Here is a 140,282-nt window from a genome sequence, read left to right on the forward strand (position 1 = left end):
TCTGAGAAAAGTAATTCACCCTTTAAAATCCTTTCCATCTCCGAAGTATGTAATGGCTTGATGTCCTTACCAAAACTCACGTTGAAATTTAATTTCCATTTGAAGTATTAAAAAGTGTGACCATGTTGGACATTTAAAATGTTATTAGGTGAGGGCAGCACTCTGGTGGCATCCCATTTGAGTGCCTGTTCGAGTCCCGGCAGCTCCACTTCTGATCCAGCTCTCTATTATGGCCTGGGAAAGTAGTGGAAAATGACCCAAGTTCTTGGGCCCTTGCACCTGCATGGGAGACCTGAAAGAAGCTCCAGGCTCCTGGCTTCGGATCAGCACAGTTGTGGCCATCTGGGGAGTGAACCAGTGGTTGGAAGACCTCTCTCTCTCTACCTCTGCCTCTCTGTACCTCTGCCTTGCAAATAAATAAATAAATATTTTAAAAACAGCCTTTTTCCTATAATAAGATATTTAAAAAATAAAACATGTTTTCTTTTATGAAATCCTCTGTCCAAGTATCCAATTTATCCTCAAAACAAAAACAAATAAAACTCACAAGGTACAGTGTTCTGACAAGTATTTTATACTACTTTGTTTTTTCACAATAAGCTCAAGTTAAAAAGATTATCAAAAAGTGCAACATTTTGTATAATGCAATCCTTATTTCCATATTGTCCCTAGTAGATATGTCATGGTTCTAAATAACTTTTATTTATTTTTTAAAGAATTTTATTTAAGGTATATAAATTTCTTATATTTCATATATACAGATTTAGGAACATAGTGATACTTTCCACACTACCCTCTCTCCCACCCACACTCCCACCCTTCTTTCTTCTCCCTACTCTAATCCATTCTTACTTTTTACAAAGATCTATTTTTAGTTTACTTTATACTTATAAGATTAAGCCTACAGTAAGTAAAGAGTTCAGCAACTAGTATAAAAAAAGGAAAAAAAAAAACACTGTTCCTCAACAATAGAGATAAGGGCTGTTCAAAATCACAGCATCATAAAGTGTCAATTTCACTCTTATACATTACCTTTTAGGTACTCTTTTAATTACCACAGATCAGGTAAAACATACAGTATTTGTCTTCTGGGGACTGGCTTATTTCACTAAGTATATAAAAAAGAAATCCTGTCATTTGAAACAAAATGGATGCAATTGAAATAATTTTTATTTCTAAACCTTCAACCTAACAAGGAATCACTCTGAAATTCAACTCTAACAAATTGTCCATAATTTCAAGATTTCCAGTGACAACTGTTGTGGTTTACCCTGAATAATTTCTCTGACTTCAGTTAGTATCTTTGCTGCTGTCAATAGCTTCTACTCTCACTTCTAAAACTGTCAAAATGGCATATACTCAAAAGGCACAGTAGCCTTTTAAAGCTCCCCAGGGCTAGGTTTTAGGATTGCAACTTTTTTTTTTTTAATTTATTTATCCATTTGAAATGGTGGAGTTACAGAGAGGCAGAGGCAGAGACAGACAGAGAGAGATCTTCCATCTGCTGGCCCACTTCCAAAATGGCTAGGAGCTTCTTCCAGGTCCCCAACATGGGTGCAGGGGCCAAGCAGTTGAACCATCTTCTACTGCTTTCCCAGGCCACCAGCAGGGAGCTGGATCAGAAGTGGAGCAGCCGGATTGCGAAGCAGCGCCTACATGGGATGCCAGCGCTGCAGACAGCGTCTTTACCTGCTATGCTGCAGCACCAGCCCCAAGATTGCGACGTTTTTATAAGGCCTACTCCACTGGACCCTGGAGAGTATTTAGGAAGCAAACCAGTGTATATTTCTCACCACACAATACCATAGTACATCACTTTTTTTTTTTCCTGCAATTTGCAACATTTAGAACTCCTGTTCCTGTGGTGGCATAAGGTAAGTATGCACCTTCCCCACACCATATAGGGATCTCCTAGTTTAGCCAGGGCTCTTTAGTATAGATACAGCCCTTTCAGTCTCTAACAGTAGTGCCCAAATTTCAGGATCCCTGAGATTTTGGCACAGCTGCGACATTGCTCCTGATTGAGAACCATTGCATTAAACAACTGCAAGCAAGAGAATGATTGTTTTAGTTGAACAAATTAACACTTACTTGTGGAAAAAGCAGGACTGCTGCCTTCTTGTCTGCATTGTAAGGATCACAGAAATCCTCACGTCTCCTAACAAGTATCTAACGGAATAAACTGAAAGAAAGCAATACCACTTCTTAGAACTCTAGGAGAAAGAAGTCACTGCCCTTGCAATTAGAAAGAGACAAGATAACACAAAACAGTACAATTTCCATGAGCTGAAATCTACAAGCAGTTACAAAAGTCCACGGAAACCCAATCAATGAAAGTCCTCCACACCGCCACACTTTTGTGAGTTTTATCTTGTGTCACTGTACCGGATTGCCACAATAATTAAAGGAGAAAAAAAAAAAAGCCCTCGGAGGGAGGGAATTCCCTTAAAGAGAGATGTAATCGAAACACTTTGAAGTACACCAGAGCTTTCTATCCTTCTCAACAAGGCGTGTCCTGAGAAGGACAATTCAAGTTGAACCCAATCTGCTGGGAACGTATCTGAACCTATCTGATGTGGAGGAAGGGATATCCAACTGTAACTCAATTCTCTCGTGAACTCATGAGAGAAGGTGAAAATCCTTCTCCCAGGCCTACAGTCACCCGGTCCCATCTTGTTAGACCCTCGGAGTGAGGATGCTAACACGTCGAGAGGCACACCCCAAAGACTCAGAGTCCAGACCAGCTGATGCAAAAGCAAGAGGATTTATTCGGCGTCTGTGCAGACGGGCCTCCTGAACTCGGGAGTCCAGAGAGCGCCCCCAGCACAAAGCCACACGGTTTATATACCCACAGCGACCAATCAAAAGCACTATAGTGTACATGCACACAGCAGTCCAATCCGTGAGCTGATCATGTGAAAGGCATGCATCCTCTATCCAATCAGCTACGGGATCACATGGGAGGCATGCATACAGCAGTCCAATCCGTGAGCTGATCATGTGAAAGGCATGCGTCTTCTATCCAATCAGCTACGGGATCACATGGCAGGCATGCACCTCGTCGCCATTTTGTTGTTTACTTCTTTAGCAGTTCCTTTCCCTGTCAGCGTCATCTCCTTCACCCTGAGGGGGACGACGTCTCGCTCCCTTCGTTCCCCTGGAGGGAGAGCGGCGTCCCGCTTCCCACACCGTTATTTGAGTATTAGGAGGCATACAAACTGGGTTAGGTCTTAGCACAGCCAGGCGCAAGTGTCGCAGCTAGCTAAGCATAGGGTCCCTTATTTTTATAGCTGCACCTAATTTTAGCTTTGGGGGAAAAAGTTTAGGGCTATAATTTTTAAACTTTAATTTTATTTGGGGCAAGGTGACTTCTTGTTTTTAATATGTTAGCTTAAGTCACTCCATCTTGGTTTGATTTTTAAGGTTCTTCAATCTAAGGTGGCAAAATACAAAGGAGCATTTGTGAAGTCCACAACGAGAGGTATAGGCTTACTTAAAGACTGAAAAGACAGATCTAACCTTGGGCTTCTAGAATGCTCCTGGTGCCTCACACCTTGTCAACATTCTACTAAAGCTTGTATGTATGAGATCCTTTCACCCAGTATATCTTGAACAGATATCAAGAAAATTATAAGACATACTAACATATAGAAAACACAGTTCGAAAAGGCAGCAAAAACAACCAAACAAGGCAGATATGGCAGGAATATTGGAATTATCAGAACAGGAATTTAAAACAACTCTGATTATTATCTTAACAGCTACAATGGCCCAGTTCCTGCTGTTTGCAGGCATCGAGGAGTGAACCAGCAGATGGAAGATCTCTTTCTGTCTCTCTCTCTCTGTCATTCTGCCTTTCAAATAAATAAATATTTTTAAAAGAGGAAAAATAATAATATCCAAGAACTTCCATACAACTAAAAAATGTAGTTGTATACCTAATGGGAATACAAAAAGGAAAAATAATTTGAAAAAAATGATGGCACAGAATTTGCTAAATTAATATTTGACACCAACTCACAGATCAGAAACCTCAAAGAATATCAGGCAGGATAAACAAAGGGCAAACATGTCTACACCTAGAGTCATAGCAAATACAGGCTGTAGTTAATCAGAAATAAAGAAAAATGCTAAAAGAAGACAAAGGTAAAAAACATCTCTTCCGTAGAAAAGCAAAAATTAAATTCATCTAGTTTATTTTCAGAAACTGTGCCAACAAGAAGAGGATGAAGTGAAATATTTAGCAGGTTGAGAAAGAAAGAGGGAAAAAAATCCAGCCAAATATAATTTTATACCCTGTGAATTTATCCTTCAAAAATGAAGGAAAAATAGTCTTTCACAAACAAAAACAGAGGTAATTTGTTGCCAATACATCTGCCTTGCAAGAATTGTTAAAAAGCGTTCCTTTAATCAAAGTAAGATGTTATAGGTCAGAATATTTGGATGTGGGAGTCCTAAGCAGCTTCTTAATTACTTGTGTATTTAAACACTCTTATAAGAGAGAGGCATGGTGGTTAGCTCTTCATCACCACATAGAATGCAACTCAAACTAAGTTTATGGAGAAACTACATTGTGCTAAAGGCTCTGCATAGACTTTCAAATCGCCTTCTTATTTCTCCAAAGTGAGAATGATCCCGATGCAGAGTTTGCCACCAGGTGTAAAGTGGCTTACTATCCTCATTGTCTCCTAGAGGATAGAAAAAGGCATAAGGATTTGGGGTAGAAGTTTCTAAAACAGAGGAGAATACTATCCGAGCTGTGTTTCAGTTGTTAGGCACACTCTAAAAGGGAAGCAAAAGGATACATTGCTCATCTCATTTCATTGGAATTTCATGTTTCTATTCCAGAGCTTGGATATTTATGGCTAATAGTACAAACTGAGCAGACAATTGTGCTATTTTTAGCCCACCCTGTTTTGCTTTTTAATTTCATTATGGCTACCATCTAAATATTAGATTTCACATGCAAATGTAGATTTCAGAAGTCTCCTGAAAAAAAAATTTCAGAAGGCATGATCATTGTGTCTGCCACATTCCTTCCTGGTAGCAATCAGGCGGAACTGAAAGGCCTGAGTGCTCATTAGAAAAGCATTGTTCTCTTCAGTTTCCTGCAGAGCACATAGCTCCCACTTGCTTTCCTAATTTTTTCTGCAGACTTTGTTACTTATTTACTTTTCCTGCTTAACCTTTAGGGACTTCAGTTAGCAACCTGTACTTTCAGTTTTTCCAGTAACTCAAGCTGTTGATTTTTAGCTAGAGGTGTGAGTTTTCTTTCCTTGCCTTACCCTCCTTCTTATGCTTGTCTCTTGGATATCTATTTAAATTTCTTTCACTTTAGAATTCAAAAATGGCATGGGGCCAGCATCCCATATGGGTGCCAGTTTCTGTCCAGGCTACTCTTCTTCCGATCCAGCTCTCTGCTATGGCCTGGGAAAGCAGTGGAAGATGGCCCAAGTCCTTGTGCCCCTGCACCCACGTGGGAGACCTGGAAGAAGCTCCTGGCTCCTGGCTTCAGCCTGGCCCAGTACTGGCTGTTGCAGCGTTTTGTTGAGTGAACCAGATAATGGAAGATCTCTCTCTCTCTCTCTCTCTCTCTCTCTCTCTCTGTGTGTGTGTATGTGTTTATGTCTCCCTCTGTCTTTAACTCTGCCTCTCAAATAAATTAATCTTTTAAAAAAAGAATTCAAAATGGCAGCTATTCAGTGCATTTCACATATATAAACTAGGAAAAAACACAGGTGAAATAATAACATGCATGGTAAACTGGCATTTCTGACAGAAATATAGGCTAATCTGTTTTGCACTAATGCATGGTATTATTGAGGTACACATGCAGAATTGTAAGAAAGCCTTGTAGTTAGTGTAACATTTTGTTCTTCAATTAGATGTCCCATGTAATTGCTAAGACTTACAGAAAAAGTCCTAGTTTTTGGTAAAAAAAAATCTTTTAGGGGTTTTCTGAAAGAACAAAAGCAATTACATTTTTTCCCCATTGCAATCTGAAATGAGGACAATTAAGAGTATGTCCCAAAATGTCAAAATGAACAAAGAAAATGGTTCTGCTCATTCTCTATAAGGATCAGATATTCAATCTGGAAAATTCAACATTTTTCAAAGATTCAGTAAAAATTTCTTAGCTGGCACAGGCCCCAGTGTCCCAGGCCTTACGTTACAGATATTTTAGTAATACCAAATAGGTTGCACTAAACAAATTGACCCCTCCCCATTTTTCTTTTACAATATTTACCTAACTGTAAATATAATCCAGCTAAGTACTTTGTGTGTGTGCCTGTGCACTCAGTACAGGTTTTCCTTTTGTTGTGTCGAAAATGAGTTGAAAAAAATTTTGAATTTACGTGGCACTGAATTGAGTGCACATGCCCACACACACATACACATACACTATATATATATATATGTGTGTGTGTGTGTATATATATATACATATATATATAGTATACAAATCATGGCTGCCATATATTTCATATGGAGATATTTAGAATACTCACTGACTTATACCCCTTAAGTAATACTATATCATATATTTCCTCACTTTGTGATATTCATCACAAATGCCACATTTTGTAAATATTATTAATGTGCATACTTTTTTTCAAGCAGAATAGTGTAGGGGCCGACATTGTGACTCAGCAGATTATGCCACCCCTTGTAACACCAGCATCCCATGTTGGAGCACCATTTCAAGTCTTGGCTGCTCTACTTCCAATCCAGCTCCCTGTTAATGTACCTGGGAAGGTAGCAGATGATGGCTCACACGTGTAGGAGACCAGGAAGGAGTCAATTTTGTTTATCAAGTCAATTACAAGTTGTAGCTATCTTATAAAATAGGGTTTGTGCCAATGAACTTGAGCTTGTCACTGTTGGTCTACACCAGGGAGAATACTTTGGAAGGGTTATTATAATACATTATTATATTTATTATTATTTGGAAGGGTTATTATAATACATCCATATATATTAGTTACCTGTGTGAATTTGTTGAAGGCAAACATTTATACCTTCATTATAAAATTATTAATTCAAAATATTTGCCAAGGTATATAACAAGATATTTCTACAGTTAAATTTCCAGGCATGCGAATGTGTTATTTGGGTGTACTACAATTACCCTGAGTTTTCTTGTCTTGATAGCATCCTGTGCTCCCAAAGTGTAAATATTTGTATATGCCTTTCATATCTTATTTCTGTTTTCAGTGTACTTTCTACATGAACATGTGATAAAGTTATGGAAAAATACAAAACTTGTTTGGATTAATTGCAGCTAGATTATAGTCCATTGCTGAAAACAAGTAGTATCTCACTTAGGTTAAATATTAGAAATACATTGTCATTTGCATTTCATAACTAGTATTTTATTTTGTAAACTTAATGACAATAAAAGAACATTTAAATAGGCCAACTTCAAAAATGGTACAATAGGTCACTTTCATCTGAAGAATGTATATTTTTTAAAAAAAGATTAATTTATTTTAGTTGAAAGAGTTACAAAGAGAAAGAGAGGAAGAAATGGAGAGAGAGATCTTCCATCTGCTGATTCACCCCTCAAATGGCTGTAAAGTCTAGAGCTGGGCCAGACCAAAGCCAGGAACCAGGAGCTTCATCCAAGTATGCCACTTGGGTGCAGGGGCTCAAACACATCAACCATCCTTTGCTGCTCTCCCAGGCCATGAACAGGGCTCTGGATCAGAACTGGAGCTGCCAGGACTCCACCAGGTGCCCATATTGGAAGCTGGCACTGCAGGAGGCAGCTTGACCCACTACGCCATGGCGCCAGCCCCTGAAGAATGTATTTTACACCATTGTTGGAGTTTCCAAAGAGAGCTCTAAATATCATACCAGAATATATTATGATTGTTAACATGTTGAAACATTTCTGAATTATTATAACTGAGAATGGTCCCGCCTTGTAGAGCTTTAAAAGGTCAAAGTATAAAATGCTTTATCCTCACCAAAATAACTTCAAATACAAGAGGTTAAAAGGGCTTACAGATAGTGTATTAATGACACTTCTTATTGAACATGTAGGTATAGTGCCAAGTTATGATGAAAATGTATGCTGATTGGATAGGAACACTACTATGTTAATACACTTGGTTCTTGGATTTTTGTGAGTATAAGAAAAATATAGTTTAATTTCAAATTTTAAATTGCAGCTTTGGAAAATTGCCTTCAGTTTCATGTTTCTTCTCACTAAAACAAACAAAAAGGAGATTTATCAGTGAATGGTACAGGCAATGATTCTTGCTCTCATGGATTGTATATTTCAGCAAGGGAAACTATAAAACACAATACAAATAAGAATAATGCGGGGTGTTACCAAACAAATACCTGGGGAAAGACCATTTCATGCAGAGTAAAGAGCTGGTAGATTTGTATTAAGGTGGGAATATGATTGACATATTACAGTAGTGTGGCTGGAACAGAGTGAGTGAAGGGGAAAGTTGTAATAATGTCAAGAAGAAGTGATTAGATCATGAGAGACCTCATGGATCACTGAGGAACGTAGAATTTTCCTTTGAGTAAAATTGACTTGATTAGAATGACATCATCTGACTCATTATTAGCATTCCTTATGTATTGTGTGGAACAAAAAGAGAAGTTAGGAGGCTTTTGCAGGTATTAAGATGAAAGAGGATGGTGGTTAGGGCCAGGGAGGAAAGTGAGAAGCGATTTGATTCAAGACGTATTTTGAAGGAACAGCTAACATAATTTTTTTACTGGATTCTATATTAAAGAGAACAGAGACAAAGGCTTCACGAGTACTTGGTCTGAACAAGAAGAATAGAGTCACCATAAAATGAGATGTGAATGGTTGCGGAAGCATTGGGTTATGAGATAACATAGATTAGGAGTTTGGTTTTGGATATGTTCAATTTGAGCTATTTCTTTCATATAAAATCATTATTGCTATCCAGATCTAAGAAATCATTAGTCTATGTGTTTAATCTAACTTGTTTATAGTAATTTATATATGATATTAATTCAAATGTTATTATGAATATAATTTGAAAAGTAAAATATTGCTTTAGTCAACTTTTTTTCAGGACTCACCTAGGACAATAAGCAAGGTCAGACATATGTAATTTTAAATCTTAGACCACTTCATTACATTTTCTCCAATTTAGTAATTATAAAAATAGTGTATAGATATTTTTTGTTGTTATAAAGCATACCGAAACATTTCATATTGAAAATATAAATCCACTGAAAAACTTTGTAAAAAATACTTTTATTTTTCTGGCCATTTTGTATTAGATAAGGCATGCTGTTGAGTTTTTACTGTTATTGCTCTATGTTCAGAATAAGTCATCTTGGATTTTGTAACAACTGAAAAATATAATTTGACATTTTTAATATGAAGACCATAATGGTATTTAAAGATGAACTTGAGCTCTGCTAATTCTATTAAAGTAAAGCCTGCCAATGAGCTATAAAGTCTAATTAATCATTTTGTCAGATTTGCTTTCTGAAGCTAGTCAATATAAATTTGAATAAATAGGAAGCAGCTGACCCAGGAACCTTTGAATATTCTGAATAGAGATGCAGCAGCTATACAATATTGTACCTGTAATCTCATTGTACAGCAACACATGTATGGCCCTGTGGGCCACCCATCTTCATTCATGGAATATATATATGCTGAGCCATTTTCAATGCTTTAGTTAGTGAAGACTAACCAAAGTATTTTAAATATTTTAAAGATTTGATGCTATGTTATGCAAAAATCATTTTAAAATGAATAGCTTTTACTTAGAATTTTTGTAGATGACATTGTTCGGTGACTTGTCACATCAAAATGCATCAAAACGCCGTGTTATATCAAAATAATGCAAAGTGACAGATGATATTCAAGCAGTAGCAATGCCCCATAATGAGACGTGTCAGCATTTTTATTGGTCACTTTCAAGAAGTGCTTATTTGGTAAGGATACTTAGAGGAAAAAATTAAAAAAAAAAAAGCTGTGTGCAGATTAAAGTGAATTTGCCTAAGGAATACCACTACCTGTGCTAGTTCATTATTACCACTTGTGAATTAGCTATCTCACTCCACTTATGCACATTGTTTATCAAAATTCTGCAGGCCTGAGCTTCTCTTCCTGTGGTGCTATCCTTGTGCATACTTCATGTACATTCAGAGCAAGAACTGAAATAATCCTGCACTGTTTGTCAGCCAATGCTTAAAGGAAGCAATAGGCTTCAATATCAGCCACTTGAAGAGTGCAGGAATTTGGTCTTAGAATATAACAATTATCCTAACAATTCCATGGAGACTTACATTTGGACCTATTTTAGGAATCAGGGTTTTTTTTTATTTATTTGAAAGACAGAGTGACGGAGAGAGGGAGGGAAAAAAGAGGGAGGTAGGGAGAGAGACAGAGAGAGAGAGAGTGCTTCCATCCACTGATTCACTCCTCCAAATGAGCACAACAACTAGAGCTGGACCAGGCCAAGGCCAGGAGCTTGAAACTCCTTCAGGTCTCCCACATGGGTGACAGGGGCCCCAGTACCTGAGCCATCCTCCACTGCTTTCCCATGCACAGTAACAGGGAGCTGGATCAGAAAGGAAGCAGCCAGGACTTGAACCAGTGCTCTCATAAGGGATGCCGGTGTCTCAGGAAGCAGCTTAATCAGCTGTGCAAAATAGCAGCCTTGGCAATTAGCTATTGAACTCCAGTGTCGTGAATTAAAAGCTGATGATTTTTCTGTAAGACCACAACCAAATTAAACAATCAGGAGTTCCCCTTAATTTTTATCACCATAGGCCGGCGCCACGGCTCACTAGGCTAATCCTCCGCCTTGCGGCGCCGGCACACCGGGTTCTTGTCCCGGTCTGGGCGCCGGATTCTGTCCCGGTTGCCCCTCTTCCAGGCCAGCTCTCTGCTGTGGCCAGGGAGTGCAGTGCAGGATGGCCCGAGTACTTGGGCCCTGCACCCCATGGGAGACCAGGAGAAGTACCTGGCTCCTGCCATCGGATCAGCGCGGTGCTTCGGCCACAGCGGCCATTGGAGGGTGAACCAATGGCAAAGGAAGACCTTTCTCTGTCTCTCTCTCTCTCACTGTCCACTCTGCCTGTCAAAAAAAAAAAAAAAGTAAAAAAAAAAATTTTATCCCCATAGTCCAGCCATCTACACTGCTTATGTATGAAGACCTCAAAAAAAAAAAAAAAAAAAAATACTGTGCTTTCTTCTCAGTCAAGAAAGACTTTGTTCTGGGTATTGAGCCAAGTAAATTTTAAGATCTAAAGACCAAGACACTCTGGCAAAAACAAAAACAAAAAAAAACAAAAAAAAACACAAAAAACAAAAACAAAAACAAAAAAAAACACCTAAATGAAAGATCTCTGCGAGTGAGATCCCAGTGGAAAGAACGGGCCATCAAAGAAGGAGGTACTTTTCTCTGAAGGGAGGAGAGAACTTCCACTTTGACTACAACCTTGTCTAAATATGATCTGAGTTGGTGAACTCAAAAGGCTTCCACAGCCTTGGCAACTCATGACAAGAACCTTGGGAGATTACTGATGCCGTAAACAAGAGTGTCAAATTGTTAAGTCAACAACAGGAGTCATTGTGCACTTACTCCTCATGTAGGATTTCTGTCCTTAATGTGTTGTACTATGTGAACTAATGCTATAACTAGTACTCAAACAGTATTTTACACTTTATGCTCTGTGTGGGTGCAAACTGATGAAATCTTTACTTAATATATACTAATTGATCTTCTCTATATAAAGAGAATTGAAAATGAATCTTGATGTGAATGGAATGGGAGAGGGAGCGGGAGATGGGAGGGTTGCGGGTTGGAGGGAAGTTACGGGGGGGAAAAAGTCATTGTAATCCATAAGCTGTACTTTGGAAATTTATATTTATTAAATAAAAGTTAAAAAAAAGATCTAAAGACAAGATATACTGAATAAAATAAATACAATTCAGATATTGTTGCAGTAACTTGCTTATGAAGTTGTAGTACTGATTTTCGTAGTTCCCCCCCTTGATGTAAGCAGGCAGATAGGATAAAATCAGTTAGATTGTGAGCTGGAAGATCACACCCCTGTGCGATCTTATGCCCCTACCTGATCCCATCTGTACACCCACCTGTCAATCAGACCATGTAACCACTCCCCCTTTAGGAGTAAATAAAAGGCCTGGAGCACAGTGGGTCCTTCCCTTGTTGCCCTGCAGGCACATGGCCTTTGGGCCATTGGCTCTCTGCTTTCCTGCCTGCATGCTTGCTCCACATGACCTACTGGCCTGCTCTCTGCCTTTGCTTTGCTGCCACGCTAAGCTACCTATGGCTGCTCATATCCCTACGCTTGCTCCACATAGCTCGCTCCTGGCCTGCTCTCTGCCTGGTATGGATCCGATGTAGCTTCTAGACCTCTTTCTTCCCTAATTAAAGCCCTCACTTTCTTGTGCATTCCTCTCACTGAATAAAAGGTTTAAAAATTTACAATGTTGTCTGGTCTATTTGAGCCAGTGTTCAGAATTCTTCTCTGAATAATTGGCCAGAACCCACAGGATGATTAATATTGAAAATTATTAATAAGCAGGACGCTATTACCCTTACCTGTAGGTGATGTGCTCCAAGACCCCAAGTGGATGCCTGAAATCACAGATGGTCCCAAATCCTGTGTATGAGGGGTTTTCAAGAAGTTTATGAAACGTGCAATTACTTTGGTTCCAAACCATCTTGAAATCCACGCATAGTTTTATTGTAATATACATTTCCAGCAACTTTTTGAAGACCTGTTGTACTCATGACTTTCTGGGTTTTTTGTTTGTTGAAATTTGAGAGGCAGAGGGAGACAGCAGAGAAGACTCCTATCCGCTTGTTCACTGTTCAGATGACAACAATCCAGGTTTCCCATGTGGGTGAATACAGTGGACAAAGGGATATTCACATTTTAAGCAGCATGGAGCAGGATGGCACAAAATTTTAATCATGCTATTTTAGCATGCCACACGATTTAAAACTTAGGAAGTGTTTGTTGCAGGAATGCTTCATGGGATTTCTAAGTATTAGCACTTAGTGAGATGCGAGAACACTACTTTCATCTCAGTATTTCCATTATAGTAAAATCATCATTTTGGATTTAAAATAAAAGTATTTCTGTTAGCTGCTCTATCCTGCCTGCCTTTTCAATGTCTATTAAAATTTAGTTAAGCTGAAATTCAGATAAAATGATGCTGGAGTTATTTTAAATCATTAATAAATGCTGCAATGTGCGCACACGTGCATGTGTGTGTGTGTATGTGTGTGTGTGGCATAGGAAATAGATTAGAATTCCAATTACTGAAATGTCCTGATCAGACAAAAACATCTTCCTTTTGATTTGTTGGTTTTCCCTTCTTTGATTACACACTTGACTTTTTGTAATATGCACGTCCTTATTCAATCATGGAGTGTTTTTAATATTAAACATCATACATCACATTCATTGGAGAATGGTCAGAAAAGTACATTGCACACTATTTCTTGATACCCCACTAAATTTTGAGTAATGTAATGATATAGCTGAAAAATGTGACATATAAAGCATCATTGCCACTGACATGCTCCCTCTGAAGATGAAGGACAGTAAATTGTTCATCTTCAAGAGATTAACAGGGAGGTTGTTTTCTGTTTGTCTGACTGGTCAAGGACAATTTACAGTTGAGTTACTCTGAAGCAAAGACTTGTTGATTTGAGCACACTCTTATTATAACTTTAGGTACAGGATGATAGATTTTGCTGTCATTTTGATAAACTGCGATCTATGTACTTACAATAAAATGAAACACTGTATTTGTTTGGTCCTGCTTCTTAACAACTAGCAATGAAAGCTTCCTTTGAGGAAGGTTTAAAGATTTCAGTCCCAGAGGCTAACCAAATGTCTTCACTTTTCCGCAAGTAGTCAATTTTGGTTCAGATTAAAGTTAACTATGCCAATACTAGTTTACTTGTGAATATACAACACATAGGATTCTCTACACTGCATGCGAATGCCATGCTAATTAAAGACGTTTGTATAATCCTTCTCTGAAGCTGTAATTATATTACAATGACTCTGAGAAAGTAGACAATACAAATCATTGCTTTTTCAGTTATTTTACATAACAAAAGCAGAGATGGATCTCTTTATATCCAAATTTCATTCATAATGAAAACTAACCATTCAGTAATAGTAAAAAATTAAAGGTTAAAGACCTGGAAGAGTTTCTACAGATTAAAATCATTTGATCAATGCACATGGATTTTAAGGAGAAAAAAATTTGCATAGTTTTTTTAACTTCGTAAATACAAGTTAAGAGCAATTTTGAGAATCTCACTTTTACTAAGCTTCTTTTCAATAATTTTAAAACAACTCCGTCATACCTACCTTATTACCTAAGCTGTAAAGTAAGAAAGTAAGATTGGGCTCTATAATTCATTTCTCCACGGATCTACATAATTTAACATGCTGTTTGCAGCTTTTCCAATGAAAGGTAGCATGCGATTTTGTTTACTTTGAATTATGATGCATTACTTACTATAGAGAATGGAATCTAAGTAGAAACAGGGCAGTGGGCTAAACCTGAATGTGTTTTATACCTTCAGCTGTCTTGCACCTTTTCTCTTGCCATGAGAAGAATTTCCTTCAGGGAACTGAGTAACCCTTGCTCTACCTCCCTAGGCCTCAGGATGAAATGAATGGAATAGAACAAGATTGAACATATACTGAGGGCCACCTGCTGAACCATACAATTTAAAGCAGGGCTATCAAGGCAAGCCAATCTTAGGGCAGCGAATTTCCAACCAATAGCAGATATGTGAGGAAGAAATACTTGCTTTTGTATGCCACTTAGATTTTGAAGCATTTTTTTAATGCAGCAGTAGATGGCTGAGGCATAGATAATCCTATGTGACAAGTTTTACAAGATGCTTGTTGTTACTTTTGATATGTGTTAAATAAACTTTTCTTTTGATTTTATTTTTTATATTCCATAAAGGTCCTGCATGTTTTTTATCAACATGTGATAATTGTACATATTTATGGTGTTCAGTGTAATGTTTCAATACATTTATACAGCACGAAGTATACAAATCATGAGTAGAATTTATATTTTTAATTTATGTTTGGAGCCCTCAAGTTCATTCCTAGCTCTTCATAAAATATATAATGGATTATTGTGAACTATAGTCATCTCACTGTTCTATGGAACACTAGAATTTATTCCTTCTGTATAAGTGTGATTTGGTGCCTATTATCCAATCTCTCTCTCTCCTCCATCCTTTCCCAACCTATTTTAATTATAATTCTACTTCCATATCTTTTTTTCAGCTTTTACATGTGAGAGAGCATATGCAGTATTTTTCTTTCTGTGTCTGGCTATTTCACACAACATAATGATTTCTAGCTTCATCCACTGCAAATGACAGGGTTTCCTTCTCCTTTAGAGCTAAATAATATTCCAATGTGTGTGTGTGTGTTTGTGTGTATCACATTTCTTTTTTTTTTTTTTTTAAGATTTATTTGAAAGGCAGAGTTACATACAGAGAGGGAAAGACAGAAAGAGAGAGGTCTTCTATTGGCTGGTTCCCTCCCTAAATGGACACATCAGCCAGGGCTGTGTCAGGACTAACCCAGAAGCCTGGAACTCCATAGTAGCAGGGGCCCATGCATTTGCACCAACTTTGATTGCTTTCCCAGGCACTTTATCACAGAGCTGGATTGGAAGCAGCACATCTGAGACTCAAATTGGCATTCTGATATAGGATGCTGGTATCACAGGCAATGTCTTAACCCACTGTTCCACAATGCTAGCTAGCTCTTATATATCACATTTTCTTCATTCATTCATCCATTGGTGAGCATCTAGGCTGACACCATGATTTAGCTATTGTTAATAGTACAGCAATAAAAACTCAAGTGCTGGTGTATATTTGTCATACTGATCTCATTTCTTCTCCATGTTCACCCACAAATGTAGTAAATAGATCATAGGGTCAATCTGCTTTTACTTTTTTTAAAAGATTTATTTATTTATTTGAAAGAGTTGCAGAGAGGCTTAAGCAGAGAGAGAGAGAGAGAGAGAGGGGTCTTCTATCCACTGGCTCACTCCCCAGTTGGCCCCAATGGCCGGAGCTGGGCTGATCTGAATCCAGGAGCCAGGAGCTTCTTCTGGGTCTCCCATGTGGAGTGCAGGGGCCCAAGGACTTGGGCCATCTTCTGTTTTCCCAGGCCATAGCAGAGAGCTGGATTGGAAGTGGAGCAGCTGGATTTGAACTGGTGCACATATGGGATCCTGGCACTGCAGGAGGTGGCTTTACCCGCTACTCCATAGCGTCAGCCCCTCTACTTTTACTTTTTTAAGGAACATCGATACAGTTCTCTATAACAGCTTTACTAACTCACATTCTCACTAACAGTGTACAAGAGTTCCTTTTTTCTTCAAATTCTTGCCAGCATTTGTTTTTTTATATATTAATAGCTATTCTCATTGAGGTAAGATAATATCGCATTGTGGTTTTGATAAGTATTGCCCTAATGGCTAACAGAAATGTTTATTCACATCATTTGCTCATTTTTAATTAAATTATTTTGATTTTTGTTGCTAAATTTTTCAATTTCAATTAATTTCCAGACAAATAGTTTGAAAATATTTTCTCTAGTTCTTTCAGTTTTCTCCTCACTTTGTTGATTATTTCCTTTACTGTATGGTAGCTTCATATGTTTATATAATTCCATTTTTCTAGTTTTTGTTTTTTTTTTAACCTGTGCTTTTGAGGTTTCATTCAAAGCATAATTGCCTATATCAATGTCTCAAATTGTTTTCCCTATGTTTTGTTCTAGTCATTCATAGTTTTACATCTTTCATTCAGACCTTAGATCCATTTTGAGTTTATTTTTGTACAGAGTGAGAGATAGGGGTCAAGTGTCAATCTTTTGCACGTGAATATCCAAGTTTTGTTTTGTTTTGTTTTGTTTTGCTTTTTAGCACAATATGTTAAAGTGGCTGTCCTTTCCCCATGGTATGATTTTGGCTCCTTTCTCAAGAAACAGTTGGCTGAAGATGCATGGATTTATTTCTGAGATCTGTTTTCTCCTCCACAGGCCTATGCATTTGTTTTTCTTCCATTACCATGCTCTTTTGGTTACTATAGCTTTGTAATATGTCATGAAACCAAGTATTGTGATAATTCCATATTTGCTCTTTTTTTTGCTGAAAATTTCTTTAGCTATTATTGGTCTTTTGAATTTGCAAATAAGTTTTAAAATTGCTTTTTCTAGTTCTGTGGAAATCAGTACTGTTATTTTAATAAGGAACACATTGAATATATAAATTTATTCAAGTAAGATGGATATTTTAACAATATTATTTCTTCCAACCCATGAAAATAAAAGGTTTTCTATTTTTATTCTTTCATTTCTTTTTTTAGTGTTTTGTAAATTTCATTGTAGTAGTCTTTCATTTCCTTTATTAAATTTATACCTAGATAATTATTGTTTTACTCTTACGAATGGAATTGTTTTCATGAATTCTTTCTGAGGAAGTTTATTATTGATGCTTAAATAAATGCTACTGACTGGAACTGGCACTGTGGCTTTGTAGGCCAAGTTTCCACCCATGGTACTGTCATCTCATATGGGTGCTGGTTTGTGTCCCAGCTGCTCCTCTTTCAATCCAGCTCTCTGCTGTGGCCTGGGAAAGCAGTAGAAGATGGCCCAAGTCCTTGGGCCCCTGCACCCACGTGGGACACCCAGAAGCAGCTCCTGACTCCCGGCTTCAGATCAGTTCAGCTCCAGCTATGGTGGTCATTTCAGGAGTGAACCAGCAGATGGAAGATCTTTTTCTCTGTCTCTCCCTCTTTCTGTAAATCTACCTCTCAAATACGTAAAATCTTTTTAAAAATGTTATTGATTTTTGTATATTGATTTTGTATACTGAAACTTGACTGAACTTGTCAATTCTAATAATCTTTTTGTAGTGTCTTTAGGTTTTTCTATATATAGAATCATAACATCTACAAACAAGAATAATTTTAATTCCTTCCTATTTTTATACTTTTAGTTTATTTCATTGTATAATGACTCTAGCTGAGATTTTCAATAACATTAAATGAATGTGGTGAGAGTGCATATCCTCACTTTATTCCATATATTGCAGGAAACATTAAACCTGGTAGAAGCTCCTGGCTTTTGATTGGCCCATCTCTAGCAGTTGCAACCATTTGGAGAGTGAACCAGCAGATGGAAGATCTCTCTCTCTATGTGTCTCCTTCCTTCTCTCTCTCTCTGTAACTCTACCTTTCAAATAAATACAAATTAAAAATTAAAAAAAAGAAGATTTTAAAAAATTTCCTTTAGATTTTTTCAATGACCCATTGTTTCTTTTTTTTAAGATTTATTCATTTATTTCAAAGGCAGAGTTACAAAGAGGCAGAGGCAGAGAGAGAGAGAGAGAGGTAAAGAGAGAGAGAGAGAGAGAGGTATTCCGTCCACCGACTCACTCCCCAGATGGTCACACTGGCCTGGCCGGAGCTGGGTCGATCCGATGCCAGGGGCCAGGAGCTTCTTCTGGGTTTTCCATGTAGATACAGGGGCCCAAGGACTCGAGCCATCTTCTACTGTTTTCCCAGGCCATAGCAGAGGGCTGGATCCGAAGTGGAGCGGCCAGGACTCAAACCCACATGGTATGCAGGCACTGTGAACAGAACTGCACCCCACCCACCCCCTGCCACTCCACAGCAGACCCCCCCCCCCCCCGGGAAGGCATTGTTTCTTTAACAGCATGGTGTTCAGTTTCCATGTTTTTGTATGGTTTCTGAAATTTCTTTAATTATTCATTTCTTGCTTTATTCCATTGTGGTATGAAAAAATGATATATCCATTTTTTAAAAAAAATTTATTAAGACTTCTTTTTTTTTTTAACATTTGTTTTTTTTTTATTTTTTTTTATTTTTTTTTTTTATTTTTTGACAGGCAGAGTGGACAGTGAGAGAGACAGAGAGAGAAAGGTCTTCCCTTGCCGTTGGTTCACCCTCCAATGGCCGCCGCTGCAGCCGGCGCACCGCGCTGATCCGATGGCAGGAGCCAGGATCCAGGTGCTTCTCCTGGTCTCCCATGGGGTGCAGGGCCCAAGCACCTGGGCCATCCTCCACTGCACTCCCTGGCCATAGCAGAGAGCTGGCCTGGAAGAGGGGCAACCGGGACAGAATCCGGCGCCCCGACCGGGACTAGAACCCGGTGTGCCGGCGCCGCAAGGTGGAGGATTAGCCTATTGAGCCACGGCGCCGGCCTATTAAGACTTCTTTTGTGAACAAATATTTGATCTATTCCAAATAATGTTCCATGCTCTGATGAGAAGAAAGTGTGTTCTATAGCTGCTGGATGAACTATTCTGCCAATAGTTATTCATTCCATTTTATCGGTAGTATAGTTTTAACTCTGATGTTCTTCGTTGAGTCATTTTGTTTGGATGGTCTTTCCATTGATCAAAGTGGGGTATTGAATTCCACCACTATTATTATACTGGAGCCCATATCTTCCTTTAGAGCTAATAATGTTTATTTTTTAAAAATCCACTATGAGCATATATAATTATAATTGCTGTTTCTTCTTGTGGAAGTTATTCTTGATCATTATATATGATCTATTTTGTGCCTTTGTAAAGCTTCTGTCTTAAAATTTGTCTTATGTAAGTATAGCTACTTCTGCTTACTTTTGGGTTCCATCTGCATGAACTATCTTTTTCCTTTCTTTCACTGCTAGTCGATAGATGTTTTACTGGTGAAGTGAGTTTCTTATAGGTAGTAAGTGTATCATTGAGTTCTTTTTAATCCATCAGTCCGTTTGCCTCTACTAATCAGAGAATTTAGTTCATATGCATTCAAAGTTATTATTGATAAGTACAAACTTACTCTTATCATATTGTTGAATTTCTTGTTTGTGGTGAATACACTGTTCTGTTCTTCCTCTTGTGTTGTTCATATTTGTGGTTTTGCTGTCTCTTTGTTTTTCTAATTCTCTTTTGTATATATAATCTTCCCTTCCAGTGACTTTAATATATTCAAGTATTTTCCTGATGATAACCATCTTTCTTTTGCTTCTGGATGTAGTATTCTCTTAATCATCTTTTGCAAGGTCAGTCTGATGGTGATGAATTATGTCCGTTTTTGCTTATTTTTTTTTAATCTTATAAAGCCTTTACTTCTTCATTTATGAAGGCTAGCTTTACTGGGTATAGTGTACATGGTTGGCAGTTTCTTTTCTTTTAGGATTTGGAATGTCATTCCATTTCCTCCTGCTTATAAGGTTTCTGCTGAGAAATCTGCTATTAATGTTACCAGAGAAATGCAGGGTTCTTGTCTTTGTGCAAGAAAGAATTCAGGCATGAGACAGAGTAGTGGAAAGTAAAAAGTCGCAATGTTTATTAGAATAGGGACATCCGTAAGAACAGATGGGCACCTCTCCAGACAGGACCTGAGAGAGAGTGCCCAGTCGCTCGGACTGGGGAGAGGGGAGCGAGGTTACATGGTTGAGTAGAGAGATTACACCTGGGCAGGCCAGGCGGGCAGCTCAGCAGAGAGGCAGAGGGCTGATCGCGCAGTCCGGTTGAGGCCGGGGTGGGTTTTTAAGGAGATGGGTCTTTGTCTTCACACATCTCCTCCTGAAACAAAGGATTTTATAGATGTAAATATTAAGAAGCTCCTATCTGAGTTTTCCCTTGAAGGCATCAGACAGGAGGAAGCCTAGCTGGTGCCATCCTGGGTTCAGAGGAAGGGTGAACAGGACCCCCTGGAGAATGGGGATCCTGAGCAGGGTGTTTGAAATGCAGATACTGGGCTGCACCTGGGAGATTGTGGAAGATTTGTAAGGCAAAAGGGGCGGGGACCTCCACCTGGCAGGTTATCAGGTAGAAGGGGGCAGGGTAGGATGTGAATACCGGGCTGCCCCTGAAAACATTATCAGGATGACTTTGAGATGCAGCATATGCTGGACATAGAAGTCTTCTATTTAAGCCTGTTACACACACATAAGCTCATATCTAACTTCCTACCTAACATTAAGTTAATGGCTTTTCCTTTAAATGTGCTTGGCACCTTGTTCTTGCAGCTTATAGAATTCTCTTTTTGTGCTGTACTTTTTACAGTTGGACTATAATATTTTATTGTAAGGATCTTTTCTGGTCATATCTATTTGGGATCCTTTGGACCTTCTGTAACTGAATGGCTGAGGGGAAGGCATATAGCACATCATTCACTTTACAGAAGGGTGGTGGTTCAGGTTGATGTAGGCAGGCATACAGGTTAAACAGCCTCCTACAAGGTTTGCATCTCAGTCCCCAGCTAATGCACCTGGAAGGTAGTGGATGATGGCCTGAGTGCTTGGGCCCCTGCTACACATGTGAGAGACATGAATGGAGTTCCAGGCTTCTAGATTTGACCTGACCCAGCCCTGGCCCTTGGGACCATTTAGGAGTGAATCAAAAGATCCACAAGTGGAAGATCTGTTTCTCTCTCCCCTATTCCCTCATCAACCCCATGTCACTCTTCCTTTTAAATAAATAAATAAATGTTTTTCAAAATGACAAAATATAGAGATGGGAGCCAAATTAAATGTAGCAAGGATTTGGGGGTAGCAAGAAGGTGGTTGTAATTATAAACAACATCACAATATCTTTGGGGTGATGAGACAGTTCTGTATCTTGACTATTGTGATGGTTATACAAATTTACAAATGATAAGTTGAAATAAAACTGTACACATTTATTGAACCAATAATCATTTTCATTTCCGTTTTTTAAAGTTGCATTTATTTATTTGAAAGACACAGTTAGAGACAGAGAGAGGAATGGACAGAGAGAGAAAGAAAAAGAGATCTTCCAGCTGGTGATTCATTCCCCAAATAGCTGCAATGGCCAGGGCTGGGTCAGATTGAGGCCAGGAGCCTGGAACTCCTTCTGGGTCTCACGTATGGATGGCAGGGGAACAAACACGTGGGCCATCTTCCACTGCTTTCTCAGGTGCATTAGCAGGGAGCAGGATTGGAAGTGAGCGGTTAAGATTCAAACCAGTGCTCATGTGGAAGCCAGCATCTCAGACAGCATCTGAATCCATCATACTGCTGTGGTCTAACCCATTTTCATTTTTGATATTACATTGTAATCATGCAAACTGTAACCATTGAAAGAAATTTGGTGAAGAGCACATGGGGCTTCTCTATATTGTCTTTTTAACTTTCTTGAATTTATAGTAATTTCATAATTGAAATGTAAAAAAACAATTTTATTGAAAGAGAACATAATTAATTAAAATAGCAACAGCAAAAGTACAGGTAAATACAGATTAAATCAGTGGAAGCAATGTCAAAATGCATTGCAGGAAAATTTAAATTAGTTTTGTGCAAAATTCAGACAGAAAAATCAGGGCCTAAGCTCTATCCTAATAGAAATGGGATGATCTGCAAGAGGCAGCACTAGCAATTTTCTTACAAATACTGAGAATATTCTGAATGTTCTTATAAAACATGTCAGTGCTCTTACATGCCATGGCTCTTAGCTGAATATTAACCTGAGCTCTTCATATACCCTTGTCCTTTTCAAAGCTCAGCTTGCTGGGTTCCATGTGCTTATATCCTATACAGATAAATAAAAAAAATAATAATAAGCAATAAGCTAAGTAAAATTCACTATTCCCTGTGGTCAGCACCTCTTAATTCATAAAATGCTAGCTGCATATTTTTTTCTAGTACATTACGTTTCTCAGTTCACATGAGTTGATGGAAAGGACTTAGGTCCATGTGAATTAATTTATAACTTTGGTGTATCTTTCAGTATACTAATTGCAGGCTAATAGGGAGATACTCTTGAAGTATGTTTGACCCCACTGTGACATATTTCTGCAATTTTCCTTTTTTTTGTTAAGGCAAATTTCTCCAATTTTATATTCTACTGTGGAATATAAGAATCATGACCACCATACTCTTTGAGGATACTTCTGTTTTTACTGTTGGAATCTTATTTTATTTTTTAATCTGCTCTCATAGTTGTCACTTTTTTTTTTATTTTCTTTGGCTATCATCTGTAATGAAATTTCTATACCTGAATATTTTCATTTGAGTGTTATTATCAGCCTGTGGAGAGTGATATATATATATATATATACACATACATATATATATATACATACATATATATACATATATATACACACATATATATATATATACACAAAATTTCAAATCAGAAGAATTCTAGCTATCTTTAAAGCAATATGAATTTCTTGGTTTTTTAAGCATGATTCAGTCAGTAACTATTTTAATATAAACTGAAAAGGAAACTAACTCTTCAACTGAATTTCTTACTAACATCTTGAATTCTTGTCTTAGTATCAGAGTGTTTCCAGAGATTTGTGGAGTTCTAGGTTACAATACCAGTAATCTAATAAGAGAATAGGACATTTTGATGCAACTATTTAACTCTTAATACACTTTAAAAACTCATATGTATTTGTTATATTCTTTCAAAGCAAAATGATTTAGGTACTACATTCCCACTCACAAGCCTTGGTGACTTATTTTGAACAGCTTTCTAACACATCTAGGTAGGTTTATAAGTTTGTTCCCCTCAAAAATACTTTTCTTTGGAAAACAAATCTTGTGGAGAATTCTTCTCATCTTGTTGTTTCAGGTTAATATATTTCTAGAAGATGAGTACATGCAGGATCTGGTAATTACAGGAAAAAGCTTACAAAGTAGATCCTATTGTTATGGGGAAAGGGCGGCCTAAGAGATGGCCTCAGGGCTTTGTCTCTTGCAAAAGAAGAATTATCAGGCAGACAAGGTGGTGAAAGTAAAGTAGGATTTATTTAGGTTGGAAACCTCCTGCCAGAGCAGCAAAGAGGGGGGGTTCCAAGAAAGGAAGACCCACAGGGCAAGTGATAATGAAGTTTTGAAGTACAATCTTGGGGACCAAACTGTCAATCAACGAGGAGGTGGTAGCAAACTCAGCAAAAGACCTGATTTAAAATTCTCCATCCTTTCTGGCTTATTTATGATAAAAAACCATAGGGAAGGATGGGGGAGGAATCACCACTTCCTTGCTATTTTCATGGTAAATTTGTAAATTTGGAGATTACTTGATCTGTTAAAGATAATGGAGAGATTCATAATGAAGCAGGATACTTTGTTCTGCTAAAGATAAACTTTTGAGTGGGGGAGCAGACACCTTGAAATTCCAAATTTATACCAGGGGAGCACCCTGACTGCCTATTACCCATTTAACTCCTTATACTATGAGATGAAACTCAAGGCATTTTAACAAGTTGTCCTGAGCTTGCTTTGCCTTAAGATTGGCAAGGGAACATTGGGTGTGGTTAATATATAATATGATTCATAAAGTCCATATCACTTAGAGATACTGAATTACTATACTTGTGAATCACAGAAAGACTTATCAAACATTCTAAGAGTCTCTTGTTATCCTAAAATTCATTTGTATCTTAAATGATTTCCCTAATTTTCCTTCAATCTAACTATAAAGAAAGAATTGACTAGAATATTTTAAAAGGGACATTCATGACATTAAGTTATGTAAGGGAGATGGATAAAATAAGTTGCATGAGGGGGCCAGTATTATGGCACATCAGGTTAAGGCACTGCTTGTGATGATGACATTCCATATCCTAGTGCCAGCTTGAATCCCAGATGCCTCACTTCCAATTTAGCTCCCAGCTAATGTACCAAGGAATGCAGCATAAGATGACATGGGCCACCTGAGCCCCTGCCACCCATGTGGAAGACCTGGATAGAGTTCCTGGCTCTTGGCTTCGGCCTGGCCAGCCCTGTCAATTGTGGTCATTTAAAGAATGAATGGGGGCCGGTGCTGTGGCATTGCATGTAAAGCCACTGTCTGCAGTGCTAGTATCTTGGTATCCCATATAGGTGCAGGTTTGAGTCCCAGCTGTTCCACTTCTGATCCAGCTCTCTGCTATTGCCTGGAAAGGCAGTGAAAGATGGCCCAAGTCCTTGGGCCCCTGCACCTGCCTGGGAGACCCTGAAGATGTTCCTGGTTCCTGGCTTTGGAACTGCCCAGCTACTGCCATTGCAGCTATCTGGGGGGTGAACCAGCAGATGGAAGATGTCTCTCTCTCTCTCTCTCTCTTTCTCTCTCTCTCTCTCTCTGCCTCTCTGTAGCTCTGCTTTTCAAATAAATAAATAAATCTTTTAAAAAATGAGCAAATGGAAGATCTCTTTGCTTTGTTTCTTCCTGTGTAATTGTAATGCTGCCTTTCAATTAAATAGATCTTTAAAATATTAAATCTCATAAGTAGATATATTTCTATAAAATTTAATTTGAAAGATAAATTTAGGGGCTAGATCTGTTGTGTATTGGGTAAAGCCACCACTTGTGATGCCAGCATCCCATGTGGGTGCCAGTTTGAGTCCTTGCTGCTCCACTTCTGATCCAGCTTCCCGCAAATGGCCTGGGAAAGCAGCAGAAGATGGCCCAAGTGTTTGGGTCCTTGCCACCCACATAGGACATTTGGATGGAACTCCTGACTCCTTGTTTCACCCTGTCCTATTGCTAGCTTTTGTAGCCATCTGGAGAGTGAGCTAGCAAATGGAAGAGCTCTCTCTCTCTCTCTGTCTCTCCCTCTTTCTCTGTAATTCTAACTTTCTAAATAAATAAATCTTTAAAAAAAAGACAATTTAAAAATTCTAAAAGCAAGCATGCAATAAAGAAAACTAAACATTTACTTCCAAAATAAGCAATGTAAAATGTGTCCAGATTTTCTTCAGCAATAAACATTTCGTCTAGAAATGAATGGAATGTCACTCTCATATGGGCAAAGGTTCTGTGAACATAATACTTGACCTTTATAAAAATAAGTACTCAAGGATACATTCCAAGATAATGAGGACTTGATTAAATATTAACATGTCAAAAAATAATATAAAGTGACAGGTGATGAATCTTAAAACCAACGAATCATAAGATTTAATATAAATTATATTGTCAATATGTCAAAAACAAGTGAATAACATGAAAAAATATTGAAAAGGAATAGTTACATTATAAAACAAATAATTGTGGCCAGCGCCGCTGCTCAATAGGCTAATCCTCCACCTAGCGGCGCTGGCACACCGGGTTCTAGTCCTGGTCGGGGCGCCGGATTCTGTCCCGGTTGCCCCTCTTCCAGGCCAGCTCTCTGCTATGGCCCAGGAGTGCAGTGGAGGATGGCCCAAGTGCTTGGGCCCTGCACCCCATGGGAGACCAGGAGAAGCACCTGGCTCCTGCTTTCGGATCAGTGCGGTGCAGCGCACCGGCCACGGCGGCCATTGGAGGGTGAACCAACAGCAAAGGAAGACCTTTCTCTCAGTCTCTCTCTCACTGTCCACTCTGCCTGTTAAAAAAAATAAATAATTGCTCCAAAATTGGTTTATACTTCTTAATTGCAAGAATGGATGAGAAAGTATATATAAAGGTGTTCTAATAATTCAAAATAATTGGTACGGTGATGACATTTTCAATGCTTCCCTTCCAAATGAGTTGTTATTCAGTTCTTTCTCCTATGAGATATTTAACTTTCCTCTCTTGCTATTACTTTACCTTAATAAAATATACCCATGTCAGAATACTCAACGTGGTGCAAGTGCACAAAATTTTTGCAATTGTAATAAAGAAATCACAGTTAAAACACTATTACCTTCATGGGGCAAGTCCTTAAATTGATACTATACAAATACAAAGTGTTTTCAAAAGTTCACACAAAATACATATTTTGGGAAAAAAAAGAGCTGTGGGTGAATTTTTAAAAAAAATCTATACCAAAATAAACTTATTTTTAATTCCACTTTCTATGCATTTTTGATGTATTAAATACATCAAAAATACATTAAGTACTACTCATGTAGTGAGGCTGCCATCTTGAGGCTAAATCATGTTCTCTCAGAATCAAATATTATGCATGTCTGAAGAGTTCAAGAAAATTCTCACTACTTCCATGACAATCAGTAGTTTCTACATTACCTGGAGTAGAGCTGCTGAAACACATTTGGTAAAGGACCGCATTAGATAGCTAATCCCAAACTAAGACTTTGTTCTACTGTTACTTAAGGTCTTCAATTGCACCAGCTGCCAAAATCGTGTCCTTCTGCAGCATCTTACCATGTGACTTCTTGCAGAAAGGAATTATAGCAGTCTTTTCGTTTCCTTTATTTAATTCATTCAATTATCTAGTTTATTTGATTATTGCTTTATTTAATTAATATGGCAGGAATCCAACTAGTTTGCTGTCAAAACCCTAATTCAAAGGGCCTCACTGTGTAGGCTCCTCAATACTCTTATGAATGATTCTTATTTTTTTATATTTTTAAAAATTTGAACTTACATAAGCTTGTACATATTTATAGTGTATCAGATGGTATTTATATACAAGAGTACATATGTACTAGCTAGTAAGAGTAAGTGTACTTTTCTCATCAACCACTTAACATTTCTTTATGGTGAAAAATATTCAAAATTCTTTTCTACTAGCTTATTTTTTATTAAAAACATACTGCACATTATCATTATCTATCACCTTACTGTGCAATAGGGAATCAGTGCTTCTTATTCCTAACTACAATTTAGTATCCATTAAATAACCTGTCCCCATCCCTTGGTCCTCTATATTCTTCTCAATTTTAACCACCGTTAGACTAATTTCTGTGAGATCAACTTTTTTAATATTCCAGGTGAGTGATTGATATCACATAATACTTGTTTTTGTGTTTTGACTTATCTGATACAATATAATGACCTCTAATTCTGTCAATATCATTGGTGATGACAAGATTTTATCCTTTGTATGACTGAACACTATTCCATTGTGCTTATGTAATATGTTTTCTTTTTCCATTCATCATTGGGTGGGAGTTTTCAATTGTTTTGGTTTTGTGACTATTGTGAATGGTGCAGCAGTAACATGGAAATTCATGTATCTTGTCAACATACTGATTTAATTTTTTTTTTGCTAAATACCCAAGAATGGATTTACTGGTTCATGTGGTAATTCTATTTCTATTTTTTGAGGAACTTTCAAGCTGTTTTGCACAATGGCTACACTATATTACATTTCCATGAACAGTGTACAGGGGTTTCCTTTTCTCCACATCCTCGACAACTGATTTTGTGCTAGCCAAACTTATTAGATTGAGGTGATATCTTATTGTGATTTTGATTTGTTTTTCCATGTTGATTAGTGATACAGAACATTTTTACATGTACCTTTTGATCATTTGCCTTTCTTCCTTTTACCAATGTCCGTATAGATGTACAGACCATTTTATACTGGGCTCTTATCATTATTTTCTATTGAATTGTTTAAGTTCCCTATGTATTTGTGTCATTAACCCCTTGTCAGATGTATACTTTGAAAATATTTTCTCCCACTCTAGGGTTGTCTCTCTAATCTCTGAGTATTTCCTTTGATGTACAAAGGCTCTTAAATTTTATGAAATCCCATTTGCCTATTTTTTTTTGTTTGTTTCTTCTGCTTTAGGGATCTGATTCAGGTAAATCCTTACCTTTCTTTTTTTTTTTTTTAAACTTTTATTTAATGCATATAAATTTCCAAAGTACGACTTATGGATTACAATGGCTTCCCCCCCATACCGTCCCTCCCACCCACAACCCTCCCCTTTCCCACTCCCTCTCCCCTTCCTTTCACATCAAGATTCATTTTCGATTATCTTAATATACAGAAGATCAGCTTAGTATACATTAAGTATGGATTTCAACAGTTTGCTCCCACACAGAAACATAAAGTGAAAAATAATAGATGATTTTTTTAAATGATGATGAAATCAGAGCAGACCTATTGTCATGTTTAATCCCAGTGAGAGTCAAGTTGGGAATTGATAATTTCTTTTTTTTTTTTTTTTTTACAGAGGATCAGTTTAGTATGCATTAAGTAAGGATTTCAACAGTTTGCACCCCCATAGAAACACAAAGTGAAATATATTGTTTGAGTACTCGTTATAGCATTAAATCTCAATGTACAGCACATTAAGGATAGAGATCCTACATGAGGAGTAAGTGCACAGTGACTCCTGTTGTTGACTTTACCAATTGACACTCCTGTCTATGGCATCAGTAATCTCCCTATGCTCCAGTCATGAGTTTCCAAGGCTATGGAAGCCCTCTGAGTTCTCCGACTCTTATCTTGTTTAGACAAGGTCATAGTCAAAGTGGAGGTTCTCTCCTCCCTTCAGAGAAAGGTACCTCCTTCTTTGATGACCTGTTCTTTCCACTGGGATCTCACTCGCAGAGATCTTTTGCCAGAGTGTCTTGGCTTTCCATGCCTGAAATACTCTCATGAGCTTTTCAGCCAGATCCGAATGCCTTTAGGGCTGATTCTGAGGCCAGAGTGCTATTTAGGACATCTTCCATTCTATGAGTCTGCTGAGTATCTCACTTCCCATGTTGGATCACTCTCCCCTTTATTTACTCCATCAGTTAGCGTTAGCAGGTACTAGACTTGTCTATGTGCTCCCTTTGACTCCCAGTCCCTTCACCATGACCAACTGTGAACTGAAACTGATCACCTGGAACAGTGAGATGGCATTGGTACATGCCACCTCGATGAGATTGAATTGGAATCCCCTGGTATGCTTCCAACTCCACCACTTGGGGCAAGTCAGCCTGAGCATGTCCCAAATTATACATCTCTTCCCTCTCCCATTCCCACCACCATGTTCAACAGGGATCACATTTCAGTTAATTTTCAACACTTAAGAATAACTGTGCATCATAAACCAGCCATATTAAGTAGAACAGATAAAAAAACTACTAAGAGGGATAATGTATTTAGTTGTTCATTAACAGTCAGGGCTATGCTGATCAAGCCACCATTTCCCATAGTGTCCACCTCACTCCAACAGGTTTCCCTCTTGGTGTTCAGTCAGTCGTCACCAAAGACGTTAAAGATCTCTACGATGAAAATTACAAAACCTTAAAGAAAGAAATAGAAGAGGATACCAAGAAATGGAAAAACCTTCCATGCTCATGGATTGGAAGAATCAATATCATCAAAATGTCCATTCTCCCAAAAGCAATTTACAGATTCAATGCAATACCAATCAAGATACCGAAGACCTTCTTCTCAGATCTGGAAAAAATGGTGCTGAAATTTATATGGAGGCACAAGAGACCTCGAATAGCTAAAGCAATCTTGTACAACAAAAACAAAGCCGGAGGCATCACAATACCAGATTTCAGGACATACTACAGGGCAGTTGTAATTAAAACAGCATGGTACTGGTACAGAAACAGATGGATAGACCAATGGAACAGAATTGAAACACCAGAAATCAACCCAAACATCTACAGCCAACTTATATTTGATCAAGGATCTAAAACTAATTCCTGGAGCAAGGACAGTCTATTCAATAAATGGTGCTGGGAAAATTGGATTTCCACGTGCAGAATCATGAAGCAAGACCCCTACCTTACACCTTACACAAAAATCCACTCAACATGGATTAAAGACCTAAATCTACGACCTGACACCATCAAGTTACTAGAGAACATTGGAGAAACCCTTCAAGATATTGGCACAGGCAAAGAATTTCTGGAAAAGACCCGGGAGGCACAGGCAGTCAAAGCCAAAATCAACTATTGGGATTGCATCAAATTGAGAAGTTTCTGTACTGCAAAAGAAACAGTCAGGAGAGTGAAAAGACAACCGACAGAATGGGAAAAAATATTTGCAAACTATGCAACAGACAAAGGGTTAATAACCAGAATCTACAAAGAGATCAAGAAACTCCACAAAAACAAAACCAACAACCCACTTAAGAGATGGGCCAAGGACCTCAATAGACATTTTTCAAAAGAGGAAATCCAAATGGCCAACAGGCACATGAAAAAATGTTCAAGGTCATTAGCAATCAGGGAAATGCAAATCAAAACCACAATGAGGTTTCACCTCACCCCAGTTAGAATGGCTCACATTCAGAAATCTACCAACAACAGATGCTGGCAAGGATGTGGGGAAAAAGGGACACTAACCCACTGTTGGTGGGAATGCAAACTGGTCAAGCCACTATGGAAGTCAGTCTGGAGATTCCTCAGAAACCTGAAGATAACCCTACCATTCGACCCAGCCATCCCACTCCCTGGAATTTACCCAAAGGAATTTAAATTGGCAAACAAAAAAGAGGTCTGCACCCTAATGTTTATTGCAGCTCAATTCACAATAGCTAAGACCTGGAACCAACCTAAATGCCCATCAACGATAGACTGGATAAAGAAATTATGGGATATGTACTCTTTAGAATACTATACCGCAGTAAGAAACAACGAAATCCAGTCATTTGCAACAAAATGGAGGAATCTGGAACACATCATGCTGAGTGAAATAAGCCAGTCCCAAAGGGACAAATACCATATGTTCTCCCTGATCGGTGACGACTGACTGAACACCAAGAGGTAAATCCTTACCTTGCAATGCTTTGAAAATGCTCTTGTTTTTTTTCCCCTGTATTTTCACATTTTCAGGGTTGCATTTAGGATGTTAATCTATTTTGAATTGATTTTTGTTCATGATGAGAGAAAAAGTTCTAGTTTCATTCTTCACCATGTGAATATCCAATTTTCCCACAAAACAATATAAATATTGCTTATAAAGAGAAGAAAAGAAACCAATAATGAAAGAAAGTGATAAAAGTAGCAATAAAGAATTATACATTTGCATTCTCTTTCTCCTTATATTTTGAATTTTTGGACCACATTAAATTGTATTTTGCTTACATTTACTTTCCATTAACATTCACATACAAATTCTTTCAGACAAAATGAACTTTTCAGCTTGGAGACCTCTCCAACTGTACATACAACAGTTTTTAAGCAATAAGTACCAAGCTAATAATCGGTTAAAATTATAAGATGCAGAACTTTTTCTTTAAAGTTTTCTGGTCCCGGAAAATTCAGTAGGGCCAAATGCATTAACTGGAAGTATCATTTGTTTTATTAAAAACAAAACAAATGGAAACATTTTAATCAAGGATGATAATGGATAAAATAAATACATAGGCTCTCATACACAATCATTCTAAATTTTTGCCCAGCACAAAATGATTACATTATCCTTCAGGCTTGCTATATGCCCATATAATCAACGAGAAATTTAACATTTAAACACCCTAGTAACTATTTACCTTAAAAGTATATGAACCTCTGAAAGATATATTATCAGGCTTTGAGAGGTAAGCACATATTGAAGAAGGCTGTTTATAAATGAAACACTATAAAGTTTATGTTTATGTGTATCACTTAGAAAAGAAGGGGCCTGATCTGTTGTATAGTGGGTAAAGCCTCCACCTGTGAAGCCAGCATCCCACATTGTCACTGGTTTGAGTGCTGACTGCTCCACTTTTGATCCAGCTCCCTGCTAAAGGCCAGGGAAAGCAGTGGAAGATGGCTCAGGTCCTTGGGCCCCTGACACTCATGTGGGAACCCAGGATGAAGCTCCTGGCTCCTGGATTTGGTCTAGCTCAGCCCTGGCCATTGTGGCCATCTGGGGAGCGAACCAGTGGATGCAAGATTTCTCTGTCTCTGTCTTTTCCTCTCTCTGTCTGTAACTCTGACTCTCAAAATAAATAGAAATGAAATTTTTTAAAAGACAGAAAAATGTTGTTCTTTTTCCAATAGTATAGCATCACAGCAACACTATGTAGTTAAGACTGAAAGCTTCTGCATACACGTTCACTATACCTCCAAAGTGGTATATGCCTCAGCCATTCTCATTTGGTATTTAACATATACCAAACATTTTCCTGGACTTGCACCAGTTTGTGTAGGCTAAAACAATCATCCTGCCCTTTTAAACTGAGACAAAGCTAACCAGTTGTAGGGAACCAGAATCAGTAAAGAAACATTAATGTTAAAACCTCACAAGATGTCTTCTAAAGACATGATATGATCATAACAGAAGGACTGACTATGCTCCTAGCTATAGTGAATGTAGAGACATTTGGGAGCCTGGAAAAAGTAGGTACCCGAGATATAAATGATTACCATATCAGTAATAACTATGAGAAACTCAAATGTATGTCCTGGATGTTTCTCTAGTGCAACATCGTCCAGTTTGCTGCTGAGGATGACTGAAAGCTATTCTGCCACTATATGTTTGTGTTTAGTGCAAAGTAATACCAAAACAATTTTATGTGAAATTTCAAGCTATTGAAAGGATTGTACAGCTAACCTTATTTTTGTATTCTGAAATTAGTGCTTTAAAACTCAAAATTAATTCCCTAGCTGCTTAGATCATCTACTATCTTAGACAATTCAAATTGAACATGGTTGCCAGCAAATTCCTTTCTAGAGGAAGTAAAAGCCAAGCACACTGTGGTTATACTTTGCTGCTGGTCTCCCCATGCATGTGCTTGACTAATGAGAGCACTCTGTAACCATTTACTGTGCTACTTCAAAGGAACCAAACATGAGAAAAATTGGTATAATTCAAATTTTGACAAATGATTTTTTTGTGTGTGTGGCAGGCTTACTTTTTAAATGAAAGTAAATCTAAAATCTACAATCAGATGGTCACTTTGATACCCTGAATTAGAAGTCTATAAAAATAAACTTAAAACAGCTGTTTCTGAAAAATGCCAAAGTCTTTTAACACTAAAACATAAAGGAAAGTTTGCAAATGCAAGGTGATGCTCAAACCAAAAACTGTGGTTCAAAAATGTGTTCATAGTGAGACTAAAATCGTCACTGCAAAATTTCCCATGGATTTTTGCACTGACATTAAAAGAAAGATTTTAATCTTTTGGTCTCTTGAAGCTGCTACTGAATACAATAAATTTGAAAGAGGGGAAAGAGACTGTGAGGATCTGAAGGCTAGTTAAGGTAACTACCTCAAATACAACTAAATCACAGTTGAAATACAATCATTTCTGTAGGGAGTTGAAGATAAAGAACAGTTTCCCATCACCCCTTCCTGTTTGAAGAGGATCCTCCAGCAGCTTCAATTTCCTACAGTAATCTTTAATCCAAGTAATTAAGTAATCTCACAAGAAATAAACATACATGGCAGCAGGGTCAAAAAGCCGGGCAGCTCTTCCATGCACAAACATTTCAGGAGAAAAACCATCAGTTTTAAAGATACCCATCAGGTTTCAGGAATTCTCCTATACTCTACACCTAATAACGTTTGCTTTATTCCATTGATGACTAAAATTAACGAGTTTTGCATTGCGTTTTTTTTTTTGTCTGTCACTGTATAGACATTGCAGAACTATTCTGCATCACATGATTTTAAATGAAATAAATATAAAAAATGAGCCACACAATCAACACAACTTTAATATGCCACTTTATTTATTTTGATCACCATGGTGGAACCTCCTTATCAACAATCTTGTGAATTAAGGGGCTGATTTTGCTTCTCAGATCCATCAGGCAGCTATGCTCTGACTTAGGTATGGAGCCTCCGTTCTTCACATGGCCAGACAGGAACGCATGGGCCTTTCTCAAGTGGCCCATTGGCTTCCAGGAACATCTTCGCAAGTCCTGGATAACACTGACTTTGTTTGCATGGTACTGTTGCACTGAAGAGATGCAGTTAGGGCCCTCTGCTACTTTCTCACATTTTGCTCTTCAAATTCTGCCTTCTTCTTGGAATGAGTCTTTGACTTGAGGTGGTCACTAACGGCAGACTTGCAGACGTGATTTAGAGCACCCCACGTTGCAGGAAATGCGGAAGAGCTCTCCTCCATCTGTATGCTGCTCCTCTCTGAACTCAGTGACTCCATCCAGGGAAGTCACATCCAAAGTGGTCATAGAACAGTTCCAAGCAGGTGGTGCTGTTGCTACAAATCTTTTTTTTTTTTTTTTTTTTTTTTTTGCTACAAATCTTTCCACTTTGACTTTGAATATGGTAATATGGTTGGGACAAGTTTCCAGTAGTTTTTAGCTTGTTTGTTCTTTTTTTTTTTTTTTTTTTTTTTTGTCTTGGCACTCAGGTGTGAATGGTCTCCAGCACAAAGCCAGACACATACCAAATGCTGGCAGGTTCTGTTTGTTCAAACGTGGAGACGCCTTCGGATCAGTTTCTCAACAAGTGGCGATGGATGGTTTCTGGGCTGCTAACCTCTTTTCCCCTGACGTGCTGGGAGGGCGTGCCTTTAGGTGGGCTTGGGGCTGCTATCGGGGGAAATGGAGGAGCTTCTGCTGGAAAGGAAAGAAGGAAGACAAACACAGCCAGGGTGTGAAAGAGGAGCGCGTGCCTCGGGCACCAGATCCAACCCAAGAAGGCTGCCTTGTCTCTTGCCACACCCCCTCCCTGTCCTCCTGTCACATTTTGTGTTTTTGATGTCACATTTTACATGTTTCTATATTGCCTATCTCTTAACTACTATTGCCTTTATTATCATTTAAATTGCTGTTTTAGTCTTCATTCTAACATGCTATTGGATTATACACCATGTTTATGGTATTAAAGTATTCTGAATTTGTGTTGTTATTTGTCGCTCCCCGTCTTCGTGGAGGAACGACACAGGACCCTGCGCTGTTCTTTCGTCTGCTCGGCCCTCCCCGGGTTTGCTGCTGGTTCTTCCCGGGTTGGCTATTGGTCCTTCCCGGGTTGGCTGCTGGTCCTTCCCGGGTTGGCTACTGTCCCTTCCACCTCCGTGGAAGGGCGGTTCCCCCTGGCCGCTTTCCCCACTTCCGCAGGGGAGCAGCACACCGCCGGCCGGCTCTCTCGGGGGCTGCACAGGTGTTCCCTCAGATAGATGTTCCCCTTAGATGTTCCTCGTGCATGCCGTCTCTCTCCTCCTTTATAGTCCTCCTCCGCCAATCCTAACTCGGCTGCCCACACGCCGAGTACGCTGCTCTCCAATCAGGAGCAAGTCCTACAGTTTATTGGTTGAACTGGAGGCAGCTGTGTAAAAGCTGTTTTCTTCTCTCCCAGCGCCATATTGTGGGAGAGCAGATGCATAGAATAAGTCTTAATTCCAGTAACTTAGTCTAGTCCGAATTGCTCCCCACATTATTCTTACCTTAGCTTCTCATATTTTCTCTTTTATTAGTCTCTCTTTCAGTTGGAAGAATTCCCTTTAGCATTTCTTGTAAAACAGTTCTAGTGGTGATGTATTTTCTCAACTTTTGTTTCCTGGGAATCTTTTTATCTCTCCTTCGTATTTAAAGAATAACACTTCTAGGTACAGCATTCTTAATTTTCAGGTTTTTTCTTCTGTCTTGAAAATCTCATTCCATATCCTGGCCTATAAGGTGTTTTCCAAGAAGTCTGCAGTGTGGTGAACGAGGCACTTTTATGTGTTATTTAGTTCCTGTCTCTTGCAACTTGGAGAGATTCTCTTTTTGCCTTTACCCTTGGAGAACTGGTTGTAATGTTTTGGGGGGTAGACATGGTGAACTCTGTCTATCTTATACCGAAATTGCCATGTATTTGGGAAGTTTTCTGCCATCTTCTCTTTTAATATGTTTTCTATCTCTTTAGCATTATCCAGTCCCTCTGAACTCCAATAACTTAATTACTTTTTAATGTTGTCTCATAAATTTCCATAAGCTTTCATCATTTCTTCTTGATTCTGCTTTCTTTTATTGTCTTCTGTGTATTTTAAAATACTCTGCCTTCGAGTACACAAATTATTTTGTTTGGTCTATTCTGCTATTGATGTCTTCTATCATATTTAAATATTGTTTAATATACTTTTCAGTTAATGGATTTCTGTTCGATTTTTTTAATTACTTCCATGTTGCAGTTGATTTCTCAACAATGTTGCAGTGGATTCGTTTCTGAGAGGAGCAGCGTGGTGGGGGCAAGAGGTGTGGAGTCACCATACAGACCCCAGGAGTCGAGTGAAAGTGGGCTTGAGGCAAGCAGCCTCTGTGTGGTGACTCTGCGCCTCTTGCCCCCACCACGCTCCTCCTCTCAGAAAGGAATCCACTGCAACATTGTTGAGAAATCAACTGCAACATCTCTATCTTTATGTCAAGTCTCTCTGTTAGAGTATTAAATTGCTTCCCTCCTCTTTTTTTTTTTTTTTTTTTTTTTTTGCCAGGCAGAGTTAGACAGTGAGAGAGAGACAGAGAGAGAGTTATAGACAGTGAGAGAGAGAGAGAGAAAGGTCGTCCTTCCATTGGTTTACTCCCCTAATGGCTGATATGAAGCCAGGAGCCGGGTACTTCCTCCTGGTCTCCCATGCGGGTGCAGGGACCCAAGCACTTGGGTCATCCTCCACTGCACTCCCGTGCCACAGTAAGAGAGCTGGACTGGAAGAGGAGCAACCGGGATTAGTACCCGGCACCCCAACCAGAACTAGAACCCAGGGTGCCGGCACTGCAGGCGGAGGATTAGCCAAAACAGCTACTTTGAATATTTCATGTGCATATTTGAAAATATGAGTTCCTACTTGTTTCTTTTTTTTGACACTTTATTTTGTTAAGTGAGGTCATGGTTCCCTGAAAGTTTTTGATGCTGTTGGTGCATTGAAGAATTAAGTATTTTTTACTAATATTCATAATCTGACAATGTTTATGACTTTCCTTCCCAGAAGTCTAAGCAGTCTGCTGATTTTTCTGGGCTTATGGACACTTCTGTTTAAATATTAGTTGGAACTCTAATTCTAATTTTGTCACAAGTCTGCAGTTGATGTGCTGCCACTCTTTCAGTTCTAGAGGATGGCACAAGCCCAAATTTATTCTAAATACATAATTGGTGTGTTGTTTAGAAAGAACTAGGGAGGTGTCTACAAGGGGCTAGCCTGTCCCTGCAAATCTCTCCTGTGGCTGGGAAAGACACAAAAGCTGAGTCTTTGGCCACAAATGCTGATATCAACATGGAGCCTACAACCTATCAAAACAAGTGCAGCATGAGGGTAGGACCAAAGCCTACAGAGCTATGGGCTGTCTGCTGCTGAGATGGATTCACGGGTTGAAGGCACTATAACCAGTCACTTGTGATGCTGGCTAGTATACAGTTTGAGGCCGTCCAGTGGGGCTGGGAGACTGTGTGCCCCTCAGACATAGGTAGAATGTCCTTCACAAACAAGGTGTCAGCTGTGGCTGGAAAACCTTGTCCCGTCCCGCGGGACGTCAACTAGGGCCAAGCACCTAGAAGGAGGAATGAAGGGACAGGAGACACAAGGAAGGCAGCAAGACAAGAGTTCTGCAAAGTTTATTTTGTACACAGGGGTTTATATACTTCTTAGGGGAAGCAGAAGGGGGTGGGAAAGAGGAGCTGTTTGAGAATCTGTTCAGGGTTGAAAGTCAGGTGGCAGGACATAGTTATCGCAAGCAGGCACATGTTATCTTAACCACAGGATGCTCTTTAGTTATCACAGAAAGTTTCAGTCCTCAGGGCAAGAGGCTATGCAGGCACCTTTCCACGCCTAGAGCTATTAGGCAGGGGGAGAGTGTCCCCAACAAAACCTCTCTCCAGACCAACTGGCATCTCCCGACTAATAGCTTCTTGTGCTGCATGTGTGACCTTGTAGCTTCAAATCACACCTTCAGGGTGGGTGCAAGCTTTCACCCACCACTAGCAAAGGAGGGGAGGCTGAGCCCCTAAGGAGACGGTCAGTCTCCAGGAGACCCCTGCTATCTCCATGAGCCCCAAGCCAATTAACATAAATTGACCCATCTGGGTTGCCATATGATATCGGAAATGACCCCCTAAAATATATATGAAAATGTGGCCCCTTGAAGTTCCCCAGAAGCACCATATGGGATGCCACATATGTTACCAGAATTTGGGGTGCCATACGATATCACTATACACTTATTAATAAATTCCCAATATTAATAAGCCTAAGAGCATTCTTGCCTAATATTTAGAGAAGAATTCTAAATATCGGCATCCATAAATGAGGCAGCATGGTACGTTTTAGGCTTTTATTTGGTGCAAAAGGTGCATAGGAAAGTGAGGGCTTTAGTTCAGGTTAAAGAGAAGGGAAAGTCTGGAAACTAGGGTAGCATCAATACCAAGCAGAGAGCAGGCCAAAAGCCACGTGCAGCAAGCGCCTTGAGCTGATATCCACCACTTTTCACCAGCAGCAAAGCGGAGGCAGAGAGCCTTTTGGGATGCTCTTTGCCTTTTATATATTTCTCACAGGGGAGTGGCTTAGGGGCAGGTGGGTGCTCAGGTATAGTCAGGTAGGACATGATGTCACACAGGGGCGTGCTGAAGGTATCAGGTAGGGCGTGAGGTCACAGAGGGGTGTGGCAAAGGCATGGTCTTCCAGCTCACAAACCTAATTGATTTTAGCCTGTATGCCTGCCTACTTCATCTGGACCTGCTCTTGAAGTAGGCAGGCATACAGGTTAAAATCAATTAGGTTTGTGAGCTGGAACACCATGCCTTTGCCACACCCCTGTGTGGCCTCATGCCCCTACCTGGCCACACCTAGGTGCTCACCAGCCAATCAGGTTTATTAACCACTCCCCTTTGGAAGTGGGTTAAAAGCCTGGGACAAGGTATGTCCGGCCCTTCTCTTTTCCCTGGCCTCTTGCCAGGAGGGGGCTGGCTGTAGCCCTGCGCCCCCAGGGCACGTGGCCTTTGGGCCACCCACCCTAGGCTTCCTGGCCTAGATGCTCCCCCATGTGGCTGGTTGGTTCCTGGTGCTGGGTATGAACCCAGATTTACCTCTCTCTCTTAATAAAGCTCTCACTTTCCTATGCACCTTTCACACTAAATAAAAGCCTAAAATGTACCATGCTGCCTCGTTTATCTGTGCCAGTATTTAGAATTCTTCCCTAAATATTAGGCAAGAACCCTCTCGGGCTTATTAATGTTGGGGATTTATTAGTAAGCATATGGTGAAATCGTATGGCACCCCAAATTCCGGTAGCATATGCGGCACCCCAGATGGCACTTCTGGGAATTTAAGGGGCCACATTTTTGTATGAATTTTAGGGGGTCATCCCCGATTTCACAGAGACTCTGATCACAGGCACTGGTCTGGAGACAGAGACAATTGGGATCTTCCCAGTGTTAGATTTTAGCAGCCTTTTAGCAAGCCCCAAGATATAAGTCCTGTGGTTCTTTTCGATCTGCCCAAGAATGCAGGAAGTGAAACAGCAGCAGAGGAAGATTACCTGAGTGCTTTGTCTCAGGTGGATGAAGTTCCACGTTGTTAAGGTAGAGAGATAAGCAAGATTTATTTAAGTTAGAGACCTCCAGCTAAAGTGGCCTGGAGGGAGGCTCCAAGAGAGGAAAACCTGAGGGGCTGATGGTAGTGGGGTTTTTAAGCGCAATTGAGGCCCAATTAGCTAAAAATCAGTTACAAGGCCAGACAAAAACCATCAAAAGACCTGACTTGTAATCTTATTTGCCCTGTCTGGCTTGGTCTTGTTAAGACAAAAGAGCCTGTCTGAAGGGTGGGATAAGGAACTTGTTTTCACAGTAAACTGGGAGCTCTGAAGGGTGAAATCACCTCTCCCTGGCTATTCTCATGATAAAATTGGAAGCTCAAGGAGTGGGACAGGTACTTTTGTTTTGCTAAAGGATGCTTTTGGGGAGAAATATACAGCAGGATTCAACACTTTGATGTTGCTAAAGATAACTTTTGGGGGAAGCAAGCATTTCCTTTTGAGGGACTCATTTTCCATCAGGACCAACCTGGCTGTTTATTGATCCATCTGACTCATCATGGAAGGATGATAAAGAGAACATTCTGGACCTTTAGGACAGTGGTTATGACACTGCTTAGGATGCTCACATCCTATTTTGCAGTGCCTACGCTCAAGTCTCAGCTAGCCTTCCGATTTCAACTTCCTGCTAATGCGCACCTGAGAGGTAGCAGGTGATGATTCAAATACTTGAGTCATTGACATCCATGCAGGAGATTGAGTGTGGGCTCCTGTTTTCAGCATGGCCCAGCTCTGGATGTTGTGGGCACTTGGGGAGTGAAAGTTCTTTGGGTGGGTGTGTGTGTCTCCCTTTTTCTCTGCAGCTCTGCCTTTGAAATAAATAAAGCTTCAATAAACAAGAAGCCAGAGCTGAACAGTTTCTTAAAATGACAAATAAATGAAGATATCTCATTACATTAAATTTTCATTTATTATTACACAGTAAGCATACATTTTACTTGGCCAAAAAATGATGGCTTTGAGTAAGTAGGGGCAAATTTCTCACAGATTAGATATTACATTCTTTAGAATATGATTGGTTAAAAAGCATCTTTAGATACAGGAAGAGTGCAGTCTCTGAAAGGAAAGGCAACTGATTAGTTTGAAGAAGGACAATTCTGAGACTAGATAAGGAATGTATAGACAAAGAACAAAGGATTGCTCAAAGTTGCTTTAGGTGGCTCAGATGAACTACACCTTTTATGCAGATCACCCAAGTCAAATTGACCTGGCAGATAAGGTCTATCTGCACATTCCTCATGCAGGTCTCAGTAGGTGTCTCTCTTGAATGCTTTGCAGGCTTTTTAGGTGCAGTTGATACTCAGATAAAAAGGAGAATGGGCATGTACATCTATTATGTGTAGAGGGACACCATGTGAAAGAAAAGTGAATTCTCAAAAACTCAGTGAAATTGGGATTGATCAAGATGGCGGAATAGGAAGGGAGCACACTGATAGTCCGGGGAGAGATAGTTTAATAAAAGTGGAGATACTGCAGGTTCAAGGAAGAGTAGGGGAGGAAACAGCAGAAGAAACTCTTCTGGAACGCGTGATTCACAGTGGACCTGCATGGAGAGCGTGGGAGCCCACAGTTCGGGACACCAGCGGCAGACTCAACACACCAGCGCTGGAACGCGAGGTGAGCCGAACCTCAGTAGCCCGAGACGGCAGGCAAGCGGAGAGAGGAGACTAGAGGGAACGACCCCCGGTGGGGGGGGGAGTTCACCAGGCTAACTGGAAGAGAGAGAGAGAAAAAAAAAAAAAGGTGACTGGTACGGACATGGGTTTCTCTCTCTCCGCTCACCTCTCAAGGGCGAGCAAGACAAAGAGCAGGCGCCATCTTGGACATACATCATAAGCAGAGCGACCTCAGGTCTGCACTGGCCTAGCAGAAAAACCTGACTCTGGGCAGGGCGAATTAACAGGAGATTAGGACCTAGTAAATTTGTGGTGCTACTGAACTGAGACTGTGAAAAAAGAGACGGTGGGGGAGAGAACTCACGGAATTCACCTGAGCACTCTCCAGAGACGCTACAATTCCATAACTTTGGCAACCCAGTGGGAGACTGAAGGAGAATTTGAGCCCACTCTGAGGGCCGAACAGATTCCCTGTGTGGTCCTTGGGAAAGAGCTTCTGATCTCTGGCTCCTGTGGGTATATCATTTGCCTGCTAACTACCTCCAACTTCGTCAGCTGTGCGGAATTACTTCCCTTTTGAATCAAAAAAAGAAAGAGAGAGAGAGAAAGGTTTACCACACCTAACCTGGGAGTGTCACCTTTGGCACACCAAACAGAGCTCTCAGGCCACACCCATCTCAAGCCCTAAGGCTCCATCAAAAACAGATAGTCCACTTAATCTAGAGTCATAGTATAACAAGAAAAAGCACCACAGTGAAGAAACCAAATATCTCCAATATGTCAAATAACAAACGCAAAAACCGAGGTAATAAAAACAAGGAAGTCACCATGACGCTCTCAAATGAAAAAGACACCCCAATTCAAGATTATGAAGATGATGACATAGAAGAAATGCAAGAAGCAGATCTCAAAAAATTGATAAGAACATTAAGAAATTCTCAAAAACAAATTCTTGAACTACATAAAGCCTTAATGGACAAGATAGAAAATCTCTCTCGTGAAAATGAAATATTAAGGAGGAATCAAAATGAAACGAAACAATTAGTACAACAGGAAACTGTGATAGTGACTGAAGTGAAGAATTCAATAGATCAAATGAAAAACACAATAGAGAGCCTTACAAACAGAATGGGTGAAGCAGAAGAGAGAATATCGGACTTAGAAGACAGAGAACAGGAAAGGATACAGTCAGACCAAAGAAAAGAAGAGGAAATTAGGAATCTAAATCATATTGTCGGGAATCTTCAGGATACTATTAAAAAACCCAACATTCGGGTTGTAGGAGTTCCTGAAGGCATGGAGAGGGAGAAAGGATTAGAAGGCCTTTTTAGTGAGATATTAGCAGAAAATTTCCCAGGTTTGGAGAAGGACAGGGAAATCCTAGTACAGGAAGCTCACAGAACCCCTAATAAACACGACCAAAAGAGATCCTCACCACGACACGTTGTAATTAAACTCTCCACAGTGAAACATAAAGAAAAGATCCTAAAATGTGCAAGAGAGAAACGTCAGATTACTCTCAGAGGATCGCCAATCAGACTCACAGCTGACTTCTCATCAGAAACTCTACAAGCTAGGAGGGAATGGCGAGATATAGCCCAGGTACTAAGAGAGAACAACTGCCAGCCCAGAATATTATATCCTGCAAAGCTATCATTTGTGAATGAAGGTGAAATAAAGACTTTTCATAACAAACAGAAATTGAAAGAATTTGTCGCCACTCGTCCAGCCCTGCAACAGATGCTTAAAGATGTGTTACACACAGAAACACAGAAACACGGTCATCAGTATGAAAGAAGATAAAGGAAGGAAAGCTCACAGCAAAAGATCACAGGGAATTCAAAGCATATATTAGAACTTATCTTTGGCAAATGGCAGGGCAAAGTTACCACTTTTCATTAGTCACATTGAACGTGAATGGCCTGAACTGTCCAGTTAAAAGACACCGATTGGGATTTGCTTCTTAACCTGATGCAATTTTAAATGATGCTTAATTTTGTTTTTAAATTTCAAATCCTAGCTCTTACCCATACATGGAACAACAATGAAATTGTACATGTAATTCGCCACTTTGCTACACTAACATTGTTCCAGGGGTACTTATGATGTACTTTTGAATTTTCTATACATGCAATAATGACATTTGCTAGCAGTTTTATGTCTTCCTTCCCAATATGTATGCATTTTGTATCCTTTCTTTGTGTTACTGCACTGTCTAGTAATTCCACCATAATATTGAAAAGTAGTGGTGAGAAAAAGACACTTCCCCTTTTCTCCAACTTAAGGGAAAACTGTCCAATTTCACTATTAAAGCTGGTTTTGGTAGATATTCTTTATCTAGATGAGGAATTTCTCTTCTGTTCCTTGTTTGCTCAGTTTTTTTATGCCAAATATCTTCTACAAAAGTTGATGTAATCATTTAACATTTTTGCAGTTTGTGTAGTATGACCAATTTATTGATTTTTTAAAATGCTGACAGCCTTGCTTACGTGGGATAAATACCACTTGCTTGTACTACATAAAATTGTTGGATTTTACCTATTATTATTTTGCTTTCTATTTTTATTTTGCATCTTTGTTCATGTGAAATGTTTTTCTATAGTTTTCCTTTCTTAGAAGTTTAACAAGTTTTTTATTAAGGTAATGCTGATTTCACCAATTGAGTTATAAATTATTATCTACACTTCAGATCTCAAGAGAAAATGGTAGAGAGTTGTCCTTTTTTGTACTTGGAATGTATGGTAGAATTCAACTATGAGTTACCCTTGCCTGATATTTTCATTCCTTTTTTTTTTTGGTGGTGGTGGGAAGAAGTATGCATCTTTGATTCAATTCTTTTAAAGGAAATGGGCCTTGACTGATTATATTTCTTTTTGTGTAAGTATTGGCAATTTGTGTTTTAAGCAATTGTTCTGTTCATTTAAGTTATCAAATTTTTGTGCATAGTGATTTTAGTAGCCCCTTATTATCCTTAAGTTTCCATGGAACATTAATGTTCATTTCCAATGATGGCCACTCTTTGATTTCTGATACTGGTAATTTCTGTCTTTCTCTTTTCTTAATGAGCATGGAGAGAGGTTTATGAATTTGTTATTTCACTGAAGTATCTTTTGGTTTTGCTGATTTTCATATATTATTTTCCTATTTTTCAATATTATTCATTTATACTTCAATTTTCATTCCTTTTCTTTTTCATGCTTCAATTGTTCTTCTTGCTACAGTTTCTTAAAATTTATTATCTGGGAACATTCTTCATGTGTTTTGTGAACATTCACAGTTTCAGGTGTATTTTGTTGTCCAGACTGTGGTCCATCCATGGAAGCTTGATCTTGTTGGACAAAGAATTCTGTAAATATTATTAGACCAAAGTAATTGATAAGGCTATTAAAGCCAAATTTATGCTTCTGATTTTTTGCATTTGTGAACAGCCAATTAATGGAAGATTGATGTTCCCAAATATAGTAGTGGAACTTTCTCTCTCTCCTTGAAATTTTGTCAATTTTTAAAAAATATTTATTTATTTGAAAGTTAGGGTGTCTGGGTAGAGCAGGAGTGGGGAGAGACAGAGAGAGCACACACACGCGCGCAAGAGAGAGAGAGAGAAAGAGAGAGAGAAACAGAAAGAGAGAGAGATCTTCCATTCACTGTTTCACACTTGAAATGGCTGCAATACCTGGAGCTGGGCAGGCTTAAGCCAGGAATTCCATCCTGGTCAACCATGCAGCAGAAAGACAGAGAGATGGATTGAGAGGGGCGCATCTAGAATTCCAAACAGCACTCCAAAATGGAATACAGGTGTCCCAAGCAGTGGCATACCCTGCTTTGCCAGAATGCCCACCCTCATTCTGTAGGTTTTTGAAGTGTATTTTGCAGTTCTGAATTTAGGTGTATACACAAATTTGCTAGGTTTTAAAGCAATGGCTGCCTAATCATTAAGTAATCTTCCTGTTTGTCTCTGATAATTTTCCTTGTTCTGAATTCCATTTATCTGAAATTAGTGTAGTACCTCCAGCTTTCTTTCAATTAGTTTTAACATATCTTTTGCTATCGCTTTATTTGAACTTGTCTGAATCAGTATATTTAGTGAATGTCCAAAAGACAAGAGGTAGCCGAATATTGTTATTATACTCACTTTGTCAATCTTTATCTTTTAATGAATATATTTAAATGATTCACATTTAAGCCTTTAAATAAGAAGATGGTTTTCATCCTATTTCACAATGGTTACTGTTCCTCTTCCCTGTCATAGCTAATAAATGATGTTTCTAAGCCCTCTACTGTGAAAAGTTGGTGGGATTCCTCAAGATAAAGCAAAGTATTGGATCCCTAAGTCCATGTTGCCTGGGAGTTTCCCATTCATGGTAGGAATGGCCTCCAGCCACTGGGTAAAATTGCCTTCACACAAAGTTACCCTCTAAGTGCTTCAGCCAGGGCTCTGTTCCAGATAAGCAGGTCCCAGCTGTGATTCCAGCTTTACGACCTTTGATGATTCCTGGGTGCTCATTGCATTGTAACTGCAACTCCTTAGTGTGCCCAGAGAAGCTATTGATGTTTGTTTTGTTTAGCTTATTATTGTTGTAATGAGGAGAGTAATGACTTTCAAGTCTTTTCATTTCGGAAATGATTCTTGAAAGAACTTCCACTTTGACTATGACATTGTCTAAATAAGATCGGCGTTGGAGCCTCGGGTGATTACTGACGCCATAAATAAGAGTGTCAATTGTTAAATCAACAACAGGAGTCACTGTGCATCTACTTCCCATGTAGGATCTCTGTCCTTAATGTGTTGTACTATGTGAATTAGCAGTATAACTAATACTCAAATAGTACTTTACACTTTGTGTTTCTGTGTGGGTGCAAACTGTTGAAAACCTTACTTAGTATATACTAAATTGATCTTCTGTATATAAAGATAATTAAAAATGAATTTTGATGTGAATGGGATGGGAGAGGGAGCGGGAGATAGGATAGTTGTGGGTGGGAGGGAGGTTATGGGGAGAAAAAGCTGCTATAATCCAAAAGCTGTACTTTGGAAATTTATATTTATTAAATAAAAGTTAAAAAAAATAAAAAAAGAGAAAAATACAAAGAGTGGGAATAAGAGAGGTAAGAGATGTGCAATTTGGGACATGCTCAAGCTGACTTACCTCAAACGGTAGAGTTAGAAAATTACCAGGGGATTCCAATTCAATCCCATCAAGGTGGCATGTACCAATGCCATCTCACTAGTCCCAGTGATCAATTTCTGTTCACAATTGATCATAATGATAGGACTAAGAACCAAAGGGATCACATAAACAAGAATAGTGTCTGCAAATACTAGCTGATAGAATCAAAAAGGGAGAGAACGATCCTACATGGGAAGTGAGATACACAACAGACTCATAGAATGGCAGATGCCCTAAACAGCACTCTGGCCTCAGAATCAGCCCTTAAGGCATGCAGATCCGGCTGAAAAGCCCATGAGAGTATTTCAGGCATGGAAAGCCAAGACACTCTGGGGAAAAAAAAATAACCTAAATGAAAGATCTCTGTGAGTGAGATCCCAGTGGAAAGAACGGGTCATCAAAGAAGGAGGTACCTTTCTCTGAAGGGAGGAGAGAACTTCCACTTTGATCATGGCCTTGTCTAAATATGATCAGAGTCGGTGAACTCAGGGGGCTTCCATAGCCTTGGCAGCTCATGACAAGAGCCTAGGGTGATTACTGATGCCATAAACAAGAGTGTCAATTTGTTAAGTCAACAACAGGAGTCACTGTGCACTTACTTCTCATGTAGGATCTCTGTCCTTAGTGTGCTGTACATGGAGATTTAATGCTATAACGAGTACTCAAACAGTATTTTTCACTTTATGTTTCTGTGTGGGAGCAAACTGTTGAAATCTTTACTTAATGTATGCTAAACTGATCTTCTGTATATAAAGAGAATCGAAAATGAATCTTGATGTTAATGGAAGGGGAGAGGGAGTGGGAAAGGGGAGGATTGCGGGTGGGAGGGAAGTTATGTAGGGGGGGAAGCCATTGTAATCCATAAGCTGTACTTTGGAAATTTATATTCATTAAATAAAAGTTTAAAAAAAATTAAAAAAAAATAAGTAGAAAAAAAAAAAACCTCAGTGAAATTTAGAAGCTTACATACCCTCATTAAGGGGATAGAGGAGGGTAAGGGACGCAACTTAGGTAGGAATAAATTATTTGGGGTAACATGAATGGTCTTCAGAAAAGAATAGGTGATAACCCAGGACAACATCTGCCTGGGTATAGTATCCACCTCAAATCTCTCTTGTGATAAGAATTTAATCATCCCTGGTTGATGAAATTCCTACAGAGAGAATTAATGACAAGTGTATTCCTTTTGGAAGGTGTGTCTTTAGGTAAATAAAGGAAGTTCAAGGTAAACCTCTCCCTGAATTTGCTGTTTCCCAAGCATCCTAGGTTTGAAGTGATCAGAATACCAAAGCAGCATGGCGGGGGGGCAGGAAGAGAAGGGCATAATATTTTCTGCACTGTCTGTTTGTTGTGAAAAGGTGAACACATGACCATGAAGTGCGTTGTAGGATGCAGTAACTGAAGGAAATATAGAGATGCTACATGCTGCTTCTAAGAACATTCCTGCACCCCAATTTAGCAATGTTGGTGGAATTGTCTGGAGCCCAATCCTTCTAAGTAGATAGTAAACTGATCAAGAAGAAGAATGGTTTCATGTGCAATCAGTGACATTTTCCCCCTTTTCATAACATTTTATGAAATAAAAGTCTAGAAATCTGTACATTGCAAATGCAGAGATCTACCTCATCTTACTGCTCCCCAATTGTCTCTTTATAAATTCTACATTAATATATATTTGAATATCTACAAACTTGAAGTGGTGAGACTCTTTCTTTGGTCCCAGCTCCCTTTCTAGTATGGAGTATTCACAATAAAATGTTAATTTCGTAGTGTGAGCAACAGTTTTTACTATCAAAATGATTAAATTTTGAGTCAAATAAGGTTGTTTTTTAGAGTGTGTTCAGATAACAGACTCATGAGAAGTTTTTGATTATTCCTGTCAAGACTCAACACCAGCTTCTTATAGATAAATACAAAAGAGAAAGGGAAAAATATTGGCACTAGACATTGCAGTTATTAGTGAACAAGGTTTATCTTGTATAAACATAGACTTATTTTTATGGGAAAATACCATGAGAACTTCAAAAACATCAGTATTGTTAGGAAAAAAAGAGACATCATTATGAAGCATCAAGGGGATATTTATATTTCCCATTGTTGTGATCTCTATAATAACTTACATATGTGGCATTTTTATCTGCTTTATGTTTTTGGTTATGTGCTAAATATTAAAATTGGCATTGGTATCAAGTCCATTATCACTTAGAACCCCATCTGTGTTAATGGAATCATCTGAAATTAATAATTGTGTCTTGTTAAAGCTTTGAAAAAATTTAAAATAAGGCAGGAAGAAACAATATAGGTACATTTTCTCAAACGTGACTTCATCCACAAGTGTTTCTTTGTCCTGGAAAAATTGGTTTTATTGTAGTTTTTAGCATTTTTTTGTTTACACTATAGAAATACTCAAAATAAATATTGGACTAGATTAAAATAAATTAAAAATATGAGGAGATATGTTTTACTAATATGAAGTGACCTAGTTATTATTTATAGGTGAAATAATGGCTCCTGATATTATTCAAAGGTTCCTGGGAAAGTCTACTCACCAAAATACAGCATTAAGGAAGCAGTCTCATATAACAGCACAAAAATATAAAACGTTAATTCTCTTAATTTGGTGAACGGAGCCTCTTTTACTCATCATCTTATGTTTCATAATGTTAGACTACCTTGCACATGTAATACCTTCTCTTGATATTTATCAACTGAAGAACTAGGTGAATTAGAGAGTTAATGCAAATTAATAAAAATATGAAATTTATCATGAATAGTCTGCTATTCTCTGATGAATACATGAATATCTCACATTATTTCAGGGATATAAGAGAATGAATGGACATCAAGCTAGCACTTAGCACCCTTTAATTTCCAAGATAAATTACGTACTGAACTCTAATGCTTTATTCATGATCTTAGATTTATCTAATAAAATTACAAACTATTTAAAGTTACAAAAACATCACTGCCCCTTTTTAAAAGGTAGAGCTATCTGGAGAATCAGTTTTGAGGCAGATACAATACGGTTTTGTGTTTTTGTGTTTACTTCAAAAGAATGGGGGCCAGAATTGTGGTACAGTTGGTTAAGATCCTGTAATGTGTGTTCGAGTCTTATTACTCCACTTCAGATCCAGCTCCCTGCTAATGTGCCAAAGAAAGAGAAGAAGATGGTACAAATACTTGGGATACTGTCACCTGTGTGGGACACCCAGATAGAGTTCCTATCTCTTGGTTTTAGCCTGGCCAGCCCTAGCCATTTTAGTCATAATGAACCAGCAGATGGGAAACCTTTCTCTCTCTGTCTCTCCTTCTCTCCCCCTGAAACTCTGCCTTTCAAATGAATAACTAAATCTTTTAAAAAATTATACTATATACCTACACCAGGTGGATCTGTATTATTACTCTGTTGGTGGCTTAAAAGGTCAAAGATGCTTACCTATCCATTAATAGTTTGTCTCAAATGATTGTCAAATTCATGAAGAGACTCTGGAATAAACTGGACAGATGTATTTTTGCTAGTTCAGAGACTGAACACAAAATGTGACTGCATGTTTCATTTAGGGACTCAGGAGAGAACGCATAAGAAATCCACCCAAGTTAGTCACAGGTTTTTGCTTTCCTAAATCTGCTTAAAGCATCTTTTTTTGGTTAAAACAAGGAGCAATGCTTTGATATAATTCCCTAAACACCCATATTTTCAAGTTCTTCTTCAGCTAGAAGCATTGTTGGTATAGAAACAATCATTATATTAACCATTCATTGCTCTATGAAATACTGTGGTTATCTTACTTCCTTAGATATTCTATTACATTTGTTTCAAAATCATTTCTAATCAAACATATTTGTATGATAATATAAACTGGACCACATATAACTATAAATATATTTAGTGATTTTTTTTATTTTACTTTTTCAGTGATATTTTACCTCTTTCCACTAGTGAGCAGCAAACTGCGTTTTTGAATAAATATTGTCCACTTAAGCACTTGGAAAGGAGTCAAATGTATTGAATATAGTTTGAAATATTTTAAGTTAATTTTAATAACTGAATTATAATTGTTAAATGTATATCTGTGTGTATACATCACTATTGAATTGTGAGGAAAAATTGAATTAAAAGATAAATGTATTTTCTTAGTTTTTATATAATTACCTTTTTATTTATTTGAAAGGCAGAGGGAGCAAGAGAGAAGAGAACATGATCCTCCATTACTGGTTCACTCTCTAAATGTCTGTATCATCTAGGCTGATCCAGACCAAAGCAAGGAACCCAGAACTCAATCTGGGTCTTACACATGGTTGGCAGGAACCCAAGTACTTGAGCCATCATCTGCTTCTTCCAAGAGTGCACATTCACAGGAAGCTGGACTCAAAAGTAGAGCCAGGGCTTGAAACCAGGCATCTGTCAAACAATTACCCCTAAATTTGCTTTGGTATAGACATATTTTTAAATTCCATGCATATGAGAAGTCTTTAAAAATTCATGATTAATGTATATTATGAAAAACTATACATGAATTTCAATTTTTGGCACTAAACAAACCTTAACCATTAATTCCATTTTCCATAAATTATTTGAAATTATATGGTTTTGTGTGTGTGTGTGTGAGTGTGTGTTTATTTATAGAACATATTGGATCTGGGGGCTCAGGTCACAACACCCCCACAAACTAGGGTATTGCTTTATATAATATCATAAACAATAAATATATTATTAGTTAAACAAAATCTAGAAAAATAATTGGGATCTAGCAGTTTTGTTGTTTAATCTGAGCAGGTAAATGTTAGATATATAAAAAGTGGATGGTTGACCTTCAGAGTATAACAGATTAATAGCATCATTTGGAATTTTGACTAAAAGAAACTGAAATCATATTCCTTTTGGAAATCTTCCATTCAATAATTGTTCTTATTTTGACTAACAACACACTCCTGATCTTACTACATATTAAATCTGTGATAGCCTTTGAGGTCTCCACTCAGTTTCTGTGGAAAACAGGACAAATCATGTGTAGGCAAAAGCATTTAACCACTCCATTACTACTGAATAGAAATGTATTGCATATGCAACTTGAATGAAGTTGAACTTTCTCATATCAGAAGCAGGGCTAAGTTAACTTTGACAATTTGCAGTTGTCTGCCTCTTCCCAGTGCCTCAATATGATCAATATGGATGCCTACATTGCACTACCATCCTGGTGACCATCTCCCTCTGGGACGTATTATGTCATAAATGCAGAGTACTTGACTCATACCACTGACTCCCACACCCCAGATGAACCATGTTGATATGTTACAGTGTGGCTCCATGGAATTTGCACCTGCTTGCTCTAGATCCATCAATCGGAACTCTCTGGGAAATATGCGTGGGTAATTCCCTAGACCCCAATATGATTTTTGGCCCACTGCTACCTCACCTTCCTTTTCTTTCTTGCCATTTTCTATTTAAGTGTATATGTTCCAGATGGCTCCCATATTACCATTGGCTCTGTGAGGCATGCTGCCCTTTTCTCTCTGGGATCTGTAAATAGTTCATTACTTCTGTTCTAGCATGTGTTTTGTTGTAGCTAACTTCTTTCCTAGTCAGAACTCTTCTAAAGCGGCCATCCTGGTAGGAATAAAATGAACACATGTCCAATGAGATCCATGAGAGCATCTGATAGACTAAACAAATTTCCTATGAGAGGGATATGTAATCATGGTTTTTCCCATATCATGGATTGCCTTTTCACTCTGTTGGTTGTATCCTTTGATACGAAATTTAAAAAAAAATTTTTTTTGACTTTTAAAACTTTATTTCAACGTAGCTATGCTTACAGAAATACACTCATATTGGTTAAATTTAACTTATTCTAAAATTTTTACCAAAAACCTGGGACCTGGTTTAAGATTTTTAAAAAAAGTATTTGTAGCCTGGCTTATTTTTATGTATTACAAATGTATAAAATATCTTCCATCAAATGCTGCACAAAAAGGCAGCAAAAATCTTGAGAAATATACTTTTGGTTTGTCTCAGAAAAGTAACATGTATTTCACTGTGAAAGTTTATAAAAGTGGTACAATGAAACATTGCTATAATGTTTCAATGTACATATGTGGACCTGGAAGAGCTCTGTGGTATAGGTAATATGGCATGTAGATGTGAATCTACATAAACCTAGATTCAGATAATTTCTTAAATCTGAATTAATACTATCAGCTTACTTCATCTGATAAGGCTAACAAGCACACCCAGCACAGGAAGATTTTCTGATTTATACAAAGGAAGAAAATTAAGTTTCTCCCCAGCTTCTTAGTCCAGAGGTGAAGGTATGCTACAGGCAGGACATTCCTTCCCTCATCAGCATTCACGGGGTGGCATGTGATGAGGTCTTTGTACAATGAAATTTTTTATTTTTATGAAGCTCAATTTATCTTTTTTTTCACCTGCTGCCTTTTTTGGGTATCATAACCAAGAATTCATTGGTAAATTCATTGCAGTGAAGTTTTTCCTTTTTTCCTAATATTTTTCTTTGAGGTCAGCTAGTAGAGATTTGCGTTTTGTCAAAAATTAAGCATTTGATAAAATAGCTACATCTTCCAGTCCTTTCAGACCTATAACTTTGCAGGAGATCTTCATTAACTCTGGTGCGGGATGGGGCATGGGGAAACATCTGGCCTGCAGGCCAGATCAGGCCTGAGAAATCATTTGGTCTGTTCTTGCCAAGACAACTGCAGATGGGACTCAAAATTCAGTAAATCTATAGCAGGCTAATTAATAATTTGTATGGCCCATGAATGATGGTATAAATGTTCAAATGGCCTTGGCAGAAAAAAAATATTCCCTACCTTAATGCGTCCTCTTTCCTTATTGATGCAGGCGTTTTCTCTGGACCTGAAACAATCTTTTTTTTTTCCATCTCCAATTTCTCCATACACACAGCTACTTTTTCTTGTCTTTTTTCCCTAAGAGTCTCTTGCTTCTTCTCAGGGCCTTAAATACTATGTTGTATTTCCCTGCAGATAATCTTTATCGCCAAATGCTCAGGTGTCTGAAGTCCATCTGTTGTTTTCAACAGCTTCCAATCTGATACACAAATTGCACCATTGTTCCTGCCAAGTTCTAAGTCAGGTGATACACAAACAAGTCACTGTAAACAAATCAGATTTTTGTAAACAAGGTCTATTCCCTCTCTCCTCTCTCCAGAGGCTTTTTCACAATCATGCCATAACATACTTTTTTTTTTTTTTATCATTTTGGGTGTATTTTTTCCTGATTGGTTATTTGCATGGTTGCTGCTGATCCTTGAGTACTTTTGAGAACTTGTACAAAATTATTTTAGTTAGTATGTTGCTGTCTACATGATGTTTCCATGAGGAAAGGAGCTTCCTAATCTTCCATATTACTGACCCAATATGTGCCTTTTCAAAAATAAGAGTATCACAGAGCTAATTCTGGAAAACACGTCAACAAAGACCAATTTTAAAATTAATATATGGTTGGCCGGCACCGCGGCTCAATAGGCTAATCCTCTGCCTGAGGTGCCGGTACACCAGGTTCTAGTCCTGGTCAGGGTGCCGGATTCTGTCCCAGTTGCTCCTCTTCCAGTCCAGCTCTCTGCTGTGGCCCGGGAGTGCAGTGGAGGATGGCCCAAGTGCTCGGGCCCTGCACCTGCATGGGAGACCAGGAGAGGCACCTGGCTCCTGGCTTCGGATCAGCGCGGTGCGCCGGCCGCGGTGGCCATTGGAGGGTGAACCAATGGAAAAGGAAAACCTTTCTCTCTGTCTCTCTCACTGTCCACTCTGCCTGTCAAAAAAATTAATATATGGCTATAAATCCTAATAATTTTCCATTCATAATGAACTACTACTTAAATTTCTCAGAAAACATAAAAGCCCCACCATAGGAGTTTCCTCATCTGTAAATATAAAATTTTGACTACAGCATGTCTAAAATATCTTTCCATCATTTATTAAGGTAATCGTCAATTGTGTGATTCTTAAATGGTTAAGGTCAGAATTGTTTTAAGCCTAGCATGATTTCCTTACATGAGTGTTTCACATTTTTGTGTATCTTTACATACATTTCCAAAATCCCAAAATAACTTTCATCCTGATGAAGACATTTAGTTCCTTCTCACTTTCCTATTCCAATTCTTACTTTTTTAAAGATTTATTTATTTATTTGAAAGTCAGTTACACAGAGAGAGGAGAGGCAGAGAGAGAGAGAGAGAAAGAGATAGAGAGAGAGAGGTCTTGCATTCGCTGGTTCAATCCCCAGTTGGCCACAATGGCTGGAGCTGTGCTGATCCGAAGCCAGGAGCTGGGAGCTTCTTTTGGGTCTCCCACGTGGGTGCAGGGGCCCAAAGACTTGGGCCATCTTCTACTGCTTTCCCAGGCCATTAGCAGAGAAGTAGAGCAGCCAGGACTTGAACCGGTGCCTATATGAGATGCCAGCACTGCAAGCGGCAGCTTTACCCACTATACCACAGTGCCGGCCCTCCCATTCTTATATTTTATTAAGATCTATTTTCATTAACTTTCTACACATATGATTAACTCTATACTAAGTAAAAAGTTCAGAAAATTGAATGGAAAAACATTTTCCTCAATAGCTGAGACAAGGGCTGTTGAAAGTCATTGTATCTCAAAGTGTCAATTTTGCGTTTTAGGTGCTCTATTAGTTATTACAGATTAGAGAGAACCTGTAGTATTTGTCCCTTTGGGACTGGCTTATTTCACTAAGTATAGTTGTTTCCAGATTCACCCATATTTTTGCAAATGATAGGGTTTCTTTTCTTTTCTTTTTTTTTTTTTTTTTTACTGCTGTGTAGTATTTCATGGTGTATACATCCCGTAGTTTCTTTATATAGTCTGCAGTTGCTGGGCATTTGGGTTAATTCCATATTTAAGCTATTGTGAATTGAGCAACAGTAAACATGGGGGTACAAAAAATTCTTTCATATGCTGATTTCATTTCCCTTGGGTAAATTCCCAGGTATGGGATGGCTGAGTAATACGCAGGTCTATACTTAGATTTCTGAGGTATCTCCACTGTCTTCCACAGTGCTGTACCTGTTCACATTCCCACCAGTAGTGGAATAGGGTACCTTTTTCTGCACGTTCTCACCAGAATTCATTGTTTGTTGATTTCTGTGTGAAAGCCATTCAGATGGGGGTGAGGTGAAATCTCACTGTGGTTTTGATTTGCATTTCCCTGATGGCTAGTGATCATGAACATTTTTTCATGTGTCTCCTGGCTATGTGGATTTTCTCTGTTGAAAAATGCCTATTTAAGTCCTTTGTCCATTTTTTAACTGGGTTATTTGTTTTGTTGTTATTGAGTTTCTTGATCTCTATATATTCTGGTTATTAATTTTTTATCAGTTGCATAGTTTCAAATAATTTCTCCCATTCTGTCAGTTGCCTTTTCACTTTGCTGAATGTTTCTTTGGCAGTACAGAAGCTTCTCAATATGATGTAATCCCATTTGTCAATTTTGGCTTTGATCGCATATTCCTCTGGGGTCTTTTTCAAGAATTCTTTGCCTATACCAATGTCTTGCAGGGTTTCCCCAATGTTCTCTAATAATTTCATGGGGTTGGGAAATAGATTTAAGTCTTTAATTCATTTTGAGTGGATTTTTGTGTAAGTTGTAAGGTAGGGGTCTTGTTTCATATTTCTGCATGTGGAGACCCAGTTATACCAGTACTATTTGTTGAAGAGACTTTTCTTGCTCCAGGGATTGATTTTATCTCCTTTGACAAAGATAAGTTGTTTGTTGATGTGTGGGTTAAGTTCTTGTGTTTCTATTCTATTCCATTTGTCTATCCATCTGTCTTGTGCCAGTACTAGGCTGTTTTGATTATAAATTCCCCACAGTATGTCTTGAAATCTGGTATCGTGATGCCTCTGGCTTTGTTTTTGTTGTATAATATTGTTTTAGCTCTTCAGGGTCTCCTGTGTGGCATATGAATTCCAACATCATTTTTGCTATATCTGAGAAGAATGTCCTTGGTATTTTGATTGGTATTGCATTGAATCTGTAAACTGTTTTAGATAATATGGACATTTTGATGATATCGATTCTTCTAATCCATTAACATGGAACAGTTTTCCATTTGTTTGTTTCTTCTGTTTCTTTCTTTAATGTTTTATAATTCTCATTGCACAGATCTTTAATGTCCTTGATTTAATTTATTCCAAGTTATTTGATTTTTTGTAGCTATTGTGAGTGAAATTGATCTTAGAAGTTCTTTCTCAGCCATGGCATTGTCTGTGTATACAAAGGCAACTGATTATTGTGTGTGGATTTTTTATCTTGCTACTTTACCAAATTCTTCTATGAATTCCAACAGTCTCTTAGTAGAGTCTTTTGGGTCCCCAACATATAGAACTATGTCATCCTTTTTTTTAAGATTTATTTTATTTATTTGAAAGACAGAGTTACAGAGAGAGGTAGAGCCAGAGAGAGAAAGAGATCTTCCATTCAGCTGGTTCACTCCCCAAATGACTGCAACGCCCAGAGCAGAGCTCATCTGAAGCCAGGAGAAAAGTACTTTTTCCAGGTCCCCACGTGGTTGCAGGGGCCCAAGGAGTTGGGCCATCTTCTACTGCTCTCCCAGGCCAGAGCAGAGAGCTGGATCGGAAGAGGAGCAGCCAGGACTCAAACCAGCACCCCTATGGATACCAGTGCTGCAGGCTGGGGCTTTAACCCACTACGCCATAGCACCATCTAACAACTATGTCATCTTAAAATAAGGGTAGTTTGACTTACTCCTTGTCAATTTGTATCATTTTAATTTCTTTTTCTTGCCTAATGGCACTGGCTAAAACTATATTGAATAGCAGTGATGAGAGTGGGCATCCTTGTCTGACTTGGGATCTCAGTGGGAATGCTTCTAACTTTTCCCCATTCAATAGGACACTGGATGTGGGTTTATCATAAACTGCCTTGACTGTGTTGAGGAATTTTCCCTCTATATCTAATTTGCTTAAAGTTTTCATCATGAAAGGTGTTGTATTTTATCAAATGCTTTCTCTGAATCTATTGAGATAATCTTATGACTTTTGTTCTTGAATTTGTTAATGTGATGTACCACATTGATTGATTTGCAAATGTTGACACATCCCTGCATACCTTAGATAAATCCCAATTGGTCCAGGTGAATGATCTTTCTGATGTGTTGTTGGATTTGATTGGCTAGTATTTTGTTGATGATTTTTGCATCCATGTTCAGCAGTGAAATTGATTGTAGTTCTCTTTCTCTGTTATAAATTTTTCTGGCTTAGGAATTAAGGTGATGTTGGCTTGCCAGAAGGAATTTGGGAGGACTGCCACCCTTTCAATTATTTTGAATAGCTTGAGAAAATTGGAGTTAGTTTATCTTTAATTGTCTGGTGGAATTGAGCAGTGAAGCCATCTGGTCCTGGGCTTTTCTTTGTTGGAAGAGTCTTTATTACTGATTCAGTTTCTGTCTTGGTTATTGGTCTGTTTAGGTTTTCTATGTTTTCATGGCTCAATTCAGGTAGGTTGTATGTGTCCAGGAATCTATCCATTTCTTCTAGGTTTCCTAGTTTGTTGGTATACAGCTCTTGGTAGTAATTTTTGATCATTCTTTTTTATTACCATGGTGTCTGTTGTTACATTTCCTTTTTCATCTTTAATTTTATTGATTTGTGTCTTTCCCCTCTTTTTTATTTTTTGGTGAGTTGGGCCAATGGTGTATCAATTTGTTTATTTTTTTCAAAAAAACAGCTTTTCATTTTGCTGATCTTTTAAATTTTTTTTGGTTTCAATTTTGTTTATTCTCTAATTTTAATTATTTGTTTTCTTCTACTAGTTTTGGGTTTGGTTTTCTGCTGTTTTCCTGAGTCCTTGATGTGCAATGATAGTGCATTTATTTGGTGCCTTTCCAATTTCTTGATGTAGGCACCAATTGCTCTAAACTTTCCCTTAACAATGCTTTTGCTGTATCCCATAAATTTGATATGCTGTATTTTCATCTTCACTCATTTCCAGAAATTATTTTTATTTCTCTTTGTTTTTTTTTTCAATGACCCACTGTTCATTCAGCAGCATGTTGTTCAGTCTCCATGTGTTTACATATTTTCTAGACATTATTGAGTTGTTGATTTTCAGCTTCATCACATTGTAGTCGGAAAAGATGCATGGTATGATTTTGATTTTTTTTGAATTTGCTGAGAATTGCTTTATGGCCCAGAATGTGGTATATCCTAGGAAAACTTCCATGCACTGGTGAGAAGAGTGTGTGTTCTGCAGCTGTAGGATGAAAAGTTCTGTCCCTTTGGTCTATAGTGTCAATTAACTGATGTCTCCATACTGATTTTCTGTCTGATTGATTTGACAAATGGCTGAAAGTGGGGTATTAAAGTCCTCCATTATTATTGTATTTGAATCTATGTTTCCCTTTAGACCCATTAACATTTCCTTTACAGGGGCCGGTGCTGTGGTGCAGCAGGTTAACACCCTGGCCTGAAGTGCTGGCATCCCATATGGGTGCTGGTTCGAGACCCTGCTACTCCACTTCTGATCCAGCTCTCCGCTATGGTCTGGGAAGGCAGTAGAAGATGGCCCAAGTCCTTGGGTCCTTGCACCCTCATGGGAGACATGGAAGAGGCTCCTGGCTCCTGGCTTTGGATCGGCACAGCTCTGGCCATTGCAACCAACTGGGGAGTGAACCATCAGATGGAAGACCTCTCTCCCTCCCTCTCTCTCTCTCTCTCTTTCTGCCACTCCACTCTCTGTGTAACTCTGACTTTCAAGTGAATAAATAAATCTTTAAAAAAACTTCCATTAGATATCCAGGTGCCCTGTAGTTAGGTCCATTACATTTATAATAGTTACATCTTCTTGTTGATTTGATCCCTTAATCATTACATAGTGCCCTTTCTTTGTCTCTTTTAACAGATTTTGTGTTAAAGTCTAATTTCCGATATTAGGAACTGGCTACACCAGTTCTTTTTGTTTGTTTGTTTGTTTTTTAAAGATTTATTTATTTTATTTGAAAGTCAGAGTTACACATAGAGAGAAGAGGCAGAGATAGGGAGGTCTTCCATCCGATGGTTCACTCCCCAGATGGCCACAATGGTTGGAGCTGCGCTGATCTGAAGCCGGGAGCCAGCAGCTTCTTTTGGGTCTCCACATGGGCTCAGGGGCCCAAGGACTTGGGCCAACCTCTACTGCTTTCCCAGGCCATAGCAGAGAGCTGGATTGGAAGAGGAGCAGCCAGGACTAAAACCGGCGCCCATATGGAATGCCAGCGCTTCAGGCCAGGATGTTAACCCACTGCACCACAGCACTGGCCCCAACTAGTTCTTTTTTGGTTTCTGTTAGCGTGGAATATCTTTTTCTATCCTTTCACTTTCAGTCTGCATGCATCTTTGTTGGTGTGATGTGTTTCTTGTAGGCAGCAAATAGTTGGGTTTTGTTTTTTAATCCATTCAGCCAGTCTATCTTTTAACTAGAGAGTTGAAGCCATTTTCATTCAAGGTGACTATTGATAAGCAATGACTTGGACCTGCCATTTTTTTGTAAATATTCCTATTTTTTCTTTGGATTTCCTTTGTACTCTTACTGTACTTTCTTTGGTAATGATGATCATGTTTCTGTGTTTCTATATGTAGCACATCCTTAAACATCTTTGTAATTTTGGACAATTGTGACAAATTCTTTGAATTCTGTTTATTATGAAAGGTGTTTATTTCACCTTCACTCATAAATGAGAGCTTTGCAGGACACAAAATTCTGGGTTAACAGTTTTTCTTTGCTTTAAGACTTGGAATATATTTCCCCGTTCTCTCCTATCCTGTAGGGTTTCTGAGGAGAGGTCAGCTGTGAGTCTATTTGGAGATCCTCTGAAAGTAATCTGGTGTTTCTTTTGTGTACATTGTAGAATCTTTTCTTTATGTTTTACTGTGCAGAGTTTGACTACACTGTATTTTGGTGAAGGCGTTTAATCATCATGTCTATCAGAAGTTCTCTGTGCTTCCTGTACTTGGACATCCCTTTCTTTCTCCAAATTAGGGAAATTGTGTATAATTATTTCAGTAAGAAGGCCTCCTAATACATTCTCTCTTTCCATTCCTTTAGGAACTCCTAAGATTCATATGTTGGTTCATTTGATAGGATCCAATAAATCTCTGACACTTTTTTAGTTTTCTAATTTCTTTTTTTTCTTGGTCTGACTGTGAAATTTCTCTCCTAACTCGCATATGCTTTCTTCTGCCTCACAGATTCTTTTTTTAAGGCATTCTAAAGTATTTTTTATTTGTTCTATTGAATTCTTCATTTCCAATATTTCATTTGATTTCTCTTTAAAATCTCATTTTCATTGGAAAAAATTTCATTCATGACATGTACAGATATTTTTAGTTCATGAATTTGTAGCTGATTACTTCTAAGTAATCCTACGATTATTTTTTTGAATTCTGTTTCTGGCATTTGTTCAATCTCTTCATTCTCACAGTCTGGTATTGAAGTGCTGTGTTCTTTTGGGGGGGGTGTCTTGTTGTCTTCGTTATTCCTGTTTCTTGAATTGCTGAGTTTGTTATTAGGCATTTGTGGAGATACTTTTTTTTTTTTTTTCTCCTGTGATGGCTTTTATTTTTGAACTATGCCTCTGTGTCTTAGTGGAGTATCAACTTTTTCGCCGGGTGTGCCCAGGGAGCTCTGTTCAGTGAGGGGAGTGTCCAAGGTGACACTCACATTGGGTATAATAAATTTCTCTCTCTCTCTCTCTCTCTAATCAGAGGAGAGGATTGCTTAGCTCTGCTGATGTAGTCTCATGCTCACCTTCTCTCCTCCAAGGACACCAATGCCTGGGCTCTAGCCCCAGTGGGTACAATATTCATCCAAGCTGCTATAAGAACTACACAAAAGATCTATGCAATCCTTAGTGTGAACATGGATTCTGTAGCAATGACCATCATCATGGAATCAGGTAGCCCCAAGCATGTGGAACTGTCCACAGTAACTGCCCAAAGTCCCAGCCACACCCTGTGCCTTCCCACAAAACCACAGTTTTTTCACAGTCCTGGCACACTAGGTTCCAACAGTCATGAGCTCCCTGTCAATTATCCCAGCCAGACTCATGCATGTCCTCTTGGCTGGTTGCTGGGTGCATGTACATGAGCTGGCACAGCTGTTACATATGTCCAAAATGATGCCCACCCTTCCTCTGCTAGTTACAGGATGCTGGTGCCGGGTGGTTGGAAGAGAGAAAAACATGCTAGCAGCACCATTTTTTTAAAGCTATCTTCCCCAGACTAGAGCAGTAAGCTCTCTCCCTATTCAGCCACCTTGAAAAACTCAACATATTGTTTTGTGTCCACTATGCACCAGCCATTGTTTTAGAAGCTGGAAATGGAGTCACTGAACTTACAGGGCTCAAAATCTTGTGGAGGTGACAAAATAATTTACTAGTTAATTCCAAATGTGATTTTCATCACAAGAAACCATATTTTAGATGACTGCATGAGTGAACATTCCCAGAGATGCTAAAAAGCAACAAATAAAACTTTTTTTTTCACATTCTCAAAACTATAAATACTTGAAGTGAATAGGAGCACTGACCTTGATTACAAATCCCATTCCAATACAAAAAATATTTAAAAATTTGGCTTAAATATTTGAAATGCATATAGTGTCTCTGAATATAACCATGTGACTTATATAATATCTGAAATTTCACCCTTAGAATCATGCATGACAGTGAATAAACAAAGTAAACAGATGACCAAAATTTAGATATGCGAATCTCAAATCTAGCTCCTGTAGTATTTGAGTATCATAAAGAAATATAGCTGACCCAGCATCATTATTCAGTGCTCACAGCATATCTGTTTTCTAGGGTAAATAAATATTTTTACAAACCACATTAATAGTTCTGGTTTTAAATTGATTATATATGTAATAGTGAAAACATAAATGCTTATTTCATTAATATTGATATATAGTATTATTATTTTCCCAAAAAAGGAAATATGTACTTATGTGGAGTTTGATATTTCATAAAATATTCATTGATATTAGTTATTTTACTCTGATCAATTGCAGAAATTTACATTATGGTACTATCATTTATCATTTCCAAATAATCTAAGATGTCTGATTATTCTGTATCTCAAATTATAAACCTAAACTGCTAAATGATTCTAGAAATCATGTACTATGGGTTTAATTTATTCTATCACTCCTATTGTTGCTTCTTTCTGTCATCTCATCTTTTCCCTTCTCCCTCTTTATAGTATCCACACATACGTGAAGATTCTTCAAATGTTTTTTTGAAAATGGAATTAAAAGATAAGTTCATTTTGGCACAAAAAATTTTTAAAATCCAGGCATGGTTTCTTCATGATACACATTTTCCATGAAATATTTGAAGTAACTTCATAGATACACTGTAGCAGTTCATTATCAGTTGCTTTAACAAAATACTTGAGGCTGGATAATTTGTGAATAAAAGTTTGTTTATATCACAAGTTTCTCTTTTTAAAAGCTTTATGCATTTATTTGAAAGGCAGAATTACAGAGAGAGGGAGCTGCAATGACTGAGACTAGACCAGGTCAAATCCAGGAGCCTGGGCTCTAGCCCACTCTAGCCCACTCCATCTGAATCACTTGCCTGGGTTCAGGGATCCAAAGACTTGGGCCATCCTCCATTGCTTTCCCAGATGCATTAACAGGGAGCTGGATTGGAAGTGGAGGAGCAGGGACTTAAACCAGTGCCCATATGGGATGCTGGCATTTTAGCGTGCAGCTTAGCCCACTGCACATAGTGCTAACCCCCATATCATAAATCTGATGCCAGCTTCTGCTCATCTCTGGTAAGAGTTGAAAGTTGGACGGCATCACAATGTCAGAAGTGCTTGTGGAAGGGGTCATGCCATGAGATAGCAAGTCAAAGAGATTTTAGGGGTCAGGCTCACTCTTTTATAATAACACGTTTTCATGAGAACTAGTTCATTCTGCAAGAAAAACATTAATGTCTTCCAAGGATGGTACCCCCTGTGGCCTTGACACATCCCACTAAGCCCCACGTCTTAAAGGTTTCATCATTTCTTACATCACTACACTGTGACCATGTTTCTAATGCACCAACCCTCTGGATACACTAAAACCATATCCAGATCATAGCACATACCTGAATACCATATATTCAGTGTAACACATCTGAACTATTTTTAGAAAATTTCAGAACTAACCTAGTTTTCAAGAAGAGTGAGCTATACACAAACACAGATAATAACCAGGAGCTACTGTGTTTAATACAAATTATTACAAGTCTTTGACTTTTTTGATGGCTAGCATAATTTAGACCATTAGAAGTGGGGAAGGGAGATTTTAAAGATCATCCTGCCCAACTCTCTGCCAAACTTCCCTTTCTTATAGAATTTTTCCTTTAAGAACTCAATATTCATGACATGGACTGTTTTATGTTATCAAAATTGAGATAATATCACTAGACTAATAGACGAGACATATTGAGAAATGTTTAGTAAAAGAAACCATGCCGACTCTAGTTTATTGTAGTCTTTTTTGTAACTGATCAATTTCTAAGCTGTAGGTAAAGTTTATTTTTCTCACTTCGCATAAGACAGATTGCTCAGTTGTAGCTCAAATATTGTAAAGCTGGGAATATTAGGTACTCAGGTGGGACTTTTCCTTGAAAATAGTTTTACAATTTTAGATGAATGTTTGAAATCAAAGGACAATGTAATAAAAGATGTCTGAAGTTTAACAATAAACTATCTCTTTGTCCTTAGCATTGTTAAACTTCAGGACTTGACAGTCACTGAAGTATGATGCTAGCTGAAAACATGGTGGCTAGAGTTACACATACGTTTAGAGAAAATTCATTTAGATGGGCTTAAAATTAGCTGGAAGCGTATTTATTATGAGCTGTCAAATCCACTGGGTTACTGATTTTCTGAAATGGAAATATGTGGTGAAGAAGAGTAGATTTTGGCACAGGAACTGAGAGAAACCACAGCAATGTGGGTGCTGCAGTTAGTTTGAATGCTTCAGCTTTAAAGAAATCAGTAATCACATATGTTCCTATTTCTCCTATAATAATCATTACCAAGGTCATACATCTTCTGAAATAAAAAAAGTACATATTTTCTGTTTCAATTTCTTTACAAAATTGGAGTATACTGATATATTTTGAGTACCAGTAACTGGAAGCAATAAATGTGAAGTTAGTAAAGTCAAGTTGAATAAGAGTAAATTATAAATAACTCTTTTTCTAAAGCTTTCATTTATATGAGAGGTAGAGTTACAGAGAGAGAGAGAGAGAGAGAGAGAGAGAGAAAGGTTTTCCATCTGCTGGTTCACTCCCCAAATGGCCTCAATGGCCCGAGCTAGGCAGATCCACAACTAGAAGCCTGGTTCTGCCATGTGGGTGCAGGGGCCCAAGCACTTGGGCCGTCTTCTACTGCTTTCCCATGCTATAGCAGAGAGCTGGATTGGAAGAGGAGCAGCCAGGATTAGAACCCCAGCCTATATGTGATGCCGGTGCCATAGGCAGAGGCTTAGACTATTATGCCACAGTGCCAGACGCAGTTAGTAATTTAATATCATTTATTGCCCCATGTGGTAGATGTTGATAAGTAAAATTTTTTTCTGTATCTACTTACTTTGATGTATCACGACTGTAAGCTTGACCTTCAATTTTATGTATTCCTTATACACTAAATGTTTACAACAGGCTCATAATTTCCAATAATATGTAAGATAATTATCCCAATGATGATCTGATTTTAACTTCTCAATCATAGAGAAAGGAATGGCGTTCTCTGAAATCATATTACCTTGGGTTGAAAATTTTGAAAAAACAATTTCCTAGAAAGTTGGGTATATAATTATTAGAAATATAAAGACTGATGGCCATGGTAATTAAAAAGTAATATAAAGTAGTATAAATATAATATAAAGTAATATAAATATAAAGTAATATAAAATAATATAAAGAAGATGGGCATGGTAATTAAAAAGATGTCATAGGCGGGCATGGTTCCGTGGCACAGTAGGTTAATCCTCTGCCTGCAGTGCCAGCATCCCACATGGGTGCCAGTTCTAGTCCCGGCTGCTCCACTTCCTATCCAGCTCTCTGCTATGACCTGGGAAAGCAGTAGAAGATGGCCCAAGTCCTTGAGCTCCTGCACACATGTGGGAGACCCAGAGGAAGCTCCTGTCTCCTGGCTTCAGATTGGCATAGCTGAGGCTGTTGTGGCCATTTGGGGAGTGAACCAACGAAGGAAGACCTTACTCTGTCTCTCCCTCTCACTGTCTGTAACTCTACCTCTCAAATAAATAAAATCTTTAAAAAATAAGATGTCATAGGACAATTTAGTTGAATTTCATAACTTAATGAGTAAGGGTTTTTTTTTAAAGATTTATTTATTTATTTGAAAGTCAAAGTTACACAGAGAGAGGAGAGGCAGAGAGAGAGAGAGAGGTCTCCCATCCGATGGTTCACTCCCCAGATGGCTGCAACAGCCTCAGCTATGCCAATCTGAAGCCAGGAGACAGGAGCTTCCTCTGGGTCTCCCATGTGGGTGCAGGGGCCCAAGGACTTGGGCCAGCCTTTACTGCTATCCCAGGCCATAGCAGAGAGCTGGATCGGAAGTGGAGCGGCTGGGTCTCAAACTGGCGCCCATATGGGATGCCGGCACTTCAGGCCAGGGCATTAACCTGCTGTGCCACAGCGCCGGCCCCATGAGTAAGGGTTTTAATGAGATTATTGATACACCTAGGGCATGAAGGAGGTATTTTCCTTGCAACAGGTTCCCACAACTGCCTCACCTCAGGCATGAACATGAACAGAAATAGACACACCAAGTTACCTCATAAGAGCTGTTCAAGCCACATGAAAGACCTTAGGGATTTATTTTGCTGTCAGAAAAGTTACATAGAGGAAATCAAGAAGAAAAGAATTGCCTGTGTCACTTATCCCCCAGCTCCAAAAGAGCAAGATACAGAGATGCCTCCCACTTAGGGGGAGAGGAAATGGACTGGAACCCAGGGTCTGCCCCACTGCAAAATATTCGGTAATGCACCTCTGCTTTGGTACCTATGCCATTACCTGTAGAGTGAATATCTGGAGCTTCCACATCCTGGTGGCCTCTGTTACCCTTCCCTTGACCAGTAGCAGAAAGCAAAATTCCAGCCATATGGAGAGACCAGTAGAGGAAACTTAGGAACATGTGCACCTGGTATGACTCAAATACTTCTAGGGGCCGGTGCTGTGGCATAGTGGGTAAAAACACCATCTGCAATGCTGGCATCCCACATGGGCGCCGATTTGAGTCCTGGCTGTTCCACTTCTGATCCAGCTCTCTGCTATGGCCTGGGAATACAGTAGCAGATGGCCCGTTCCTGCACTCACTTGGGAGACCCAGAAGAAGCTCCTGGCTCCTGGCTCCTGGCTCCTGGCTTCGGATTGGCATATCTCCACCCATTGTGGCCAATTGGGGAGTGAACCAGTGAATGGAAGACCTCTCTCTCTCTTTCTTCCTCTCTTCGGCTCTGTCAACAGTTAATATAATGAATGTTGAAAAGCTAAAGGTTAGAATTTCTAAGTTCTGAAACATAAGAAAGACGCCTACTTTCACCATTTCATTCAATATAGTATTGGAAATTCTAGCTAGAACAATTATACAACAGAAACAAATTATTGGGATACAAATTAGAAAGGAAGAAGTCATGTTGTCACTGTTTGAAGATGGCATGATGTTATAGTTAAAATACACCGAAGACTCCACTCAAAAGCTGGTAGAATGAGTAAATGAGTTCCAAAAAATTTCAGGATACAAATGCACAAAAATTAGTAGTGTGTTATATACCAATAGAGAATCATCTGAAAAAGAAATCAATAATGCGATCCCACTTCCAATAGCAACACAAAAAATAAAATATTTGGAAATAAACTTAACCATAGAGGTGAAAGGTCTCTTCAGTGGAAACCATATATCGATGATAGAAGAAATTGAAGCAGACACAAGAAATGGAAACACATCCCATGATCATGAATTGGAAGGGGCCATATGGTTAAAATGTGTATACTACCCAAAGTGATGAACAAATTAAATGAAATCTCTATAAAAATCCCAAAGACAGTTTTCAGAGAACTGGATAAAACATTACTCAAGTTTGTATGGAGTCATAGAATTTCCTGAATAGCCTAAGTGACCTTCAGCTAAAAGAGAAAAGCAGGAGGCAGTACACTACTGTGGTAACATACACTGGGGAGGAAAACTGAAGAGGTGAAGTGTCATTTAGATCCTATCATATCGAAGGTATACATGAGTACTATCAATCTGATCACACTGTGGAGCTCTGCCTTGATAATGTGACTCGAGATTGTGTTTGTTAGACTCCTTCACCAAGAAAATACTCCTGTATCTCCACTCCCATGCTGGATTCTTTGGAAAGAAGTCACTACGTTGTAGCCCACACTGAAGGCATGGGGAGTTAGGACTTATGCTTCACTTACTAGAAGGAACATATCTAAATCAATTTTCTGGAATTCTTCTGTGTAAGGCTTTTCTATCCTCTCCCCTGCCACTGTTTTATGTATTCAATCATTTGTATATAACAGGTTAATATCTTGGGTATTTTTTTATATCTTGACTTAAAACACAATGCTACTTAGTTCGTTGTTTAAATTTTCAAATTTAGTCAATATGAGCTCTTTCAATTAATTTCTGTATCCCAGTAATATATCAAGGTACTTAAAAATTCATAGATGAACATAATTAAAAATAGCACATATTTTCCATGAACATTTTGAAAAGCCTAATACATGCACCATTTGGCAGCACATCTTTTTTAAACTTCTGACAGCAAAATGCTCCATGATCATCCTGTATATTTTCTTCCCTAGTCCTAGAATGAGCACTTTTCTGAGAATCCCTGTGTCCTATTACTGGAGAATGATAGTAGTAATGAAGATCATGGTGTTAGGTCTGCTTGTTGCTGATGGCTTTCATTGTTTATAGATGTTTTCAACTGGAAGAGCAGTGGCCATTTAAAACTTAGTATACAAATATCTATAAATGTTTCTATATGTAACCATCTGTATTTATATGAAACTAAACATGAGTAGATCCTGATTTCTCCAAATCTATTAACACATAGACCATTCTACCCTTCTCTCCTTATTCTTGCCTTTCTATTTCAGCAATGATAAATTTGATCTATTTTTTTGGAAAGATGTTAGTAAATGGTACTAGAAGGAGGATTTCTTTTTTGTTTGTTTTCGTTAAGAGAACTCAATGATCTGCAGCCTTCTAGTACAATCCTGTTGGGAATGAACTTTATGTTTTTGTACACATAATGAACATCTGGTAACAAGGCATTTGAAATCTTACCTAATGAGAGAAGGAAAAGAAAAAGCAATAAAATCTTTAGCATGCTTGTTACTTATGGCTTAAAATATTTTCCCTTAATCATTGAAAGGAGAGAATTTTTTAAAATGGTAGCAGTTTTAAACAAGGAAAAACCTGAACTCATAAATATTATATATATATATATAAACCGTGAAGTTTAATGGAACATTTTATGCTTCTGAGCAACTCGTTTACATAATTAAATTTTCTTTGATCTCTAAATACAGGATTTAATCATAATGCTCATTAGAATAAATGATTCTTTAATTCAATTGTATCAAGATGGTATGGAAAATTATCAGGTCATTAGAAAACATTTGTTTGGTTGTTAAGTTAGCTTAGAAATTTGTGAGCAATTGTTTGTTCTTTTGTTTGGGAAAATTATTGATTCTAAAATTATTTAAAGTATTTTATCTAATTTGTTGCAAAATGTGTTCACTAAAGTACCACCTCAATCAATTTATTTTTGCTAATGACTTCATGTTCAAAATAAGACATGCATAAATCAATATTGTCAACATAGCATTGTGAAAGAAATTCTTTACTTTTTTAAAAATTACACCCATATAGTAGCCATTACCTGTCAATTAAAGTGGTATAAGATCTTTTTTCCAACTATAATTTAATAAATATAAATTTCCAAGTACAACTTTTGAGTTATAGCAGCTTTTCCCCCCACAATCTCCATCCCACCTGCAACCATCCCATCTCCTACTCCCTCTCCCATCCCATTCTCCATCACTATTCATTATCAATTATCTTTACATACAGAAGATAAACTTAGAATATACTAAGTAAAGATTTCAACAGACTGCACCCACAAAGACACACGAAGTATAGAGTACTGTTTGAGTAGTAGTTTTACTGTTAATTCCCATAGTACAACACATTAAGGACAGAGGTCCTACATGGGGTGTAGGTGCGCAGTGACTCCCATTGTTGATTTAACAACTTATTTATGATGTTAGTAATCACTTGAGGCTCTTGTCATGAGCTGCCAAGGCTATGGAAGCCTCTTGAGTTCACCAACTCGGATCTTATTTATACAAGGCCATAGTCAAAGTGGAAGTTTTCTCCTCCATTCAGAAAAAGGTACCTCCTTCTTTGATGGCCCGTTCTTCCCGCTGGGATCACACTCACAGAGATCTTTCATTTACGTCTTTTTCTTTTGCCACAGTGTCTTGGCTTTTCTTCCCTGCGAAACTCTCATGGGCTTTTTAGCCAGATCTGAATGCCTTAAGGGCTGATTCTGAGGCCAGAGTACTGTTTAGGGCATTTGCCTTTTGATGAGTCGGCTGTGTATGCTGCTTCCCATGTAGGCTCATTCACTCCTTTTTGATTCTATCAATTATTATTTGGAGACACTGGTCTTATTTATGTAATCCCTTTGACACTTAATCCTATGATTTTGATCAATTATGAACTTAAACTTATCACTTTAACAAGTAAGATGGCATTGGAACATATCACCTTGATGGGATTGAATTGGAATCCCCTGGCACGTTTCTAACTCTACCATTTGAGGCAAGTCCGATTGAGCATGTCCCAAATTGTACATCACCTCCCTCTCTTATTCCCACTCTTGTATTTAACAGGGATCACTTTTCAGTTAAATTTAAACACTTAAGAATAATTGTGTGTTAATTAAAGAGTTCAACCAATGGTATTAAGCAGAACAAAAAAATGCAAAAAGGAATAAAATAGTAAGTTGTTCCATGACAGTCAAGACAAGGGCTGACCAAGAGAGTTTCTCATAGGGTCCATTTCACTTCAACAGGCTTCCTTCTAGGTGTTCAGTTAGTTGTCACCAATCAGGGGAACATACGACATTTGTCCCTTTGGGACTGGCTTATTTCACTCAGCATGATGTTTTCCAGATTCCTCCATTTTGTTGCAAATGACCGGATTTCATTTTTTTTTACTGCTGTATAGTATTCTAGAGTACATATCCCATAATTTCTTTATCCAGTCTTCTGTTGATGGACATTTAGGTTGATTCCAGGTCTTAGCTATTGTGAATTGAGCTGCAATAAACATGGATGTCCAAACAGCACTCACATTTGCCAATTTAATTTCTTATGGGTAAATTCCAAGGAGTGGGATGGCTGGAGATTGTATGGCAGGGTTAAATTCAGGTTTCTGAGCAATCTCCAAACTGACTTCCATAGTGGATATACCAGTTTGCATTCCCACTAACAGTGGGTTAGTGTCTGTTTTTCCCCACATCCTCGCCAGCATCTGTTGTTGGTAGATTTCTGTATGTAAGCCATTCTAACTGGGGTGAGGTGGAACCTCATTGTGGTTTTGATTTGCATCTCCACATTTTTTCATGTGTCTGTTGGCCATTTGGATTTTTCTTTTGAAAAACATCTATTTAGGTCCTTCGCCCATCTCTTAAGTGGGTTGTTTGTTTTGTTGTTGTAGAGTTTCTTGATCTCTTGGTAGATTTTGGTTATTAATCCTTTATTGGTTGCATAATTTGCAAATATTTTTTCCCATTCTGTCAGTTGCCTCTTCATTTTCCTGACTTTTTCTTTTGCAGTACAAACTTCTCAATTTGATGCAATCCCAATTGTTAATTTTGGCTTTGACTGCCTGTGCCTCTGGGGTCTTTTCCAAGAAGTCTTTGCCTGTGCCAATATCTAACAGGGTTTCTCCAATGTTCTCTAATAATTCGATTTAGGTCTTTAATCCATGTTGAGTGGATTTTTGTGTAAGGTGTAAGGTAGGGGTCTTGCTTCATGCTTCTGCATGTGGAAATCCAGTTTTCCCAGCATCATTTGTTGAATAGACTGTCCTTGCTCCAGGCATTGGTTTTAGATTCTTGATCAAATATAAGCTGGCTGTAGATGTTTGGATTGATTTCTGGTGTTTCTATTTTGTTCCATTGGTCTATCCATCTGTTTCTGTACCAGTACCATGCTGTTTTGATTACAACTGCCCTGTAGTATGTCCTGAAATCTGGTATTGTTATGCCTCTGGCTTTGTTTTTGTTGTACAAGATTGCTTTAGCTATTTGAGGTCTCCTGTGCCTCTATATGAATTTCAGCATCATTTTTTTCTAGATCTGAGAAGAATGTCTTTGATATTTTGATTGGTATCACATTGAATGTATAAATTGCTTTTGGGAGAATGGCCATTTTGATGATATTGACTTTTCCAATCCATGAGCATAGAAGATTTTTCCATTTCTTGGTATCCTCTGCTATTTCTTTCTTTAAGAATTTGTAATTCTCTTCGTAGAGATCTTTGACATCCTTGGTTAAGTTTATTCCAAGGTATTTGATTGTTTTTGTAGCTGTTGTCAATGGGATTGATCTTAGAAGTTCTTTCTCATCATGGCATTGCCTGTGTATACAAAGGCTCTTGATTTTTGTGCATTGATTTTATATCCTGCTACTTTGCCAAACTCTTCTATGAGTTCCAATATTCTCTTAGTAGAGTTCTTTGGATCCCTTAAATAAAGAATCATATCCTCTGCAAAGAGGGATAGTTTGACTTCTTCCTTCCCAATTTGTATCCCTTTAATTTCTTTTTCTTGCCTAATGGCTCTGGCTAAAACTTCCAGTACTATATTGAATAGCAGTGGTGAGAGTGGGCATCCCTGTCTGGTACCAGATCTCAGTGGAAATGCTTCCAACATTTCCATATTCAATAGTATGCTGGCCATGGGTTTTTCATAAATTGTTTTGATTTTATTTAAGAATGTTCCTTCTATACCCAATTTGCATAGAGTTTTCATGACGAAAAGATTTTGTATTTTATCAAATGCTTTCTCTGCATCTATTGAGATAATCATGTGGTTTTTCTTCTGCAGTTTGTTAATGTGGTGTATCACATTGTTTGATTTGCAAACATTGAACCATCCCTGCATACCAGAGATCAATCCCACTTGGTCTGGGTGGATGATCTTTCTGATGTGTTGTTGCATGCTGTTGGCTAGAATATTATTGAGGATTTTGTGTCTATGTTCACCAGGGAAATTGGTCTGTAATTCTCTTTCTCTGCCACATGTTTTTCAGGGTTATGAATTAAGTAATGCTGGCTTCATACAAAGAATTTGGGAGGATTCCCTCTTTGTCGATTGTTCTGAATAGTTTGAGAAGAATTGGAGTTATTTCTTTAAATGTCTGGTAGAATTCAGCAGTGATTCCATCTGGTCCTGGGCTTTTCTTTGTTGGGAGGGCCTTTATTACTGATTCAATTTCTGACTCAGTTATGGGTCTGTTTAGGTTTTCTGTGGCTTCGTGGTTCAATTTCAGTAGGTTGTTTGTGTCTAGGAATCTATCCATTTCTGATAGATTTCCCTGATTGCTGGCATACAACTCTTTGTAGTCATTTCTGATGACTCTTTATTTCTTTGGTGTCTGTTGTTACATTCCACTTTTCATTTCTGATTTTATGTATTGGGGTCTTTTTTTTAGTGAGTTGGGCCAATGGTTTGTCAATTTTGTTTATTTTTTTCAAAAAATCAGCTCTTTGTTTTGCTGATCTTTTGTCATGCTTTTTGGATTCCATTCTGCTGATTTCTTCTCTAATTTTAATTATTTCTCTTCTCCTACTAGTTGTGGGTGTGATTTGCTGCAGTTTTTGTAGATCCCTGAGAGGCATTGACAGCTCATTTATTTGGTACTTTTCCAATTTCTTTGCTGTATCGCATAAGATTTGATATGTTGTGCTGTTATCCTCATTTACTTCTGGAAAGTTTTTGATTTATCTTTTGATTTCTTCTATGACCCACTGTTCATTCAGGAGAATGTTATTAAGTCTCCATGTGTTTGTATATGCTCTAGGAATTCCTGAGTTCCTAATTTCCAGCTTCATTCCATGGTGGTCTGAGAAGATGTATGTTATGATTTCAATTAGATTTCAATTTTTTCAATTTACTGAGACTTGCTTTATGGCCTAGTATGTGGTCAGTCCTAGAGTAGGTTCCATGTACTGCTGAGAAGAATGTGAATTCTTTAAGTGTAGGATGAAAAGTTCTGTAGATAGCTGTTAGTTCCATTTGGTCTATAGTATTGATTAAATCTGCTGTTTCCTTGTTGATCTTCTGTCTGGTTGATCTGTCTATTGCTGAAAGTGGAGTATTGAAATCCCCTAATACTATTATATTGGAGTGTAAGTCTCCATTTAAGTTGCTTAACATATCTTTTAAATAACCCGGTTCCCTCTAATTAGGTGCATATACCTTTTTAATAGTTACATCTTCCTGTTGAATTGATCCCTTAATCATTACATAGTGCCCCTCTTTGACTCTATTAACAGTTTTTGTGTTAAAGTTTATTTTGTCTGATATTAAGATGGCTAAGCCAGCTCTTTTTTGTTTCTATTGGCTTGGAATATCTTTTTCCAACCCTTCATTTTCAATCTGTATGCATCTTTATTAGAAAGTTGTGTTTCTTGTAAGCAGCAAATAGATGGGTTTTGTTTTTTTAATCCATTCCATTCAGCCAGTCTGTGTCTTTTAACTGGAGATTTGAGGCCATGTACATTCAATGTGACTATTGGTAAGTAGTGGTGACTTTGCCCTGCCATTTTTCCAAAGGTATTTCTTTTTCTTTTCTTTTCTTTTCTTTTCTTTTTTTTTTACAGGCAGAGTTAGACAGTGAGAGAGAGATACAGAGTGTAAGGTCTTCCTTCCGCTGGTTCACTCCCCAAATGGCCACTACAGCCAGCACGCTGCGCCGATCCAAAGCCAGGAGCCAGGTGCCTCCTCCTGGTCTCCCATGATGGTGCAGGGCCCAGAGACCTGGGCCATCCTCCACTGCCTTACCAGGCCACAGCAGAGAGCTGGACTGGAAGAGGAGCAACCGGGACAGATCTGGCGCCATGACCAGGACTAGAACCCAGAGTGCCAGCGCCGCAGGCGGAGGATTAGCCCAGTGAGCTGTGGCGCCAGCCCAAAGATATTTCTAATATATGTTTGAACTTTCTGTGATCTATAACTGGGAGATTTTCTTCCTTTACCTTCTGGTGTACTGATGGCCATGTTTCTGTGTCTAACACATCTTTAAGCATCTTTTGCAATGCTGGATGAGTGGTGACAAATTCTTTCAATTTCTGTTTGCTATGAAAGGTCTTTATTTCATCTTCATTGACAAATGAGAGCTTTGCAAGATATAATATTCTGGGATGGCATTTTTTTCTCTTAGTACTTGGGCTATATCTCGCCATTCCCTTCTAGCCTGTAGGGTTTGTGATAAGAAGTCTGCTGTGAGTCTAATTGGAGGTCCTCTGAGAGCAATCTGAAGTTTCTCTCTTGCACATTTTAGAATATTTTCTTTATGTTTCATTGTGGTGAGTTTTATCTCAATGTGTTGTGGTGAGGATCTCTTTTGGTCATGTTTATTGGGGGTTCTATGTGCTTCCTGTACCTTGATGTCTCTTTCCTTCTCCAAACCCGGGAAGTTTTCTGTTAGTATCTCACTAAAAAGCCTTCTAATCCTTTTTCTCTCTCCATGCCTTCAGGAACTCCTAGAACCCGAATGTTGGGTTTTTTAATAGTATCCTGTAGATTCCCAACACTATTTTTTAGATTTCTAATTTCCTCTTCTTTTCTTTGGTTTGACTGTATCCTTTCCTGTGCTCTGTCTTATAAGTCCAATATTCTCTCTTCTGCCTCACTGATTCTGTTTTTAAGGCTCTCAAATGTGTTTTTCATTTGTTCTATGGAATTCTTCATTTCATTTTGATTTCTCTTCAATATCTCAATTTCATGTTCTACTAAATTCTTCATTTCATTTTGATTCCTCCTTAAGATTTCATTTTCATGAGAGAGATTTTCTGTTCTGTCCAGTATGGATTTCTGTAGATCATGCATTTGTTTTTGATAACTTCCAAATGTTCTTATCACAATTTTTTAAAAATCTATATCTTGCATTTCTTCTATCTTATCATCTTCATAATCTTGTATTGGAGTGTCATGTTCATTTGGGAGTGTCATGATGTCTTCCTTGTTCTTGTTTCTTTGGTTTCTGCATTTGTTGTTTGGTATTGTGGAGATATTCTTTGGTTTCTTCTTTTTTTTTTCCTGCTGTGGTGGCTTTTCTCATTATACTAAGACTCTAGATTAAGTGGACTGTCTGCTTTTGGTGAATCTCTAGAGGCATGTGGTGGGTGTGGCCAGAGAGCTCTGTTCAGTTCTTCAAGATTAAGGGTGTGCCAAAAGTGACACCCAGGTTTGACATGGTAAATCATCTTTCTCTCTCTCTCTTTTTTTATTCAGAAGGGAAATAATTCCACTCAGCTGAGCTCTTCTCGATGGCATTCAGTGCCGGAGCACTAGCCCCAGTGGGTATAATATTTGTCTGCTCTGCCACAAGGACCACACAAAGGATCTGTGCAGTCCTCAGTGTGAGCTCAGATTCCCCTGCAATGTCTCTCACCAGGTAGCCAAGGCCACCTGAGTTTATGGCGTCTCCCACTGAGACTACTCACGTCTCAGTCACACCATGAGTTCTCTCACACACCCTCAAATTTTGTTTTCACAGTCCCAGTTCATAAGCTCCACACACTCACTAGGCCTTAGTCTCCTGTTATTACTCCCAACCAGAGTCAGGTTTTTCTCTTTGGCTGAGGGTGGGCACAGCACTGAGCTGGCGCAGCTGTTATGCATGTCCAAAATGGCACCTGCTCTATTGTCTCGCATGCCTTTGTAAGGTGTGTGGAGAGAGAGAATCGTGTCCATACCGTCCCTTTTATTTTTTTCTCTCCTCTAGTTAGGCTGGTGTACTTTTCTCCATGGGGCTTCAAGCCTCGTTCCCTCTAGGCTCTTCCTGCCACTTTTCCACCAGTGTCTCAGACTAACGTGGTTTTGCCTCACCTCTTTCCAGTGCTGGTGCAGAGGAGAAGATTCTTGGCAGCTTCTCTCCCGAGCCGTGGGCGCTCATATTCTCCATGTAGATCCACCTTGTCCCTCTAATTCTGGAAGAGTTTCCTCTGCTGTTTTTCCCATAACTCTTCCCTGAGACTTCACTATCTCCATTTTTATTAAACTATCTTTTCCTGGAATATCAGTGTGTTCCACACTCTTGGATCCCTCCCTGGGATGGTAATTATTACATTGGAGTTTCTTGGTGCTGGTGCTGTGGCTCAGTGGATTAAGCTGATGTCTGCAGTTCTGGCATCTCTTATGGTCACAGGTTCAAGTACTAGCTGTTTCACTTCTGATCCAGCTCTCTGCTAATATATCTGGGAAAGCAGCAGAAGATGGCCCAAGTGCTCAGGCTCCTGTAATCTCATAGAGAGCCAGATGAAGCTCCTAGCTTCTGGCTGCAGCCTGGCAGAGCCCTAGCCCATTGCTGCCATTTGGGGAGTGAAACAGTAGATGGAAGGTCTCTCTGTCTCTCTTCTTTCTTTATGTAATTCAGCCTTTGAAATAAATAAATAAATAAAACTTAAAAAATAAATTTGATTCTCTTATTAGCTATTCAAATAGATATATCAAATAGTGAGTTGCATAGTAGGAATGGAAAATAAGGGAAGAGTCTGAGATAAAGATATGTGAGTATACAAAATCAATGGAATATAGAAGCTAACGGGGTTGAATGACATTCCCTATGAAAATTTTAAATAGGTACACAAAAGGGTAGATACAATTCTCCAGTATATTCCATAATCTAGAGAGTAAACAGAGGAAAATTTGTCTGGTGTTGTGGCACAGGGGGTTAAGCCACCACTTGTGCTTCTCACATCCCAGATTAGAGAAATAGTTTGAGTCCTGGCTGCTCCAGTTCCTGTCTAGCTTTCTGTTGGGCCTCTGCCAGCTATGTGGGAAATCAGGATAGAGTCATTCCAGACTCCTGGTATTGAAATGTGAACAAGTGGATGAAAGCTTGCACACTCTCTCTTTCTCTGTCTCTCTTTCTCTCTCTCTCCACCCACCCACCTCATTCTCTGTTGCTCTGACCCTCAAATGAATAAATAATTCTTAAAAAAAAAAGGAGAGGAGGTGGGGATGTGCTGTGGTGTCGTGGGTTAGGCTGCTGCCTACAGTGCCTGCATACCATATGAGCACTGGTTCAAGTCCTGGCTGCTCCACTTCCAAGCTGGGTCCCTGCTAATGCGGCTGGGAAAGTAGTGGAAGATGGCCGAAGTGCTTGGGTCCCACACCCACATGGGAACCCAGATGAAGCTCCTGGCTCCTAGCTTTGGTTAGGTCCAATCCTGGCAGTTGTGGTCATTTAGGGAGTGAATCAGTGGGTGGAAGAATTTTCTCTCTCTCTGCCTCTGTATTTCCCTCTCCTACTCTGTAACTCTCTCTTTCAAATAAATAAATAAATCTTTAAATACAATTAAATAAATAAATTCAAAAACAATTAAAGGCCGGTGCTTCGGCTCACTAGGCTAATCCTCCGCCTTGCAGCGCTGGCACTCCGGGTTCTAGTCCTGGTTGGGGCACCGGATTCTGTCCCCGGTTGCCCCTCTTCCAGGCCAGCTCTCTGCTGTGGCCAGGGAGTGCAGTGGAGGATGGCCCAAGTGCTTGGGCCCTGCATCCCATGGGAGACCAGGAGAGGCACCTGGCTCCTGCCATCAGATCAGCACGGTGCGCCGGCTGCAGGGCGCCGGCCGCGGCGGCCATTGGAGGGTGAACCAACGGCAAAGGAAGACCTTTCTCTCTCTCTCTCTCACTGTCCACTCTGCCTGTCAAAAAAAAAAAAAAAAACAAACAAATAAAAGAACACATGAACAAGACACACTAAAAGTTGCTGATAAGGAAAGACCAATAAAAGAAATACATTATCATGCACTAGGAACCACTAGCAACTTCATAGTTCTAAATCTAGTGTTTTGTAGTAATAAGAGGGCAGTGTGTTAGCAGATTAGGATGAATTTGATGAACCATCTCAAATGCAATGAAAGAGATTTGGGCTCTGTCTGTGTGAATATAAAATTGTTTTGATCCAAAATGCTATCGCCATTTTACTATATCACCATTTTGTTTTTAGCCAGTTACAACTTAAAAGATTTTGTTGTCAATGTGAATGTTGCCAACAGCTTAAAGTAGCATATTGAAATATGTAGTAGATGTTGCCATACTCTCAGCAATCTATTCACAATCAGCACTACTACACCACAGTGCTGGTCAGGAGAAAGAGAATATTAAAATGTGTGGATGTCATGCAATTTGGTAGTTATTAATGTCATCACTGAACTATACCTTCTGCATAATAACATATCCTTCTTTATTTTCTTTATGATCCTTGTTATGTGATAATAATATCCCCCTTTTCAATAAAAACAGTATGAATATGCATGTATGTAATATTTACATATGAAGTGAATATGGTAAAATGCTAAGAACTGTTAAATCTAAAAATTAGATAAAATACTTTAAAAATAAGAAAGCATCAAATTCATACACAAGAAAACAAATATTTGAAATTTCAGTTGTGAGGCAGAGAAAGAGAAATAGACAGAGTCTGCAGGAGAGAAGAGAGAGACAGAGAGCAAGCTACAATCTACTGGATTACTCCCCAAATGCCTGCAACAGCTGCGGCTGAGCCAGGCCAAAGCCAAGAACCAGGAACTCTATCCAGGTCTCCCATGTAGTGGCAGGCATCCAACAACTTGAACCATCATTTGATGCTTCCAGGATCTGCATTAGCAGAAAGCTGTAACTGGGAGTGGAGCCAAGACTCAAACCCAGACACAATGATATGGGATGAGGGCATCCCATGAAAGCAGTATCTTAACTGCCAGGCCAAATGCTTGTACCCTAACAAACCATTTATGTCGATTTTCACCTGAATGTTTATCTGTAGCTTGAAAAATGATCCCTATCCTCATGGATAGTGTAGGTTCCTGGTAATTAATACACATTCTGGCAATGGGCAAGCAATGAAAGTCAGAAATTACTATATATACTAACTCCTTTGTGCCCTTGGGAAAAATAACTCTGAGGTGAGTATTCTACTCAATTTCCCAGAAATCCCAAGTAGGATTAAGCTGTAGTAAACTACAGTGCTATGTATCTTGATAAAAAGCCTTATATAGTTTTCCTTCCCATTACCAGTTTTAATTCACCCTCTCCCCCAACAGATTACACATGCAAGTCTTCCTGTTAGCACGTGTTACCGAGGCAATCCAAATTAGAAAAAAAGATGGGCAGAAGTATGCTCTAGACTGACCATACTGAGTTTAATTAGGGGAAATACTGGTAGCTGGATTACTAGCTAAAATACTGCAATGATTTAAGCAATATAATCTAAAGACTTAGAATTTATTTAAAAAAGATCAAGAAAAATGCTATACCTGAGCCCTGTATAGGAAGTAAAATTGAAAGGACTTAATGGATTCAATGTGTGAAATTAGGGGGAAGAAAAAGTAAATATTTCTTGTAGTATTTTTGCTTTTGTTCACAACATAGTGGTCAATTAGACATTGAAATAAAAAATATGAAAGTAGGTGAGTCTAGATATGAGTGAGAGATTAAAATTCAGTTTGAGATATGTGAAATTTGGAACACTTGTGGAAAATCTAAGGGGATATAAATAAAAAGTTTTTGGATGCAAAATTCTGCATGTCAGATAAAAGTCAGTAAAGAAAACATGATTTTTGGAATCAGTCATTGATATGAAAGTGAATGAGGTCACTCTAGATCTACATATTTAAGTGTGAGAATTGATTCCCTAGGACCAAATTCCAAGAAACATGAATATTCACGACTTGGTTAAGGGTGAGCCACCCATTAAGAAATGTTAAAAATGAATAGATCATTACAATACTATAAAATCTAGAAAGCAGAGAGTTTCAAATTATGGGTAGCTAATAATTTATTGCATATTTCTTTGTTTCCTTTTCCTGATCATTTTTACAAGGGGATATTTGTAGAGGTGGAGAGAATGATCTCTTGGACATAGATTGTATCTGAATGATGAACAGCAAGAAGGTAAGTAGTAGAGTTGAGGTATCATTGGAAAGAGGTGTGATTAAATAATTTTTTTTGCCCTGTGATTTTTCAAAACTGTCGTGAGATATATTTTATATTAATATATATAGATATAAATACACATACATACATATATATATTTGTACTTTGTATCAATTACATATATATGATATAAATAACTTTGTCCAGATCATCTTTGCTGACATTGAGCGAAGTTTGGCAATAGCCAGAAAGGATGTCTTTAAAAGAAGTTCAGGATAAAGAGCACAATGTCTGAAATAGTATTGTAATTATAGACACTCTATATCACTATTTTACATAAAACATGTTAAAGAGACTACTCATCCACTCACAAGCACTTACATACTTGAAAATACTCAATCATTAGGTTAAATAGTTATATTAAATGAGTAGAATTCATATTAACTTATAAAGAAAATTTTCAATTCACCAAAATATTAGTACCTCCTAATAATTTGGATATCTATGATATCTACATTAACTACAAGCTATATTTTACTTAATTATAGTAGAATATTTTACCTACATCTTATGAATTTTAGCAATTTTGAAGCTAATTTAAAATACATTCCTGCATAATATGTATAGAAAGCAAAATAATGCTGAAACTTATTTTATTTCACAAAAGACCGTTGTTTTAAAATTTTGAGAGAAAATAAGTGGTAAAGCATGTAAATGTTTTCATAGTACTTAAATTTTGGATCAGACACAGTCCAGTCCATGTATATCATATAACCCTTAATGATAATACATACTCTCCCATTAACATAAATCACAGTTGTTAAGAATGAAAATTTTGAAATCAAGATCATGATTATTTTGGAAATACTGGGAAAAGTTGGTTACAGCTGCTGAACCTTTACCTCTTTTGAGAATTACCTTTGCCTTAGGAAAAACTGTAATTAACAGCTATGATGTTTATGTTTTTATTATTTTTGTTTCAGATGTGCAGAAAGTGCTGTCAAAAGAACCAGTAAGTTATTTATTTTTTTAATATTTGTTTATTTATTTGAAACGCAAAGTTACAAAGTTACAGAGAGGCAGAGAGAGAGAGAGAGAGAGAGAGAGAGACGGAGAGAGAGGGAAAGAGGGCTTCCATCCACTGGTTCACTCCCCAGATGGCTGCAACATCTGAAGCTTCACCAATCCAAGTCAGGAGCTTCTTCCAGGTCTCCTGCACTGGTGCAGGAGCCCAAGGACTTGGGCCATCTTCCACTGCTTTCCCAGGCCATAGCAGAGAGCTGGATCAGAAGTGGAGTATCTGGGACTTGAACCAGTGCCCATATGTGATGGTGGAGCTGCAGGTGGCAGCTTTTAGACACTACACCACAGTGCCAGCCCTCAGAGAACCAGTACATTATAAGCCACTGTAAATTTCCTCTTTTTTTCTGGTTTTCTACAGTTTTCATCATGTGGAATGATAATTTCCTAGTATATCCAGTGTAATAGTTAAAAGTATGTGCTTTGGAATCAAACTCTCCTGTTAACACATATGTGACCCATGTAAACTATGTGCTTCATTTTCAGCATCTATAATATTGGGGAAATAACAAATACTTATTTTAAAGTGTTGTTGTAAGTATCAAATAAAGTATATAGTACTTAAAATGATGTTTTTCACATACAAAGTAGTCAACAATAAATTATTGCAATGAAATATTTAAGATGTCTGTATATGTTTTATTTTGTAAGATTAACATCAATATTTTATTCCCCCTCCAATGGCAGAAATATGTTCAATACATTGTTGCTTATTTAATTAGTGTAGATAATTTGCAATTCCATTACAACTTGTAAATTTAAGTATTATGTGTTCAACGTTAAAAGTAAATTGCTGGAGCTTTGTAACATATTTTAAATCAGGGAGTGTAGTGTCTCCTGATTTGTGCTTCTTGCTTAAGATTGATTTGGCTATTTCAGGACTCTTGAGGCTCCACACAAATTTGGTAGTGTTTTTTATAGTTCTGTCATCACAAAAATGTCACTGGAATTTTGATAGGGATTGCATTGAATGTGTAAATTACTTTGAGTAGCATGCATATTTTGATGGTATTGACTCTTTCCATCCATGAACATGAGATGTCTTTCCACTTCTTTGTGTCTTTTTCAATTTCTTCCATTAATGATGTTGATTTTCATTGTAGAGATCTTTCACTTCCTTAGCTAAGTTTATTTCTAGATAGTTTATTTTTTGTAGATGTTGAAAATGGGAATGATCTCTTGTTTTCTTTTTCAGATGATTTATTATTGGTATAAAACAACACTATTGATTTTTGTATGCTGACTTTGTATCCTGCAACTTTCCTGAATTTTTTTACTATCATATAGGGGTGTTGCATTTTACATTTTCTACATTTATTGAGATGATCATATTTGTATCATCAATTTGTATTCTTTATTCTGTTGATATAGTATGTATCATGTTTTACATTGTTTATGTGGACTTAATTTTCATCCCTGGGATGAATTCCAATTGGTTATGGTGAATAATCTTTTTTAATGTGCTGTTGGGTTTGATTTGCTAGTATTTTGGTGGGGAATGTTGCATTTATGTTCATCAAGAATATTGGCCTGTAGATAACTATTATTACTGTATCTGGTACCAAGGTCACGCTGGCTTCATAGAATTAATTTGGAAAATTCCCTCACCTTCTTTTTTCTGCAAAAACTTAGGAAAGATTGATGTTAATTTTTTAAATGTTTGGCAGAATTAAGCAGTAAAAGCATCCAATCCTGGGATTTTCTCTGATATGATACTTTTTATTATGTTTGCAATTTCACTATACAATATTGATCTGTTTAGATATTCTGTTCCTCCAAGATTCAATCATGGTAAAGTGTGTGTTTCCAAGACCTTGCCCATGTATTCCAGGTTATCAAATATATTACCATATAGTTATTTATAGTCATCTCTAACAGCTGTTTGGCTTTCTGTGGAGTCAATCATAATGTTTCCATCTTCACTTCTAATTTTATGTACTTGAATCTTCTCTATTTTTTTAGTATGGCAAAAGTTTTAGAAATTTTATATATCTTTTGTTCCCTTGATTTGTTTTTGTATTTTTGTCTCTATGTTGTTTATTTGGACAGTAAATGTTATTATTTCTGTTCTACTAATTTTGGATTTGATCTATTCTTATTTTTCTTGTTCCTTTAGGTAAAGTGGTAAGTTGTTTATTTGAGATCTTTCTATTTTCAAATTTTCTTTATTTATTTAAAAGAGAGAGAGGAAGAGAGGAGGGGAGGGGAGGGGAGGGAAGGGAAGGGAAGGGAAGGGAAGAGAAGAGAAGAGAAAAGCTATCTTTCTTCTGATGGTTCAAATTCCAAATACTTACTATAGCTGGGATAGTCCAGGATGAATTCATGAGCCGGGAACACATTTCAAGTCTCACACGTGGAAGATGTGGAGCCAAGTATTTGAGCCACAATATGCTGCTTTTCAAGGTGCATATTAGCAGGAAATTGGATCAGAAGCAGTTCTAGAATTGAAATCAGAGACTCTAGTATTGTTGTGGGCATCCCAAGCAATGTCTTAATCACTGCAACAAGTGCTACCTCTACTTCTTTTTTGATGCAGTAATTGATTGCTATAAATTTCCCTCTTAATACTGTTTTTTTTTTATATATTTTGACATGCTATTTTTCCATTTTAATTATTTCAAGATATATTTTAATTTCCTCCTTTAGTACTTCTTTGATGTATTTTTTGTTCAGTACTAAGTATTTTAATTTCCATGTACTTATGTGGTTTCCAAAGTTTTAGTTTTTTTGAATTCTCATTTTATTGCATTGTGGCCAGAAAAGATACTTGATATTACTTATGTTTTTAATTTTGCTTAGATTTTTTTATGATCTACCATATGATCTATCTTGGTAAATTTTTCATATGCTGTTGGGAAGAGTATGTATTCTTGCAGCTATTGGATGGAATGTTCTTTAGATGTCTGTGATGTTCAAATTTTCTAGGAAGAATTTCAAGTCTACTGTTTATTTGTTGATTTTCTCTCTCAATGATCTATCCTTTTCCTAAAACTCTCTACTATTATTGTGCTGGAATCTATCTCTTCCTTTAGGTCTATTAATATTTAATTTATACATTTGGGTGCTCCAATTTGGGGTGCATGTTTATATTTATTTGTTCACAAATATTTTATCTTGTTGGATTTAGCTCTTTATCATTATATAGTGATTTTCCTGACCTATTTTTACTGCTTTTTCTTTAAAATATTTTTATCTGATAGAATTATGGCTAGTCCTGCTTTGTTTTGGGTTCCATTTGCATGGGATATGTTGTTTCACCAATACCACAATGCTAGATCAAACCTGAAGCTTACAGCTCATGGAGACCAGCACACGTGAGTTTAGGATTACAACCCACTCTGCTATGGTTTGCTTACTGTTGAGATGAACTTACTGTCCAATACTGCACTTGCCAGCCACTAGTGATGTTGGCTGGGATACAGGACCAATCAATTGGGACCACAGGACTCTTTTTAACCCTGAAACAAGTCTAAAGGCTCTGTCTGCAGGCACTGGTCCAGGTTAGGGGCCAATAGGATCTACTCTACTCTGGCTTTTTCCAGGCTGGAGCTGACTCTCAAAATAGTCTTGTGGTTCTTTGCTGTCTGTGCAAGGCTGTAGGATAAGTGAGAGATGTACCCCATCAGCTATACAGAAAGATACCAGGTGGATCACACTTGGGTTTCACAGTTAGCAGGCTTTGTGCGATCTTGAAGGTGGGTAGTGGAACAGCAGGCCCACATGAAGCTTGTGATGATGCATGTCAAAATATTTCATTTTCACCAAGGCGCAGGTCTCTGAATGATCAGGAGCAAGTCCAGTGAATCTGTCCACAGGCATTTGCCTTGTGTTGAGAACATCAGGTTTTGTTCAGGGTTAGACTTTACCAGCCTAGCAAAGAGTCCCAAGACGCAGTCCCATGATTCCTTGACATTTGTCCAAGGTTGGGACAGTCAGATAAAGGCAGCCCCCTGGCCACTCATACTTCCCACAGGCTGGTCATACCTGTGTCCTGCAGTTACCAGGTCCCAAGAAGTCCCAGGGGTACCTTTAATGCCAACCCAAGACCATGCTAAAGTGAGTCTGCCATACCACAGCACAGATCTCTGCCTGATGACCACACAAGTCTAGAGGCTATCTGTAGGCACCAGTTTGGGGTGTAGAAGCCTTTAGGTTTTATAAATTGCTGGATTTCAGACCAGTTGCCTGGGCTCCAAGCTCCAAGGCAAGGACCTAAGCTACCTCTTTTGGACTCTTTGCAAGGCTGGCATTTCACATCACCTTCTGTTGGCAGTTAGGGAAGGAGTGGCAGAGGCCTCCTGGTTAGGAATGCTCCAAATACGAAGTCTGCAGCCACATACCTGGGGACAGAGGCCATGTGGCTTATCCTTGACTTTTTTTGGAGTGAGTCTGGCACTGAGACTCAGTTTCTCTCTTTGTGCCAAGCAGGATACATCTATCTCCACACTGTGCTCCTTGAAGCTGGTGGAGGGAGGTCTCTCCTTCATGCTTTCTTCATGTAATTATTATCATGCTAAAAGGTATTGTGCTCCTGCACCTGACTTCTGTATTTCTATTGAAGGTGACTTGGTATGTGAATAGCTGTTCAAATTGGTGTGTCCTTGGGGTAGTTGGTCACCAGATATTCTTACACAGCCACCGTTTTGATTCAGCCTTGCTCTGCCTTTCTGGAATTGCCACATCAATTTAATTCCCACAGCCTCACTAGGCATTGCCTCATCAGGGGCCCCGTGCATGGACTTCTGCCTTGCAGTACAACTCTATGTGGTCTTTCAGACTTTCCTTTGAAATACTAGAAGAAGCTGCCATGACCCTGATAATGCTTGCACTCTGCACAGTTGCTAAATCAGTATCACCTAGGAGGTAACAAGATCTGCTGCCTGTACAAGGTGTTACTGGGCCCACTTGCACCAAAGCAACAGTAGTGTTGGAGCACTTTGCCAGCAATCCAGGACATAGAGGTGGTCCTGGGCAGAGTTCCCTCTGTCTCTTTTCTGAAAGGATTATGGCCTGGAAAATAGTTGAAACAATTTCCATGTCTAAAACACTAAGTTTCTGATGGGGGCAGTAGTTTCAAACACATGGACATTCAGCATCCAAAGTACAGCTGATATGAACTAAAAAATAGCAGTATTTTGGTGAACGAATCATCATTTGTATATTGCTATTCTTGCTTGCTTGTTATCTTTTCATACTTAGTCTTACTTCCTACACGTTCTGGAAACTAGTCCTATAATACTCTGCTTCAGTACATTGAAACATCATTCTTCATCTGAAATATTCAAGCACCTTCTAAAGGATATTAGCATGCCACATATTTAGAGAGAAAGATGAGAGGGAGAATAGTGCCTTCACCAACTTTTCATTTATCTTCTTATAATTTTATTTAATCCTTTCATTCTATCTTCTAGGGTATGTGAGACCCATTTAGAGAACAAAATTACTCATCTCTGTTACATTATCAATACACTGCTAACATATTTTTATTATCTTATACAGTGTTTTGGGTAACTGAATGAGAAGGAAGTTTAAACTTCACGTGCTATATTAAGCTTACAGATACTTGTACTTGAAATTAGGAAAATATCACTTGACATTCCTATTACTTTGACCCAAATAATTTATTCTATACAACTGTCAGCCTTGGTAGACAAATGTATCACCTAGACTCTTCCACTTCTGTGTAGCACCCAAGTCTTTAGATGAATCTTTAAATATGTGCTATAAACTATCTGTCATCTGTTCAGAAAAGATGGAGAATGAGTGATGCAGATGACAATGTCATCCCTTCTACAAGAAAAAGTAAAATAACTAGATAATGTTTAACTGCAGGACGTGCTATATATACTTTGCTTTCAGAATTTTTATCAACAGTATTTTACCAACAGCAAAGTTTCCACATCATAAATATAGCGGTTCTCCCCTTCGCATCTTCTCACCTACTCATCAAGAATTATTGCTTGCATTTTACAAGTAAATTGAACTATTCATTTATATTTCAAGCCAAACAATTCATTTCAGAAGGAACCAGTAATAAATAACAATACAAACAACTCTTGTTTTCAGTCTCTTGGTAGCATTTTCCAAGGATTATCACAAGCCTTGGAAACCAATAAATAAACTAGATGTAGATCCATAGAACTTAGTAAGAGAAATAATACTTAATCTATGCAAAATTTTGTAAGCAATTTTTAATTCTTTTTTTTTTTTTTGACAGGCAGAGTGGACAGTGAGAGAGAGAGAGAGAGACAGAGAGAAAGGTCTTCCTTTTGCCGTTGGTTCACCCTCCAATGGCCGCCGCGGCCGGCGCGCTGCGGCCGGCGCATCACGCTGATCCGAAGCCAGGAGCCAGGTGCTTTTCCCTGTTTCCCATGCGGGTGCAGGGCCCAAGGACTTGGGCCATCCTCCACTGCACTCCCAGGCCACAGCAGAGAGCTGGCCTGGAAGAGGGGCAACTGGGACAGAATCCGGCGCCCTGACCGGGACTAGAACCTGGTGTGCCGGCGCCGCAAGGCGGAGGATTAGCCTAGTGAGCCGCGGTGCCGGCCTAGCAATTTTTAATTCTGCAGTAATATACAATGTGCCGAAATTACACAACAGCAGAAACCGAGGAATCTGGCCTCTAGCTGAAAACCTACATGGGATTTCCCCCCATTCTCATCCTGGTAAAGCACACAGGCTTTATCTGACAGGCCTCACTAGGGAAAGCTGCGCTCCTTGGACTTGTTGTGCAGAACCATGCGCTACAGTCTCTGAAGTGAGTTAGGAAACGGAATCTCCTGAAAGGTCAGGTTGTCATCTTCCACATACGAGTATGCATGGATTTCACCATTTTTTGCATCACAACGAACTCTCTTTCAATTCCGCTTTCCACACACTTCCTGAAGTACCCTCCTTCCCAGCACTGGGACTTTCGGGCCTAGGTCTGTTTATCTGAGGTTTGGCTGAGGTCATCTTCAGGAGCCTCTGCATGCGCCTCCTTGTGAGAGAATAAAAGGGCAACCTTGAAGATCTGTATTTCCACTTTTACTCAGCCAGTGCCAAGCGCTCCGCCTCTCACCTTCACCACCACTTTCTCTCCAGCCGAAGGGCCGTCAAACTCTAAGAAATTTTTACAGGACTCCATCCACAGTGGCAGGGCATTCACATCTGTACTCAGCTACAAAACCCAGGGCCTAGGCGCTATTCCAGTGGGAAAATGAAACAGGGAGTCTGTGCATCCCCCAGTTTTAGACATTTGCCTATGCCATTTCAGGACGCAATGAAAAACTGATCTCATTTCATTTTTGTCTAGTTGATATAATCAGCTGCTCTAACATCAGACAACTTAGTTCTCTTTTGCCCAACTCTGCCTCTTCTGACAGAAAGCAATATGACAGAAGTTTTAGTGGGAATCCTTTGAAATGCAAAATGCTTTCTACATAGTTATACAGTTATAGCTGATAATAAGTCCAATATCTGATTGTGATCAGTAAATTCAGTAAAGAAAGATAAATCTTATAATGGGCAGACACAGAGAATCTTCACAATAGAGCCTATATTCCAGAATTAATCATTCTTTTTTCCAATCACAAAATATTCACCTATTTTATGTTGATTCCAGCAAGCTTGTACCACTACGTCCTGTACTGAATATTATGAAAGAGTGCTGAAAATGTTGGCAGTGATAGAACAGGATTAAAAACATGTGCTCTAGTATAACTCTGATTGATTAATTTTGCATAGATTTTCTGTGTCCCATTTACCTCATTTGTAAATGGAGTAATAATGGTTCCTTTATATAATTTCTCTAATAGTTAAACGAGATAATGAACTTAAAGTCCAGGTCCAGAGTATATGCTCAATATGTACAACTGGGTGGGATTTTTGATGTGGACATCCTGGACACTGTGGCATAGTAGGCTAAAGCCTCTGCCTGCAGTGCTGGCATCTCATTTGGGCACCGGTTTGTGTCCCAGTTGCTCCATTTCTGATCCAGGTCTCTGCTATGGCCTAGGGAAGAAGTGGAAGATGGCCCAAGTCCTTGGGCCCCTGCACCCGTGTGGCAGATTGGGAAGAAGCTCCTGGCTTAGAATTGGCACAGCTCCAGCTGTTGTGGCCATTTGGGGAGTAAGCCAGTGGATGGAAGACCTCGCTCTCTGTCTCCCCCTCTATCTGTCTGTAACACTACCTCTCAAATAAATAAATTAAATCTTTAAAATATAAAATAAAATTCAATGTCATTTGCTCTGTTGGATTTTGGACTAACTGGGGATATGCTGCTCCTTCCTTTTTGCCTATTTCTTCTTTTTGGAATAGAACTGCCAACAACTAATCTATCATTATAGTTCAGCAGTATGCCACTTGTTTTGTTTCACACGTTCAAAGTTGGAGAATAATTTGCATTTCAGGATGAAACCTGCCTTTGATTCTTACTGGTATCTGATGAGATGACATATAAATGAGACTCTGGACTTTTGACTTTAGAGTGGATTCTGGAATTAATTATGACATTTGAGGCCTGCACCGCGGCTCAGTAGGCTAATATTCCGCCTTGCAGCGCCGGCACACCTGGTTCTAGTCCCGGTCTGGGCGCCGGATTCTGTCCCGGTTGCCTCTCTTCCAGGCCAGCTCTCTGCTGTGGCCAGGGAGTGCAGTGGAGGATAGCCCAAGTACTTGGGCCCTGCACCCCATGGGAGACCAGGATAAGTACCTGGTTCTGCCATCGGATCATCGTGTTGCACAGGCTGCAGCGCGCCGGCCGTAGCGGACATTGGAGGGTGAACCAACGGCAAAGGAAGACCTTTCTCTCTGTCTCTCTCTCTCACTGTCCACTCTGCCTGTCAAAAAATAAAAAATAAATAAAAAAATTATGACATTTGGGGCTATTGGAACTGAATGTATTTTATGTGAATTGTGGAGAGTTTGGGTAGAATGTGACAACTTGTAAGTTCCCTCTCCAAAATCCAGGTGTTGAAACTGAATGGCCAACATAATAGTATTCAGAAGTAGGGTGTTGGGCCTGCACTGTGACATAGTGGGTAAAGCTGCAGCTTGTGAGGCCAACACCTCATATGGGTGCTGGTTCAAGTCCCAGCTACTCCACTTCCAGTGGAGCCCCCTCTTTATGGCCTGGGAAAAGCAGTAGAAATTGGCCCAAGTGTTTGGGCTCCTGTCACCCACATGGGACACCAGAATGAAGCTCTTGGCTCCTGGCTTCGACCTTACCCAGCCCTGGCCATTGTGGCCATCTGGGTCTAATGGAAGAACTCTCTCTCTGTCTCTCTGTCTCTCTCTCTGTAACTCCAACTTTAAAAATAAATCTTGAAACCAGAAGCAAGGCCTTTAAGAGAAGAATTGATCATTAGGAATTCTCCTTTGTGAATGAAGTTAAAGCTTTATAAAAAAGACTTCATGCAGCATTTTATTCTCTTAGCCTTTCACCTGCTGCCATATGAAGACACACTGTTCCTCTATCCAGAGGATGTAGCAACAAGAGGCCAACTTTGAAACAGAGAGAGACTCTCATCAGACAAGCGAGCCTATGGATACATTGATCTTGGACTGTTAAGCCTCCAGAAGTTTGAAAAATAAAATTCTGTTGACTATAAATGACTCAGACTTGGATATTTTGTTATAGCAACACAAGCAGACTAAGATATCACAAAAAGGATTTACATATTTAATGCAATCCTGTAAAATTAAATGGAGTTTTTTGCAATGATGGGAAAATCAATCCTATAGTTCATTTGGAATCAGAGAAGACACTGATAGCCAAAAGAATATGAGAAAAAAGAACACAGCGATTTCACACTCCCTTCTTTCAGAGATGTATTTCAAAGCCTCAGTAATAACAATGTAATATCAGCATAAACATAGACATATAGACAAATGGAAAAGAATAGAGTCCAGAAATATACCCTCACTTATATAGTCAAGTGATTTGCAACAAAAGTCAAAAGACAATTAAATTGGACATAGTCTTATGAATGGTTTCAGAAAAACTAGATATTGCCATACAAAGAGTGAAATTGGCCTATTATTTTATACCATATAAAATTATTTCAAATGTATCAAAGACTTCAGTGTAATACCTAAAATTGTGAAACTCCTAAAAGAAAATACAAAGCAAAATTTTAATGATATTGCATTTAGCAATAGTTTGACACCAAAATCAAATGCAGCAAAAATCAAAAGAGTTCATTTGAACTACATCAAAATTAAAATATGCTGCACATCAAAGGCACAACTCACTGAGTATAAAGACAAATAACAGAATTTGAAAAATTATATTCAAATCACATATATGATAAGGAGTTAATATCAAGAATATATAAAGTAGTCCTATGATTAAACAACAGAAAATAACTTGTTTAAAAATGGAAAAAGAATGTATAATCATTTTTCAAATAAACTATGCAAACAGACATCAATCTTATGAAAAAATGCTCAATGCCACTAATCATTAGGGAAATACAAATCAAAATCACCATGAAGTATAATCTAATATCTATAAGGTTGGCTACCTCAAAAACAAACAAACAAAAAAACAAGTGTTGGTGAGGATATGGAGAAATCAGAACCCTTGTGCACCCTTGGTGTAACTGTAAAACAGTCATTTCGCAGAATAGTATGGAAGTTTCTTCAATAATTTAAAATAGAACTACCATATGATACAGTGATTACAGTCCTAGGTATATATCGATAAAAATTAAAAAGCAGGGTCTGAAGATGATAATTATACATATGTGTTCACTGAAATATAATTAACAGTAGCTGAGAGGTGGAAACAAATCACATAACCATCAAAAAACTAAATGGATAAAAAACTGATTTATATACAATGAAATATTATTCAACTTGAAAAGAACACATTAAGCAATAGTCAAAAACATGAAAAAAATCATTGAAGATTTTATATTCAATGAAATTTAATGACACAATAGACCCCTTATAGGAGGTATGTGAGGTAAATAGAGTAGTCAAATTGATAGAAACAGAAAGTTCAAAGATTATTGCCAGAGACTGGAGAGAAGGGGATGCATTAAGGAATTGTGATTTTTTCCCCATACACCTTTTATTTAAGGAATACAAACTTCATACAATTCATAAATACAATTTTAGAAACATATTGATTCTTCCCACCATACCCAAGCTCCCACCCACATTCCCACCCTTCTTCCTCCTTCCTCTCCTATTCCCATTCTTATTTTTTACTAAGATCTACTTTCAATTAACTTTATACACATACAGCTAACTCTATACTACTAAGAGTTCAACAAACAGTATTTTTTTTAAAAAAAACACTATTCCTCAACAGTCAATACAAGGGCTGTTCAAAGTCATTGCATTTCAAAGTGTCAATTTTACTTCTATAGATTACCTTTTAGGTACTCTACTAGATGTCACAGATCAGGGAGAACCTATGGTATTTGTCCTTTTGGGACTTGCTTATTACACCAATTCTGATGTCCAGTTTCATCCATTCTGTTGCAAATGACAGGATTTCATTTTTTACCAATGTGTAATATTCCATGGTGTACATATCCCATAATAGCTTTATCCAGCTCTTTGTAGTAATTTGTGATGATTCTTTTTATTTCTGTGGTGTCTCTTGTTACATTTCCTTTTTCATCTCTAATTTTAATGTTTTACGTCTTCTCCCTCTTTTTTATTTTTGGTTAATTGGGTAAATGGTGTTTCAATTTTGTTTATTTTTTCAAAAAAGCATACTTTTATTTTGCTGATCTTTTGCATTATTTTGGTTTCAGTTTTGTTTACTTCTTTTCTAATTTTAATTATTTCTTTTCTCCTACTAGTTTTGGATTTCATTTGCTGTTGTTTTGGGCTGTCATTCCATGCTTTCTCAGGCACCTAAGCTGAAAGCTGGATAGGAAATCTAGGACTCAAACCATCACTGCGATATGAGATGCTGGCAATGCAAGGAGTGGCTTAATGGTGGCCCTGAATCACGAACTTTTAAAATTCAGGGATTAGAGATTTGAGTGAATTGGGTACAGGCTGGGCATTTTCTGTGGAAGAGAGAAAAAAGAAATCCTGGGGTCATGAACGTTTTGGAATAGAACAGAGAAATTGAAAATATGCACACAGAAATGACTGCACTTGTAATGCTTTTGCATTTAAAAAAATATTTTGCCAAACAACTACTCAGTCAATTATGTACTAGTTTTTTTTTTTTTTTTAAGATTTATTTTTTTATATGAAGAAGAAGAGAGAGAGAGAAAGTCCTTCATCCGCCGGTTCACTCCCCAGATGCCTGCAATGGCCAAAGCTGGCCCAGGCCAAAGCCAGGCGCCAGTAGTCTCCCTTGTGCTCCCAAGTGGGTGCAGGAGCCTAAGAACCTGGACCAGACTCCACTGCTCAACCAGGCCATAGCAGAGTGCTGGACTGGAAGTAGAGCAGCGGGGACCTGAACTGGTGCAAAACATGTTATGCTGGTGCTACAGGCGACTTTACCCGCTATGCCACAGTGTAAGCTCCTATGTAGTAGTTTTTTTTTAACAAATATGGAAAAAATTACTGGATAAGATGTTCTTAACTTTGAAATCAACTGTTCCTATAGTTCTTTGAGATAAAACACTAAATAAAAGAATTTCCAGTATTTAGTTGTGTAAAAAGTAACTTTGCTCTAACATTAATATGAAAATGTGAATGGCTGCACTTGTTTCTGTGAAACTTTTCTTTTTAATGTATTTGCATATATCTGGTTTAACGAGCTGTCAGCAGTAGAGGTGTATGCGGTTGCTTTTTATTTCATTTATAACACAACTGCTGCATTTCGTTAAGATCTATTAATGCTAATTTGAGTATATAAAGCTTTCCTTACAATACAGCTTTCCAATAATTTAAATGTCACTATCTTTGTGTTTTTTTGCAAGCCTGGCCACTTGGAGATTCTGCCTTTTCTATTAACTGGCCTCACTGTTCTGCTGTTTTTCCTCCTCCTCTTTCTCTACCTCACTTTACATCTTAATGCGATACATCTGTTAGTGGACAGATTGCACAAGATGAACATAAGGCACCGTTTTCTAAGGTCAGTTAAATGGCCCCACTTGGCCCATTCTGGCTGTGGAAATGAATCCTCCCGATTCTTCAATTTCTGCCACGACAAACACCCAGAAATATTTGGTTGCATTATGTGCTCCTGTTCTATAAGTGAAGATGAAGCTTAAATCCAAAACCTTCTGCTCCTGGGTTACACTGTGTTGGAGACTAAATGGGGAAAGAGAACACCTAAAGGCAAGTTAACACAAAGGTCAAGCAACAGTGGAATCGCTTTATTCTGATTTGACAATTTGAAAAACTCCTGGGGCCCGTCAAGCGAATCAAGGTTCATGAAGGAATTCTGTAAGGAAGTAACACCTCTCTGTGAACATCCCTCTGTGAAACAAAATTCAGATTTTATTGTTTATTGTTGAGGAATTGCATAAGTCTTTTAATTTTCTGATCTTAAAATGTTTGAATGTATCCTATTCATAAAATAAAAATCTGTTTAAATGAGAGTATAATAAGGAAAACTGACTTAAAAAATACGAACTGTCAAGTTTTGTGCCAGGAACTTTATTTACACCATATCATTTACTTAGAAGTGATGTTGTGAAAACTCAATCTGATGGAGAGTAAATGACCTGAACATTCATATGGTACAGATGAAAACAAATTTCTAACTGTAAAGACCAGGATATATTAATTCTCAAATCAAGTTCTTTTTTTTTTTAACTTTTATTTAATGAATATAAATTTCAAAAGTACAGCTTATGGATTACAATGGCTTCCCCCTCCATAACTTCCCTCCCACCCGCAACCCTCCCCTTTCCCTCTCCCTCCCCCCTTCCATTCACATCAAGATTCATTTTCAATTCTCTTTATATACAGAAGATCAGTTTACCATATATTAAGTAAAGATTTCAACAGTTTGCACCCACATAGAAACACAAAGTGAAAAATACTGTTTGAGTACCAGTTATAGCATTAAATCACAATGTACAGCACATTAAGGACAAAGATCCTACATGAGGAGTAAGTGCACAGTGCCTCCTGTTGTTGACTTAACAAATTGACACTCTTGTTTATGGCATCAGTAATCACCCTAGGCTCTTGTCATGAGTGGCCAAGGCTATGGAAGCCTTCTGAGTTCACCAATTCTGATCATATGTAGACAAGGTCATAGTCAAAGTGGAAGTTGTCTCCTCCCTTCAGAGAAAGGTACCTCCTTCTTTGCTGACCTGTTCTTTCCACTGGGATCTCACTCGTAGAGATCTTTCATTTAGGTTTTTTTTTTTTTTTTTTTTCCCAGAGTGTTTTGGTTTTCCATGCCTGTAATACTCTCATGGGCTTTTCAGCCAGATCCACATGCCTTAAGGGCTGATTCTGAGGCCAGAGTGTTGTTTAGGATATCTGCCATTCTATGGGTCTGCTGTGTATCTCACTTCCCATGTTGGATCGTTCTCTCCCTTTTTTATTCTATCAGCTAGTATTTGCAGACACTATTCTTGTTTATGTGCTCCCTTTGGCTCTTAGTCCTCTCATTATGATCAATTGTGAACAGAAATTGATCACTGGGACTAGTGAGATGGCATTGGTCCATGCCACCTTGATGGGATTGAATTGGAATCCCCTGGTATGTTTCTAATTCTACCGTTTGAGGTAAGTCAGCTTGAGCATGTCCCGAATTGCACATCTCTTCCCTCTCTTATTCCCATTCTTATATTTAACAGTGATCACTTTTCAGTTAAGTTTCAAATCAAGTTCTTGCTACTAAGTTGCCTAGACAAGGATTTAGCAACTAGCAAAGACTTGGGCTTTTTAGGTAAGAAATTTGTTGATCTTGACTTTTTTTTTCCCCTCTGTATATTGCAGATTAGACTGAGCTTAACAAGTCTGTGGTTTTTGAGCAGTGGGAATATGGGCATGGAAATCTAAATGAAAAAATAATTTCACTTTACACTGACTACTGAAACACTGAAACAGAGAATAAATAGTGAATCATTGAGAAGAGGAGACAGAACAGAGGAAAGAGAATCCATTGACAGTAATCATACTTTTTGGCAATGCACTGCATTCTTGAAGGACAATTTCCTTGGGAGCTTAACTTTGAGGACAATGAAACACTTAAATATATAATATTTGGTTATAGGGTTGTGTAGATTTTATGATTAATTATGTATTTAAGAAGTTATTATGTTTTGAGGATTCTTCTCATAATTTGATAGAGGATAACTATTAAAATTTGCCTTTTATAGCTTATATTTTATTGATTCTCCAATATATATCTTTAAACAGCAAAGTAAAGATATAATTCGTATTATAGCTATGTGCTATCTTTTCATATGTCAAACCAATTCTCATAAAGTATATACTCCAAAGGATGGAAAATGATCTAAAACATTTTTCAAGGTTCTACTTTTCTCAAATCTCATTACCCACCTATTCCAGGCACATACTTAAGAAACCAACCTCCGTGTAAAATAACATTTTTAAAAAGCCTCTTATTGAGCTGTAATTGCAGTTAACAAAGAAGCTTGTGTTAATACAGTATCATTTGGTACAGCATGACCCAAAATGCTTGATGGAGAGATACATAGATGTGAGTGACTGTGTGGAATATACCTCTGTGTGTCCTGCTTTATTTTCCAGGTGCAATGGTTTTTTAAATGTACGTACTGTCTCACAGTGAAGGGTGAATCCTTTTGATGAATAGATTTTGCATAGCTTGTTTTCCTTTGTCATCTGTTCCAATTAGCTGAGTTGGTTAGTCTGATGCCAGGATCGCAGATTTGATCTTTACAAGGATGACTGAACCTTGCACAGAGTGAAACTACCTCACATCCCCAGTCTGTCTCTTCCAACTATCTGGCCACTTCACAAGTATACGTTGTTAGATATACAAAGCTAGCTTTAAAGGATCTGGCTGGCACTGCACAATGTATTTGTTTTGCTATACAGATAACAGTCTAGTAAAACATTTGCACTCTAATAGTACCTGTAGCAATTTGTTGTTTTTGAGAATAACTGAATTTCCTGGATTGCTTGGCAATTACCACTTTAGACACCAAAATGATCTTTGAAATAATGGTGTCATTTTACCTGAATTCTGGACAGGTGAGATCTTATTATAATAATCTTATCACTTATAATAGTTAAAACATGTATTATAATTTTAGCATTTTAAAAAACTGTCATATATAATATTGATTTTCAAAGCACCAACAAACTTCCTTTCTATCTAAAATGTTCAAGCATATGTCTTAAAATTTCTGTTTTTGTAGCATCTCTCATTCTCGATTAATGGCTGCAACAAATAGAAATATATAAATAAATCTATATACATAGACATACACACAGAGACACACCGATATGTATTTATGTGTATAATAAGTACAAGTATGCATATATTTTTATATGCTAGTTTTTAAATTTAAGTTATACATATATGTTTCTTAATCCCTCTAATCTTGTGAGTTAGGTAGACAAATATTATTCCTATTTTACAAGGAAATAGGCTCAGGGAAACAATGCAGTTAGTCTAAGGTCATATTTCAGGAATGTAGCTACAATTCAAGTTCCCTTGTTTCACATCCTATTAACATAATTGTGCTGCCTATATAGCATAATTATAATCTTTATCAGGGACTAAATTTAAAGCCCAGACTCTCAAACAAAGCTATTAAAAAAGATATCCTTAATCTTGGTTTGGTTAGTTTTCTTGAGGCATAGTTTAAGAAAAAGAGACTGCCTGTGTCGAAAACACAATTCATGGAGATTTATAAAATTTTAAAATCATGAAACCAACAATACAATCATGATACACAGAACATACAAGATTAATGTCACACAAAAAAGTTTCCTGTACCAATTCTCAATCTCCACCCAACAGCTGAACTTGGGACATCAAAGATGTACTTTCCACCACTATAGTTTTTGGTTGGTTTGTTTTATTTCCTAGAATGCTTCATAAATAGAATCATTAAGTTTTCAGTGTTTTGTGTTGGTCTTCATTTGTTTAGCGTAATCCTGGTGAAATTTATCTATGCTACTGCATTTATCAACAATTTTTTAATTTTTCTATCTGAATTCCATTTTGTCGCATGGATATAGTTCAACTTGTTTATACATTGTCTAGTTAATGGAGTTGTAGTTCCTTGGTAGATTTTGACTATTACAAATAAAGCTGCTATGAACACATCCTACAAGTCTTTGTGTGGACTTTGTTAATTCTTCTACCTATATCTAGAATTTTAATCACTGGGTCACATGCTGACTCTATTTCTAACATTTTGAGTAACTATAAAACAGTTTCCAAAGTGTCTGCACCATTTATTTTCCCGCCAGTAATATAGGAGTATTATTTCTCCACATTCTGGTTAATACTTGCTATTTTCTCCTTGTTTTTATTGTAAGCCATTTTAGTGATCAGAATTGTTATCTGATTGGTTTTATTTTGTATTTTCCTGATGAATAATGATTTTGCACGTATTTTCATGTGCTTGGTTCACATTTATGTTCTAGGGTAAACTGTTCAACTTTTTGCCTCATTTTAAAAAATGAATTGATTTTCTTAGTTGTAAGAGTGCTGTATATATCCTGGACAAAAGCTCTTTGTAGGTTAAATTTTTTGAAAGTAATTTCTTCTGTAGCATTGCTTTTCATTTTCTTTCTGCTATATTTTGGAAACAAAATATTTTAATATTCATGAACTCCAATGTATCATATTTTCTTGCCAACTTATGTTTTTGTGGTACATTTTATGAACTTTTACCAGAATAAATATTTTATCTTACCTTTAATTTAAAATGTTTTATAACTTTGTCTCTTACATTTAGAACATTGACCTATTTCTTTTTGTTATTTAATATAAAATATCATTCAAGGTTTATCTTATTTATATGTGAATGTCTACAGTTTCTGGTGCCATCTCTTAAAATAGAATGCTATCTCCTTTGAATTGATTCCACAACTTTGTCAAAAATCAATCATTCACATATTTATGGGTCTGTATCTGAGCTTCATCTGTACCATTAATCTGTGTAGGTATTATAGAAAGTTCTTGGGAAATGGAATTAAAAGGTAATACACCTTTTCCATGAACTGTCTGATGACTTCTGATATATATCAATGCCAACAACATACTTCTTGACTACTGTAACTCTATGAGTACTGAAATCAAGGAGTAAAAGTCATTAAATTATTTTCTTCATTTTCAAAATTTTTGACTGTAATCAGTTCTTTGTGTTTCATGAAATTTCAGCATATGCTTGTAGATTTGTAGGTTATATTTTTTAAAGTAATTTCTGTAGTGTTACTACAGTTGTAGCTACAGGTAGGATTTTATTTGAAATTGTGTGATTCTGTATATGATTTCTGAAACAATTTATTTTATTTTTTAAAAATTCATTTTATTTATTTGAAAGACAATTACAGGGAGAGGAAGAAACAGAGACAAAGAGAGAGGACTTCATCAGCTGGTTCACATCCCAAATGGCCACAACAGCTAGAGCTGAGCTGATCCAAAGCCAGGGGTCAAGGGCTACTTCCTGGTCTCCTACATGGATGCTGGGGCCCAAGGACTTGAGCCATTCCCCTGATCAGAAGTGGAACAACTGGGACTCGAACCAGCAACCATATGTGTGCTGGTGCTGTAGGACAGGGCTTTAACCTGCTGTACCACAGCACTAGCCCAGTGGAAGAATTTATTTTAAAAATGTTGTTTATCTATTCCACAAACAACATATAACTCTACATGTATGTATATGTATTTCATTATCTTTGTTTTCTTTCTTTAGTTTATACATATACACACGCCATCCCACACATATGCAGTGTACATTTTATCCAGTATTGTGTGTTCAACATATTTTTTGCACAATATTTAGTTAAATTTTCCCTTGGTATTTCATATTCATGATACTATTATAAATGGCATTAAATTTAAAATTCCATTTCTGATCACTCATTGTTATTGTAAAAATGTAATTTATTTTTCCTTTTTTATATCCTGCAACCTTATCACTCATGTATTAGTTCTGGTAGCTCTCTAGTAGATACATTTGATCTTTGCACATGGATAGTAATAGCGGATCTTTGACTCTGTATCATTAATATATTGTACAGTTTCAAAGTGTTTTGAAAATTTCAAAATACTTCGGGTCATTTGATAATGCCATACTTACTTTATGAGGGATTCCAAAATATTTTCTATACAGACTGCACTATTTGACACTCTCATCAATATCATACCAATGCCTGAGTTTTTCAACAGCTTTATCAACACTTTCTTTTCTATTTTGGGGATTATTGTCATCCTAGAAAGTAAGCAATAGTGTTATAACATGGTTTTGATTTGCATTTTCTAATGATTAGCAGTCTTGGCCATCTTGTACTTATTGGTCATTTGTATTCTCTTCTTTGGAGAAATGTCTATACAGGTCCTTTACTCATATTTGGTTTAAATTGTGTTGTTTCATTTTAGAAGTCTTTCAGATATTCTGGATGTTAGCCCTTTGTTGCTCCCCGTCTTCGTGGAGGAACGACACAGGACCCTGCGCTGTTCTTTCATCTGCTCAGCCCTCCCCGGGTTTGCTGCTGGTTCTTCCCGGGTTGGCTGCTGGTCCTTCCCGGGTTGGCTGCTGGTCCTTCCCGGGTTGGCTACCGTCCCTTCCACCTCCATGGAAGGGCGGTTCCCCCTGCCACATTCCCCACTTCCGCGGGGGAGTGGCACACCGCCGGCCGGCTCTCTCGGGGGCTGCACGGGTGTTCCTCTTAGATGTTCCCCTTAGATGTTCCTGGTGCATGTTGTCTCTCTCCTCCTTTATAGTCCTCTTCCGCCAATCCCAACTCGGCTGCCCACACGCCGAGTACGCTGCTCTCCTCCAATCAGGAGCAGGATCAGCTCCTGGAGGTCAGCACTCAAGTTGGCAAGAGGCAGCTGCGTAGAAGCTGTTTTCTCCTCTCCCAGCACCATATTGTGGGAGAGCAGATGCATAGAATAAGTCTTAATTCCAGTAACTCAGTCCAGTCCGGGTTGCTCCCCACAGATCCCCCTTTCTTTTTATTTTTTGGCGTTGATACGCACCTGTCTTCGGTGCCCCGCAGCACACACTCTGTTCTGCTTGCTAGAGTTGCCCACAGGTGCTTACAAGTCCTATCAATCAGGCAAACCGAATCCAAGCCTTCTCATTGCCGTATTGTGGGGAGACTTATTGGTGTTAATTCGTGCCTGTCTTCGGTGACCTGCAGCCGCCCACAGGTGCTTATCGTCTTACTAATAAGGCAGACCGAATCCAAGCTCTCTCATTGCCATGTTGTTGGGAGGCCTTATTTTTCTCTATTTCTCTACCTCCGGGCATTCCTATCTCTCCTATTTTACTTCTATCTGCCAGCATTCCTATTTCTCTCATTTTACTTCTAAACTTCTGTTTCTCTTATCCCTGCGGCTTCCCAGCGCCCGCCCCGAGGCTGCTTCTCGGCACCTCGCCCCGCGGCAGCTTCACGGCTTTGCGCTGCTTCAGCCCGCGCTTCTCTCATCTGCGCGGCTCAGCTTCGCGCACTCCGCGGTCTCCACGCCCTTCGCGTCCGCACCACGGCCTCGCGCTAGCCCCACGTTCCCTATCTATTCACGCCCCGTGCTCTCTCTGCACGCGGCGGCTTCCGCGAATCACACAGTGTAGCTCACGTTTCTGCCGCCGGCATTCAGTCCAAGTTCCCCGGACTAACCTGGCGAATTCCAACCTGGCGGCCCACGTCTCTGCCTCTGGTTCCAGATTTTCGCCTTTTGCCCCCCGGGCTGACTTAAAGAATTCCAAACTGGCTTACGTCTCCGCCTCGGCCTGCCCCCCGCGGCTTCAATTTCCCTAACATTTTTCTCTACCCAGTATGTTTCCCTAAGTTTTCTTCCAACAATATTCCTCCCTCATTTCTCCTGGCTTCTCCCCACAGTCCGTATCCGAGTCTGTTTGTTCTAGCTTTCACTTTCGCTTTCGACCTTAGAGATTTCTCTCAGCTTCCCCCCGTAGTCCATATCCGAGTCTATGCCTAGGCTTTCAATAGCTTCTTCCGGCACCTTTTCTGTCCGGCTTTTCCCTAGGCTCTTTGCTAGTCTCTCTCTCCGGTATTTTCCACTTCTTCCCGTTTCTTCCCTCCTAGGTTTCCTATCTGAGTCACGGCACCATTTGCTGCTCCTCTGCACGCGGAGGAGCCGCACCGGACCGGACGCTTGTTGTTCCCTTTTTTTTACAAGTCCTTTCTATAGTAAAGTAAGAATAAGTAAACAGCAAACTCCCAAAGCAAGAATGAGTAGAGAGAAATGAGAAAGAACAAAGTAATGAACTTCCCCGCGAACTCTCCAACGCACTCTCCAACCAACCCACGCCACCATGCCGTCTCTCTCCTCCTATATAGTCCTCTTCTGCCAATCCCAACTCGGCTGCCCACACGCCGAGTATGCTGCTCTCCTCCAATCAGGAGCAGGATCAGCTCCTGGAGGTCAGCACTCAAGTTGGCAAGAGGCAGCTGCGTAGAAGCTGTTTTCTCCTCTCCCAGCACCATATTGTGGGAGAGCAGATGCATAGAATAAGTCTTAATTCCAGTAACTCAGTCCAGTCCGGTTTGCTCCCCACAGCCCTTTATCAGATATATATGTTCATTTCATGTAGAAATATTTTTAAATTTGACGTTCAATTTATTTATCTTGTCATTGTTTTCTCACCTTTTGGTGACATGCACATGAACTAATTGGTTAATCCAGTGTGATCAAGCTTTTCCCTATTTTTTCTTCCAAGAGTTTTATAGTTTTAGTTCATACATTTAGACCATTGATACATTTTGAAAACTTTTGTAAATGGTATAGGGTAAATGTATAATTTTATTTTTTACATGTGGAAATCCAGTCTTATCAAGATCGTTTACTGAAAAGACTTTGCATACTTGATTGAATGGCCTTAGTAGATAATGAAGTCACTCAAAAATATATGAGATTTTTATTCTAGACCTTCTATTGTATTTCATTATACCACATGTCTATCTTTATGTCATTATCATACTAGCTTTATTTTTATTATTGTGGTAAAAATTAGCATTGTATATTTTTATGTGTATGATATTATTAGGGTTACCTAGATGCACATTGTTGTGCAACAAATCTGTAGAGTATTTTCATCTTGTGCAGCAGAATGTCTGTGATAACTAAACCACAATTTCCCCATTTCCTCCTATTCCCGCCCCTAAAGCCACCATTCTATTTTCCATTTGTATGAGTTTAACAACTCTACATCATTCAGTGTCTGTCTTTTTATGACTGGTTTATTTCATTTTAATATAATGTACTCAAGCTTCATTCATGCTGCAGCATTGGCTTGCAATGTCTACCTTCCTTTTTAATGTCAAATAATATTCCATTGATTTTCTGTATCATATTTCTTTTTGATTGATTTATCAATTGGCATTTATCTTGTTTTCAAGAAAGAAAATGAAAAGCAATGCTACAGAAGAAATTACTTTCAAAAAATTTAACCTACAAAGAGCTTTTGTCCAGGATATATACAGCACTCTTACAACTAAGAAAATCAATTCATTTTTTAAAATGAGGCAAAAAGTTGAACAGTTTACCCTAGAACATAAATGTGAACCAAGCACATGAAAATACATGCAAAATCATTATGCTGCAATGAAAATAAGTGTACACATATCTCTTTTTGATTCTTTTGGAGTTATACCAAGAGGGGAGATTGCAATCTTATTATTTTTCTAAATCGAGACTAACGTTGGCAGCTTGATACCTTAAAGATTCCATATGAATGTATTTTTTCTATTTTTGAAAAAAACATGATGTGATTTTTGCTAAAGATTGCATTAAATCTGTAGACTTTTAGTAGTATTGACATGATCTGTAAGCATGATATAAAATCATTTATTTATATTTTGTTTAATTTCTTTCAGAAATGTTTTGTAAATTTCAGTGTGTCTTTCTCTCTTGCAAAGTTTACTACTATCTTATTCTTTTGTCACCATTGTGAATACAAGTTTCACAATTGCCTTTCCAGATTGTTCATTTTAGTGAATATGAATTTAATTTATCTTTTTCATATTCATTTTGAATCCTTCCATCTTGCTGAATTTGTTTGTTTTAAAAGGTGTTTGTGTGTGTGTGTTGTGTGCAATCTATAAGATTTTCAATATATAAGATCATACAATCAGTGAAGAGATAATTTCATTTCCTTTACAATTGGTTGCATTTTATTTCTTTTACTAACTCAATTTTTCTGGATAGAACGTTTAGTAGTGTTGAACTACAGTGGCAAAGCAGGCATCCTTATTTTGTTCCCAGTGCTGGTAGGCAAGCTTTAGTTGTTTCACAAATAAAAATGATTTAATTCTTGAGTTTCTTCCTATGCCTTTTAATATGTCAAGGGAATCACTTCTCATTACTAGTTTGACAAGTGCCTTCATTATTAAAGAATGTTGAATTTTGTCAAGTACTTTTCCCACATCAATTTGATTTATTAAGTGTTTTTGTTATTCCCTTTTTTTCTGTTTATCTCATGCATTCCATTGATTTTGTTACGCTTAGCCTGGTATCCTTGAGTTCTAGGAATAAACCACTCTTGGTCATGATAGACAATCTTTTTTATTTTTTAAGTTTACTTAGTTGCTTGAAAGGCAGAATGGGGGCCGGCATTGTAGCATAGCAGACAAAGCCTACATCCCATATGGACACCAGTTCTAGTACCGTCTGCTCCACTTCCAATCCAGCTCCCTGCTAATGGCCTGGAGAGCATCAGAGGATGGACCAAGTGCTTCAGCCTGGCCCAGCCCTAGCTGTTGCAGCCATCTGGGGAGTGAACCAGTGGATGGAAGATCTCTCTCCTCTTCTCTGTTTTAACTGACTTTCAAATAAATAAGTAAGCCTTTTTTTAAAAAGGCAGAATGAAAGAGAGAGGGATATCATTTTTTTACTGCATCACAGGCAACAGCTTAACCTGCAGTGCCACATTATTAGCCTCAAGAGATATTTTCTATCTGTTGAGTCACTCCCCACTTGCCCACAGTAGCCAGGGCTGGGCCAGGACAAAGCCAGGATCCTGGAACTCAATCTCAGTCTCTATGTATATGGCAGCTACCGAAGTACTTATGCCATCACCTGCTGCCTCTCAGGATGCATATTAGCCAGAAGCTGGAGCAGAAGCAGAGGCAAAACTTGAACCAGGCACTCTGATATGAGATATGGGTATGTCAAGTGGTGGCTTCACTCCTTTCACCACAACATCTGCCACAAATTATCCTTTTAATGGGTTGCTGTATTTGGTTTGCTAATATTTTGTTGAGAATTTTAAAAAATTAACCTTCAAAAATGTTATTAGTTTGAAATTTTCTTTTTATTTAGAACCTTTGTCTAGCTTTGCTATCACAGAAATATTTGTCTCATTGACACATTGAGACATATTTTCTTTTATTTATTTATTTGAAAGTCAGAGTTACACAGAGAGAGAAAAGGCAGAGAGAGAAGTCTTTCATCTGCTGGTTCACTCCCCAGATGGCTGCAATGGCCAGAGCTGTGCCAATCCGAAGCCAGGAACTAGGAGCTTCTTCCAGGTCTCTCACACGAGTACAGGGGCCCAAGGACCTGGGCCATCTTCCACTGGTTTCCCAGGCCATAGCAGAGAGCTGGATCAGAAGAGGAGCAGCCTGGACTAGAACTGGTGCCCATATGGGATGCCGGTGTTTCAGGCCAGGGCATTAACCCACTGCGCCACAGCGCCAGCCCCAGGAAGATCTTAATTATCTCTTGTTTTATTAGCTCATCTAGCTAAAATTATATCAATTTTATTGACCTTTCTTAAGAAGCAATATTTGGTTTTGCAATATTTGGTTTTGTTGATTTCCTCTATTGTTTATTTTAGATTTTACCTGAGTTACATAATTTTCATTGTCTCTTTTCTACTAGATTTGAATTTAGGTTATTCTTATTGTAGTAAAGTTTGGTTTTTAACCTGATATGACTTTTTTTTTTTTTTTTGGCCAGGCAGAGTTAGACAGTGAGAGAGAGAGACAGAGAGAAAGGTCTTACTTTCCGTTGGTTCACACCCCCCCCCAAATGGCTGCTACAGCTGGCGCACTGCGCTGATCCGAAGCCAGGAGCCAGGTGCTTCCTCCTGGTCTCCCATGCGGGTGCAGGGCCCAAGCACTTGGGCCATCCTCCACAGCCTTCATGGGCCACAGCAGAGAGCTGGACTAGAAGAGGAGCAACCGGGACTAGAACCCAGCACCCATATGGGATGCCTGTGCCACAGGCAGAGGATTAACCAAGTGAGCCATGGCGCCATCCCCATAATACTTTATTTTAGAATGTTATCAACTTAACTTCAATTCCAAATTAAATTATACTTCTATAGAGTTTCATCACCTTCCTACTTTATGTTATTAATGTCACAGTTTATATTTTTACACATGATATACCAATTAGCTTACATTCATGGTTACTTCTATTCCTTTGTCATTTAAATCTTATGGAAAATAAGAGGGAGAGGGGCACATTAAAATGACAAGAGTACTGGGATTCTGGATGGGGCATGTATATGTTTTTACTGGAGATCTGAGGAAGTGTCTCCAAAAAGTTCACAGGAATGTGTATTCTGAAAATATGTTTGGATTTCAGATTTTTTAAAAAAATATTTATTCATATTTTTGGAAAGGTAGAGTTATGGACAGAGAGGAAGAGACAAAGAGAGAGATATTACATCTGCTGGTTCACTCCCCAGATGCCCATAATGGCTGGGGCTGAGGCTGGGCCAAGCTGAAGCTAAGAGCCAGGAACTCCATTCAGGTCTCCCATGTTGGTGGCAGGGGACCAAGCACTTGGGTCCACTGCTTTCTCAGATGCATTAGCAGGGAGCTGGATTAGAAGAGGAGCACCGAGGACTTGAACCAGAGCTCATCCAGGATGCCAGTGTTGCAGGCGGTGGCTTAATGCACTGTGTCACAACCCCGTCCCCTGAATTTCAGATTTTTTGCATCAATATGAACTTGTACTAATGTGTTATAACATGCCTGAATAAGATAAAAAAAGGCTTTAAGTCTTACAAAAACAGGGGAAATTAAATGTTATTTTTTTCACTCCCCAAATGGGTACAACAGCTAGGGTTGGTTAGACTGAAGCCAAGAGCCAGGAGTTTCTTCCATGTTTCCCACATGGGTACAGGGGCGCAAGCACTTGGACCATTTTCCATTGGTTTCCCAAGCCATAAGCAGAGGGCTGGAATGAAAGAGGAGCATCTAGGACATGAACTGGCTCCCATATAGGATGCTGGCGCTGCAGGTGGAGGCTTAGCCTGCTATACCAGAGTGCTGCCCTATTGCACTAGAAAATTTCTATGCACACTAATGCATACACTGATGGAATTTTATAGACCACTAGGAGTTTCTAGTATACTTTTTTCTTAAATAGCCTTATTGCTATATAATTTGCATTCTATAGAATTCACCAATTTCAAGTGTGTAATTCAATAGATGGCTGTATGTAGATTTGTTCATTATCATGCAACCAGTTTTAGTACATTGTCTTTACCCAAAAAATAAACCTTTCACCCTTTATTATCTGCAAACCCCCAAATAACATCCAATCTAAAGGCACCACTAATCTACTTTATGTATTTATATATTTAACTTCTAGGTATTTTTTAGAAAAATGAATACGTGAGTCTGTGAGTTGGAAATATTTATATAGATTTGTATTTCCAAAAAAGGAAAACTAAGAAAGCCTAAGGAAGGGCATATTGAGGAAATGCTCTAAATAAACAATGCTATTAAAGTTCAAGGAAAGGAGGGGCTGGAGTTGAGAAGCAGTGGGTTAAGTGGCCATCTGCGAAGGCAGCATCCAAGTCCTGGCTGCTCTGCTTCTGATCCAGCTCCCTGCTAATGCCCCTGGGAAAGCAGCAGAAGATGGCCCAAGTGTTTGGGCCCCTGTACCCACGCGGGAGACCTGGATGGAGTTCCAGACTTTTCTTGGCTTTAACTTGGCCAGCCCTGGCTATTGTGGCCATTTGGGGAGTGAATCAGAAGGTGGGAGATCTCTGCCTCTCCCCCTCTCTGACACTCTGAATTTCAAATAAATACATCGTTTAAAAACAATAAAAAGTAGAAAAAAATTTCAAGGAAGATATAGTTCCAAGGATGAAATTATAATCTAATTAGATTGTCAATAATAATCTAATTTGGACAAAAAATTTGAGAATCCTTGTGACTTCTAAGACCAACAATGAAATAATATTACTTCCCTCATTTTATATAGCTCCAACCAGACTCTGGGTTTATTTCCATCCAAACTTTTACAATTATTCACATATCTTCTATGAACTGCTATGCACTTTCAATGTTTGAGAGGAAACGTGACCTCTAATATTAGCAGGTAACATTTAAATAACATTTCTTTTATATCAAGCACAGTATTAAACATTTTACTTGTGTTATTTTGTTTGAAACTTGCAACAATTCTATGACATAGATGTCATCATATTTTTTGCAGATGAGGTCACTTTCATATGCGCCAGTACCATAATCTGTCTGAAGTCACACTACGAAGTTGTAAGACCAAGCTTCAGGTCCAAATCACCTGACTCAAGCCTGAGGAGCTTACTCCTTACATCGTTCTGTTTCATTGCATCATTATGCATATGGAATATGGATTTGTCCAACTATGTATGGAAAAAAGGTTATACACAGCTGTTTCTCAACTGATTTTATTGTAATAATGGAGGAAAATAACAAATTTGAAGGTTGTATAAAAGCTATCTATGTCTCTGGTGTCATTTCTAATTATGTAGCAAGACCCTATTCTATCAAAACATTGCTGTAATAAACCAATTGTTATGCAAACAAGGTGTATGGCCTACAGAATGATGCTTTATAACATATTTACCATTCATTCTTTGAAAAACTGAATTTTATTTAAAAGAAGTACCTTTTATTGTCTCTGTCCATGCTCTAGTCATGCTTTAGAATAAAATCATCTACTTTCTGTTGTTCATGTTAGAAATGTGAGAGGGCAGATGTAAAGAAGAGCTGAGCTGTTCACACTTTTTATTCTATTGCCAAATAACACTTCCCTTTCAAGGCCTGTAATTTTTTATCATCTAAATCATCTCACTCCACAGAAACCATTCAATGCAATAGAGACAATACCCAAAACAAAGCAAAAATCAGACCCGGGAGCGAAGCAGAAGAGAATAATGGATTCAATTTTAGTTTGCAATGCATCTTTTCACTGGCCAAAGCTGTCCTCAGGGAACTGGCATCAGATGTTTCAGCATCGGGGTTTGTATAGACAAAACATTATACCTCTCTCTGTATTCATTTAACCAGAAGTTAATTACTGCACAGAAGTTCATTACTAACCATGTAGATGCCCTGTGGAGTTTTATAAAGGTGTCTAGCCTTATCTATATCAATTTTTTTGAAAAATGATAGAAGGGCATATTCTGAAATCCAACTTAACATACTTAGTAAGCTCAATTATACCACATAAAAATTCTGGTAGGAAAAATTTAATTGTTTATACGCAAACAATATCCTTGTTGAAATATAAAAGTAATCATGGAATGCACATTTTACACATGACAGAATATTTTCAAGCTGAAATGAAAACAGTGAAAAAACAGTTCAGGCTTTTGTTAAGCCATAAATATATACATAGATAGATGAAAAATTTTTGCAAAAATATATGGATATTTTCACATGGGATTATTGTTTTAATGAGATTCCTCAAACTTGAAAAGCATTGGTAAGGATTAACAACAGAATTTTCATCTAAGTACTGTAAAGAACAGACTATATGATTTCTTTCTTTTTTTTAAGATTTATTTATTTGAAAGGCAGAGTTACAGAGAGGCAGAGGCAGAGAGAAGTAGAGGTTTTCCATGTGCTGGTTCACTCCCCAAATAGCCACGATAGCCAGAGCTGGGCTGATCTGAAGCTGGAAGCCAGGATCTTCCTCAAGTCTCCCATGTGAATGCAGGAGCCCAAGCACTTGGATCATCCTCTGCCAATTTCGCAGGTGCATTAACAGGGAGCTGGATGGGAAGTGGAGCAGCTGGAACTTGAACTAGTGCCTATATGGGATGCCGACACTGCAGGCGGCGGCTTTACCCACCATGCCACAGTGCTGGCTCCTGAATATATGATTTCTGATCCAACTAAAGTGCACATCTTTTCCACTGCTAGATGATTACTCAGAAATATATTTTCCTCTGGGAAGCATTTGTATCATTTCTCTTATACAAATTCCAACACTAACTAGATGAACAAAATCACTTTTAATCAATGGCCAACGTTAAGATATTGGGTTTATTTTTAGTGACTTAACAGAGGCAAAAGGGTGTATATTTACAAAAGCACTGTATGACTTTCTCTTCAATGCTCTAATGATATTTGAATAATGAAAAATACATATTTTATGAGTGAGATTGTAAAGCTAATAAAAGCACCTTTATATCCTACATAAATTTGATATCATCATTTAACATCATTATTTACCAACAAAAAGTATTTCCAAGTTGATGTGATCATTTTAAGAGAAAATAGAACTTTAACATTCTCACTTTCTTCTACAAACTAAACAAAAACAAAGCCTATGAACCAAGCAGGTGGTAATTCATAGATGTTTCTAGATTAAACAGGCATAAAATATTATCTTCTAGTCAAGCGTAGAACTCAAGAGTAAAAATGTCAAAAAATAATGAAGTAGAAAGAAAATTTTGATTCTTATTGATGATCCTTTCTGTTTCTTATTTCTTTTAAGTCCTGGTAAAACATTGGTTTTTCTGAAATGCATTTGCTATGCTATTTATGCCACAACTCCTCGTTGCTCAAATTGATTTAGGAAATGTTTTAGATCACACAAGGATTGCGTAATTGTTAAGTCAATGAGAAAAGGCAGCATCAACGCTAATATGTGAGATGCTGCACACAGGGATGAGCCTAGCAGCTGCTACTAAAAGTGCCCCCAAGGTGTACGATCAGGAGAAATGTTCTTCCTAAGTGCAACAAATTCCAGGGGTTAAATTGTCCTTGTTCCATTCTTATTTTAACATGGTCCCCAATTTGAAGTTTTCCTCAGGCTAAATAGGTCTACATCTTTCTTTTGCCCTCTATCCATATTCAAAAAAATATTTAGACTTAATGATTTCACCTACTTAAGAGTTTTCATATTGGACCATTTTGATTCATTTGTCCTGTTACTGCCTTATTATAACTACAATTGCTCTCAACTAAATTACTCTAATTCTTCCCTGTTTTTTTTTTTCCTCCCTTGGGTCATAATCCTCTCAAGCGTATCCTTCACACTACTGCTAGAACAAGCTTTCTAAAAACCTAATCAACTATCCTTTCTTGTCCAGGGTGTAAAGAGCTCAAAAGTAAGACCAGCCTAGCAATGAGTAAAAGCTGGACAACCTGAAAGCATTTCTTCTTAGATCCCTGAAGTAAACGAGATTATAGGGAAGATTGCTGCATCCAAATCAGAAAGACAGACTGGTGGATACAGAAGATTTATTTTTAAAGGTTTATTTATGTATTTGAAAGCCAGAGTTACACACAGAGAGAAGGAGAGGCGGAGAGAGAGAGAGAGAGAGAGAGGTCTTCCATCTGCTGGTTCACTTCCCAACTGGCCGCAAAGGCTGGAGCTACGCCAGGAGCCAGGAGCTAGGAGCTTCTTTTGTGTCTCCCACATGGATGTAGGGGCCCAAGGACTTGGGCCATCTTCCACTGCTTTCCCAGGCAGGAGCAGAGAGCTGGATTGGAAGTAGGGCAGCCGGGACACGAACCAGCACCCATATGGGATGCTGGCACTGCAGGTGGCAGCTTTACCCGCTACGCCATAGCGCCAGCCCCTGGATACAGAAGATTAAAATTTACTGGAGTAGAAACTGGTATATGTAAGCCTCCCCAGGAGACAGTGCCAGAGTAGAAAAACCAGAACTATAATTGACAAACTGGTGAGGACTCAAACAAGTTTGAGTGATTCAGAAGCCCTCTCCTTACTTTTCTGAATTTTAGCCCCAGGAGTTACACCAGGTTCTCACATTGAATATCTAAAAAACTCCCTGGGGGGCTGGCACCATGGCTCACTTAGTTAATCCTCCACCTGCGGCTCCGGCATCCCATATGGGCAGCGGGTTCTAGTCCCAGTTGCTCCTCTTCCAGTCCAGCTCTCTGCTGTGGCCTGGGAGGGCAGTGGAAGATGGCCCAAGTACTTGGATCCCTGCACCTGCATGGGAGACCCAGAGGAAGCTCCTGGCTCCTGGCTTCAGATCGGCGCAGCGATGGCTGTAGCGGCCATTTTGGGGGTGAACCAACAGAAGGAAGATCTTTCTCTCTGTCCCTCTCTCACTGACTATAACTCTACCTGTCAAACAAACAAATGAACAAAGTCTCCCTGGGCATCCTAGCAAGTTGAGAGAGCAATAAGAAATTTGAAATATGCAAGAGTATTGTGTTCTTAACAACATCTGCCTTCAAGAGAAACCATTTTATCAGAGCCTAGCCAGCCTGGGAGAAGGGAAACACCCAACACCAACTCCTCAAACACTCCTCTATCACCAGAAAGCACTTGTAAAATTCACAGCCCCGAAAACCAAGCTCACTAGAAGAGACCTGATCATAAGAAAACGTGTTACCTTGTCCTCAGTGCCAAATCAGAGTAAGGAAGGCAAGGTTTGAAGATAAAGGATAGGAAACGCTTATTCTATTAATGGAATGAAGATGTAGCCAACAAACATTTAAAGAGCTACCATCGTCTTGAGTGCGGGCGGTTCAGGGTTTGAAAGGGGTTCAAAGAGGAACTAATAACACGTCAGGAATTAGAGCTAAGATCTCAGAAGCAGTGAAACACTAAAACTGGTTGTGGATCCAATAACACGATGCTGTTTTATAAATCTCAAACGTCAGTGTGGTTTCTTGAGAAGCATGCTGAAGGAGAACTGATGGCTTGATCTTAACAGGGGTGAAACATAACAACAGCACATTCTGCATGGGTGAGTGCTGCAAAACATGATTTGGCTGGCATCCGAAAGAGGCAAAGCAGTGTGTTAACAGATTCTAGAGTTTCATTAACCATCGGGAGGCCCGCTTGCCTGGAGTCTATGACTAACTTTTATGGCGTCCCTAGGCACTTGCACCCTGTTGTATCCTGTTTGATTACTTGTACCCCAATAAACCCTGTTACAAATGTTAAATTTTCCCTTGTTCCACAATTTAACAGTACGCCACTAAAGGCTGATTTGCCAACATTTATTTCACCCAATGTAACATATTCTGTTTTCAACTAACAACTTAAAACACACTGTAAGGCAAGAAAACACATTTTTGAAGACACAGAGAATACATCAGAAACAGATGCAGATACGGCAGTGTGTTGAAATGATCAGGTTGCGAATTGAAAGCAATTATGATTCATATGTTAAGGGCTCTAAGGGAAAACATGAACACATTTAAGAAGAGTTGAGTAATTTTTTTCGGAGAGACTGAAATTCTTTTTATTCCCCCCAGAAGCTTTTTATTTAAGGTATACAAACTTCATGCATTTCATAAATACTACTTTAGGAACATAATGATTCTTCCCACTGTACCTGCCATCTCACCCATACTCCCACCTTTCTTCCTCATTCCTCTCCTATTCCCATTCTTGTTTTTTGAGAGAGAGATGGAAATTCTAAGAAAATAGTATACATTGTAAAACTATAATAGAAAAAAATCTGTTTTTTTTAATTGTTCTTTTTTTAAATCTGTTTTTTTTTACTTGTTTTTTACTTGTAGGTTGAATATAGTGAGAAAAATTTTTCTGAAATTGAGAATGTGTCAATAGGTATTTTCAACTCTGAAAAGTGGAGGAAAAAAAGAGAAAAAGCATCAGAATATCAAAGAACTGTGGAATAACGAAAGGTGTAACTTATGAATAAAAAGAAAATCAGAGAGAGAAGAAAGGGGGAAAGTAAAATGATCATTTGAAATAATAATAAAGAATTTCCCCCAATCAATGTTAGACACTAATCCCAAATCCAGGAAATTCAGATTAAAGGCCAAATGAAGTTATACATAGCCATATCATTTTCAGAATGTAAGAAATCAAAGACAAAGGAAAAACATTGAAAAAATGCAATGAGGAGTAAAAAAAAACTTACCTGGAGTAGAACGAAGATGAAAGTTTTATCCAATCTCTCCTTAGAAGCCAGGTAATTAAGCAGAGGGTGGCGTGAAACACATTCAAACTGTTAAAAGAAATAAAATCCATCAAACTAAAACTCTGTATTCTCTTAAAAAATTTCTTTAAAATTTAAAGAGAAATGAAGACTGTTTCAGACAAACAAAAATTGAGAAAATCAGTTTCCAATAGGTCCACCTTGCAGGCATTTTAAAATAATTTATTCAGTAATAAGGGAAAAGATAATGTCAGAAACTTAGATCTATGTATAGACACAAAGAAAATGGGGGCAGATGTCATGGTGCAGTGAGTTAAGACGCTGCTTGGTACACCCATCCCATACCCCACATCAGAGTGCTGGTTCAAGTCCTGGCTACTTTGCTTTTCATCTAGCGTCTGCTAAAGCATCTGGGTGGCAGCCGATGACAGCCCAAGTACTTGGGTTCCTACCACGACTGTGGGGGACTTGGATGGAGTTCCTGGCTCCTGACTTCAGCCTGGTTCAGCCCTGGCTATTGCAGGCATTTAGGGAGTGAATCAACAGATGGAACATGTTTGTCTCTCCTCTGCCCGTTGTTCTCTGCCATTCTGCCTTTCAAATAAATAAAGAAAAGGAAGACAGAAAGAAGATTAGAAAATGAATAAGTAAAATAAAAATTCTTAACTGACTTATTATATAACAATTTGCTCAAAATAATAATAGCAATAATGATTTCAAATATTCTAGTTTTATGTAATTTATAGATAAGTGAAATGAATTACACCAATGATACAAGGTATGGGAGGGAATAATGAGGAATATTTTGTTATAAGATGCTCCCTGGGGCCGACGCTGTGATGCAGCAGGTTAAAGCCCTAGCTTGAAGCACTGACATCCCATATGGGTGCCGGTTCTAGTCCCAGCTGCTCCTCTTCTGATCCAGCTCTCTGCTATGGCCTGGGAAAGCAGTAAAAGATGGCCCAAGTCCTTGGGCCCCTGCATCCGCGTGGGAGACCCAGAAGAAGTTCCTGGCTCCTGGCTTCAGATGGGTGCAGTTCCGGCCATTGCAGCCATCTGGGGAGTGAACCAGCGGACGGAAGACCTCTCTGTGTCTGTCTCTACCTCTACCTCTCTGTAACTCTGTCTTTAAAAAGTAAAAAAAAGGTGCTCCCACTGTTCGTGAAGTGATGTACTGTTATTTGAAAGGGACTTAGATTTATTGCGAATGTGTTTTGCAATTTCTATTTCAGCAAGGAAGAAAGTTTTAAGAAGGTAAAATGTATATACCAAGCAAGGAGGAAAAAAAAAAAAACCAACATAAAATTCTCAATTAAAATTACAAAAGGCAGAAGCACAGAAGCCAAGAAATAGGAACAACGAAGAAGGGCAGCAAGTAGAAGAGTGACAAACATGGAAGACATTAATCTAAACATATGAATAATCTGTTATATCAATGTCTAAGTAAAGCAAATAAATAATAGAGTGTATCAAAAAATGAAACCAACTATATCATGTCTATAAGAAACTATTTGATTTTTTTAAGCTTTTTTTCTTTTTTTTGGACATGCAGAGTGGACAGTGAGAGAGAGAGACAGAGAGAAAGGTCTTCCTTTTCCGTTGGTTCACCCCCAAATGGCTGCTGCAGCTGGCGCACTGCAGCTGGCGCACGACGCTGATCCAAAGCCAGGAGCCAGGTGCTTCCTCCTGGTCTCCCATGCGGGTGCAGGGCCCAAGCACTTGGGCCATCCTCCACTGCACTCCCGGGCCACAGCAGAGAGCTGGACTGGAAGAGGAGTGACTGGGAGAGAATCTGGCGCCCCGACCGGCACTAGAACCTGGGGAGCTGGCGCCGCAGGCAGAAGATTAGCCTAGTGAGCCACGGCGCCGGCCTGAGATTTTATTTATTTGAGAGATAGAGTTACAGACAAAGAGGAAGAGACAGAGAGAAAGATTCAGTCTCCAAATGGCCACAATGGCTGAAATTGAGCCGATCTGAAGCCAGGAACCAGGAGCTTCTTTTGGGTCTCTCAAGTGGGTGCAGGGGCCCAGGCACTTGGGCCATCTTCCACTGCTTCCCCAGGTGCGTTATACCAGGGAGCTAGGTCAGAAGTGGAGCATGCAATATGCATATAGGATGCTGGTGCTAAGGGTGTCAGCTTTACTTACTGAGTCACAGCACCAGCCCCTAGAGAAATTATTTAATCAGAGCATAACCATCAAAGATTTGATCAGAGACTAACAACTCTGAGATGAGGGCAGACTCATGTCTTCCACATAGAGGAGGATAATATGCAAATCCAATCCAATCTAGCTTTGCAAGGGGAAAAAGAAAAATACCCAACTCCAAGCCATTCTATGCATCTCTTTGAATTAAAAATAAGTTTAAAAATCAGAATCATATGCAAAGTTGGCAAATCAGTAGGGCAGACTCAATAAAAGACAAGAGTTAATATAGGGTTAAAGAATGCTTCACCTTACCTCACCCTTACCTACACATTATTATGTCCTGTATATAGTGATTCCTTTTACTTAGTATGTAATCTCCATCTGTCAAGATAAAAATAAGACACACTAAAAGGAAATACAGTTTGAAAAGACAGAGAAAGCAACAGAACTAGATACAGAATATTGGAAATGTTGGAATTATTAGAGCAAGAATTGAAAACAACTGCTGTTAAAATGATAAAATTGCAGAGGCTGGCGCTGTAACAGGTAAAGCCACCACCTGCAGTGCTGGCATCCTATATGGGTACTGGTTTGAGTCCCAGCTGCTCCACTTCTGATCCAGCTCTCTGCTATGGCCTGAAAAAGCAGTGGAGGATGGCCCTGGTCCTTGGGCCCCTGCACCTGCGTGGGAGACCCGGAAGAAGCTCCTGCTTCCTGGCTTTGGATTGGCCCAGCTCGAGCCATTGTGGCCATTTGGGGAGTGAACTGGCAAATGGAGGGTCTTTCTCTTTCTGCCTCTGCCTCTCTGTAACTCTGCCTTTTAGAAAGAAATATATAATTCATTGAAAAAAAAAAGATATGATTGCAGAGAAAGAGGACAGGAACTACATTGAACACACAAGGGAATTTAAAGAAATTCACGGAAAATGAAATTTGACAGTTTATTTTGGTACAGAAACTCTTTGAAAGCCATGCATAGTTTTTTTCATGGAACTATGAACGCATGTGAATTTCCATGAACCTTATGAGGATTCTTAATAAATGAATTAATACTTTAATCCAAAATATAGAATAGATGTTAAAAAGGCCTAAATATATGCTGTCTACAAGAGATTCACTTCATGTTTAAGGATAGACATAGACTGAGGGTGAAGAGATAGATAAAACTATTCCATGAAAATGGAAAACAAAATATGCCTACAAAAATGGAGCTTAAGTGAAAGATGGTAAAGTGAAACAGGGCGTTCATTACAAAGTGATAAAAGGTTAATTCATATGAGGCTGTAACTATTGTAAATATGCATGCACTCAAATTTGGAGTATCTAAATGTGTAAATTATATATTAGTAATTTGAAGGAAGAGACAGACTACAATAAATAATATTAGCAGATGTCAATATCTGATTTATAGTAGAGAGATCATCCTGAAAGAAAATCAATAAGGAAATATAGTACTTATACTATACTTTAGACCTAATAGACCTAACATACATATATAGAACATTGTATCCATTAGCAGTAAAATATACATTCCTTGCAAGCACACAAAGCATGATTCAGAAGAGATCATTTATTAATCTAGGAAACAAGTTTGAACAAATGTAGGAAGATATAAAGTATCTTTTCTAACTATAATGGTATGGAAGTAGGAATCAATAACAAGAGGAACATATTAGTAGGTTTTGCACTATTATTACAAAACACCTGGAGTTGAGTACTTTACAAATAAACGAGGTTTATTTAGCTCGCAGTCTTGATGGCAGAAAATGCAAATAGCATGATGCTGGCTCGGGGGCTGGCTGCCTGAATGCACTACCTCAGGGTGAATGGCATCGTGGTGGAAGAATGCGAGTGAGAGAGGAGTCACATGAAAAAAAAAAAAAAAAAAGAAACCAGAGAGAAGAGAGGTGCCAGTCTTGTGAACTCCCATGAATCCCACTCTTAAATCTTCTCAATGCCTCTTGACATCACTACACTTGGGACTAAACTTTCAAAACTCGAGTCTCTGGGGTACATTCAAATCTTATGCAAACCATACAATTATGCCCCTAAATTTCATGCCCATCTCCCAATGCAAAATGCATTCATTTTATCTTCAGTAGCCCCCACATCTTAACTCATTACAGCAGCACTTGAAAGTCCATGTTTAAAGTTGCATCTGAAACTTAAGACAAACCATTTTACTTGTGAGCTTCTATAAGATCAAAAGCAAGTTACATATATCCAAGATATAGTGGTGGGACAGGGATAGGATAAGCATTCCTTTTCAAAAAGGGAGAAAAAAAGTGGGAAATGGTAAGGGACCCAAAGAAAGACTAAAATTCAACTGGCTGACATTAAACGTTAAAACATCAAGCCCAGCATTCTGTGAATACATCAGTGAGGTATAGGACCCCAAGTCTTTCAGAAGTTTTGCTCTGATGGATCTCCCGGGCACATAGCACTTGCTCTGTGGCTGTTACCTACCAAAAACTACATGGTACGGTGCTGATGGCTCAACCTTTCTGGGATTCTCACTGTGGCTCCACCCCCATCTATCTAGTAGACATTCTACTAGTGGCAAATTTCTGCAAGGATTCTGGCCCTGTAGGAAACTTTTACTTGACTTATAAGAATTTCCTTTGAAATCTCAGTGGAAATTTTTACGATCCCATAACTCTTGAATTCTTCATTCCTGCAAAATCAGCATTACACCGATGCCAATAACTGCTACCAGTATGAACCACATCTGGGCCCACTCAAAACATGGCTGTTGTTGCACTGGAGCCCTTTTCCAAAAATCAGGGTACAAAATCCCAAGGTGGCCACTGAGTCCTTTCCTTAAAGCAATTTTACCCTAGAAGGTCTCTGGACCTGTGATGAGAGAGGTGAGTGGGCTTAATGATTTCTGAGATGCCATTGAGGCCTCTTTTGTAATGCTTATATTCTTTTCTAATCTTTGACTGGCACACAGTGAATTTTTTCTATTCTTTTCACTCTATTTTTTTCTCTCAAGTTTCACAGTAAGTTTGATTTAAAGTGGCCAAAAATATCCATGCTGCAGCCTGAACATCTTGGGTCATTTTTTGAAATTTCTTCCACCCTAAAAATCATTCCATGATTTTTTATAGATTTATTTATTTATTTGAAAGGCAGAGTTACAGAGAGGCAGAGGCAGAGAGAGGAAGAGAGAGGTCTTCTATCTGTTGGTTCACTCCCCAGATGGCTCCAAATGGCTGGAGCTGGTCCAGTCCAAAGCCAGGAGCCAGGACCTTCTTCCAGGTCTCGCATGCGGGCACTGGGGCCCAAGGACTTGGGCCATCCTCCACTGTTTTCCCAGACCATAGCAGAGAGCTGGAGTGGAATAGGAGCAGCCGGGACTTGAACCGGCGCCCATATGGGATGCCGGCACTGCAGGTGGCAGCTTTACCCTTTATGCCACATTGCTAAACCCTATTTCATGATTCTTAATTTTGACTTTCTAAAAATACTTACTGTGTGCACACGCTGCAGACAAGTTCCTCACCACAGTGTACAGCGGTGACTTTTAGTGAAATTTCCGGTGAAGTCCTTATGTCCACCTGAGACGTGTTCCCTAATCTCCACATCTTCTGAGCTCTCATAAGAAATTCCTGTAACCCTTTACTTAGAGTGTACTAAGATTTTTCTAATTTGCTATTCCAAACTTTCCTAACCTCTGGCTATAGCCCAGTTTCAAATCATCTTCCATATTTTTAGATGTTAATTATTAGCAATAGCCCCCACTTCTCAGTACCAACTTTCTGTATTAGCCTGTTTTCTATTACTATAATGAAATATTTGAGATTGTGTCCTTATAAAGAGATTTATTAAGTTCATAGTTTTGGATGTGGATATTTAAAACAGTACAGTGCTAGCTCTTGTGAGCTCCCCGCCCCCCCCCCCCAAATGAATCATCTTTGGAAGGATGGCATGGTGGTAGAATGTGTATGAGGGGGACATTATGTAATGAAACCAGAAATTAAAGACAGGTGAGAAGTCAGCATTGAGACTTCCCTATGAAAGTACATGCCCTAATATCTTAGCACCTTGCAACTTTGCTATACCAAGAGCCAAGCTTTCAAAACTTGGCAGACATATTAAAACTATGCCCAAACGATTGCAAGGAATTTTCATAAGATTCAGAAGTTCATATGAATTAAAACACATGTCCTGAAAAACCAATAATTAATGAATAAATTAAAATAGAAATTTAAAATAATTTGAAACAAATTCAAGTTGGAACATATCATACTAATGCTTATGTGATACAGGAAAAGCAGTCCAACAATGGAAGTTTATAGCAATAAATCCCTATAGCAAAAAAGAAAATGGATATCAAATAAAGGTCTAAGATTATTCTTCAAGGAGCTAGAAAACAATGAATAAACTGAACCCAAAGGAATAAGAAATGATACAAAAGAAAAAGGAATAATAAAGGTCAGAGCATAAATGAATAGAAACCAGAAAAAAGATTGTAGAATAGCAATGAAACTAGGACTTGGTCCTTTTTTAAAAACAAACAAAATTATTAAACATTTAGCTAGAATAAATGCAGGAAAAAAGAGAGGATATTAAAATAAAAAAATCATAAATGAAAGGGGAGACATTACAACTGATACCACAGAAATACAAAAGCTATCAATGATTATGCACCAACAAATGAGACAACCTAGAATCATGGATAAATTCCTTGGCAAATCTAAACTATCAATATTGAATCCTGATGAAACAGAAAATTTGAACAGATAAGCAACTAAGAAGAAGATTGAATTAGTAAAATAATGTCTCCAGTTAAAAAACGTCCAGAATCCAATGACTTCTCTGCTCAATACTAGAAAATTGTTTAAAAAAGAAACAAACCCACTGCAATCTTTCTCAAACTCTCAAAAAGTTAAATAGAAAATGCTTCCAAGACACATTTTATGAGGCAAAGGCCCTGCAAGCAAAGAAAATTATAACACAATATCCTTGACAAACATGGATACAAAAATCCTCAACAAAATAATAGCAAATAAAATTCAATAGCATGTTAAAAACATCATAAACTATAACCAAATGTGTTTTGTCCCTGAGATGCAAATCTGGTTCAATTTATTCAAATAAAACAATTAGATACACCACATTAACCAAAGAAAGACAAAATAACATAATAATCTCAATAGATACAAGAGAAAGCCTTAGACAAAATTTTGTATCCATTCAGCCAAAAACAAAAAGAAGCTAAAAATAAGGCATAATATGAGTGCAGCTCAACACAATAAAGGCCATGTATGAGAAGCTCATGGCTTACATCATCCATGAAAGTGAAAAGTTCAAGGCTTTTCTTCTAAGATCAGGAAAAAAAGTAAGGATGCCTAATAGAGAAATTCTATTCAACATAATACTGGAAATCAAAGCTGCAACAAGTAATAAAGAAAGAAATAGTCATTCAAACTGGAAAGGAAAGATTTAAGTAGTCCCTGTTTGCATGTATATGTATAAGTATAAGTATATGTATATGTATATGTATATAAAGACTTCAACAAAAACTGTTAAAGTTAATAAATTCAGGAAAGTAACAAGATATACAATCTACATGCAAAAATATGCATTATCTCTCGGCATGAAAAAATGAAGTATAAGAAAAATAATTGGAGAAGTAAGACTATTTATAATAGTAATAAAAATAAAATACATAAGAAAAACTTGACCATGAAAATGAAAGACTTGTACATTAAAACTTGTAAAACATGGATGAGCCGGTGCTGCGGCTCAATAGGCTAATCCTCCGCCTTGCGGCGCCGGCACACTGGGTTCTAGTCCCGGTCGGGGCGCCGGATTCTGTCCCGGTTGCCCCTCTTCCAGGCCAGCTCTCTGCTGTGGCCCGGGAGCACAGTGGAGGATGGCCCAAGTCCTTGGGCCCTGCACCCCATGGGAGACCAGGAGAAGCACCTGGCTCCTGCTTTTGGATCAACGCAGTGCGTTGGCAGCAGCGCGCCGGCCGCGGCGGCCATTGGAGGGTGAACCAACGGCAAAAGGAAGACCTTTCTCTCTGTCTCTCTTTCTCACTGTCCACTCTGCCTCTCAAAAAAAAAAAAAAATGGATGAAGGAAATTGAAGAAGATATAATTAAATGGAAATATATCCTATGTTCATAAATTAAAAAAAAATGATATTGTTACACATCCATACTACCCCAAAAAACCTAATGTATTAAATGCAATCTCTATCAGAATTCCAACATCATTTTTCACAGAAACAGAAAAATACTTATTAAAACAGCATGGAACCATAGAGATCCTGAAATCCAAGGCAATCAAGTAAATAGAATAAAACTGGAGGTCTCATATTGCCTGACTTCAAAATATACTATAAAGCTGTAGTAATTAAAACAACATGGTGCTGGCATAAAAACATACTCATAGATCAGGGGAAAAGAACACACAGTCTAACAATCCACGTATTTATGTTATTTTTGACAAATGTACCAGGAACTCACCACAGGGAAAGGACAGTCTCTTCAATAAATGCTGTTGGGAAAACTAAATACCCACATGTAAAAGGATGAAATAGATTCTTATCTCATACTGTATACAATGATCATCTCAAAAGTATGGAACATGTAAATGTGAAACCACTAGAAGAAAAATAGAGGAAAAGCCAGATGGCATTTATCTCAGCAATGATTGGATATGAACCTAAAATCACAGGCAACTAAAACAAAAATAGACAAACAGGATTATATCCAAATAAAAAGCTTCTGCATGGCAAAGGAAATAGTCAACAGAATGAAGTGATAACCTAAGGAATGAGCAAAAATATTCACAAATAAGTGGCCAACTGGTACATGAAAAATGTTCAAAATCACTAATTCTCAGGGAAATTCATATTGAAACCACAATGAGATATTGCTTCAAATGTGTTAGATTTACTATTTTTTTAAAAAAAATATGGAAAGCACTGGTGAGGATGTGGAGAAATGGAAATTTTTGTGTATGTCAGTGGTAATGTAAATTATAATAGCCATATGGAAAACATTATTGAAGTTCCTCAAAGAATTGAAAATAGAATTACCATATTGTCTAGAAATCCCATCACTTGGAACACAAGTATATCCAAAGAAGTGAAATCAGTATGCTGAAGAGGTAGTTATACTCCCATATTAAATAGCATTCAACCTTAACAAAGAACACAATCCTGTCAGTTACAACAACACGTATGAAGCTGAAGGACATAAAATTAAGTGAAAAAAGCCAGGAACAGAAATACAAATACTGCATGATCTTACTTATATGTGGAATCTAACAAAGTGGACCTCATAGAATTAGAGAACGGAATGATGGCTACCGATGTCTGTGATTTGGAGAACATGTTGGTCTAAAGATACAAAATTTTAGTTATACAGGAGGAAGAAGTTCAAGAGATCAATAGCTCTTCATGGTGATTGCTGTTAATGAAAGTATGCAGTATTTTTGAAAAGTGCTAAGGGAAACTATTTTAAGTGTTCTTACACACACACACACACACACACAAATGTTATGTGAGGTAATGGGAGTGTTAACTATTTCAATTTATCCATTCCTCAATGTAAACATATCTCAAAACACTATGATGTATACAATGAATATTAACAATTTTTCTTTCTCAAATAAAAGGTAAATTAACTCCACCATTTGGGGCAAGTCCGACTGAGCATGTCCCAAATTGTACAACTCCTCCCTCTCTTATTCCCACTCTTACATTTAATAGGGATCACTTTTCAGTTAAATTTAAACACCTAAGAATAATTGTGTGTTAATTACAGAGTTCAACCAATAGTATTAACTAGAACAAAAAAATACTAAAAGGGATAAAATATTAAATTGTACATCAACAGTCAGGACAAGGGCTGATCAAGTCACTGTTTCTTATAGTGTCCATTTCACTTCAACAGGTTTCCTTTTTGGTGCTTGGTTGGTTGTCACCAATCAGGGAGAACATATGATATTTGTCCCTTTTGGAGTTAGAAATGTGCCAGGGAATTCCAATATAATCCCATCAAGGTGGCATGTACCAATGCCATCTCACTAGTCCCACTAGTCCAAGTGATCAATTTCAGTTCACAGTTGATCACACTGATAGGTCTAAGAGTCAAAGGGATCACACAAATAAGACTAGTGTCTGCTAATACTAACTGATAGAATCAAAAAGGGAGAGAATGATCCAACATGGGAAGCGGGATACACAGCAGATTCATAGAATGGCAGATGTCCTAAACAGCCCTCTGGCCTCAGAATCAGCCCTTAAGGCATTCGGATCTGGCTGAAGAGCCCATGAGAGTATTTCAGGCATGGAAAGCCAAGACACTCTGGCAAAAAAAAAAAAAAAAAAAAAAGAGGACCTAAATGAAAGATCTCTGCGAGTGAGATCCCAGTGGAAAGAACAGGCCATTAAAGAAGGAGGTACCTTTCTCTGAAGGGAGGAGAGAACTTCCACTTTGACTATGACCTTGTTGACATAAGATCGAAGTTGGCAAACTCAAAATGCTTCCATAGCCTTGGCAACTCATGACAAGAGCCTAGGGAGATTACTGACGCCATAAACAAGAGTGTCAAATTGTTAAGTCAACAACAGGAGTCACTGTGCACTTACTCCTCATGTGGGATCTCTGCCCTTAATGTGTTGTCCAATGTGAATTAATGCTATAACTACTATTGAAACAGTATTTTACACTTTATGTTCTGTGTGGGTGCAAACTGATGAAATCTTTACTTAATATATACTAAATTGATCTTCTGTATATAAAGATAATTGAAAATGAATCTTGATGTGAATGGAATGGGAAAAGGAGCGGGAGAGGGGAGGGTTGAGGGTGGGAGGGAAATTATGGGGGAAAAATCCATTGTAATCCATAAACTGTACTTTGGAAATTTATATTTACTAAATGAAAGTTTAAAAAAAGGGAAATTAATAAAATTTTAAAGGAAAGAGAATCATTAAAAAGATGATGTACTGTTGGTAAACAAACATACGAATGCTTCACAACTTATGTTATCATAAAAGGCACATAGGAGTGCAGGCTCAAGTTCCAGCTTTTTAACTTCCAGTCTGGCTCTCTCTAAAATCACCTGGGAAAGCAGTGGGAGATGGCTTAAGTCCATAGGCCCCTGACACCACTGTGGGAGACCCACAGGGCTCCGGGCTTTGGCCTTGCCAAACCCTAGTCATTGTGGCTGTTTTGAGAGTAGACCACTCTGGAAGATCTCTCTCTCTCTCTCTCTCTCTCTCTCTCTCTCTCTCTTTCTCTGTCATTCTGACTTTCAAATCAATAAACAAATATTTTTAAAAAGAAAAATTAGTGCCATGTTAGTACTTCACATATCATTACCAACACCATTACCTTTCCAAAAGATACATGACCCAGCCTCCATCACCTCCTTTGCTACTCACAATGACAGGTTGATAAAGAAACTCCAAGACAGGCTCATTATGAAAAAAGATGACAGGGAAGGGTTTGAGAGAAGTCAAGAAAGTTTAATGCTGATAAATGGACCTTTGCGACATGACTATTATATTCTGTGTCTCACGACCAGAGATTTTCTTCACAGGCAAAAAATAACTGCCAGAAAAATACCCATAAAATGTGCAAATCTAAAAGAAGATTTAATATCACTAAATGAATGGGTCTGGTAAAGTGAACAATTTTCTACAATTGTTTCCACCATGCCAACATATCACCAATGGAATTTGTAGCAGAATGTCAAAAGAATTGCAATAATCCCAATTGTTCTCACCATCTGAATACTGAAAATTTCTCATAACTCCAACACTGTGTGTAATATATAGTAGGGCAAATGAATCTGAAGGAATATCAGTGATTATAAAAAGGAAATACTGAGAAGAATGTCATGTGCCCCAACTGGAGATCACACCAAAGGAGATTTATCACAGTGAATGTCAAAATCCATAAAGAATTACATGCAAAAACAAAATTAAAATTCTTATTTTTAAACTGAAAATGATTGAAGAAATCAAGAAATTATTGAATATGATGTGAAAATTATTGAAATTATGACTTCTATCATTAAGTGACGCAAAATGGAGTTTAAATGCCAGGAAAACAGCTACATTTTATTTTTGCATGCTTCTGTACAAGGTCTGAAAATAGCACATTCATAAGACAAATACACATAGAATTTATTTATACATTGTGAAAAGTGCTGTGTAGGAATAAGGTTACTGCAACAGAATATAATTGGCAGGACTTACTTCACGTACAATGATCAAGAAAGGCCTCTCTGAGGAGGCACTATTTGTTTTAAGTGCTTAGTGACATTAAAATGTGCAAGCATTGCTGTCAGAGAGAGTTGTAGGCCTCTAACCTCACAAAAGACTGAATCATCCTGTTTATTGCCCTCCCCAAATACACACATACACATATATACACATACAGATGCAGTCCCGTTATTATTCCTTTGCAAATAAAAACTAGAAAATAGTGAGAGTTATTTCATCCAGATTGCAGAGTCAATCTTGCTACTTGATCATCATTTTTACTGTGACAGAAACAATGGTAAACTATAGATTATTTTCTGAGGTAGAGCAAAATAATTGTAAGAAATGCAAACAAAACACAGATAAAGATGATAGCAAATTGTCCATGAAAATCAGTTTGAGGAAATTAATATAGGACTTACATTAGCGAGCCATAATGTGACTCGTTTTCATGTGTTACTACTAATAATTGAGACTCACTTTCTCAATTATGTACAGCTTGGGTAGTGGTTAAGAGCACTGGCTTTTGGGTCAATCCACCTGAGTACAAATCCTGGCACAGCCAGTATCTAGATGTGTAAGTGTGAATAAGTTTCTCAACTTCTCTGTCCCTCAGCTTCCTCATCTGAACCTTTGTCACAGAATAAACGAATAAATACCTTTAAGCAAGTAGGAAAGTGCCAGGATTGCGGAAATGACTTTAAGAGAGTTAATAGACTCAGTCCTAAGCACTGAATGTAAATGAACTCATTTAATCTTCACAACAACACTAAAAAGCACGTACTTGTTACTATCCTTGTTTTATAAATGTGAGCATGGAAGCACAGAGGTGTTAAATGGTTTTCCTGAGTTCATTTCCTTAGTAAATGATGAGGGTCAGGATCTGAACTTAGTATATCAACTTAGAGTCCAAGTTCATGATCACTATGCAACAAACCTTAGCTTCCATCGGTATTACCACATCATGGAAGGGGCAAGCAAGTGAGAATTTTCATTTTGGAACTGAAACAGCTATACAATGATGACTAATGTTCACAAAAGCAGTAAAGGTCTTGTGCTCCAGAGGCAACGTTGCCTTTCTCTGTCACTTGGCAAATTAGATTTAGTGAATATTCACTGATTTGGGATAGCAGAATGCAAAGGAGAACTCCAAGGGACTTGAATCATTGCAGTTTTTTTTTTAACTTTTATTTAATAAATATAAATTTCCAAAGTACAGCTTATGGATTACAATGGCTTCCCCCCCCCATAACTTCCCTCCCACCCGCAAACCTCCCCTTTCCCTCTCCCTCCCCTCTTCCATTCACATCAAGATTCATTGTCAATTCTCTTTATATACAGAAGATCAGTTTAGCATATATTAAGTAAAGATTTCAACAGTTTGCACCCACATAGAAACACAAAGTGAAAAATACGGTTTGAGTACTCGTTATAGCATTAAATCACAATGTACAGCACATTAAGGACAGAGATCCTACATGAGGAGTAAGTGCACAGTGACTCCTGTTGTTGACTTAACAATTTGACACTCTTGTTTATGGCATCAGTAATCACCCTAGGCTCTTGTCATGAGCTGCCAAGGCTATGGAAGCCTTTTGAGTTCACCGACTCTGATCATATTTAGACAAGGTTGTAGTCAAAGTGGAAGTTCTCTCCTCCCTTCAGAGAAAGGTACCTCCTTCTTTGATGACCTGTTCTTTTCACTGGGATCTCACTCGCGGAGATCTTTCATTTAGGTTTTTTTGTTTGTTTGTTTGTTTGTTTTTGCCAGAGTGTTTTGGCTTTCCATGCCTGTAATACTCTCATTGGCTTTTCAGCCAGATCAGTGTGCCTTAAGGGCTGATTCTGAGGCCAGAGTGCCGTTCAGGACATCTGCCATTCTATGGTTCTGCTGTGTATCTCGCTTCCCATGTTGGATCGTTCTCTCCCTTTTTGAATCATTGCAGTTTTGACAACTACTAACTGCATGATCTTGAATATATCATTACCTTCTTTAAGTCTCAAATGTTGAAAGAAATGAATTCTTCAGGTCTTCAGCTCTCCAATTCTATGAATTAAAGCTATGACGGTTAGGGGAAACATTCAAGTCCCCAAACGCTTGAGACAATAATTATGTAACTTTCTCTAATCTTCACTTCTGCTTCAAAGAAGAAAAGTGCATCCCACTTCTTGAGGGTAAGATTATGAAAGAAAAATGGTCAGTAAAATGATTTAAGTAGCAACAAACAGCATATATTAAATTAGATATTCTCAAAGTGTGGTGCAAGTAACACCTGGTTGTATACAAGGTGACTTCATATAGTTTATAGTAGAATGACTTAAACTTCAATTATTAATATAACTTACGGTGGTTTTCACAAAGTTGGTGGAAAATGGGATTTAAAGTGTATTTTGATGCAAAAAATTCAAATCTATGCATAGTGTTCTCATAATATGCATTTCCATGAGTTTTTGAAGACTCATCCGTCATAAAATATAATTAGAGCTAGGGTGTTCATTAAAATGGTTAGCAGCATGATGGCAAGTGTACCAACCAATCTGAGGATTAGATGGTGATAGAAATAGAGGTGTGGTTCCAAAGTTCCGTGGGAACCACATGTTAACACACTTTTGTTATCAGATCATACAGAATGAGGTATGTTCAGGGGCCATGAATATACAACTGTTTATTAATCAGTATGGAAATTTTTTAATTCTATGAGATTTATGTGCAATAGTAATATACATGGATAAAATAAGAGATCTGATTTTAGCACCACCAAATTCATGATTTCATGGATTGTTTAATATAAAGCATAGACAATTGAACAATAAGAGTCTATTTAGGGAACATATTGCATGACAAGCAGAAGTAACATTCAAATAGTAAAAATATTGCAAAGATGAGAAGTATATAACTGAAGTTTGAAAAATACTACTGCTGGGTCCCTTTCTTGTGCTGAAGTGGCTTAATGTGTTGCTTGCAATGCCGGCATCCCATATGGACACCAGTTTCAGTCCAGCTGCTCCACTTCCAATCCAGCTCTGTGCTAATGCACCTGGGAAAGCAGCAGAAGATGGAACAAGTGCTTGGGCCCCTGCCACTCACAGGGGGACCTGGAAGATGTTCCAGGCTCCTGGCTTCAGTCTGGCCCCCAGCTCTTCTGATCATTTAGGGAGTGAATCGATTGATTGAAGATATCTTTCTCTTTGTGCCTCTCCCTCTTTCTGTAACTCTTCCTTTCAAATATGTAAAATAAATGTATTTTTTAAAAGAAAAATACTATGGCAATCGATTGAGCAGAACTTGGCTCTCAAAAGTCACATAGATGTTTAGATTTTGAAGTCTTATTTTAAGGATTGATGGATTAAGGGTGGAGACTTGATCTAATTATGGCATTAGAAAGGTGGGTCTGGTAGGAGGTCTTCTTTTTTAAAGATTTATTTATTTATTTGAAAGTCAGAGTTATACAGAGAGAAGGCGAGTCAGAGAGACACACAGAGAGAGAGGTGTTCCATCCGCTGGTTCACTTCCCAACTGCTCTGATCTGAAACCAGGATCCAGGAGCCTCCTCTGGGTCTCCCATGCAAGTTCAGGGGCCCAAGGACTTGGGCCATCCTCCACTGCTTTCCCAGGGCATAGCATAGAGCTGGATCGGAAGTGGAGCAGCCGGGACTCAAACCGGTGCCTATATGGGATGCCAGCACTGCAGGTGGTGGTTTTACCTGCTATGCCACAGCACTAGCCCCAAGTTAGGTGGTCTTTAGGCCACTAGGGACTTGTCCTCAGAAGGTTGCTCTCTCCAGAGCAGGTTATTTATGCCAAGTTTAGCCTAGATTCTCCCGTTTCCTGGCTGCTCAGCTGATCATTTCTTCATACCTGCTCCACCACAGTCAGCCTCCACCAGACACCAGGCTGATGATACCACCTAATCCTGAACTGTGACCCTCCAAACTGTGAGCTACGATAAACCTTTTATTTCCCAAGAAACTCCTCTCAGGTATTGTGGTTAAAGTAATGAAACACTGAATAATGCAACTTCATTCAATAAATTCATTTTGTATATTACCTTTTTAAATTAAAGGTCATCTAGAATATACTAATGTTAGGAAAACTTTTGAACAGTAGGTATTCATTTCATCAGTGGTAACTATGTAAATAAAACTGTGTTTCAGAGCAGATTAATTTTAAAAAGGAAACTCACTAAATAGATAGTACATTAAAATGACATTAAGGGAAAAAATATTCAGTGTGATGCATGGAGAATTAGCTAGTTAATTTCCATTAATGGTAATGGATCTAATTTGCCCTAGATCAGGCCTTTGAATATTAGAGGCAAGCCTACTTAAAAAAAAACGAAATTCAAAATCAAAGTTTAAGAGGTAATAGGTAAGGTAATGGCATTTTACATTATTTCTTCACCACTGTGATCTTTCTGAGCTATTTTAGGGAGTGTAAGATTTTTCCTCCTTTAACTATGAATCCTTCATCTAAATATATTTTTCTTCCACTTCTGCCCTGCCACAGTTGCCCTTGCTAGCCACACACACACACACACAGAGACACAAACACAAATGTCCATTATTTCTCCTTTTTTTTTTTCTTCAACATTCTCTCAGTAAAGTAGGTGCTAACAAAAGGTCCTAAGAGTCTCGATGAGAAAGAAGAATATTGACACAGTAATAGGAGTAACTAGTCAGGATAGTTTCACCTATTAGCCACACATGGAATCCTAACAGTTAATCAACCATGCTTATTGATTGCTAAAAAATACAGATTCAAGTTTGTGATGTGACAGTGGAATTCTACTTTAGAGAGTGAAGATGTTCCAGAGTTTGAAATTGAGTCTTGAGTGCAATTTCATGCTGTATTCATAGATTTTAATATTCTTCCAAACTGTTTTAGGGGAGGGGGGGATATAAAACAATTACAAATACTGGTAAATGTAGGAAGACCTGAAATAATGGCAATGTCATTTATTACATCATAATGTAATTTTCCCCTGGAGTCAGTTCCTGAATTTATGATTTTGAAATCATATTTAAAATTCCATGAATATATATCCATTGTGATAATGTTTTATATTTCTTCTTTTAATAAGGCATTGCTATTAATCTCATTTGTAAACAGAAAAATAAAACAGATAAAACTCTATTTCTTTATGCTTATGTATGGGTGCTTAATAGTTAATTGGGAAATTGACTATTAAATGCATGTAGAAGTGGGGTATTTGAGTTGATATTTAGACAACCAGAATTGTATGTCTGGATCTATTACTAAATTTTTTGATTCTGTGCATAAATAACCTCTTTGTATTCTTCATTTTTCTTCTGTAAAGTAGGAGAGTTAGTACCCTAATTTCTTATGTGGGCATCAAATGACATGTCAAAGAGCATATCAAACTGTATCTTATTGCTATATTGAAATTCGTGTTTTGGCAACAGTAAGAAGCCTTTGGGCATGTTCTTGAAGGATGCAGTAGTAATTTGTCATTTGTATTTTGTATTCATCCAGCACCATTTGAACGTCTTTCCTTAGTGTAGAAAAATTGAATTACACCCACCAGGGGCTTCAGTCAAGAATGGTCAACCTCCAAGCCTTATTCTCCATCCCAGAATTTCTAAGAGACTCTTGATATCCTCTTTTTATTGACATGGCAAAAGTGCCTCTGTTCTTTACAACTAAACCTTTGAGTTATGCTGGAGTGCTGAAAGAAGAGATGGGAGAGAAGAGCATTCTGAAGAGACGGAATAACATAAGTGAAAAGGATGCAGAGATCAGAAGAAATCCAAAACTTTGTATTGAAACTATCTCTCTGCAGGATCTCAGGCTCTCATCAACAAAAATGAGGTTGGGACCCCAGAATTTTCATGCTCCTGTCAAAAATTCCCATTGCTCCCTACCCAAACACCATCAGCTATGCCCAAACTGCCTACCTTAGAAACTTTCAACATGCCCTTATTTCTCATTCATGTCACTGTCTCCATGAATTCCATGACTTCTCAGTCATGCTTCTTGTCTGTACTCGTAACATCATCTAGATTTACACATTGGTTCTCTGATCCCCACTTCCACCATTACAATCCTCCCTATATTTATTTCTTTGATGAGTAGTTCAACTGGAAAAGCTTACTTTGCTTTGCTTGGCTCTTTCAGTCTTGAGTGATAAATATTTTATTTTCTACACCCCTGTTAACTGGACTGGAGGTGAAATAGGGAGTTTCCTTGTTCCTCGTTCCTATTCTTACACTATTCTCCTTTCCATTACCCTACAATTTCCAATGTTATCACCTCAAAAGACCAGGATGCTCATTTTTTCTGCCTGTTGCTCTCTCATCTGTCAATCTCCAAAAATTTCACTTAATTCCACACAGGAAATCAGTTCCTGGATTATCACCCGTTGTAGTTGTCCATAGATTTTAATATATTCATGATGATCCTTGTAAAATAATTTATTTTTTAAAAATTCTTAATTGACAGATAATATCTATGGGTTATACTATAATCCTTTTAAAGGTCTGATTTTCCAATATTTGGAATAATTTTATCCAATGATCATGATTTTCCCAGGGTGACACCCTGGACCTCTTGTATCAATAACTGCAAAGTTTTCTGATCATTATTTAATATACTCTGCTCATATCTTCTATCTTTGCAGATCTTTTCTTCTTTAATTCAGACTCCAAAAATCCTCCTACCCCTCTACAACTGAAAAATACACTTTGCTAGTACATTTTTACTATTCTTTATCATTTTCTTGTCCTCAGCTCCTAATCCGTACAAAATTCCACTCATTTCCTACTCATTATTCTACTCATTTCCTTTCAATACCCTAGAGTCTAATACCTTAATCATGTTTTATCATATTATCTTTGTTATACCACAGGTCTCACTAAGCTTATTTGTCCACCACTCTGCCTGTACCATAATGTAATATAACTTTAGAAAACACATAATCATTATGACTAATCTCACTTTAAACTAAAGACTACTGCACTAAAGTTGATCTGCATTACTACATCGTGTGTCTAATATAGCTGTCTACTACAATAGCTTTTTTGGAACCTCCAAAACTCCCTTCACTATTTTCACTATCAGCTGAAAACTTTGCTCCATATTTCATTGAGAAAACAGAAGTAGTCACAAAATCCTCCTGTAAGAATTTATTGCGAAATTTCTCTACTTAACTACTTGAACTTCTTCCAATATAATCTATTTTTCTTTTTACCTTTTATGGATCAACTAGCCAAAATATTGACTAATGCCAGAACTACTTCTCAAGGAGAGTTCATCTCTATTGCAAACACAGCAGTAACTTTTCTTTCTTTTTTATTTTAATATTTATTTATTTATTTATTTGAAAGGCAGAGTTACAGAGAGGCAGTTCACTCCCCAGTTGGCTGAAATGGCCAGGGCTGAACTGATCTGAAGCCAGGAGCCAGAAGCTGCTTCTGAGTCTCCCACGTGGGTGCAAGGCCCAAGGGCTTGGGCCATCTTCTACTGCCCTCCCAGGCCATCACAGAGAGCTGGATTGGAAGTGGAGCAGCTGGGAGTAGAACCGGCACCCATATGGGATGCCAGCACTTCAGGCCAGGGCTTTAACCCGCTGTGCCACAGTGCCAGCCATAAGGTAACTTTTCTTACATTCTACTGAATCGTTCCCTCCAGTAAAAAGACATGGAAATACTTTCCTCATCTTATGATTATTATTATTATTTTTTGACAGGCAGAGTGGACAGTGAGAGAGAGAGACAGAGAGAAAGGTCTTCCTTTTGCCGTTGGTTCACCCAACAATGGCTGCCGGGGCCAGCACGCTGCGGCTGGTGCACCGCGCTGATCCGATGGCAGGAGCCAGGTGCTTCTCCTGGTCTCCCATGGGGTGCAGGGCCCAAGCACCTGGGCCATCCTCCACTGCACTCCCTGGCCACAGCAGAGAGCTGGCCTGGAAGAGGGGCAACCGGGACAGAATCCGGCGCCCCGACCAGGACTAGAACCCGGTGTGTTGGCACCGCTAGGTGGAGGATTAGCCTAGTGAGCCGCGGCGCCGGCCCCCTCATCTTATTTTTAAAAAACCTCTCTTAACTACAATACTACACATGGCTAGTCTCATGTCTGTTACTCCTTTTTACAGAAAAAGCCTTAAAATAATTGCTAATATTTAACTTCTCTAATTGCTTCTCCTATTGTCTATTAAATATGACTTGCCCTTCCATTATTCTGCTGCAACTTTCTGGTCGAGGTCACAAATGACCTCCACATTGCTGAGTTCAGTGTTTAATGCTCATTTTTTACCTTTCTTGACATATCTGTATTTGATACAAGTGATCACTCCTTCCTCTTAGATATGGATGTTGCTGTTGACCTTCAGGGCACCACAATTATTTGCATTTTTACTTTTACCTCACACTACCCTTCAGTTTCCATGATTAATTTTATTTCTCAAAATTTGAAATGTTGGAATGTGGTAAGAATCCATTTTGGGGCATAAGTGCCTGCATTGCTTTGTTGTCCTCATCTACTATAGATGAACCACAGATTTGTACCTCCAGCTCATATTAATCTCCAGGCTGGGTATGCAACTGTCTGTTCTGCAGCTCCACTTGTTTCTCTGATAGGCAGCTCTTGCCCGACAAATATAATATCAGCTCATGGTATTCCTTCCATACCCGTTACCTTCTTACCTCTTTACTACCTTTGTAAATTTCTGCAAGTTGCTCAGACCAAAATATCTGCAATCATCTTTGACTCTTTCCTTTCTCTAACCCTTTTAATTTAATCTGACAACAAATCCTTTGGGCTCTGCCATCAAAAGATATTCCGAACTCAGGTACACCTCTCAGTTTGCAGTGCTGGGAATTAATGTTTACAGACTTGATTATCACACTGACTGCTCACTGAATTCCGTCTGTCTGCCATTTACTCTTCAATCTATTCTCACTATTCTCAGTACACTCAAAATGCTCTGTTAAAACGTAAATTAGATCCAGAATTTTCCAGAGGCTTATTCTCTCCTGCAGGTTAAAAAGTCTTACAATCACCTACGAAGTTCCACACAATCTTCCTACCACATTCCTTAGAAACAAAAACTACTCTATCATTATAATTATCTTTCTTGCTGACTTTGTTTTAGTCACACTGACCTCTTTGTTGTTCTTAAAATACCTGGAAAACTTCTGCCTCAGGGCCATTGCACATTCTCTTTTCTCTGCCTGAAATGATCTTTCTTTAGATAGCTTCATGACTCAATCATTCCCTGTCTTCAGATCTGATATCCTTCTTTTTTTTTTTTTTTTTTTTTTTTTGACAGGCAGAGTGGACAGTGAGAGAGAGAGAGACAGAGAGAAAGGTCTTCCTTTGCCGTTGGTTCATCCTCCAATGGCTGCCGCGGCCAGCGCACCGCGCTGATCCGAAGGCAGGAGCCAGGTACTTATCCTGGTCTCCCATGCGGGTGCAGGGCCCAAGCACTTGGGCCATCCTCCACTGCACTCCCTGGCCACAGCAGAGAGCTGGCCTGGAAGAGCGGCAACCGGGACAGAATCCGGCGCCCCGACCAGGACTAGAAACCGGTGTGCTGGCGCTGCAAGGTAGATGGAGGATTAGCCTAGTGAGCCGAGGCGCCGGCTGCAGATCTGATATCCTTCTAAACCAGACGTTTTCTTCATATGTCCTTACCACAAATACTTCCCTGTTGCTTTCTCTGTTACTTTACTGATTTATTATTCATCTTTCAACTTTGTGCAACTTCAGTGTAACATATATTTTACTTATCTACCTTGTCCATTGAAGGGTTGTTTTAGTAATTTAGTTTCATTTCGTGACTGTCCTTCCAGAAATTTTAAGCAACGTTTCATATTCTCTGAGCTTGAGAATATTTCTTCTATTTTAGCACTAAATGGTGTTCTAAGTGAAGATCTGGTGCTGATCTGTTTTTGCTGTTCTAATCCTAAAAAGTTCTAAGCTTGAGTTTGTTTCAAATCTGCACTTGCCTTTAAATTTACTCCATCTATTAAATCTCTCCATTAGAAATTTTAAACACTTGTAAATTTTCTTCAGAATGAATCAAGGAAGTATCAGAAAATGGATAGGCCATCTATATATGTATTTTCTTGGGATATGGGCCTAAGCCATATGGCCCATATGCCTAAGCCCATAGTAACCAATGCCACAATGCTATAATACAGCCTGAGTCCACTCTTACTATCCAGTGGTAATGCTGGCTTGGATATAAGATTGATCAAATATGGAAATGGAATTCCACTTTGCACCAAAACTGGTTGAGAGACCCTATCAGCAAACACTGTCCAAATGCCTGCAACAGCTGGAAATTGACCAGAACAAACCACAAAACCAGGAGCTGGGCACTCAATCCAGGTCTCTCACTTAGGTGACAGGGATCCAACTACTTGAATCATCACCTGCTGCCTTCCAGTGTGCACATTATCAGAAAGCTGAAATCAGGAATGGAGCCAGGACTTGAACCCAGACAGCATGATATAGGATATTTCTGTTATCTTCATTATTAGGCCAAATGCCTTCCCCTTGCTCTTCTTTTTGCAAAAAGTTGGTTCCATTGGAGGAGGAGTCCTTTGACTACCTCACCATGGAAAGTCCAAATATTCAGGCTTTAGGTAAGGGCCTGGAGTCAAGAACCATGTGGCTCTGTCATACTCTGCATTGTATCGCAGTGAGCACTGTGATTCAATTCTGGTGACTGGATTTAATTTCCCCTCTCTGACCTAAATGTGAGCTCTCTAGGGTATGCTACTTGGATTTGGGGGAGGAGTAATGCAAGCAACTCTGCTTCTTGCTTTCTTTAATGCAACTTTCCTTACTATACTAAAATTAGACACTGTGTATTTCCTTGTTTCCAAAACTCCTGTGAAGGTGATCAAATATGGAAATGGAATTCCACTTTGCACCAAAAGTGATTGAGAGACCCTATCTGCAAACACTATCTTGGAAATAGCGAGTATTAAGATGTGCTAAATATTTTTAACAGCGTGATACTGAGTCCCAATAAAGCCCTGTGGATCCTAACTATCTGCATAAGTTGAGGACAGGCAATAGAGTCAGGCCCTCATTTGATCATGACTGTGAGACCCAAATGTGATGGTTGTTCAAGTTGGTGTCTCTGTGGGGAGGTGGTCATCAGAAAATCTTACTCAGCCATCATCTTGCTCTACCTCTTTAAAAATTATTTACAGTGTTAAATGAATTGAATGTGGAAGCATGTACTGAGAATCTCTTTTAACCTGATTATATTTAATAGAAGCTTGCATTGAAGAGACTGGTGATTGTGTGGCATGTAATGTATACAAATTGCTTATGCTGTTTTCCTTGATGAGTCTCTGCTTATATAGAGTTATGATTCTAAGTTTAAAAGTTTCAAATATGTTAAAAATATGAGACATTATTTTGATGTTATTAAGTTAGTATTCTTGTTTTTTTTTTTTCCCTGTAGCAGCTGGTTACTAAATGCAAGAAAGAAGGTTACTGTTGCTATTTCCATCACTATTTTTATCTTGCTTTGGTAATTGCTGATTGGAACAGGTTGAAATTGGAAACCAGAAGATCATTTTGTTGTTTAATGGAATTTTGTAAAAGTAGAGTAAAAAAGGAGAACATTTTAAAAAATATAACAGAAGTACTTGCTTTTTATTCTAATTTTAATTTGAGATTATCATACTAGATGACAAAGAATATTGCATTTTTATCCATAGAGATTTAGCAATTCTCAAAGTGTTTTTTCAGTTGAAGAGAATAACCCTTTAAACATGCTAAACCAATTAATTAAGTAACATGATCAAATAATTATGTTTTAAAGAATGATGATTATACTTTGATGAAAAAGAGATTAAGATTTGAGATTAAATATCTTACTTATCTAGAATAAAGTATAATTCCATAAGAGGTATGGATATGCAATAAAAGAAATACAGAGAACACTTGAATCAGTGTAAATGAAACAACTACATGCAAAGGAAAAATGGCAGTTTCACAAAGTTATTTCACAAGAAAATATATGATCAGTTTCTATCACATGACTACAATGCTAACCATTTTATTGGGACTTTTTTTTACATATACACCTCAAGGGTGAGAAGTAATATAGAATCTTAGATAATATTATATACTATCTGCCCATTCATATATGCACATATTCATATACAATAAACAAGCTTATATTATATATAGAAATTTAACAGATTTTTAGAGCCATTTTAGGATAGTAGAAAAATGCAACAAAAAAATAACAGTTTCCGTATACCTGTTTAGGAATTGGATTGTTTACACTCGAAAGTCAAATGTTGAAACCCTAAACCTCAATGTGCATGGACTTAGAAGTAGGGACTGTAAGGAGGAAATTAAAGTTAAACAAAGTCATAAACTACGGCTCTGATACGATAGGATTTTGCCATAATAAGAAGAGATGGCAGATAATTAATGTTCTTTCTCTCTGTATCTCT

General features: G+C 38.3%; 1 pseudogene; it reads right to left on the bottom strand.

Annotated features, from left to right (window-relative positions):
* Positions 1–34,379: 34,379 nt before the first annotated feature.
* On the bottom strand, positions 34,380–121,189 carry LOC100352801 (CGG triplet repeat-binding protein 1-like; annotated as a pseudogene).
* Positions 121,190–140,282: the final 19,093 nt, after the last annotated feature.

Source organism: Oryctolagus cuniculus, chromosome X, assembly GCF_964237555.1.
Source record: "Oryctolagus cuniculus chromosome X, mOryCun1.1, whole genome shotgun sequence".
NCBI classification, from domain to species: Eukaryota; Metazoa; Chordata; class Mammalia; order Lagomorpha; family Leporidae; genus Oryctolagus; species Oryctolagus cuniculus.